Genomic DNA, 144,179 nt, shown 5'->3' with positions numbered 1-144,179 from the left:
CCTTGGAATGGATTCGCTCCACAAAAATCAAGCTGGCATTCACTGTCATAATGGAACCATTTCCTTCCGTGACGTTCACGGAAACAAAGTTCAAGGAACCGAAATTTTAGGATCCCCAAGTCTGCAATTAGTAAAAGCTTCTAAGTTACTAAAAGGACTTAGAAAGAAGCAGCTCATTTATGTTGTCAAAATGAATTCGGTAGACACAAAGTTAAAGGCTAAAGAACCAGAACGGTTAAGTGAATATGATGATTTATTCCCAGCAGAGCTAACTGAGATGCCTCTGATTCAGAAAGTAGATCATGTGATAGAATTGACCCACGGAGCTCAGCCAGTAGCCCAGCGCACGTACAAAATGCTAGTTCCTGAAGCCATCAAACTCAAGCAACAGCTTAGACAGCTGTTAGAACAAGGGTTTGTAAGACCCAGTGTTTCACCTTGGGGAGCGCCAGTTCTCTTTCAGAAAAAGAAGGATGGAATGTTAAGACTCTGTGTGGATTACAGAGGTCTCAACAAGCTGACAATTAAGAATAAATATCCTATCCCAGAATTGATGAGCTTCTGGACAGGCTAAATGGAGCCCAGATTTTTACAAAGATAGATCTCAAATCAGGGTATTACCAGATCAGGATTAATGATCAAGATATCCCAAAGATAGCCATCAATACTTGCTACGGGCATTATGAATTCACTGTCATGCCGTTTGGATTGACAAATGTCCCAGTCAATTGCCTAATGCAGAACATTCTCAGGGAATACTTGGATGATTTCGTTCTTATTTTCTTTGATGATATTCTGATTTTGTAAGATTCCTCCCCAGCCTCTCAAAATGTCCAGCATCTTCCCCTGTAATCAATCCCTCTTCAGAAATATAAAAGACTTGTTTCTAACTATTTTAACCTAGAGAGAGAAAATATTCTAGAGAGAGAATATTCAGATTTTTAATATTTTTGGATAGAAAATTATCTCATCTTATTAAAATAAGTTCCCCTGAAACAGAAATTCAAAAAGAACTTTTCAATGTGCAATTGGAATTAATTGGAAATGGGTATAAAGGACCTTAGCCTAAGGGTCTAGATTTTCAGAAATTTTTGGATTATGGTCCAATTAAGGTTCCTATGGGCCAATAGCATCAATCCATGTGTAGGGAGGAGATAAATCCAATTTGTAAAAGAAGATACCCAAAAATGAGTAAATGCTCACATAAGATGAAGAGTTGAAAATGTACAAGGTTTATTAGTAAAAAACTATGAGCAATATTAAAAATATGAGATATTTTGGGTATCCAAAAATGAGTAAATGCTCACATAAGATGAAGAGTTGAAAATATACAAGGTTTATTAGTAAAAAAACTATGAGCAATATTAAAAATATGAGATATTTTGGGTATAATGATTCCATTTTGACACATATGTAAGAAAGGGGAGTTCTTTAAAGGAGGTGCATATTTCACATAAGATGAAGAGTTGAAAATGTACAAGGTTTATTAGTAAAAAACTATGAGCAATATTAAAAATATGAGATATTTTGGGTATAATGATTCCATTTTGACACATATGTAAGGAAGGGGAGTTCTTTAAAGGAGGTGCATATTTCACATGCTTGAATGAGTTTTAAACTCATAAAAATTGAGATATTTCATCTCTCCTCTCTCCTCATTCAAGTCTAGTTCCAAAAAGTTAGCTTAACTGACCTAAAAATGGTCAAATATTGACCAAACTGATTTAGAAAATTCTAGAATCAGTTTGTTTGGTTAGGAGCTCAATTTTTCCTATAAATAGAAGCCTCCCCCTTGTTGAAAAATATATAGTGTTTATGCATCGTTACTCTACTCCACCTAAGCCAAGAACTGTGAATTCATTAATAATTCACTAGTTTTTGGAGCTTCCCTCTTTCTTCAATCCCCATTGGTGGCTCCATCAACATACTTAACCAATTGATTGGTTGGGGGCCTCTACCGTGAACAAAGAATCAAGAAATTTGTAAGGTAATTAGTGAATTTTGATCATTTTCTATAATTTCTCAATGTTTCTCTCTTCTCAACCCCTCTCAAGCTTGAGAAGCTTAATTGGAATGGTTTTTGAATGCTATTGAAGTTAATTGATGAATGGTAGTGAAGAGTTACATAATTTGATGAATGCTATTGAAGTTAATTGATTAATGATAGTGAAGAGTTACATAATTTGATGAATGCTATTGAAGTTAATTGATTAATGATAGTTAAGAATTACATAAATTTCTATTTATGCTTAATTCTAATGGTTTTTATGTAATTTCTCTCTGTCACTCAAGAAATGGTCATACTCATGACCCATTCTCAATCCAAATGAAGCTTTTCATAAAGCTTTTTCTTAATCCAAGATTAATCTATGCTTGAGGCCAAATTAATGGTTTTTTTTCTATGCTTTTAGTTTATGTATTTCATGAATATTGATGATTCAATCCATTATGGATTAATGATCCAATTAGGGATCATTCTAATTATTTTCTTAATGATAAGCTTTATCCCTTAAGTCAATATTAGTTAATTTGGAAAAAATCTCACATTTTGGGAATCAATTACTCCATATAGTTTTGGACATATCTTAAACATACTAACTCCAAATTTGTCGGAGATCATAGATTTAGATTCTACTCTTCAAGATCTTTCCGATGATATGTCACATGAGGGGGTTTTGAAAAACTTTTGGACAAGTTCACCATGCTCCCATTTTTCAAATGGGAATGGGATTTTTTCCAAATTATCTAATATGGTGTTCCTTAGAAAATTTGAGATTTATCAGTCATAGCAGCGGAGCTATGGCAAAATTTTTATAAAAATTACGCATAAAATAATTTCATTCAAAGCATGAAAAGAGGACTTCCTACCATATTCTAGGAATTATCATCCTAGATTAATTGAAAGATATTCATTGTAATCATAGAGAAATTGATTTTTATATTATACATAATTGATTTTCATGCATAAAGGTATGCATAAAAGATTATTATTTTAACATAAAAGTGTTACTTTTATCATAATTGAATTTCATGCATAGAGGTATGCATAAAAGATTATTATTTTAATGTAAAAGTGTTACTTTTATCATATTTGAATTTCATGCATAGAGGTATGCATAAAAGATTATTATTTTAACATAAAAGTGTTACTTTTATCATAATTAGATTTCATGCATAGAGGTATGCATAAAAGATTATTATTTTAATGTAAAAGTGTTACTTTTATCATATTTGAATTTCATGCATAGAGGTATGCATAAAAGATGATTATTTTATTACAAAAGTGTTACTTTTAGCATAATTGAATTTCATGCATAGAGGTATGCATAAAAGATTATTATTTTAATGTAAAAGTATAACTTTTATCATATTTGAATTTCATGCATAGAGGTATGCATAAAAGATGATTATTTTATTACAAAAGTGTTACTTTTAGCATAATTGAATTTCATGCATAGAGGTATGCATAAAAGTTGATTATTTTATTACAAAGTGTTACTTTTAGCATAATTGGATTTCATGCATAGAGGTATGCATAAAAGATGATTATTTTATTGTAAAAGTGTTACTTTTATCATAATTAGATTTCATGCATAGAGGTATGCATAAAAGTTGATTATTTTATTATAAAAGTGTTACTTTTATCATATTTAGATTTCATGCATAGAGGTATGCATAAAAGTTGATTATTTTATTATAAAAGTGTTACTTTTATCATATTTGAATTTCATGCATAGAGGTATGCATAAAAGTTGATTATTTTATTGTAAAAGTGTTACTTTTATCATACTGGATTTCATGCATAAAGGTATGCATAAAAGATATTCTTTTTATACTAAAAGTGTGATTTTCATCATAAATGGATTTTATGCATAACTTAGATGCATAAGAGAAATTCTTTTATTCTAAAAGTGTAATTCCTACCAAATTGAATTTATGCATAAAAAGATGCATAAAAGATTGATTTTAAATTTAAAAGTGTCATTCTCATCTAAATTGAATTTATGCATAGACAAATGCATAAAAGATTGAAATTTAATTCAAAAGTGTCATTTTCATTTAAAATGAATTCATGCATAGAAAGATGCATAAAAGATTGATTTTCACTTCGAAAGTATTAATCTCCTTAAATAGAATTTATGCATAAATAAATGTGTAAAGAAATCTTATATCAAATATAAGAATTCTCTTGTATTCTATAAATAGATATGAGATGTAATAGGATGTGATAAGAGGTGTATAAGATGTGATAAGAGGTGATAAGATGCTTATGAAATAAGTTAGGAGGTGATAAGATGAATTAAGATGTGATAAGATGTGTACGGGATGAGGTAAGAAGTGTATGTGATAGGATAAGATGTATATGGGTTGTGATAGGGCGAGAATGGATGTGATGTAAAAGATTAGATGTGAAGGCATATGGGGTTATATGAATGGGAATGTGGAAATGGATGTATGTATGTGGATGCGTGGATGTGGAGATGGGAGTGTGGATGTATGAATGTGAAAATGGATGTATGCATGAAGATGTATATGCATAGATGTGAATGTGGATGTGATGTGGATGTATAAATGTGAATGGGAATGTGTATGTGGATGTATGTGAATGTGGATGTAGATGTGAATGTATAGATGTGAATGTGGAATGTGGATGTGGATGTATGTATGTATGTGGATGTAGATGTGAATGGAAATGTGGATATGGATGTATGTATGTATGTATGTGGATGTGGATGTATGAATGAGGACGTGATAGTGGATGTATGCATGTGGATGTGGATGTATGGATGTGGATATGGATGTGTATGTATGAATGTAGATATGGGATGTGGATGTATAAATGAGGATGTGAAAATGGAGGTAAGCATGTAAATGTGGATGTATGGATGTGAATGTGGATGTATAGATGTGGATATGGATGTGTATGTATGAATGTGGATATGGGATGTGGATGTATAAATGAGGATGTAAAAATGGATGTATGCATGTAGATGTGGATGTATGGATGTGAATGTGAATGTGTATATGAATTAATGTGTCGTCGATATGAGGAAATGGATGAGAATGGGTACACATTGAATGGAATGTGGAATAAGTAATGTGGACTAAGGAGGGATAATGTGGAAAGACGAGAGTTCGATTTAGAAACTGTATTTTGTGATTGTTTGTAAATGACTATTTTATGTCAAGAATGCTGGGGAAGCATTTTGACCGTCTTGTGGATTAAGGTCATGAAGACCTAACTATTAAAGTTGCAACTGCTGACAAAGAGTCAATGGAGGACGTCTCGCGTAGCAAGGTCGACTGAGGTCTTGACCAGCCTCGGTTCGATTTAAATGGTGAGCTTCCGGTACGGTGGATGAGGGACCAAGGAAGCGGCCTATGAGTGAAGCGCTAGGTCACCTGCGAAGGATCCTAGAGGGTGCTGACCATACGGTGCTCGGGCTCTGGGTCCCCGAAGATACCCACACGTGCGTCGTGGAAGATATTGGAATAAAGAATAAGAATTGTTTTCTGAAACCGGGCATGGATCTAGTTGATTGACCTTGCTGGTTCTCAACGGATGAGTCCATGGCTCTTTTATATGGATCTGTGGGATGATCTTGCTGATCTTCCACGGAGATTCCATTCTATTATATGAATATATTGCCGGTTACTATGAGCTAGGAACTATGGAAAAGGCCCCTAAGTGAACAGGTGGTGAGCGTTCTGGTTGCCAATGATGCCATAAGTATACCGATGAATGAATGACTGGAAATAAGGATTCAACCAGAGACTATGAGGATTGTCATCAGTGACATAATGGTTTCATTAAAGGATTGTTTTAAAGTTAGCTGATGCTAAGAAAAAGGCAATTTCATATTGGGTGTGTAAGTGGTGTGACTAGTTTTATGTTTGCATGAACTTCCGGCTAGGGGGCCTTGGAACTCTTTTCCTTGGTACCCGGGACAAAACCTAACCAAATTCTTAATTGGATCCCATCACTACAGTGGTTGGGCGGTTGGCTAACCCATGGGACTGGATGGGGTTAGGCTGGACTGATGGATCCGTAAATCGAGATTTAATTTCTATTATTACGATAGATGAAGTAAATCCCGGATAGTAATTGTTCTATGGATAGGAATCAACGGCTGTGCCTCTTGATGGGGAAAAAAGTGTTGATCCCAATGATCCAAGTGCAAGTTTCTTCCTTGATCTGACCAAGTACCGTTAGAGGTGTAGTCGGATCAGTTTGATCAGTAATGATCTTGACTACGTTAGAGTAAAGAGTTATCCTGGTGGAATCGCCCGTGCTTTCCGGATAAAAGAAGTTTTTCCGGTTTTGGTTTTGGACAAACCGACGGATTAGTCTCTTGTCCGGATATCCGTGGGCGAGGCCCTGAGTGTGAGACCCCTACCCGCGCATGATGTGCTACTTCCGCTACTAGCACCCCGAATCCGTTGCGCGGTGGAGACCGGGATCGTACAGTTGGTATCAGAGCGAAATTGAAAGCTAATAAAGATAATTAAATTCTTATCTAAAATTGGTAATAAGAATTCAGAAACAGCATTTTCATAATGTATTTTCATTCGGTGAGCTTCTTTAATGAAGAAATTTTAATCAAAGAAATTATTTTTATAGATGAAAGTTTCCCATTTATCTGGTATTCCCGACCTCACCCAGTCTCAAGATATGATTGCATTTGCCTTCGAGCATCTCATCTCTTCCGCTTCAACACGAACAAGCCGAGCAAGACTCGCACGCCATTTCGAGGAATTATATTTTCCTAACCTAGTGGAGAGACAACAGCATAAGTGGTTTGCAGGGCTATATATCCACGCCTCTTGCAACCGGCGTGCAATGCTGAGGCAGAACCTCTCATTGGCCATGATTTTGATAAAGCTAAAAATGACGCGTGGTGTCATTCTGTATCTTTCAACGCCTCAAAATTTCAGACTTGCTTGCCGAGTTTATAGACTCTTCAGTCGATTTATCCCTAAGGAGAAAATAATAGCTCCCTTCGCAATTAGAGAAATTATGTAACAGGGCATGACTATGGCCCAATACCGTCGTCTTATGCGTCTCTCAAGGAGATTTTGAATTTTGGAGCCGAGCCACTCTATGTATTTATTGCAACTTGTATATAAATATACAAATGTTTTTCCTGTTATTTAAGTGATTGTTTACGGACGATCGGATAAAGAAAAATCTGTTTATCAGACTTATGTCATAGATCTCCAATAAGATCAACTGAGGAGCCAATTATGTCAAAAATTTATCAAGACGCACAAAAAGGTTGTAATTGTGTGATATAATTCATACAATTTGTTATTCAAACTGAAATTCGTAAATTAGTAATTAGGACTTCAATTGGAAGTACCGCAATTGTATAGAACCCAGACTTGCTTGAGACCTAGACATGATGGTATTTACCTTATAGTTTCGAGTATCATGATTATCCGTATATACCGAGGGTATAACTACAGCTCTTTACCGGCAGTATATACGAGTAAATCTAAGACTTGAAATTATAAGCATTAATGCTATCCAGTTGATGAATTCGAATGTGGTTGATATGATTTTTAATTCTGTTAGGGGACTAATGAATTGATTGGGATTCTGATTGAAAAATGATGATTTCTGAAATTTAGTTGAAATATAATAACCTGAGCAAAACCACAATGAGGATGAATGGGACGAGTCCCTGTGATGATAAATGATGATAATGATTTCAGCAAATCACTATGAGATTAGTGGATTGTGCTGTCAAATTGCTACTGTTAATACTTGACACGGATGATCAAATTAAGGGATGTCAAATTGAGAACTTACTTAACTGAAATTCCCGTGGAGGAATGTTCAGAAGAAAATTTTTCGGTCTAATGGACCATTATCGTGTTAAAGATATGAATGATATGATCTGAATGAATTGTTATTTAATGATGAGTTCTATATAAGGGATATTTATCCCCGTATTTTGTTGGGTTGACCTGAATATAAGGAACCCCAGAATAAATTGGATCTTAAGAAAAGAGTTGTCCTCTACTTTGCGAGATAAGGACATCTTGTACTTTTTAAATGGGGTAGAATGTAAGATTTCTCCCCCAGCCTTCGAGGTATACAGGAGTAAGAATCTTATAATTATTCCCTCTCTAAATAAAAGAAAGATTCTGTTTAAAAAGGAAAGACACTTTACCAGAATACCTTCTCAGGAGCCCACCTGTTTTAAAGATTCAGAACGATGAATTCAGAAGTGAGAACCGGTGTTTTGGATGCCAAGGTTTTGACCATCAGTTAAAAGACTGCCCGACTCCTACCATGAAAAGGGCACAGGGTAGTCTAGAACCCAAATTCAGATACCAATTCCTTCATACCAATCTAATCAGGGTCCGTCTCGGACAAGATTGCTTAACTCCATTAACTAGGTCCGACCCATTGATTAGGGTCGAGATGACCAGTCAAATGCTTGGCGACTTAGAGCAACAGATGCAGGCAATTCATAAAGATATAAACGCTGCCAAGGATCGACAGAGATAATATACAGATAAGAAGAGGACAATCAGAGAATTCAAAGAAGCAGTTATAGTCTTCATTTGAATACGGACCAAAAGAATTTCTTTATCTCTAGGGGAGTATAAGTAGTTATTCCCCAGATATTGTGGACCAAAGAAAGTAGGTGACTTAGCCTACGAACTTCTTTTATCTCTTCATCTCAAAGTTCTTAATGCCTTCTATAGAAAAATGTGCCAAACCCAAATCATGGAAAGACGGTAAAACTTTAGTGGCAAGATACCGTTGGCTTCTAAGTTACGCTAGCTCCTTCCTTTATATAAGTCGTAACTTTTACTTGTCGCTCACAGTAATCTTACTTCCATCGATCTCCCTTCTTCTTAATCTCCTTCATGGCTTGGCAACAGGAATTAGTTTTATCCATGATGATTTCTCACCTTCAAGATGCAAGTGAGTCTGTGAAGAAAGATTTTATAGAACAGTATGAGCGCTTACTTTTTCCTCACTTGGGAACGTCTGTAGCTCAGACCAAATGGCGGACCTATCAAGACATAACTAGGGTAACACCCTGGGGTCAGCAGCACTTTCGTAACAATGTCCGCTTGGCCATGGTTATTGAAGCCTTGGGTTTGGGTCCCCGATACTACTGCGTCATGAGATCAAGACATCTTGGGTTTTCTGAGCGGGTCTTCTTACTAGCGTGTTTTCTTCCTCATCAGAAGATATGCCTTTACCCCGTTTTTGGCTTACCTCTCAGAGGTCCTTTTGTTAGATCACCTCATACCACTGAGATAGGTGCGGCAATAACCAACAGAATTATTCCCATAGATGAGTTACCTTATACGTGCGCAGCTTGTGAGTGCTGCTTTTGTGATCATATGATGGACGGGCTTATGGAAGTGTAAAGAGTTCTTCTATCTTTACTGTATATGTTCCAAGAATGAATAAAGTTTAAATCTTGTTCTTGTCTTGACCCTTACTCTCTTTGAGACTTTTTTAATTGGTGATTAATCTTAATTAAAAATTTTCTCTCAGTCTCATACTTGTGCATCTTGCGAAATTACCCCCAGTTTGCGAGATGAGGGCATCTCGTGTTTTTCAAGTGGGAGAGAATGTAAGATTCCTCCCCAGCCTCTCAAAATATCCAGCATCTTCCCCTGTAATCAATCCCTCTTCAGAAATATAAAAGACTTGTTTCTAACTGTTTTAACCTAGAGAGAGAAAATATTCTAGAGAGAGAATATTCAGATTTTTAATATTTTTGGATAGAAAATTATCTCATCTTATTAAAATAAGTTCCCCTGAAACAGAAATTCAAAAAGAACTTTTCAATGTGCAATTGGAATTAATTGGAAATGGGTATAAAGGACCTTAGCCTAAGGGTCTAGATTTTCAAAAAGTTTTGGATTATGGTCCAATTAAGGTTCCTATGGGCCAATAGCATCAATCCATGTGTAGGGAGGAGATAAATCCAATTTGTAAAAGAAGATACCCAAGAATGAGTAAATGCTCACATAAGATGAAGAGTTGAAAATGTACAAGGTTTATTAGTAAAAAACTATGAGCAATATTAAAAATATGAGATATTTTGGGTATCCAACAATGAGTAAATGCTCACATAAGATGAAGAGTTGAAAATGTACAAGGTTTATTAGTAAAAAAACTATGAGCAATATTAAAAATATGAGATATTTTGGGTATAATGATTCCATTTTGACACATATGTAAGAAAGGGGAGTTCTTTAAAGGAGGTGCATATTTCACATAAGATGAAGAGTTGAAAATGTACAAGGTTTATTAGTAAAAAACTATGAGCAATATTAAAAATATGAGATATTTTGGGTATAATGATTCTATTTTGACACATATGTAAGGAAGGGGAGTTCTTTAAAGGAGGTGCATATTTCACATGCTTGAATGAGTTTTAAACTCATAAAAATTGAGATATTTCATCTCTCCTCTCTCCTCATTCAAGTCTAGTTCCAAAAAGTTAGCTTAACTGACCTAAAAATGGTCAAATATTGACCAAACTGATTTAGAAAATTCTAGAATCAGTTTGTTTGGTTAGGAGCTCAATTTTTCCTATAAATAGAAGCCTCCCCCTTGTTGAAAAATATATAGTGTTTATGCATCGTTACTCTACTCCACCTAAGCCAAGAACTGTGAATTCATTAATAATTCACTAGTTTTTGGAGCTTCCCTCTTTCTTCAATCCCCATTGGTGGCTCCATCAACATACTTAACCAATTGATTGGTTGGGGGCCTCTACCGTGAACAAAGAATCAAGAAATTTGTAAGGTAATTAGTGAATTTTGATCATTTTCTATAATTTCTCAATGTTTCTCTCTTCTCAACCCCTCTCAAGCTTGAGAAGCTTAATTGGAATGGTTTTTGAATGCTATTGAAGTTAATTGATGAATGGTAGTGACGAGTTACATAATTTGATGAATGCTATTGAAGTTAATTGATTAATGATAGTGAAGAGTTACATAATTTGATGAATGATTGATGATTAGATTTCATAATTAGATTTCATGCATAGAGGTATGCATAAAAGATTATTATTTTAATGTAAAAGTGTTACTTTTATCATATTTGAATTTCATGCATAGAGGTATGCATAAAAGATGATTATTTTATTACAAAAGTGTTACTTTTAGCATAATTGAATTTCATGCATAGAGGTATGCATAAAAGATTATTATTTTAATGTGAACGTGTTACTTTTATCATATTTGAATTTCATGCATAGAGGTATAAATAAAAGATGATTATTTTATTACAAAAGTGTTACTTTTAGCATAATTGAATTTCATGCATAGAGGTATGCATAAAAGTTGATTATTTTATTACAAAGTGTTACTTTTAGCATAATTGGATTTCATGCATAGAGGTATGCATAAAAGATGATTATTTTATTGTAAAAGTGTTACTTTTATCATAATTAGATTTCATGCATAGAGGTATGCATAAAAGTTGATTATTTTATTATAAAAGTGTTACTTTTATCATATTTGGATTTCATGCATAGAGGTATGCATAAAAGTTGATTATTTTATTATAAAAGTGTTACTTTTATCATATTTAGATTTCATGCATAGAGGTATGCATAAAAGTTGATTATTTTATTATAAAAGTGTTACTTTTATCATATTTGAATTTCATGCATAGAGGTATGCATAAAAGTTGATTATTTTATTGTAAAAGTGTTACTTTTATCATATTGGATTTCATGCATAGAGGTATGCATAAAAGATATTCTTTTTATACTAAAAGTGTGATTTTCATCATAAATGGATTTTATGCATAACTTAGATGCATAAGAGAAATTCTTTTATTCTAAAAGTGTAATTCCTACCAAATTGAATTTATGCATAAGAAGATGCATAAAAGATTGATTTTAAATTTAAAAGTGTCATTCTCATCTAAATTGAATTTATGCATAGGAAAATGCATAAAAGATTGAAATTTAATTCAAAAGTGTCATTTTCATTTAAAATGAATTCATGCATAGAAAGATGCATAAAAGATTGATTTTTACTTCGAAAGTATTAATCTCCTTAAATAGAATTTATGCATAAATAAATGTGTAAAGAAATCTTATATCAAATATAAGAATTCTCTTGTATTCTATAAATAGATATGAGATGTAATAGGATGTGATAAGAGGTGTATAAGATGTGATAAGAGGTGATAAGATGCTTATGAAATAAGTTAGGAGGTGATAAGATGAATTAAGATGTGATAAGATGTGTACGGGATGAGGTAAGAAGTGTATGTGATAGGATAAGATGTACATGGGTTGTGATAGGGCGAGAATGGATGTGATGTAAAAGATTAGATGTGAAGGCATATGGGGTTATATGAATGGGAATGTGGAAATGGATGTATGTATGTGGATGCGTGGATGTGGAGATGGGAGTGTGGATGTATGAATGTGAAAATGGATGTATGCATGAAGATGTATATGCATAGATGTGAATGTGGATGTAGATGTGGATGTATAAATGTGAATGGGAATGTGGATGTAGATGTGGATGTATAAATGTGAATGGGAATGTGGATGTGGATGTATTTGAATGTGGATGTAGATGTGAATGTATAGATGTGAATGTGGAATGGGGATGTGGATGTATGTATGTATGTGGATGTAGATGTGGATGTATAGATGTGAATGGGAATGTGGAATGTGGATGTGGATGTATGTATGTATGTGGATGTAGATTTGGATGTATAGATGTGAATGGGAATGTGGATATGGATGTATGTATGTATGTATGTGGATGTGGATGTATGAATGAGGACGTGATAGTGGATGTATGCATGTGGATGTGGATGTATGGATGTGGATATGGATGTGTATGTATGAATGTAGATATGGGATGTGGATGTATAAATGAGGATGTGAAAATGGAGGTAAGCATGTAAATGTGGATGTATGGATGTGAATGTGGATGTGGATGTATGGATGTGGATATGGATGTGTATGTATGAATGTGGATATGGGATGTGGATGTATAAATGAGGATGTAAAAATGGATGCATGCATGTAGATGTGGATGTATGGATGTGAATGTGAATGTGTATATGAATTAATGTGTCGTCGATATGAGGAAATGGATGAGAATGAGTACACATTGAATGGAATGTGGAAAGACGAGAGTTCAATTTAGAAACTGTATTTTGTGATTGTTTGTAAATGACTGTTTTATGTCAAGAATGCTGGGGAAGCATTTTGACTGTCTTGTGGATTAAGGTCATGAAGACCTAACTGTTAAAGTTGCAACTGCTAACGGAGAGTCAATGGAGGACGTCTCGCGTAGCAAGGTCGACTGAGGTCTTGACCAGCCTCGGTTCGATTTAAATGGTGAGCTTCCGGTACGGTGGATGAGGGACCAAGGAAGCGGCCTATGAGTGAAGCGCTAGGTCACCTGCGAAGGATCCTAGAGGGTGCTGACCATACGGTGCTCGGGCTCTGGGTCGCCGAAGATACCCACACGTGCGTCGTGGAAGATATTGGAATAAAGAATAAGAATTGTTTTCTGAAACCGGGCATGGATCTAGTTGATTGACCTTGCTGGTTCTCAACGGATGAGTCCATGGCTCTTTTATATGGATCTGTGGGATGATCTTGCTGATCTTCCACGGAGATTCCATTCTATTATATGAATATATTGCCAGTTACTATGAGCTAGGAACTATGGAAAAGGCCCCTAAGTGAACAGGTGGTGAGCGTTCTGGTTGCCGGTGATGCCATAAGTATACCGATGAATGAATGAATGACTGGAAATAAGAATTCAACCAGAGACTATGAGGCTTGTCATCAGTGACACAATGGTTTCATTAAAGGATTGATTTAAAGTTAGCTGATGCTAAGAAAAAGGCAATTTCATATTGGGTGTGTAAGTGGTGTGACTAGTTTTATGTTTGCATGAACTTCCGGCTAGGGGGCCTTGGAACTCTTTTCCTTGGTACCCGGGACAAAACCTAACCAAATTCTTAATTGGATCCCATCACTACAGTGGTTGGGCGGTTGGCTAACCCATGGGACTGGATGGGGTTAGGCTGGACTGATGGATCCGTAAATCGAGATTTAATTTCTATTATTACAATAGATGAAGTAAATCTCGGATAGTAATTGTTCTATGGATAGGAATCAACGGCTGTGCCTCTTGATGGGGAAAAAAGCGTTGATCCCAATGATCCAAGTGCAAGTTTCTTCCTTGATCTGACCAAGTACCGTTAGAGGTGCAGTCGAATCAGTTTGATCAGTAATGATCTTGACTACGTTAGAGTAAAGAGTTATCCTGGTGGAATCGCCCGTGCTTTCCGGGTAAAGGAAGTTTTTTCGATTTCGGTTTTGGACAAACCGACGGATTAGTCTCTTGTCCGGATATCCGTGGGCGAGGCCCTGAGTGTGAGACCCCTACCCGTGCATGATGTGCTACTTCCGCTGCTAGCACCCCGAATCCGTTGCGCGGTAGAGACCGGGATCGTACAGTTAGTATCAGAGCGAAATTGAAAGCTAATAAAGATAATTAAATTCTTATCTAAAATTGGTAATAAGAATTCAGAAACAGCATTTTCATAATGTATTTTCATTCCGTAAGCTTCTTTAATGAAGAAATTTTAATCAAAGAAATTATTTTTATAGATGAAAGTTTCCAATTTATCTGGTATTCCCGATCTCACCCAGTCTCAAGATATGATTGCATTTGCCTTCGAGCATCTCATCTCTTCCGCTTCAACACGAACAAGCCGAGCAAGACTCGCACGCCATTTCGAGGAATTATATTTTCCTAACCTAGTGGAGAGACAGCAGCATAAGTGGTTTGCAGGGCTATATATCCACGCCTCTTACAACCGGCGTGCAATGCTGAGGCAGAACCTCTCATTGGCCATGATTTTGATAAAGCTGAAAATGACGCGTGGTGTCATTCTATATCTTTCAATGCCTCAAAATTTCAGACTTGCTTGCCGAGTTTATAGACTCTTCAGTCGATTTATCCCTAAGGAGAAAATAATAGCTCCCTTCGCAATTAGAGAAATTATGTAACAGGGCATGACTATGGCCCAGTACCGTCGTCTTATACGTCTCTCAAGGAGATTTTGAATTTTGGAGCTGAGCCACTCTATGTATTTATTGCAACTTGTATATAAATATACAAATGTTTTTCCTGTTATTTAAGTGATTGTTTACGAACGATCGGATAAAGAAAAATCTGTTTATCAGACTTATGTCATAGATCTCCAATAAGATCAACTGAGGAGCCAATTATGTCAAAAATTTATCAAGACGCACAAAAAGGTTGTAATTGTGTGATATAATTCATACAATTTGTTATTCAAACTGAAATTCGTAAATTAGTAATTAGGACTTCAATTGGAAGTACCGCAATTGTATAGAACCCTGACTTGCTTGAGACCTAGACATGATGGTATTTACCTTATAGTTTCGAGTATCATGATTATCCGTATATACCGAGGGTATAACTGCAGCTCTTTACCGGCAGTACATACGAGTAAATCTAAGACTTGAAATTATAAGCATTAATGCTATCCAGTTGATGAATTCGAATGTGGTTGATATGATTTTTAATTCTGTTTGGGAACTGATGAATTGATTGGGATTCTGATTGAAAAATGATGATTTCTGAAATTTAGTTGAAATATAATAACCTGAGCAAAACCACAATGAGGATGAATGGGACGAGTCCCTGTGATGATAAATGATGATAATGATTTCAGCAAATCACTATGAGATTAGTGGATTGTGCTGTCAAATTGCTACTGTTAATACTTGACACGGATGATCAAATTAAGGAATGTCAAATTGAGAACTTACTTAACTGAAATTCCCGTGGAGGAATGTTTAGAAGAAAATTTTTCGGTCTAATGGACCATTATCGTGTTAAAGATATGAATGATATGATCTAAATGAATTGTTATTTAATGATGAGTTCTATATAAGGGATATTTATCCCCGTATTCTGTTGGGTTAACCTGAATATAGGAACCCCAGAATAAATTGGATCTTAAGAAAAGAGTTGTCCTCTACTTTGCGAAATAAGGACATCTTGTACTTTTTAAATGGGGTAGAATGTAAGATTTCTCCCCCAGCCTTCGAGGTATACAGGAGTAAGAATCTTATAATTATTCCCTCTCTAAATAAAAGAAAGATTCTGTTTAAAAAGGGAAGACACTTTACCAGAATACCTTCTCAGGAGCCCACCTGTTTTAAAGATTCAGAACGATGAATTCAGAAGTGAGAACCGGTGTTTTGGATGCCAAGGTTTTGACCATCAGTTAAAAGACTGCCCGACTCCTACCATGAAAAGGGCACAGGGAAGTCTAGAACCCAAATTCAGAGACCAATTCCTTCATACCAATCTAATCAGGGTCCGTCTCGGACAAGATTGCTTAACTCCATTAACTAGGTCCGACCCATTGATTAGGGTCGAGATGACCAGTCAAATGCTTGGCGACTTAGAGCAACAGATGCAGGCAATTCATAAAGATATAAACGCTGCCCAGGATCGACAGAGACAATATACAGATAAGAAGAGGACAATCAGAGAATTCAAATAAGCAGTTATAGTCTTCATTTGAATACGGACCAAAAGAATTTCTTTATCTCTAGGGGAGTATAAGTAGTTATCCCCCAGATATTGTGGACCAAAGAAAGTAGGTGACTTAGCCTACGAACTTCTTTTATCTCTTCATCTCAAAGTTCTTAATGCCTTCTATAGAAAAATGTGCCAAACCCAAATCATGGAAAGACGGTAAAACTTCAGTGGCAAGATACCGTTGGCTTCTAAGTTACGCTAGCTCCTTCCTTTATATAAGTCGTAACTTTTACTTGTCGCTCACAGTAATCTTACTTCCATCGATCTCCCTTCTTCTTAATCTCCTTCATGGCTTGGCAACAGGAATTAGTTTTATCCATGATGATTTCTCACCTTCAAGATGCAAGTGAGTCTGTAAAGAAAGATTTTATAGAACAGTATGAGCGCTTACTTTTTCCTCACTTGGGAACGTCTGTAGCTCAGACCAAATGGCGGACCTATCAAGACATAACTAGGGTAACACCCTGGGGTCAGCAGCACTTTCGTAACAATGTCCGCTTGGCCATGGTTATTGAAGCCTTGGGTTTGGGTCCCCGATACTACTGCGTCATGAGATCAAGACATCTTGGGTTTTCTGAGCGGGTCTTCTTACTAGCGTGTTTTCTTCCTCATCAGAAGATATGCCTTTACCCCGTTTTTGGCTTACCTCTCAGAGGTCCTTTTGTTAGATCACCTCATACCACTGAGATAGGTGCGGCAATGACCAACAGAATTATTCCCATAGATGAGTTACCTTATACGTGCGCAGCTTGTGAGTGCTGCTTTTGTGATCATATGATGGACGGGCTTATGGAAGTGTAAAGAGTTCTTCTATCTTTACTGTATATGTTCCAAGAATGAATAAAGTTTAAATCTTGTTCTTGTCTTGACCCTTACTCTCTTTGAGACTTTTTTAATTGGTGATTAATCTTAATTAAAAATTTTCTCTCAGTCTCATACTTGTGCATCTTGCGAAATTACCCCCAGTTTGCGAGATGAGGGCATCTCGTGTTTTTCAAGTGGGAGAGAATGTAAGATTCCTCCCCAGCCTCTCAAAATGTCCAGCATCTTCCCCTGTAATCAATCCCTCTTCAGAAATATAAAAGACTTGTTTCTAACTGTTTTAACCTAGAGAGAGAAAATATTCTAGAGAGAGAATATTCAGATTTTTAATATTTTTGGATAGAAAATTATCTCATCTTATTAAAATAAGTTCCCCTGAAACAGAAATTCAAAAAGAACTTTTCAATGTGCAATTGGAATTAATTGGAAATGGGTATAAAGGACATTAGCCTAAGGGTCTAGATTTTCAAAAAGTTTTGGATTATGGTCCAATTAAGGTTCCTATGGGCCAATAGCATCAATCCATGTGTAGGGAGGAGATAAATCCAATTTGTAAAAGAAGATACCCAAGAATGAGTAAATGCTCACATAAGATGAAGAGTTGAAAATGTACAAGGTTTATTAGTAAAAAACTATGAGCAATATTAAAAATATGAGATATTTTGGGTATCCAACAATGAGTAAATGCTCACATAAGATGAAGAGTTGAAAATGTACAAGGTTTATTAGTAAAAAAACTATGAGCAATATTAAAAATATGAGATATTTTGGGTATAATGATTCCATTTTGACACATATGTAAGAAAGGGGAGTTCTTTAAAGGAGGTGCATATTTCACATAAGATGAAGAGTTGAAAATGTACAAGGTTTATTAGTAAAAAACTATGAGCAATATTAAAAATATGAGATATTTTGGGTATAATGATTCCATTTTGACACATATGTAAGGAAGGGGAGTTCTTTAAAGGAGGTGCATATTTCACATGCTTGAATGAGTTTTAAACTCATAAAAATTGAGATATTTCATCTCTCCTCTCTCCTCATTCAAGTCTAGTTCCAAAAAGTTAGCTTAACTGACCTAAAAATGGTCAAATATTGACCAAACTGATTTAGAAAATTCTAGAATCAGTTTGTTTGGTTAGGAGCTCAATTTTTCCTATAAATAGAAGCCTCCCCCTTGTTGAAAAATATATAGTGTTTATGCATCGTTACTCTACTCCACCTAAGCCAAGAACTGTGAATTCATTAATAATTCACTAGTTTTTGGAGCTTCCCTCTTTCTTCAATCCCCATTGGTGGCTCCATCAACATACTTAACCAATTGATTGGTTGGGGGCCTCTACCGTGAACAAAGAATCAAGAAATTTGTAAGGAAATTAGTGAATTTTGATCATTTTCTATAATTTCTCAATGTTTCTCTCTTCTCAACCCCTCTCAAGCTTGAGAAGCTTAATTGGAATGGTTTTTGAATGCTATTGAAGTTAATTGATGAATGGTAGTGAAGAGTTACATAATTTGATGAATGCTATTGAAGTTAATTGATTAATGATAGTGAAGAGTTACATAATTTGATGAATGATTAATGATAGTTAAGAATTACATAAATTTCCATTTATGCTTAATTCTAATGGTTTTTATGTAATTTCTCTCTCTCACTCAAGAAATGGTCATACTCATGACCCATTCTCAATCCAAATGAAGCTTTTCATAAAGCTTTTCCTTAATCCAAGATTAATCTATGCTTGAGGCCAAATTAATGGTTTTTTTTCTATGTTTTTAGTTTATGTATTTCATGAATATTGATGATTCAATCCATTATGGATTAATGATCCAATTAGGGATCATTCTAATTATTTTCTTAATGATAAGCTTTATCCCTTAGAAAATTTGAGATTTATCAGTCATAGCAGCGGAGCTATGGCAAAATTTTTATAAAAATTACGCATAAAATAATTTCATTCAAAGCATGAAAAGAGGACTTCCTACCATATTCTAAGAATTATCATCCTAGATTAATTGAAAGATATTCATTGTAATCATAGAGAAATTGATTTTTATATTATACATAATTGATTTTCATGCATAAAGGTATGCATAAAAGATTATTATTTTAACATAAAAGTGTTACTTTTATCATAATTGAATTTCATGCATAGAGGTATGCATAAAAGATTATTATTTTAATGTAAAAGTGTTACTTTTATCATATTTGAATTTCATGCATAGAGGTATGCATAAAAGATTATTATTTTAACATAAAAGTGTTACTTTTATCATAATTAGATTTCATGCATAGAGGTATGCATAAAAGATTATTATTTTAATGTAAAAGTGTTACTTTTATCATATTTGAATTTCATACATAGAGGTATGCATAAAAGATGATTATTTTATTACAAAAGTGTTACTTTTAGCATAATTGAATTTCATGCATAGAGGTATGCATAAAAGATTATTATTTTAATGTGAAAGTGTTACTTTTATCATATTTGAATTTCATGCATAGAGGTATGCATAAAAGATGATTATTTTATTACAAAAGTGTTACTTTTAGCATAATTGAATTTCATGCATAGAGGTATGCATAAAAGTTGATTATTTTATTACAAAGTGTTACTTTTAGCATAATTGGATTTCATGCATAGAGGTATGCATAAAAGATGATTATTTTATTGTAAAAGTGTTACTTTTATCATAATTAGATTTCATGCATAGAGGTATGCATAAAAGTTGATTATTTTATTATAAAAGTGTTACTTTTATCATATTTGGATTTCATGCATAGAGGTATGCATAAAAGTTGATTATTTTATTATAAAAGTGTTACTTTTATCATATTTAGATTTCATGCATAGAGGTATGCATAAAAGTTGATTATTTTATTATAAAAGTGTTACTTTTATCATATTTGAATTTCATGCATAGAGGTATGCATAAAAGTTGATTATTTTATTGTAAAAGTGTTACTTTTATCATATTGGATTTCATGCATAGAGGTATGCATAAAAGATATTCTTTTTATACTAAAAGTGTGATTTTCATCATAAATGGATTTTATGCATAACTTAGATGCATAAGAGAAATTCTTTTATTCTAAAAGTGTAATTCCTACCAAATTGAATTTATGCATAAGAAGATGCATAAAAGATTGATTTTAAATTTAAAAGTGTCATTCTCATCTAAATTGAATTTATGCATAGGAAAATGCATAAAAGATTGAAATTTAATTCAAAAGTGTCATTTTCATTTAAAATGAATTCATGCATAGAAAGATGCATAAAAGATTGATTTTTACTTCGAAAGTATTAATCTCCTTAAATAGAATTTATGCATAAATAAATGTGTAAAGAAATCTTATATCAAATATAAGAATTCTCTTGTATTCTATAAATAGATATGAGATGTAATAGGATGTGATAAGAGGTGTATAAGATGTGATAAGAGGTGATAAGATGCTTATGAAATAAGTTAGGAGGTGATAAGATGAATTAAGATGTGATAAGATGTGTACGGGATGAGGTAAGAAGTGTATGTGATAGGATAAGATGTATATGGGTTGTGATAGGGCGAGAATGGATGTGATGTAAAAGATTAGATGTGAAGGCATATGGGGTTATATGAATGGGAATGTGGAAATGGATGTATGTATGTGGATGCGTGGATGTGGAGATGGGAGTGTGGATGTATGAATGTGAAAATGGATGTATGCATGAAGATGTATATGCATAGATGTGAATGTGGATGTAGATGAGGATGTATAAATGTGAATGGGAATGTGGATGTAGATGTGGATGTATAAATGTGAATGGGAATGTGGATGTGGATGTATTTGAATGTGGATGTAGATGTGAATGTGGAATGTGGATGTGGATGTATGTATGTATGTGGATGTATGTATGTATGTGGATGTAGATGTGGATGTATAGATGTGAATGGGAATGTGGAATGTGGATGTGGATGTATGTATGTATGTGGATGTAGATGTGGATGTATAGATGTGAATGGGAATGTGGATATGGATGTATGTATGTATGTATGTGGATGTGGATGTATGAATGAGGACGTGATAGTGGATGTATGCATGTGGATGTGGATGTATGGATGTGGATATGGATGTGTATGTATGAATGTAGATATGGGATGTGGATGTATAAATGAGGATGTGAAAATGGAGGTAAGCATGTAAATGTGGATGTATGGATGTGAATGTGGATGTGGATGTATGGATGTGGATATGGATGTGTATGTATGAATGTGGATATGGGATGTGGATGTATAAATGAGGATGTAAAAATGGATGTATGCATGTAGATGTGGATGTATGGATGTGAATGTGAATGTGTATATGAATTAATGTGTCGTCGATATGAGGAAATGGATGAGAATGAGTACACATTGAATGGAATGTGGACTAAGGAGGGATAATGTGGAAAGACGAGAGTTCGATTTAGAAACTGTATTTTGTGATTGTTTGTAAATGACTGTTTTATGTCAAGAATGCTGGGGAAGCATTTTGACCGTCTTGTGGATTAAGGTCATGAAGACCTAACTGTTAAAGTTGCAACTGCTGACGGAGAGTCAATGGAGGACGTCTCGCGTAGCAAGGTCGACTGAGGTCTTGACCAGCCTCGGTTCGATTTAAATGGTGAGCTTCCGGTACGGTGGATGAGGGACCAAGGAAGCGGCCTATGAGTGAAGCGCTAGGTCACCTGCGAAGGATCCTAGAGGGTGCTGACCATACGGTGCTCGGGATCTGGGTCACCGAAGATACCCACACGTGCGTCGTGGAAGATATTGGAATAAAGAATAAGAATTGTTTTCTGAAACCGGGCATGGATCTAGTTGATTGACCTTGCTGGTTCTCAACGGATGAGTCCATGGCTCTTTTATATGGATCTGTGGGATGATCTTGCTGATCTTCCACGGAGATTCCATTCTATTATATGAATATATTGCCGGTTACTATGAGCTAGGAACTATGGAAAAGGCCCCTAAGTGAACAGGTGGTGAGCGTTCTGGTTGCCGGTGATGCCATAAGTATACCGATGAATGAATGAATGACTGGAAATAAGGATTCAACCAGAGACTATGAGGATTGTCATCAGTGACATAATGGTTTCATTAAAGGATTGTTTTAAAGTTAGTTGATACTAAGAAAAAGGCAATTTCATATTGGGTGTGTAAGTGGTGTGTCTAGTTTTATGTTTGCATGAACTTCCGGCTAGGGGGCCTTGGAACTCTTTTCCTTGGTACCCGAGACAAAACCTAACCAAATTCTTAATTGGATCCCATCACTACAGTGGTTGGGCGGTTGGCTAACCCATGGGACTGGATGGGGTTAGGCTGGACTGATGGATCCGTAAATCGAGATTTAATTTCTATTATTACAATAGATGAAGTAAATCCCAGATAGTAATTGTTCTATGGATAGGAATCAACGGCTGTGCCTCTTGATGGGGAAAAAAGCGTTGATCCCAATGATCCAAGTGCAAGTTTCTTCCTTGATCTGACCAAGTACCGTTAGAGGTGCAGTCGGATCAGTTTGATCAGTAATGATCTTGACTACGTTAGAGTAAAGAGTTATCCTGGTGGAATCGCCCGTGCTTTCCGGGTAAAGGAAGTTTTTTCGGTTTCGGTTTTGGACAAACCGACGGATTAGTCTCTTGTCCGGATATCCGTGGGCGAGGCCCTGAGTGTGAGACCCCTACCCGTGCATGATGTGCTACTTCCGCTGCTAGCACCCCGAATCCGTTGCACGGTAGAGACCGGGATCGTACAGTTGGTATCAGAGCGAAATTGAAAGCTAATAAAGATAATTAAATTCTTATCTAAAATTGGTAATAAGAATTCAGAAACAGCATTTTCATAATGTATTTTCATTCCGTAAGCTTCTTTAATGAAGAAATTTTAATCAAAGAAATTATTCTAATAGATGAAAGTTCCCCATTTATCTGGTATTCCCGACCTCACCCAGTCTCAAGATATAATTGCATTTGCCTTCGAGCATCTCATCTCTTCCGCTTCAACACGAACAAGCCGAGCAAGACTCGCACGCCATTTCGAGGAATTATATTTTCCTAACCTAGTGGAGAGATAGCAGGGCTATATATCCACGCCTCTTGCAACCGGCGTGCAATGCTGAGGCAGAACCTCTCATTGGCCATGATTTTGATAAAGCTGAAAATGACGCGTGGTGTCATTCTATATCTTTCAATGCCTCAAAATTTCAGACTTGCTTGCCGAGTTTATAGACTCTTCAGTCGATTTATCCCTAAGGAGAAAATAATAGCTCCCTTCGCAATTAGAGAAATTATGTAACAGGGCATGACTATGGCCCAGTACCGTCGTCTTATGCGTCTCTCAAGGAGATTTTGAATTTTGGAGCCGAGCCACTCTATGTATTTATTGCAACTTGTATATAAATATACAAATGTTTTTCCTGTTATTTAAGTGATTGTTTACGGACGATCGGATAAAGAAAAATCTGTTTATCAGACTTATGTCATAGGTCTCCAATAAGATCAACTGAGGAGCCAATTATGTCAAAAATTTATCAAGACGCACAAAAAGGTTGTAATTGTGTGATATAATTCATACAATTTGTTATTCAAACTGAAATTCGTAAATTAGTAATTAGGACTTCAATTGGAAGTACCGCAATTGTATAGAACCCTGACTTGCTTGAGACCTAGACATGATGGTATTTACCTTATAGTTTCGAGTATCATGATTATCCGTATATACCGAGGGTATAACTGTAGCTCTTTACCGGCAGTATATACGAGTAAATCTAAGACTTGAAATTATAAGCATTAATGCTATCCAGTTGATGAATTCGAATGTGGTTGATATGATTTTTAATTCTGTTTGGGAACTGATGAATTGATTGGGATTCTGATTGAAAAATGATGATTTCTGAAATTTAGTTGAAATATAATAACCTGAGCAAAACCACAATGAGGATGAATGGGACGAGTCCCTGTGATGATAAATGATGATAATGATTTCAGCAAATCACTATGAGATTAGTGGATTGTGCTGTCAAATTGCTACTGTTAATACTTGACACGGATGATCAAATTAAGGAATGTCAAATTGAGAACTTACTTAACTGAAATTCCCGTGGAGGAATGTTCAGAAGAAAATTTTTCGGTCTAATGGACCATTATCGTGTTAAAGATATGAATGATATGATCTGAATGAATTGTTATTTAATGATGAGTTCTATATAAGGGATATTTATCCCCGTATTCTGTTGGGTTAACCTGAATATAAGGAACCCCAGAATAAATTGGATCTTAAGAAAAGAGTTGTCCTCTACTTTGCGAAATAAGGACATCTCGCACTTTTTAAATGGGGTAGAATGTAAGATTTCTCCCCCAGCCTTCGAGGTATACAGGAGTAAGAATCTTATAATTATTCCCTCTCTAAATAAAAGAAAGATTCTGTTTAAAAAGGGAAGACACTTTACCAGAATACCTTCTCAGGAGCCCACCTGTTTTAAAGATTCAGAACGATGAATTCAGAAGTGAGAACCGGTGTTTTGGATGCCAAGGTTTTGACCATCAGTTAAAAGACTGCCCGACTCCTACCATGAAAAGGGCACACGGAAGTCTAGAACCCAAATTCAGAGACCAATTCCTTCATACCAATCTAATCAGGGTCCGTCTCGGACAAGATTGCTTAACTCCATTAACTAGGTCCGACCCATTGATTAGGGTCGAGATGACCAGTCAAATGCTTGGCGACTTAGAGCAACAGATGCAGGCAATTCATAAAGATATAAACGCTACCCAGGATCGACAGAGACAATATACAGATAAGAAGAGGACAATCAGAGAATTCAAAGAAGCAGTTATAGTCTTCATTTGAATACGGACCAAAAGAATTTCTTTATCTCTAGTAGGGGAGTATAAGTAGTTATCCCCCAGATATTGTGGACCAAAGAAAGTAGGTGACTTAGCCTACGAACTTCTTTTATCTCTTCATCTCAAAGTTCTTAATGCCTTCTATAGAAAAATGTGCCAAACCCAAATCATGGAAAGACGGTAAAACCTCAGTGGCAAGATACCGTTGGCTTCTAAGTTACGCTAGCTCCTTCCTTTATATAAGTCGTAACTTTTACGTGTCGCTCACAGTAATCTTACTTCCATCGATCTCCCTTCTTCTTAATCTCCTTCATGGCTTGGCAACAGGAATTAGTTTTATCCATGATGATTTCTCACCTTCAAGACGCAAGTGAGTCTGTGAAGAAAGATTTTATAGAACAGTATGAGCGCTTACTTTTTCCTCACTTGGGAACGTCTGTAGCTCAGACCAAATGGCGGACCTATCAAGACATAACTAGGGTAACACCCTGGGGTCAGCAACACTTTTGTAACAATGTCCGCTTGGCCATGGTTATTGAAGCCTTGGGTTTGGGTCCCCGATACTACTGCGTCATGAGATCAAGACATCTTGGGTTTTCTGAGCGGGTCTTCTTACTAGCGTGTTTTCTTCCTCATCAGAAGATATGCCTTTACCCCGTTTTTGGCTTACCTCTCAGAGGTCCTTTTGTTAGATCACCTCATACCACTGAGATAGGTGCGGCAATAACCAACAGAATTATTCCCATAGATGAGTTACCTTATACGTGCGCAGCTTGTGAGTGCTGCTTTTGTGATCATATGATGGACGGGCTTATGGAAGTGTAAAGAGTTCTTCTATCTTTACTGTATATGTTCCAAGAATGAATAAAGTTTAAATCTTGTTCTTGTCTTGACCCTTACTCTCTTTGAGACTTTTTTAATTGGTGATTAATCTTAATTAAAAATTTTCTCTCAGTCTCATACTTGTGCATCTTGCGAAATTACCCCCAGTTTGCGAGATGAGGGCATCTCGTGTTTTTCAAGTGGGAGAGAATGTAAGATTCCTCCCCAGCCTCTCAAAATGTCCAGCATCTTCCCCTGTAATCAATCCCTCTTCAGAAATATAAAAGACTTGTTTCTAACTGTTTTAACCTAGAGAGAGAAAATATTCTAGAGAGAGAATATTCAGATTTTTAATCTTTTTGGATAAAAAATTATCTCATCTTATTAAAATAAGTTCCCCTGAAACAGAAATTCAAAAAGAACTTTTCAATGTGCAATTGGAATTAATTGGAAATGGGTATAAAGGACCTTAGCCTAAGGGTCTAGATTTTCAGAAATTTTTGGATTATGGTCCAATTAAGGTTCCTATGGGCCAATAGCATCAATCCATGTGTAGGGAGGAGATAAATCCAATTTGTAAAAGAAGATACCCAAAAATGAGTAAATGCTCACATAAGATGAAGAGTTAAAAATGTACAAGGTTTATTAGTAAAAAACTATGAGCAATATTAAAAATATGAGATATTTTGGGTATCCAAAAATGAGTAAATGCTCACATAAGATGAAGAGTTGAAAATGTACAAGGTTTATTAGTAAAAAACTATGAGCAATATTAAAAATATGAGATATTTTGGGTATAATGATTCCATTTTGACACATATGTAAGGAAGGGGAGTTCTTTAAAGGAGGTGCATATTTCACATAAGATGAAGAGTTGAAAATGTACAAGGTTTATTAGTAAAAAACTATGAGCAATATTAAAAATATGAGATATTTTGGGTATAATGATTCCATTTTGACACATATGTAAGGAAGGGGAGTTCTTTAAAGGAGGTGCATATGTAAGGAAGGGGAGTTCTTTAAAGGAGGTGCATATTTCACATGCTTGAATGAGTTTTAAACTCATAAAAATTGAGATATTTCATCTCTCCTCTCTCCTCATTCAAGTCTAGTTCCAAAAAGTTAGCTTAACTGACCTAAAAATGGTCAAATATTGACCAAACTGATTTAGAAAATTCTAGAATCAGTTTGTTTGGTTAGGAGCTCAATTTTTCCTATAAATAGAAGCCTCCCCCTTGTTGAAAAATATATAGTGTTTATGCATCGTTACTCTACTCCACCTAAGCCAAGAACTGTGAATTCATTAATAATTCACTAGTTTTTGGAGCTTCCCTCTTTCTTCAATCCCCATTGGTGGCTCCATCAACATACTTAACCAATTGATTGGTTGGGGGCCTCTACCATGAACAAAGAATCAAGAAATTTGTAAGGTAATTAGTGAATTTTGATCATTTTCTATAATTCCTCAATGTTTCTCTCTTCTCAACCCCTCTCAAGCTTGAGAAGCTTAATTGGAATGGTTTTTGAATGCTATTGAAGTTAATTGATGAATGGTAGTGAAGAGTTACATAATTTGATGAATGCTATTGAAGTTAATTGATTAATGATAGTTAAGAATTACATAAATTTCCAGTTATGCTTAATTCTAATGGTTTTTATGTAATTTCTCTCTCTCACTCAAGAAATGGTCATACTCATGACCCATTCTCAATCCAAATAAAGCTTTTCATAAAGCTTTTCCTTAATCCAAGATTAATCTATGCTTGAGGCCAAATTAATGGTTTTTTTTCTATGCTTTTAGTTTATGTATTTCATGAATATTGATGATTCAATCCATTATGAATTAATGATCCAATTAGGGATCATTCTAATTATTTTCTTAATGATAAGCTTTATCCCTTAGAAAATTTGAGATTTATCAGTCATAGCAGCGGAGCTATGGCATAATTTTTAAAAGTTGATTTAGTGTTACTTTTATCATATTTGAATTTCATGCATAGAGGTATGCATAAAAGTTGATTATTTTATTGTAAAAGTGTTACTTTTATCATATTGGATTTCATGCATAGAGGTATGCATAAAAGATATTCTTTTTATACTAAAAGTGTGATTTTCATCATAAATTGATTTTATGCATAACTTAGATGCATAAGAGAAATTCTTTTATTCTAAAAGTGTAATTCCTACCAAATTGAATTTATGCATAAGAAGATGCATAAAAGATTGATTTTAAATTTAAAAGTGTCATTCTCATCTAAATTGAATTTATGCATAGGAAAATGCATAAAAGATTGAAATTTAATTCAAAAGTGTCATTTTCATTTAAAATGAATTCATGCATAGAAAGATGCATAAAAGATTGATTTTTACTTCGAAAGTATTAATCTCCTTAAATAGAATTTATGCATAAATAAATGTGTAAAGAAATCTTATATCAAATATAAGAATTCTCTTGTATTCTATAAATAGATATGAGATGTAATAGGATGTGATAAGAGGTGTATAAGATGTGATAAAAGGTGATAAGATGCTTATGAAATAAGTTAGGAGGTGATAAGATGAATTAAGATGTGATAAGATGTGTACGGGATGAGGTAAGAAGTGTATGTGATAGGATAAGATGTATATGGGTTGTGATAGGGCGAGAATGGATGTGATGTAAAAGATTAGATGTGAAGGCATATGGGGTTATATGAATGGGAATGTGGAAATGGATGTATGTATGTGGATGCGTGGATGTGGAGATGGGAGTGTGGATGTATGAATGTGAAAATGAATGTATGCATGAAGATGTATATGCATAGATGTGAATGTGGATGTAGATGTGGATGTATAAATGTGAATGGGAATGTGGATGTGGATGTAGATGTGAATGTATAGATGTGAATGTGGAATGTGGATGTGGATGTATGTATGTATGTGGATGTAGATGTGGATGTATAGATGTGAATGGGAATGTGGATATGGATGTATGTATGTATGTATGTGAATGGAAATGTGGATGTGGATGTATGTGAATGTGGATGTAGATGTGAATGTGGAATGTGGATGTGGATGTATGTATGTATGTGGATGTAGATGTGGATGTATAGATGTGAATGGGAATGTGGATATGGATGTATGTATGTATGTATGTGAATGGAAATGTGGATGTGGATGTATGTGAATGTGGATGTAGATGTGAATGTGGAATGTGGATATGTATGTATGTGAATGTGGATGTAGATGTGAATGTGGAATGTGGATGTGGATGTATGTATGTATGTGGATGTAGATGTGGATGTATAGATGTGAATGGGAATGTGGATATGGATGTATGTATGTATGTATGTGGATGTGGATGTATGAATGAGGACGTGATAGTGGATGTATGCATGTGGATGTGGATGTATGGATGTGGATATGGATGTGTATGTATGAATGTAGATATGGGATATGGATGTATAAATGAGGATGTGAAAATGGAGGTAAGCATGTAAATGTGGATGTATGGATGTGAATGTGGATGTGGATGTGGATGTATGGATGTGGATATGGATGTGTATGTATGAATGTGGATATGGGATGTGGATGTATAAATGAGGATGTAAAAATGGATGTATGCATGTAGATGTGGATGTATGGATGTGAATGTGAATGTGTATATGAATTAATGTGTGGTCGATATGAGGAAATGGATGAGAATGGGTACACATTGAATGGAATGTGGAATAAGTAATGTGGACTAAGGAGGGATAATGTGGAAAGACGAGAGTTCGATTTAGAAACTGTATTTTGTGATTGTTTGTAAATGACTGTTTTATGTCAAGAATGCTGGGGAAGCATTTTGACCGTCTTGTGGATTAAGGTCATGAAGACCTAACTGTTAAAGTTGCAACTGTTGACGGAGAGTCAATGGAGGACGTCTCGCGTAGCAAGGTCGACTGAGGTCTTGACCAGCCTCGGTTCGATTTAAATGGTGAGCTTCCGGTACGGTGGATGAGGGACTAAGGAAGCGGCCTATGAGTGAAGCGCTAGGTCACCTGCGAAGGATCCTAAAGGGTGCTGACCATACGGTGCTCGGGCTCTGGGTCGCCGAAGATACCCACACGTGCGTCGTGGAAGATATTGGAATAAAGAATAAGAATTGTTTTCTGAAACCGGGCATGGATCTAGTTGATTGACCTTGCTGGTTCTCAACGGATGAGTCCATGGCTCTTTTATATGGATCTGTGGGATGATCTTGCTGATCTTCCACGGAGATTCCATTCTATTATATGAATATATTGCCGGTTACTATGAGCTAGGAACTATGGAAAAGGCCCCTAAGTGAACAGGTGGTGAGCGTTCTGGTTGCCAATGATGCCATAAGTATACCGATGAATGAATGACTGGAAATAAGGATTCAACCAGAGACTATGAGGATTGTCATCAGTGACATAATGGTTTCATTAAAGGATTGTTTTAAAGTTAGCTGATGCTAAGAAAAAGGCAATTTCATATTAGGTGTGTAAGTGGTGTGACTAGTTTTATGTTTGCATGAACTTCCGGCTAGGGGGCCTTGGAACTCTTTTCCTTGGTACCCGGGACAAAACCTAACCAAATTCTTAATTGGATCCCATCACTACAGTGGTTGGGCGGTTGGCTAACCCATGGGACTGGATGGGGTTAGGCTGGACTGATGGATCCGTAAATCGAGATTTAATTTCTATTATTACAATAGATGAAGTAAATCCCGGATAGTAATTGTTCTATGGATAGGAATCAACGGCTGTGCCTCTTGATGGGAAAAAAGCGTTGATCCCAATGATCCAAGTGCAAGTTTCTTCCTTGATTAGACCAAGTACCGTTAGAGGTGCAGTCGGATCAGTTTGATCAGTAATGATCTTGACTACGTTAGAGTAAAGAGTTATCCTGGTGGAATCGCCCATGCTTTCCGGGTAAAGGAAGTTTTTCCGGTTTCGGTTTTGGAAAAACCGACGGATTAGTCTCTTGTCCGGATATCCGTGGGCGAGGCCCTGAGTGTGAGACCCCTACCCACGCACGATGTGCTACTTCCGCTGCTAGCACCCCGAATCCGTTGCGCGGTGGAGACCGGGATCTTACAGATTTACTCAAAGAATGCAGCTGACCATGAAGCTCATGTCCGAAAAGTTCTTGAGATTCTAAGGAAGCACCAACTCTTTGCAAAAAAAGAGAAAATGCACTTTCTCTACCGACCATGTTGAATACTTGGGCTTTCTGGTATCCAAAGATGGAATTTCTCCGGATTTCACAAAAGTCCAAGCAGCCATAGATTGGCCTGAACCAAAGACAGCGAAAGAAGTCAGGGGATTCTTGGGATTGACTGGTTGGTATAGAGTTTTTATACCAAGTATGCTCTCATAGCTTCCCCCCTGACTAATCTTCTCAAGAAGAATACCCCGTTTCAATGGTCTACCAGGTGCTAGAGCGCTTTTGATAAGCTGAAGACCGCCTTGGTAACCAATCCCGTTCTGAAGTTGCCAGATTTTTCTCTACCCTTTGAGGTAGTAACTGATGCCAGTGGTTTTGCCCTGGGAGGTGCACTCATGTAGGAAGGTCATGCAATGGCCTATGCATCCCGAAAACTCAGAACGCATAAGAGGAATTATGTTGTCCATGACCTGGAGCTACTTTCAGTAGTATATGCCCTGAAGTTGTGGAGACATTTTCTACTGGGTCAAAGATTCACTTTGATGGACAGATCATCAGAGCTTTAAGTGGACCTTCACTCAGAAGGATCTTAACATGCGCCAAAGAAGGTGGATGCAGACCTTGCAGGAATTTGATTTTGAAATCAAGTACCGCCCAGTCAAAGAAAATGTGGTAGCAGATGCCCTCAGCAGAAAAGCCTCCTTGCTTGCAATTATTGTAGTGTCAAATCCTTTGATTAATGAAGCAAGAGAGAAGATCATACAGGATAGATTGTAGTGTCAAATCCTTTGATTAATGAAGCAAGAGAGGAGATCATGCAGGATAGATTCTTTGGCCCTATTGCTACCCTACTTATGCAGGAAAGCAAAACTCCACAGGAGTTGAACCGAGTTCAAGGTACAGCCTGGATGATGGAATTATGTATTATAATCGCAGAGGCTAGGCATTCCCAATGATCAGGGGACTAAGGGTCAAATTTTGAGTGAAGTCCATGATAGCCTTATTGTAGGACATCCAGGTTTCATCAAGACCTACATGTCTGTAAAGAAAAGCTTTTTTTGGCCTGGTCTAAAAAAGGATGTACTTAATCATGTACGTCAATGTCTGACATGTCAGAAAGTCAAAGCCGGGAGAGTAAAAATGCCTTGGAAGTTACATCCATTAGACATCCCCAAGATGAAGTGGGAATGTATCAGTATGGATTTTATTACTGGATTACCTTCAGTGCAATCAGGTTACAACTCCATCTTCGTGGTAGTTGATAGACTTACCAAAGTTGCCTATCTGATTCCAGTAAAAGAAACCTACACTGCAGTGGATGTGGCCAGAGTGTTCCTCAAAGAAATCTTCAGATTGCATGGCCTACCCAGAAGAATAGTAAGTGATCGAGATCCCAAATTCACATCAAGATTCTGGACTGCATTTTTTGAAGCAGTTGGAGCTTTCTTGGATCTTAGCACAACTTACCACCCCGAGATCGACGGTCAAACAGAAAGGGTAAACCAAGTAATCAAAGATATACTTCGGTCATGCTGTGGGGCAAGGAACCCAAGAAGTGGCTAAGCTATCTACACCTAGTCGAGTTCGCCTACAATGCTTCTTATCACCGAAGTATCACGATGAGCTATTTCAAAGCTCTGTATGGACAAGATTGCTTAACTCCATTAACTTGGTCCGACCCATTGATTAGGGTCGAGATGTCCAAACAGATGCTTGACGACATGGAGCAGCAGATTCAATCAATTCGCAAAGATATAAAAGCTACCTAGGATAGACAGAAGCAGTATGCAGATAAGAAGAGGACAAACAGAAAATTCGAAGAAGCAGATATGGTCTTCATTCGAGTACGCCCCAAAAGAAGTTCTCTATCTCTTGGGAAGTATAAGAAGTTATCCCCCAGGTATTATGGGCCATATCTGATTACAAAGAAAGTAGGTGACTTAGCCTACGAGCTTCTCCTACCTCCTCATCTCAAAGTACATAATGTATTTCATGTCAGCCTACTTAAAAAGTATGTACCAATCATGTGCTTGATGATGAAATCTTAACTTCTTCAACAACCCAAGGGCAGATGGAACTCCAACCCGAAGAAATCCTAAATGTTTGAGAGAAGGTTCTCAGGAAACAGAATTCTGAGAGAATTATTGGTCAAATGGAAGTTCTATCCTTTTGAAGATGCCACATGGGAGAAAGAAGCCGAATTGTTACGGGATTACCCTCAGTTTGCGAGATGAGGACATCTCGCGTTTTTCAAGTGGGAGAGAATGTAAGATTCCTCCCCAACTCTCCCCAACCCTCCCCAACCCTCAAGATGTCCAGTATCTTCCCCTGTAATCAATCCCCTCTTCAGAATAATAAAAGATCTTGTTTCTACCTATTTTGACTTAGAGAGAGAAAATGTTTTAGAGAGAGGTTATTCAGTTTGTATTCTAAAAGTGTTATTTTCATTCTATGCATAGAAAGATGCAAATTGGAAATATTTTTATTATAAAAGTGTTATTTCCATTAGAATTAATTTCAATGCATATAGAAAGATGCATATTGGAAATATTTTTTTTATAAAAGCATTATTTCCATTAGAATTAATTTCTATACATAGAAAGATGCATATTGGATATTTTTTTTAATTATAAAAGTGTTATTTTCATTAGATTCAATTTCTATGCATAGAAAGATGCATATTGGATATTTTTTATTATAAAAGTGTTATTTTCATTAGATTTAATTTTTATGCATAGAGAGATGCATATTGGATATTTTTTTTATTATAAAAGTGTTATTTTCATTAGATTCAATTTCTATGCGTAGAAAGATGCATATTGGATATTTTTTTATTATAAAAGCGTTATTTTCATTGGATTCAATTTCTATGCGTAGAAAGATGCATATTGGATATTTTTTTATTATAAAAGCGTTATTTTTATTGGATTCAATTTCTATGCGTAGAAAGATGCATATTGGATATATTTTTATTATAAAAGCGTTATTTTCATTGGATTCAATTTCTATGCGTAGAAAGATGCATATTGGATATATTTTTATTATAAAAGCGTTATTTTCATTAGATTCAATTTCTATGCGTAGAAAGATGCATATTGGATATATTTTTATTATAAAAGCGTTATTTTCATTAGATTCAATTTCTATGCGTAGAAAGATGCATATTGGATATATTTTTATTATAAAAGCGTTATTTTCATTAGATTCAATTTCTATGCATAGAAAGATGCATATTGGATAATTTTTTATTATAAAAGTGTTATTTTCATTAGATTTAAATTCTATGCATAGAAAGATGCATATTGGATATTTTTTTATTATAAAAGTGTTATTTTCATTATATTTAAATTCTATGCATAGAAAGATGCATATTGGATATTTTTTATTATAAAAGTGTTATTCCTATTAAATTGATTTTATGCATAAATAGACGCATAAAAGGATTTTCTTTTATATAAAAGTGTTATTTCCATTGAAGTTGGATTTTATGCATAAATAGATGCATAAAGAATTTTTATATCAAAATTAGAGTTCTCTTTAATTCTATGTTTAAATTCCATGAATAATCGATAAATGAATAAGTAAATACACTGTGAGAGAAAATTCTATTGTTTCATATTCACTCGGATGGTAATGAGAAAATTCATAAAATCTATCAAAGTTAAAAATTTAGATAAATTGATTAATTTATTCCTCATAAGAATTCGTGATTAGTTTAGAAATCAGTTAAGTGAATATTCAATGAATGAAATTTAGTAAAATAGTAATTGAAATATCACCCCCCCCCTTTCGAGAAAGGTGGTTCAGGAAGAACCTTACCAGACTCAAAGCCTGAATCAGGCTATGACCAAGACCAAACTCCTTCGTCAGTCTCAAGGAAAGACGATGTGACTAGTTCAGGAAAATACACTCAAATCACCCACCAAATCTGAAACTAAGTTGAGACCCTTTGAATTGATCTGAGGATCAAGGTTACAGAATTTGAGGAATTCTGTTTGGAATTCAGACCTGCGATCAAGAAGTCTTGGGATACGGATTTAAGATATACTCATTATATTCAAAGAAAATCAAAACTGAAAACTTGCATAGAAACCCTGTTTTCTTAAAAGACTGTCTTACGCCAGAATGCCGGAGGGAGCATTTGATATATGTGTTTTTCTAAGGGAAGTTCGGTTGCAACAGCTTGCGGGGAGTGTTCAAAGGATAGCTCATGCGGAAAAGCCTGGATAAGCCTCGGTACGGTTAAAATGGTGCGCGATACGATGGACGAGGGCCGACGAAAGCAGTCCCTGAGTGAAGTGCCAGGACACCTAAGGAGGATCCTAGAGGGTTCTGACCAGGCGATGCTCGGGCTCGCGGTGCCGAGGATACCCATGCGTATGTCACGAGCGGAAGATATTGTATGATGGACCAATGTTTATTGTAATCAGTTACTGGATCTCATTGATTTGCTGACCAGCTGGTCTCAACGGAGAGTCCAGAGTGATACTGTTTTTGTTGAGAAACAAGGATTGGATGGAAATTTTGAGTTATGACATCTGTAACCAATAATTGTTTTGTTAATGGATTGTTTTATAAGTTAAAGTTTAAAGAGGAGTGTGTGCGTATCTGTATTCTAAAGCAAAAGTTAAGAAAGGCATTCAATTATGGGTGGGTGAGTACTTGTCTGGTTCTACCAATTCCAGTGGTTGGGCGGTGGCTAACCCATGGGCCGGATGGGGTTAGAGGCTGGAATCAGTAGAGTTTTGATAATAAAATTGATTAATAGGAATATGCGTAGAATTCGAGTAGTTAAATAAAAGCCTGAAGACTTCTCAAATGAATAGATCAACGGATGTGCCTGATTCAATTAGGAAAAAAGCGTTGATTTCTTCAAGTTAAGTCTGTAATAGTTTTCCTTCTATCTAGTTTAATTAGATGAAGGTTGGTTTAGTCTCTTGACCCCGTTAGAAAATTCGTTAAGAAATTTAAAAAGGTGGAATCGTCCCCGTTTTTCGGGCAAGGGAAATTTTCCCGGTTTTGGTTTCGGAATGATCACCAGATTAGTCTCGTGCCCAGACATTCGAGGGCAAGGCCCCGAGTGGGAAACCCTACCCCCCGTGCAAGAGGAAGCTACTTCCGCTGTTACCAACCGGGAATCCGGTGCGCAGAGGGGGCAGTGGGATCTCACATTCTATCTTAACGCATTGGAAGTAAAGTGTACCCCCTTTTCAATCGCAAAGTTTCCACCCATCCACAAGCCCTTTCTCGTTCACAATCTCTTAACCCATTAGGATGATAAAGATCCCTCCCTAAATGTTCCTCCACTATGTTGAAATGTTCCTCCACTATGTTGAAATCACCTGAGTATTTAATGGTGATAATTATTTAACCTACTCAAAAAGGCCAAAGCCAACCATATCTATTCAAGGGTGAGAAATATTTAACCTACTCAAAAAGGCTAAAGCCAACCATATATATTCAAGGGTGAGAACTATTTAACCTACTCAAAAAGACCAAAACTCACCTCTCCGTTTAGCTGTATGCCAACCATATATATTCAACACCCACACTCTTTGCGCACCACATTGGATTTCCACCATATATATTCAACATCCACACTCTTTGCGCACCACATTGGATTTCCACCACTTATTTAGGTGATTGTCTATGACTTCTATTTTCAAGATTCTATTCACAATCATCATTACCCCACTGAAGTTGTTTTCAAACCCCCCATGGAAGATTAATTCCACTACTTATTTGGGTGATTGTCTATGACTTCTATTTTCAAGACCCCAATAGAAGATTAACCCCACCACTTATTTAGGTGATTGTCTATGAATTCTATTTTCAAGATTCTACTCACAATCATCATTACCCCACTAACGTTATTTTCAAACCCCCCATGGAAATTAATTCCACTACTTATTTAGGTGATTGTCTATGGCTTCTAATTTCAAGGCCCCAATAGAAGATTAACCCCACCACTTATTTAGGTGATTGTCTATGACTTCTATTTTCAAGATTCTACTCACAATCATCATTACCCCACTGGAGCTATTTTTAAGCCCCCCAGAGAAGATTAACTATTTCTTTAACCTAGTTTTCTTCTTCCTATGCATTCCCATTGAAGGTGCCCCCCTTAAAAGATTAACCATTTTTTAAACCTATATTAACTCTTAACCCCTTTACCATATAGTTATGCTCATTTATTACCCATATAGGACAATTCTTTTCCTTACATGTCCCCAGATTGCTCCTACCTACCCTTTTTCTTTAAGTCCTTTCACATTCTAGGACACACACCCCTCATTTTCATAGTCATTGAATCAAAATGTAACAAACCATTTCCACCTCTTTAGCTTGTGAGCCTTTTATCTTTAAGGCCTTTTACATTCTAGGACACACCCCTCATTTTCATAGTCATTGAATCAAAGTGCACACAATAAAACATTTCCACCTCTTCAACTTGTGAGCCTAGAACTTATATGGGGCCATATGAAGAAGAAGTGTGTGTTTATGTTTATCATGCATGTCCTTTTACAACTGTATCCAAGATTGGTCAATGCTCCAAACAAATCTTTGTGGAGAGAAGGAGTCAATCTCCTCTTCTTATTGCAACACCTTAGAGGCGGTTTTGGAGAAAGTCAAAGGTCACAAAGGGGACTCACTACACTTTGTTGGGAGAAGCCACATATTTCCTTAAAAAACTACCCCCCATGCCTTTCATATCCCTTCTAAGAACTTTCCCATTTGAAACTAGGGAGGAGGAGGACTATTTTGCAAAACGACCAAACACACTATTAAAAATAGACACCAAGAATATAACCAAAGGCTAACTTCACTTCAAATCTCCTTACCATGCCTAATTCAATTATTATTGACTTTGGGACCTCCTTAAAAGTATTCCAAGATATAAAAAGCTTGGTAGAAGCCCTACCCCAAGGACAGATTTGTGGGTACATAAAGAGTGGGACCTAGCTGTTTTGCCATAGTTCTAATAGCTTGAGCTTGCAACAAGCTTAAAGAGAGGATCCCATTGGATGACATGAATCAAATTTCTTACCAACAAACAAGGGGCTCTATTATCTTTCATGCTTCGACAGAACAAGATTAGTATAGGGTCATCTGGTTTACTTAGTGTGAAGAATTGGCTATGGGCTATATAGTTGAATTTTTGGCTCATATGTGGAACTCTACCTTCTTGAAAGTGGAGAGGGGTTTCCCAAGAATTGGTTATGGGTTATATAGTTAGATTTTTGGCTCATATTTAAGTTGGAACTCTACCTTGGAAAGAGGGGATTAACAAGGGACCCAAATTTTGGTTAGTCCATATGTGAGGGATTCATATGTGGAGCTCTACCTTGAAAGTGGAGAGGGGCTTCCCAAGGGACCTAAATTTTGGTTAGACCACTAGCCCGTAGCACCTATGATGATTAGTAATGGTGAGGATTGGGGGTGGTATGGGATATACATGCCTTGAGGGTGCATGCTATGTTGAGGTTGCTTTGGTCTCTAACTCGAGGGTGGTTTATCAATATACTAAATTAAAGCCTATAGTTGTGTGGCTTACTCATATATTTAAAGCCTACAGTTGTGTGCCTTACTCATATACTTAGTTTAGAGCCTATGGTTGGGTGGCAAGTGCTATCCCCAAGCTCTTCTATGTTCTTGTGGTTGTTTGTACACTTGTGGCGCTATCGTAGTACCTTGTATGTGCTTCTCGGGCTATTAGTTGTATGTGCATCTTGGGTTGTATGTGCTTCTTGGGTTATTAGTTGTGATTATCAATCTTGGACAGACACACAAGTAAGTGGAACTCTTGCTTGAGGTGTTTCATTTGGTATGAGAGTATTAAATTCAATTATGAAAATTAAAGCTTAGTCCAATGTATTTTTTAGGTTAATTGAAGTGTAATTAGAGCATTTATATGTGGTTAATTGAAGTGTAATTAGAGCATTTATGGTTAATTGAAGTGTAATTAGAGCATTTATGGTTAAGAAAATGTGCATGAATTTGTACATTTGTGTTCCATAAATAAATGATAATTAATTAGATTCATTATGGTTAAGAAAATATGCATAAATTTCTGTATGTGTGATAAATCAAAAATATAAAAACCCAAAAAATAGTATATCTACTTGAGAATTATGCAACACCTAATTAAGGAGCATTCAAAATAATGCCATGGGATAACCCAGAGGGATTAAACATGCCCCCTAATGAAATATAATCTAGCGTAGCTGAAATATCTACCAACCCTTGAGGTCCATGCCTCAAGTACTCAACCACATCTCTCATACACTGGACCCATCATATATCTCTAATGAGTGTGCCGCCAAGGTTCACACTTTTGGCAAGTCCTATTCCCCTAGTGACAAGTCCTTTCCCAACTACAATGAGTTCCAATATCCTACATATGCTTAGCACCTACATGCACAAACTTTAGCCATACTAAACAATCTAGGAAGGGGGGTTTCACAAGGAATGAACGGTGCTCTAAACTCAAGAGGAACTACACACACATGGCTCAAGCGAGTTATGGAGAATTGTGGTCATAGAGATCTCCAAGCTCATGGAAAATATTATGGATTTGCCATCATGTTTAATTCATGCAATTGTTATGTTAATACTTTTAAAATCTGAATTTCCCCACCAAGGTACATGCATTGAATCTATGCTTAGTGAGAATAGCCCCAATCTCCTATATATATTTGGATTCAATACCTAATAATCCTTATAGCCCCTACATGTGCAAACTTTAGCCATACTAAACAATCTAGGAAGGGGGTTTGCACAAGGAATGAACGGTGCTTAAAATCAAGCAGAGATATACACACATGGCTCAAGCAAGTCATGGAGAAGTGTGGTCATAGAGATCTCCAAGCTCATAGGAAAATATTATGGATTTACCGATCATGTTCAATTCATGCAATTGTTGAGTAGCGATATGTTAATCCTTTTGAAATTCAAATTTCCCCACCAAGGTACATGCATTGAATCTATGCTTAATGAGAGAAGCCATTTGATACCTATGCTTAGTGGAAAAGGCCACCAAGGTATCAAAGTGGTTCATCACTATGCTTAGTGGTATCAAAGTGGTTCATCACATGCATTGAATCTATGCTTAGTGGTATCAAAGTGTTTCCTCACTTTGATACCTATGATTAATGAAAATTTTAAAACTTTGAAGGTAGCCTTCATCTATGGAAGGCATACTTCATCTATTCATTCCATAGGTAAGGTTCTAGGTGGAATGTAACAAATGATACAGCAAAAATCGAAGCAGATTATAAGGGATAAATCTTACACATGAAACCATTGAACTCACGATGTGAGGACCAGGAGAAATTTAATGGTGCACAAATAAAGTGATGTTTACTCATGGAACTGGAGATAAATCATTTACATCCTGATCATAGTCTCAAATTGTAAAGAAATAATTTGTTTAGACAACGTGATGTGGTCGATAATTGTGAAATCAAATACTCATTGTCTAAACCAATGGAGGGTAAGGTATAAAGAGAAATTAATCTCTAACCAATGGAGGGTAAGTTATAAAAGAGAAATTTGGCTAGGTTTTGTCCCGGGTACCAGGGAAAAGAGTTCCCAAGCCCCCTAGCCGGATGTTCATGCAACATAAAACTAGTCACACCACTTACACAGCCAATATGAAACTGCCTTTTTTCTCAGCATCAGCTATCTTTAAAAAATCCTTTAATGAAACCATTATATCACTGATCACAATCCTCCAAAATATCCGGTTGAATCTTAATTTCCAATCATTCCTTCATCGAAGTATCTATGGCATCATTGGCAAAACCAGAACGCTCACCACCTGTCCACTCAGGGGCCTTTTCAATAGTTCCTAGCTCATAGTACCCGGTAATATAATCACTTATAAAAATCAAGATGGAATCTCCGTTGAAAATTAGCAAGATCGACCAACAGATCCATATAAAAGAGCCATGGACTCATCCGTTGAGGACCAGCAAGTTCAATCAACCAGATCCATGCCCGGTTTCAGAAAACAACTCTTACTCCTTGATTCAATATCTTCCACAACGCACGTGTGGGTATCTTCGGTGACCCAGAGCCCAAGCACCGTATGGTCAGCACCCTCTAGGATCCTTCGCAGGTCACCTAGCGCTTCACTCATAGGCCGCTTCCTTGGTCCCTCATCCACCGTACCGGAAGCTCACCATTTAAATCGAACCGAGGCTGGTCACGACCTTGGCCGACCATGCTATGTGAGACGTCTTCCGTTGACTCTCCATCAGCTGTTGCAACTTTATCAGTTAGGTCTCCACGACCTTAATCACAAGACGGTCAAAATGGTTCCCCAGCATTCTTGACATAAAACAGTCATTTACAAACAGATCACGAATACAGTTTCTATATTGAACTCTCGTCTTTCCACATTATCCCTCATATCAGTCCACATTACTTATTCCACATTCCATTCATGTGTACTCATTCTCATTCAATCACATCATTTTCCATCTCATCACATCAGATTCATTCACATCACATATCATTTATTCACATCCCAATTCACATGTCATCACATCTCATCCATTCACTCATATCAACGTCTCATCATTTCACATATTCATTATTCCACATACACATCCACATTCGTACATCCACATCCATACATCCAATTCCACATCCGCATTCATACATATACATCCATATCCACATCCATACATCCATATCCACATTCATACATCCATATCCATATCCACATCCATACATTCATTTCCACATCCACATCCACATCCACATCCATACATTCAATTCCACATCTACATCCACATCCATACATCCATTTCCACATCCACATTCATACATCCATATCCACATCCACATTCATACATCCACATCCACATTCCATATTTACATCCATACATCCACATTCATACATCCACATCCATACATCCATATCCACCTTCCACATTCATACATCCATATCCACATTCCACATTCATACATCAACATCCACATTCACATCCATACATCCATAACCACATTTCACATTCATCCATATCCACATTTCACATTCATACATACACATCCATACATCCACATCCATATCCACATTCATATATCCACATCCACATCCATACATTCATTTCCACATCTACATCCACTTCCATACATCCATTTCCACATCCACATTCATACATCCATATCCACATCCACATCCACATCCACATTCATACATCCACATCCACATTCCATATTTACATCCATACATTCACATTCATACATCCACATCCACATTCACATCCATACATCCATATCCACATCCATACATCCATATCCACATTCCACAGTCATACATACACATCCATATCCACATTTCGAATTTATACATCCATATCTCCATTCACATTCATACATCCACACATCCATTTCCACTTCCACATTCATACATCCACACATTCATTTTCACTTCCACATTCATACATCCACATCCACATCCTCATTCATACATCCATATCCACATTCCACATTCACATTCACATTCACAAACATCCTCATCCAATCATCCATTCACATTCACAAACATCCTCATCCAATCATCCATTTACATTTATCTGATTCATATTACTTCCATCCATCCATTTACATCTATCTGATTCCTATCACATCTCATCACATCTATTTATTGAATGTAAGAGAATGTAAGAGAATTCTAATTTTTATATATATATAAAGATTCTTTACGCATCTATTTAGGCATAAGTTCAATTTTAAGAAAAATAACACTTTCGAATTAAAAATAAACCTTTTACGCATTTTACTATGCATAAATTCCATTTTAATGAGAATAACACTTTCAAAATAAAAATAAATCTTTTATGCATTTTACCATGCATAAATTCCATTTTAACGAGAATTACACTTTCAAAATAAAAATAAATCTTTTATGCATCTAACTATGCATAAATTTAATTTCAATGAAAATAATACTTTCAAAATAAAAATAATTCTTTTATGCATCTTTCTATGCATAAAATCAATATTGATAAGAATAACTCTTTTGAATTAAAAATAAAATTCTTTATACATCTTTCTATGCATAAAATCAAAATTGATGAAAATAATTCTTTTGAATTAAAAATAAAATTCTTTATGCATCTTTCTATGCATAAAATCAAAATTGATAAGAATAACTCTTTTGGAATAAAAATAAAATTCTTTATACATCTATTTATGCATAAAATCAAAATTGATGAAAATAACTCTTTTAAAATAAAAATAAAATTCTTTATGCATCTATTTATGCATAAAATTCAAATTGATGAGAATAACACTTTTGGATTAAAATAAATTCTTTATGCATCTTTCCATGCATAAATCCAATTTAGTAGAAATTACACTTTTAGAATAAAAGAATTTCTCTTATGCATCTAATTTATGCATAAAATCCATTTATGATGAAAATCACACTTTTAATATAAAAAAATATCTTTTATGCATATGTTTATGCATACAAATCATTTATGATAAAAATCACTCTTTTAATATAAAAGAATTTCTTTTATGCATCTATTTATGCATAAAAATCATTTATGATGAAAATCACACTTTTAATATAAAACAATATCTTTTATGCATATGTTTATGCATACAAATCATTTATGATGAAAATCACTCTTTTAATATAAAAGAATTTCTTTTATGCATCTATTTATGCATAAAAATCATTTATGATGATAATCACACTTTTATAATCAAAATAACAATTTCAATATACTTTCTTCTATGCATTTAATTCTAAAGAAAGTAACACTTTTTTTAATAAAATATTTTTAGTATGCATTTTCTTATACCTAGGATGAAAATTAACACTTTAAGAATACATATACAATGGGAATTACTCTTTTTGAATAAAAAAATTAAAACTTATTTTTCACAATTTTAGAAATTTTGCCATAACCTCCTTTGTATGGCTGACCATTTTTTAATTTTTAATTCTCTAAAATTAATTGAAAGTTCACCAAGAGTATTTAAATCATTCTAATGTAAACATTTTCTACTTTATCAAAGCGAAACATTATGAAAAACTTGATTTTATCCATTAATCATTCATCTAGGATAAAGAATGGTTGGATTTACTAAAGAAGAGAGGGGAATGCCTTTTTTCAATGAGGCATAACATCATATTCAATTTAGAGAAGACAAAAATCATAAAAAAAAACCATAAAAATTAAGCATACATGGGAATTTATGTATTTCCTTACTTTCATTCATCAATTAACTTCAATAGCATTAAAAAGCCATCCCAATTAGGCTTCTCAAGCTTGAGAGGGGTTGAGAAGAGAGAAACATTGAGAAATTATAAAAAAAGGTCAAAATTCACACTTTACCTTACAAATTGCTTGATTCTTTGATCACGGTAGAGGCCCCCAATCAATAAATTGGTTTGGTATGCTGATGGAGCCACCAATGGAGATTGAAGAAGGAGGGAAGCTCCAATTTCTTCAATTTGGAGAGAATTTTAGAGAATAGTAAAAATTATCATTAATTCAGCATAATTGTGGCATAGTATAATTCTCCTATTTTTTTACAAAGGGCTCAAGTTCTATTTATAGGAGAGGAAGGCTCTCACCAAGACCAACTGATTTCTAGAATTTTCTAGATTCAGTTTGGTTGAATTTGGACCAGATTTGGACCTAGTTTGGTTCCTTTTTGATTCAGTTTGGTTCCTTTTTTATTCGGTTTGATCCAAGAGAGAGGAGAGATAAAAATATCACATTATTTTTGAGTTTAAAACTCATTCAAGCATGTGAAGTAGGTGCCTCCTTGAAGGGACTCCCCTTCTTTACACATGTGTCAAAATGGAATCATTATACCCAAAATATCTCTTTTTTTAGTAATACTCATAGTTTTTTACTAATAAACCTTGTATATAGTCAACTCTTCATCTTATGCAAGCATTTACTCATTTTTGGGGGGATTTTCTTTATTTCTTCCATTTTTATCCTCCACACATTTGGATGAATCTTATTGGCCCATAGGAACCTTAATTTAAAATTTCAAAAAAATCTTGACCCTCAGGCCTCTTGAATAGATTATACTTGATTTCTAATGCACCTTCTAAAAATCTTTTTGAACTTCTGTTTCGGGGGAACTTATTTTAATAAGAAGAGATATTTTTCCATCCAAAAATATTTAAAACTTGAATTACCACTCTCTAGAAGATTTTCTCTCTCTAGGCCAAAACTGGGAGAAACAAGATCTTTTATATTTCTAAAGAGGGATTTGACTACAGGGGAAGATACTGGACATCCTGAGAGACTGGGAAAGAATCTTACATTCTTCCCCACTTAAAAAATGCGAGATGTCCTCATCTCGCAAGTGGAGTATGATCTCTTTCATCTTCTTCTTCTTCTTCAATCACTTCCAGCGTTACTGCCTTGGAAGTGGATGGCCGATTTGGGAACAACTCTCTTTGACTTCCTCTATTCTGAGGTGGAGGTCTTGGATTACCTTGGATTGAAACTGCAGGTTGGATAGAGGGTCTACCTCTGGGATTTCCCTGATTTTGGCGGATAGAACCCTGATTGCTCTGGACGGATTTCCCTGATTTTGGCGGATAGAACCCTGATTGCTCTGGACGGAAGGGACTGGAGTTTGGAATCTTGATCCCTGATTTTTCTGCCCTGAAAACCTTGATCCAAAAGGAGTTGGGAAATCCATGCTGCGATGTCCAAACCCTTGACAGTTATAGCATTTCACTCTCTTGTTCAAGGGTGGAACTTCTGAAGTTGAAATCCAGGGGATCGAGTTTTGGGAAATGACATTTCTTCCATTCTGGAACTTCCCATATCTTGGGTTTGATCCTGATATCTCTTAGGCGGAGGAAGGTTAGAATCACCTTTTGGGAAAAAAACCTTTTGAAAGGTGATGGTGCTGGCTTTGGAGGGACTTTGACATCAAAGGCCTTGGCGAAATCCTTTGCCATCCGAACTGCTTCGACCATGGAAACTGGCTTGGCATTCTTCACCAGAATATTCAAAGGTTCGTTCAGTCTCCGAACGAATGAACCTGGCCATTAGCTGTTCTTCATCCAGCGGAGGCGAGTATCTGAGGAGGAGGGAGAATGCTTGGTGATATGCTTCAATAGTTCTACTCCCCCGGGTTAACTCTAAGAATTCGTTCATCTTTGTTTCTAAAAAGCCGGGAGGACAGAACTTCGTCCTTAGGTAAATTTTGAGATCAGTCCAGGTTTGGGTATTTTGGTCGAGACTGTTTGTCTCGCAGTGGTTTCTCCACGCCACTCTAGCTGTCTCCACTATCTTCAGCCTTGCAAGAGCCATTTTGCTCTTCTCATTGTACCCGGTGACATCGAAGTATTCTTCCATTGATTCGATCCACTTCTCCACAGCCTCGCCCAAGTTTTCCCCTTCACCCTTGAAAGGTCCAGGCTGCGAACTATGAAGAGTTTTACGAACATCCAGGTCAAGCTCTTCTTCATCAAGTTGGGGATTAACATTTCTACCACGACGACCTCGATCCATGTTCCTATCAATACGAAAATTCTTGTTAAGTTTCTTTATTTATGATTCAATCCGATTTTTGATTCAACTGATTCTGGGGTTCTTTAAATAGTTCGGCTCCCCACATAATCATGGGGTAAAGATTCTCATATAGAACGCATTATTAGTTAACAATTCATTCAGAATTATCTCATTCATATCTTTAACACAATAATGGTCCATCAGACTGAATTTTTCTATCTAAACAATCCTCCATGGGGATTTCAAATTTTCATATTTTTAATTTATCATCCCTTAACTTGATCCACTGCTCAAAAGTTAACAGTGCCAGCACAATCCACTGATCTCATAGTGATTGGCTGAAGTCATTAACGTCATTCCAGTTAAGAACATCATCACAGGGACTCGTCCCATTCATCCTCATTGCAGTTTCGCTCAGCTTATTATATTTCAACCAAATTTCAGGGATCATCATTTTTCAATCAGAATCCAAATCAACTCATCAGTTCTCAACCAGAATTTAAAAATCATATCAATCACATTTGAATTCATCAACTGGATAGCATTAATGCTTATAATTTCAAGTCTTAGATTTACTCGTATATACTGCCAGTAAGAGCCAGTAAGAGCTACAGTTATACCCTCGGTATATACAGTAAGAGCCAGTAAGAGCTACAGTTATACCCTCGGTATATACAGTAGTCATGGTTCTTGGAACTATAAGGTAAATACCATCATGTCTAGGCCTCAAGCAAGTCAGGGATTCCATACAATTGTGGTACTTCCATCTGAAGACCCAATTACCAATATACGAATTTCAGTTTGAATATCAAATTGTATGAATTTTATCACACAATTACAACCTTTTGGTGCTTCTTGATAAATTCTTGACATATTTGGCTTCTCGGTTGATCCTCATTAACCAAAAAGCTCTGATACCAACTGTAAGATCCCTGTCCCCACCGCGCAACAATTTCAGGGAAGCTAGCAGCGGAAGTAGCACTTCTTACGTGGGGCAGGGTCCCACACTCGAGGCATCACCCACGGATATCCGGACAAGAGACTAATCCATCGGTTTTTCCAAAACCGAACCCGGAAAAACTTCCTTTGCCCAAAAAGCACGGGCAATTCCACCAGGATAACTTTTCCCTAACGTAGTCAAAAGCCTTAACTAACTGAGCTCATCTGACTGAACCCATAAGTCCCATAGTCAGATCAGGGAAAAAGACTGTGCTTGGATCATAGAGACCAACGCTTTTTTCCTCATTGAGAGGCACAGCCGTTGATTCTTTTCCATAGAACAATTTTTGTCCGGGATTTACTTCATCTATCGAACTAGAAATTAAGTCTCGATTTACGGATCCATCAGTCCAGCCTAACCCCATCCAGTCCCATGGGTTAGCCAACCACCCAACCACTGTAGTGATGGGATCCAATTAGGAATTTGGCTAGGTTTTGTCCCGGGTACCAGGGAAAAGAGTTCCCAGGCCCCCTAGCCGGATGTTCATGCAACATAAAACTAGTCACACCACTTACACACCCAATATGAAATTGCCTTTTTTCTCAGCATCAGCTATCTTTCAAACAATCCTTTAATGAAACCATTGTATCACTGATCACAATCCTCCAAAATATTCGGTTGAATCTTAATTTCCAATCATTCCTTCATCGGAGTATCTATGGCATCATTGGCAACCAAAACGCTCACCACCTGTCCACTCAGGGGCCTTTTCAATAGTTCCTAGCTCATAGTACCTGGCAATATAATCACTTATAAAAATCAAGATGGAATCTCCGTTGAAGATTAACAAGATCGACCAACAGATCCATATAAAAGAGCCATGGACTTATCTGTTGAGGACCAGCAAGGTCAATCAACCATATCCATGCCCGGTTCAGAAAACATCTCTTACTCCTTGATTCAATATCTTCCACGACGCACGTGTGGGTATCTTCGGTGACCCAGAGCCTGCCGAGCACCGTATGGTCAACACCCTCTAGGATCCTTCGCAGGTCACCTACCGCTTCACTCATAGGCCGCTTCCTTGGTCCCTCATAGGCCGCTTCACTCATAGGCCGCTTCCTTGGTCCCTCATCCACTGTACCGGAAGCTCACCATTTAAATCGAACCGAGGCTGGTCAAGACCTCGATCAACCATGCTACGCGAGACGTCCTCCGTTGACTCTCCGTCAGCTGTTGCAACTTTATCAGTTAGGTCTCCACGACCTTAATCACAAGACGGTCAAAATGGTTCCCCAGCATTCTTGACATAAAACAGTCATTTACAAACAGATCACGAATACAGTTTCAATATTGAACTCTCGTCTTTCCACATTATCCCTCATCAGTCCACATTACTTATTCCACATTCCATTCATATGTGTACTCATTCTCATCCAATCACATCATTTTCCATCTCATCACATCATATTCATTCACATCACATATCATTTATTCACATCCCAATTCACATGTCATCGCATCTCATCCATTCACTCATATCGACGTCTCATCATTTCACATACACATTCGCATTCATTATTCCACATACACATCCACATTCGTACATCCACATCATACATCCAATTCCACATCCGCATTCATACATATACATCCATATCCACATCCATATATCCACATCCACATTCATACATCCATATCCTTATCCACATCCATACATTCATTTCCACATCCATACATCCATTTTCACATCCACATTCATACATCCATATCCACATCCACATTCATACATCCACATCCACATTCCATATTTACATCCATACATCCACATTCATACATCCACATCCATACATCCATATCCACCTTCCACATTCATACATCCATATCCACATTCCACATTCATACATCCATATCCACATTCCACATTCATACATACACAACCATATCCACATCCATACATCCACATCCATATCCACATCCATACATTCATACATCCATATCCACATTCCCACATTCATACATTCCACATCCACATCCACATCCACATCTATACATTCATTTCCACATCTACATCCACATCCATACATCCATTTTCACATCCACATTCATACATCCATATCCACATCCACATCCACATCCACATCCACATTCACATCCATACATCCATATCCACATTCCACAGTCATACATACACATCCATATCCACATTCCACATTTATACATCCATATCTCCATTCACATTCATACATCCACACATCCATTTCCACTTCCACATTCATACATCCACATCCACATCCACATCCACATCCTCATTCATACATCCATATCCACATTCCACATTCACATTCACATTCACATCACATTCACAAACATCCTCATCCAATCATCCATTTATATTTATCTGATTCATATCACTTCCATCCTCATCCAATCATCCATTTATATTTATCTGATTCATATCACTTCCATCCATCCATTTACATTTATCTGATTCATATCACTTCCATCCATCCATTTACATCTATCTGATTCCTATCACTTCCATCCATCCATTTACATCTATCTGATTCCTATCACATCTCATCACATCTATTTATTGAATGTAAGAGAATTTTAATTTTTTTTAAATATAAAGATTCTTTACGGTAGAAATTTGGTTACGAAATAGTATGTGTAGAGAATCTCAGATGTATAAGTTGTTAGTGGATGTCTCGGGGGGTTGACTATATGTAAACCCTCTCTATATTACGTGTGTTCAGGCCTAATTTAAAGACCCCTTATCTATAAATTTTTCATGAATAAAACACACCCTTTTTTATATTCAATCTATAAATACCCCCTTTTAAATGGTACCCTTCTATATGTAAAAAATGTGTAAAAAAGGGATTAAAAAACCCCTTCTGTTGAACCCACATGCTACGCTTACATATTTATGAGTGACCCCCCCAAGCTGGATGTATGTTTCTGTGACTGTTCCATATACAATTACAGTATAGCAAGTTTAAAGTAGTGTTTCTGTGACTATTCCATATACAATTACAGTATAGCAAGTTTAAAGTACTACTGTGTTGGAGATTTCACAGGTGTGTTTATAAGTGCATAAGATTTTTTCAAGCACCATTTGGTAAGTTGTTTGCAAGTAAAGGTGTCTAATAGCTTATCACAAATTATCAGCGTGAAGCTAGACAATAACAATTTCTAAGCTTGGAAATTCAAGATGACTGATTTCTTTATTGGAAAATAATATTAGGAATTCACCAGTGATGAAAAGGAGCCATAGATTACTGAAGAAAATCCCACCCCACAATAGGTGGTGTAAGCATATAAAGCATGGCATAAAAGAGCCAAAAAGGTGATGTACTAGCTATTTGTCAGTGTGACAAACTCTATGATTGTGCATATACCTGATGCACAAATGTCTAAGGAGGCTTGGGACACCTTAGTGAAGATGTACAATATAAACAATCAAGCTTAAGCTGCATCTAAAAGTAGAACTAAATATTAGATCACTAAATAGATGACAATGATATGGTATTGAGACGATGACCTTGAATGGTCTTAGTGACATCTATTGAAGTTTCAAGAGAACTTTCCTAATTTTTAAGAACTGATTGCTCTCCTCATTTATGAGAAGATAAATATTGGGGGAGGTTCATTCTCTAAAAGTTCACATGAGCAGGCTTTCTATTTAGATACAAGTAGAGATAGAGACAGATCGTCATCTAGAGGATGCAGTGGTGGGTCGATTTGGAAAATCAAAAATAGAAATAACAACAACAAGAAGAAAATAAATCTCACACAGATGAAAGAGGTCATTCTAGAGGCAGGGGGAGCCAGAGAGGCTGAGGTGGTTGGCAAAGAAATCAAAATGCAAATAGCATGGAGTGTTATTACTACATGGAAAACTAGGGTACATTGCAAGGATTACTATAAAAAGTAGAATGATATCAAAAGTGAAAAAATACAGTAAAACAACTATGCATCATTAAGTAAACATGGTGATTGATAGAAGTGAGCAGCTATTTTGTGATACATCACATGCTCTGTTCCATGACATGAGATGTGTTAGAATTGGGAGGTATTATATGGATTTTGTTGCCTCCAACCACATGACCAATCATGGTGAGGGGTACGCACATTTAACAAGCTAAAACCTCCGAGCTAAAAACCTCGAGCTGGAATTTTTCATGTATCATATTTTATATATTTATCCAAGAAATATAAAAATTCAAGGAAAAAGAAAATTTGGGCAATTTATTCTCAATATCATTTCTTCTCATGGCCTCCTCTATAAGCCATTTTTCTACATTCTTTGGAAAATACTTTAAGAGTTCCTAATATGGGTATATTCTTCTTTACATGCCCATGAGTTCCTTGCCTTCTCTAACTTTCCCTAGGGAAAATTACATGGGAAAGAGTATCAAACATGGGTTGCATCTTCTATACATGTACATGACTTTGTCTAGCTTCATGTAAAGAAGGCTAGCCCAAGGACTTTCGTTGGCGAAAGTACTTGGGATAACTTTTTAAATTTGCCATAACTTTCACATTTGATGTCAAAATATAGTCATTCAGCCACTCAAATCGAAGGGAAAGTGCTTTTTCAGTTCATTTCTTAGGGTGAATATTACAAAAAGAATGAAATAGTATGCCGAATTTATAAAATAGAGATTTGAAGCCTTTATTAGATAAGTTACTTCCTATGTTTTCTTAAACAAAGTACTGATACTAGCTTGTAAGTATCTAAGAATTATCTCCTGACATACTCATGTTTTCATGTCCTCCCTAATTTGCTTAAGGAAAGTACTTGTGAATGATCTCTAACATGGGCATGATCTCCTCCACATGTTCCTACATTCAAGTGTCTCAATCATCCAATCTCTCCCATGCCACCCTCACATGTAAAGTTCTTATTGTGTTAAGTTGTGCTGCTTCCATTAGTTTGTTTTGTAGTAATAGACCTAGAGAGTCTTCTAGCAGTGGATCCAATGTTAGTCCATAGTCAGGTAGGTTGAGGAAAGATGCAAGTAAAGTAAATGCATCAGTTCATGGTACTACATGTGCTAGTACACGTGTATCATGCAAAGGGAAGGAAAAGGTAGATCAACCTTTTGTGCCTGATTTGTCAGCAAGTCACTCTTATGTAGATGGTGACTCTAGTGGCTCCGAGGAGACCCTTGATGAGGAGCTTGCCATTCCTCAGTGGTTACTCCTAGTGCATGGAGAACTAGGGCTATTTCCCAGGGTTGATTGAGAGCCCCCTTTGTGTGCAAAAATCATGTAAAGTATCCATGTGGTTAACTAGATTCTTGGCCATAAAGAGATATATGTTTGTAAGTGATATTTTTTTGAAAATGTAGTCAAGGTATACAAAACCCTTATTCATACAATAGATATATGTTTGTAAGTGATTTTTCTTGAATAACTTTTTTTTTGAAAATCTAGTTAAGGTATACAAAACCCTTATTTATAACACGTTTTATTTTTTCCTTACAGAGATCATTAGATGAGATGTGTATATCTTATCATGTTTTCTTTTTGCTTCATAGAGATCATTAGATGCCATATGACATGTGTGTACCTTATCATAATTTTTTAAGCTCTCTTTAAAATAGATTCATAGGCCACCTAAGCTCTGTATCTTATCATCTTCTCATTATTTACTAGATTTGTAATTCAAGAACATTCACACAAATAATTGATTGAAGAACTCATATAAATTAAAAAATTTTGAAAAGTCTATATAGTTGTTAACATTTTCAAAGAATACATGTGTCCAGGGGTGTTAAAGACTTTAACTCACACAATACATTGTAAAATGAGAAGGGGACTTGAAGATTGGAAAATGTCTTATACAAACATTTATGGAGATTTTTTGAAAGCAACACGTCTCTTCACATGGAAATATAATTGTCAAAGTCTTTCACATCAAATGCATATTCAAAGAGTGAAGAAGAGAAGGGGTGCAGGATGGAGTTGGCCCACAATATTCATGGGCGTGCTATTCTCATCAACTACTTACAAGAAGGAAAGTTGAACTAGTATGCTTACATGGCAACTATACATACTTTGCAAAATGTGGTGGGTGATTGTTTTGTTGTGGAGCCATCACATAAAGACATGGATTCTATGAAAAGCATCATGGATTGTATAGGAATGCATAAGTAGGGGGCAGTTTTGAGAAGTTTGATAGTTTTAGACAAACAAGTTAGTACATCTAGAAGACTTTATAATGTATAAGTTTTCTAACATCTAAGTGAGAGATTAAGAAAGGAACAGGTTCACATGTCAAAAAATATAGTATAATATAGGAAAAAGTACACATGTGCACAAGTTTGCATACACACATGGGAAAGGTAGTATGTCATGTGCAAACTTGTGTACAATGCACAAGTTTGCACACACACATGGGAAAGGTAGCATGTCATGCTGTGACCACGTGAACGTGAAATTAACAGTGTCCTATAAAGTGCTTTAATAGGTCACATCTTATTAGAAGGTAGAGCCATCGTTGTTTGGAGTACATGTCCTTCTAGAGCTCTAATAGTGAATCTTGTAGGTTCTATGTTTTGAATATAATAGGCAAGAGTGACCATAAAGATTTTTAAATTTCACATTGAAATGTGACTTTAAAGGTTATTATGTTTCTAATCATGGCAAATGGAAAGTAATATTATGTTCAGATACACTTATAGATGATGACAAATAATTAGCATTGTGAGGGAGTCACGCGAGGGAGTCAACAAACTTCCAAGGGCCTATTCACACACACTCCGAACTGGTGATGTTTGTTGCTAGCAAGTGCTTGAATCAAACACAGAGATCACTTCCCTCTCTATAGGGGAATAGGTTATAGGTAGGTTGTTGGAAGGTGCCCTCCTCCTTGTTGGGAGTGCTACCACTTGGCACTTGGTTATAATAATGAGACAAATACATGCATTCAGTAGGTCACTTGGTTAAAGTGGATGGTTTGTAACCCGAGGTACGGGGTTCGATCCACGGCTGCCTACATTGCATGGTGCTACCTGGTTCCTCGTGAACTCGTACATGTAATAAAAATCGTTCAAATAAAAAAAAAACAGACAAATACGTGTCCTTTTAAAAAAGTGTCTCATGGCAAACAAGAGTCATAGATAGTGATGGGATGCTCATTTTTCATGTTCATCTCTGCTTAGAGCTGTACAGGCTACAGCTATGGCGGCTTCTCGGAATCTTGGGCTGCCTTCTAAGCAACATCTTCTCCCCTCTACAGCTTGAGATTTCCCGCGCTGGACGAGCCCTTCGTGCTGATGGGTGGTCCTCTTAATGGCTCTTTAATCTTCAGAATTTGCCAAGGAGTGTGTGCGCCCTCTTCCCATTTCGCTCCCTTCGTCGGCCGCAGCTTTGTAGAGCAAGGTATGCAAAAGGATGTCTCTTGGTTGTGGGTTGGTTAGACGGGAAGCTTGCCCTCTTCTCATTTCTCTTGGTTGTGGGTTGGTTAGACGGGAAGCTTGCCCTCTTCTGCGAGCTTGTCTGTTGGCTTTTAGGGTTTTCCTGCTTAACAAGGAGCGCTTCTGGCTTTGCATGGTTAGAACTATTACTGTTACTGGGTTCGCTCCCTAATCATTGATTGTTGCTTGTTCTCTGATTTAAGCTATGGTGGTTGCACTCCAATTTTTTAAACAAAGCTGAGCTCCCTGTTTTTGCCCTGGTTTGTATTAAGGTGACCTTTCTTTTGGTTTTTCATTTCTCTTATTCTATTTTTAGGTTACAGGAAGGTGGGGTGATGAGGTCCTCTCTCTTCTGAATTGGGTGTTTTTTAAAAGGCTATGGCAACAGGGACTTCTTGATTCGCTTTACTTAAGTGGTATTGGGGTTTATGATCCCTCTTTTTACTCAAAATGTCATTTATTTGTGATTAAATATGACTATGATGGTGAGGTCTTCTGCTGTTGTTTTGGTGTAGCCATGAAGGCAAGGCGCTGTGCTGCTGTTGTCTTGGTTTGCATGGTATAGATATGGTGTTATCCTGGGTTGCATGATATAGCTATGGTGTTATCCTGGGTTGTTTGATATGGCTATGGTTTCTTGGTTTGCATGATATAGCTATGGTGTTACCCTGGGTTGTTTGATATGGCCTATGACAGTGAGGTCTTCTCTTCATAAGTTTGTTTGGTTTAGCTGTGGTAGTGAGTGTCTAGCAGCCTGGTAGGTCTATTATCCTGACCTTAGAGAGTGTTTCTAGTAAATCGGCCAACATTATTTTATGCTGATCTTTGGTTTCGGAAAGCTTTAAAATGAATGGGTATGAAGAACATCCGCTCTACTTCTGTCGAGCACGGTGATCCATATCAAATGCATTGATCCAGATCAAGCATGTTGATGGGTGTTGATGAGCATGTGGATATGTGCTGACTAAGCCGTCTTATCTCATCCAAACTGTATTGGTATGCCATGTTCTCATCGTCTTCTTGATGTTTTCATATGTTGCCCTCACATTATGTGCTTAATGGCCTTCTGAGATTAACCATCTTCTTTAAATAACTTGAAAAGCTGCTTGCCTTTTTTGGTCAAGCAAAATTTTAATGTGCAAAAATGTGGGGTGTAGGCAATATGGGTACCCACATGGAAGACACAAGGTATGGGGAGAACTACCATGAGGAAAGATTAGAACACCACAGGCTGATTGAAGCAGCATCAGACGATTGGGATGATGGCACGTTTTACCAGTGTCCAGGGTATGAGAGCTACAGGAACAGGCAGCTGTATCTCCACAGCTACAAATTCACAAGAGAAGAGACCTTGTCAGAGAAGCTGAGGTCCTCTCTGAGCAAGTTCAAGGCAGCAGCATGGGTGGTGATGGCCTGCAATTACAGGCATTTGGTGGTAAGAAAGATAAAAAAGAAGCTCCACTCCACCGGGAAATACTTGAAATCTGGTGCCTCTCTGCCCCTACCCTTGCCCAAGTGTCTGCAGGTATCAAGCTGATGAGGCTGGCTACACAAGTCTTTGATGAGGCTGGTTACACAACAATTGCCCATCGCGAAAGAATGCACAATCTTGCTCATCCTGGCCCATCTGTGTGTTCCAGAAGGGTGGATAATCTTGCTCCCTGTGCATGATACATAAGCCCCAGCTTGGTTGGCTGTCTACATGGGTCTCTCTAACCTTTCTCTCTTTTGCTTTTTTGGCATTGAGCTCCACCCTAAAAACCTTCTTTCATCTCATTTAGGCCTGCACTTGCTGCTAAAGACGCTTTGTGAGCTTTGATTTGGGCTGCTTGCTAATCAAGTAATACAATCAAAAGGGAGTAATTCACCACTATTGGGCACTGATGACGTTACTGGGGATGTCGTAGTATCTAGTCTATACTATGCATGATGGAGTTGATGGTTTATTTTCTTGTGGATGACTACCCCGAGGTTATAAATTGCACTTTCTTATAAGGTGAATTTGGGCATGTTCTTGGATTCATCTAGGTATATATTAATTTCACCAACTATGCTTCAATCTTCTCCTAATTTATGTAGGAAGATATCATTTGGCTCCATCAAATAAGAACTAAGCAAGAGAGAGAGGCTCTAATTTTGCTAATTGTGTGAGGATTTGAGTTTAATTGATGTATTGAAGATTTGTTCCTGGGCTTAATGATTAATTAGCTACATTAAATTCGTAGTGAAATTAAAACATTAGTTATTGGTATACATGCAAGTGGGCTAAATTACCTAATTATTAAGATAGTTTGCTAGTATGAGCTTAATTGGCATTAATGTTTACTAATTGTGATTAATTTACACATTAAGAGTGAAACTTTCTTTACCGCTATTTGAATCTCTCTCTAATCTGTTATAGTCATCCATGGTTAATTATAAAATTATGTTAGAATTAAACTATTATTGAATTTGCAATCAAATTAAAACATTAGTTATTGTTATACATGTAATTGCGCTAAATTACCTAATTATTAAGATAGTTTGGTAGTATGAGATTAATTGTCATTAATGTTTACTAATTGTGATTGATGGATTAATTTACACGTTAAGAGTGAAACTTTCTTTATCGCTATTTGAATCTCTCATTTGTTAAATTCATCCATAGTTAATTATAAAATTATGTAAGAATTAAACTATTATAATTATGTTAGAATTTGGGCATGGTCTTGGATTCATTTAGGTATATAATTCAATTGTATTAGCGGACATGCAAATTTCAAATTGTGAAGTTTTCGTCCAAGTTGTGGCCAGTTGATATTGTGCTAATTCTTTCTATCTTTAGTGGTGCATTTGTCCTATCAACTACTTACTTGTTGCACTAATTCTTTCTATTTACTACTTTCCTTAGTGTTAGGCTTCATTATGGTTGAGTCTGTCTTGCATCTCCGGAGATTTGATAGAAACTCAGCACGAAGGTCTTTGTGTGAATATATGATCTTATGTGTGTGTGTGTGTGTGTGTGTGTGTGTGTGTGGAGTGCATGTGTGAGAGCATCTTGATACAGAGTTCTACACTCACTATTGGGCATTGATGTCGTTAGTGGGGATGTCGTAGTATCTAGTCCATACTATGTATAATGGAGTTGATAGTTATATAGTCTGGCGGGTTGACTACCATGAGTGTATAACATGCACGTTCCTAAAAGGTGAATTTGGACATGTTCTTGGATTCATCTAGGTATATATTATTGAATAATGGATTTATATTGATTTAATAATGAGGATTATGTAAGACAATGTGATGGACATTTTTTTGACTCAATTGGGATTCAAAAAGGATTTAAAAAAACCAGAACATCTAAAAAACATGGGCTCTACATTTTTTTAATATTTAAGATGTGAAGCGTTCTTCAATAACTTTTGATAGAAGTTTGTCCATCTACATATCTATTGGTTCGTGAGAGAAAACAAGGAAGATTGTCCTTGCGAAGGGAAGATGATGAGTGGCATTTGGAAAATTAGATTGTCCATGATCAAGGAATGGGGTACTATCTAAAGAAGAATTAACACGAAATGGTTTTAAAATAGCAATCTAAATTGAGTTCATTTTCTTTTAATGGTGATCAAGTGAACTCATTGGAATTTGGAATTGTGTTTGAATGTGAAATTGGACATTAGATTAATTTGTGTTGGAAAGTGTTAGGTTGTTTGGATAGAATTGGGCTTTTTTGTTTGGATTAATTCATTGTTGTAGACTTAGGATTGTCAAAAGCATAGGGGATGGTTGGTTGAGGAATTGGGTTTCATCTTCCTTGAGGATTATAGCTCTTGGGTGGAGCAAGAAACAAGATTTTGTGTGCTTTGTCTTCATCTATGCAAGGCAAGTAGCAGCACCCTTGCGTAGGATACAAGAAGGTGGGTGACTAGATCTTCTGAGTGCTCAAGCATTGAGACTTGTAAGTTGGCAGTAGCTACCTTTGTGCAAAAATTCTACTCTTGCAGGCCTTTGTGTGAGCAAAGATCAACAAGAGTGGACTTGAGTTTAGGCTAGTACATTCACTAGCACACAGAAAGAGTAGAGGATTCACAAAACCTGTGCAAAGCTCACAATGTGTGAGTTGGCTATCTTTGAGAGTAGAGGATTCACAAAAGCTATGCAAAGCTCACAATGTTTGAGAGGCAAGTCAACAAGACAACCTAAGTTATCCATTTTGTGTGTGGCATAAATTACAAACCCTAAGGATTACCATCTTTCATGTAAAGGCACCTCATGAAGGGGTTACTCACATGGGAAGTAAATCCCATGTGTGTGGGCTTCATGCATGGTTTTTTACGTGCTTCATTCAATGCTTCTGCACACCATGGGCATCATCAACATACTCTTCTTCAACATAATTGAATTTGTCATTCTTATTTTGCAAATGTGTTGTAACATTTGTAAGTGGTGGGCCAACATGTTTGAAATTTAATTTTGTGTGATTTGTGTGGAAAGTTTTTTGAGTCAACCCATTTTCAATAGAAAACGGGATGTAGGATGATCCGCCTTGCTAATGGTTGTTTACATCATTGCAAGTCTTCTATTTCTCCTATCACTCTACTATGGGGTTGATTAACTTTGGTTCTCCATAGCTTGGCCTACATCCATGTTTTTCAACACTTGCATCTTGTACTTAGGCTTATATCGTGAGAAATTTGACTTATTAGGCCAAACATGTGTAGAAGCATTAGAACTAGCAATGGACAGGTTCAAGTCACTTACTCTTAAGAAGCCAAGTGAGAAAAGTTATGAAGTTTATGAGTTAGTTTCTCATGATATATACATATATATATATATATCCATTTATAAACTAATGGCATTTGTCGACCCATGTGCTTCAGGTAAGGAGCTTTGATGGCGATCTAGACAAACTTTGGATGGAGGATGTCTTACTTATAAGAGTGCTTGAACACAATGAACTCAATGATGAACTAAGGCTACCAAACTAGTCTATATATGGTATCCAAGGTCGGCATGGACGTAAATCGGCCACATTGACCAACCCATGGCTTGGTCCAAAATGACCAACTAACCACATCTCCAACTAGGACCATATTAGGCTACAACTAAGACTCACATGGACTTAACATAGCTCCCATAGCCATATGAGGCCCTGTGGACCCTCAAATGGGCCTCGTAACCCGAGAACAGAACCTAAGAATAGGACAAACCTACACATGGACCAACTCCTCGACTTTGTTCGACTTTTATTTCACTGGATAGGTCTAAGGACGGCGGACCTATATCAGGCAAGGAGAGATGTTAACCCCATTCATGGTGGTTAACTGGGCAGATGACTTCGACAGGCCCCAAGTTAGAGCTACTACCAGTGATTGGCATCAACAAGGAATCATGTATTTCACATCACTTTGTAATTTATGTTTGCCAAAGTGGTTTTTTTAAAAATGTATATCTTATAGATTTTTTAGCTCAAATGAGCTACACACAATGTAAGCAATGGATGACCAAGCTAAGTGTAATGCTAGCATCGATTTCTATGTACGCTAGATGTGGCCTAGGATGACATTATAGACAATGCTTGACTGCCCACATAGGGTATGACTGGCCACTTATGAATATGTATAAATAGACATTATAGACACATTGTAGAGAGTGGTGATGGGGCTGACCATTTATAATTATGATAACGAATGAGATAGGCTTTTCCCTTGTGCAAACTAGTGACTTATCCTCTTGTGTGAGAGTGAGTGAGTGAGGTTTTCTCTTGTTGCAGGTCAGCTTCTTTGCACATGCCATGACTTTCCTTGAGCTCTGTCATTAGTGCAAGTGACTTGAGGGTGTGGTTATAATGGGAAAAATAATAATTTATATCATGAGAAGTTGACTCATAAGCTTCACAACATTTCCTCACTTGGCTTCTTAATATTAAATGACTTGAGGATGTACATTTCTAGTTCTAACATGTTTAGCCTTATAAGTCAGTTTTCCCATATTATAAGCTTAAAGTACAAGATGCAAGTGTTGAAAAACATTTGGAGTGGCATTGCCTTCATGAACCCTATGCATGCACATGTTGTCCATACACATTAGCATAGAGCTAAAAGAGAGTGGAGAGTGGAGAGAAACACAATCAAGTTTTTTGCAAGTAGTAATATTTTTCACTCTCCCCTTCTTTCTATAATTCAATGCTTTGTATTGTGTTGATCTAGCTTTCACTTTTGTGTGTTCTTACATAGTCATCATCAAGTTCATTGTGTTCAAGCACTTTTATAAGCAAGACATCCTCATCCAAAGTTTGTCTAGATTGCCATCAAAACTCCTTACCTGGAGTACAATGGTGGACGGATAGCCATCGTTTTGTAGTCAAAGTTTGTAAGCAGTGATATTGTTTACTCTCCACTTCTTTCTATAATTAAGTGCTTTTTGTATTGTGAAGATCCTCCTTTCACTATTGTGTTTTAGATAACACTAGGCACACTATAGCTCCAATTATTATTATGAGGTTGTCTCCTGTGTTTTTAGAGATGCCAAAGCACCCTCCAGATACAAGCTTCAACTACAACACTCCAGTTGTCTTGGAGGACTACTACGAAAAAAATTTCAGATAAGCAAAATGGCATATGTTCATATATAGGCCTTCCCTACACCAAAATAAATTGGCAAAAGCAATTTGAAACATTTCCAAGCACTGATGGTGTGGCTGATCGATGGAGGTCCAATGTAATTTTCAACAGTTTCAATGTTTACAAATAGCTGGATCTACACTATCAGGCTTGTTATTTTTCACACTTGATTTAAAGAGGACCCTCCTATGCTCGGTTTGAATCATTCTCATGGACATATGCTCATCATACACTCTTGTACATGCATATCAAACCTTGGCTCCATTCGATAAACGGTTTGATAACTTTTTCGGTGGCTCCAACTAACTGCTCGAACAAAGGTTGTAAAAATTGAGCAACAAATTTTCTCTGTCTGATCGATAAAATGCCTTTTGGTTTATCAATTTTTGTAACAAGGTTTTTTAGAAAGTTTTTTCTAGATTGCATTCATCCCTCTGTCAGTTTTTATAGAGATTAGGGCACCATAACTGATCAAATATTAATTCTGGACAAACCTACACATGGACCAACCCCTCGACTTTGTTCGACTTTTATTTCATTGGATAGGTCTAAGGACGGACCTATATCAGGCAAGGAGAGATGTTAACCCCATTCATGGTGGTTAACTGGGCAAATGACTTCGATAGGCCCCAAGTTAGAGCTACTACGAGTGATTGGCATCAACAAGGAATCATGTATTTCACATCACTTTGTAATTTATGTTTGCCAAAGTGGTTTTTTTTAAATGTATATCTTATAGATTTTTTAGCTCAAATGAGCTACACACAATGTAAGCAATGGATGACCAAGCTAAGTGTAATGCTAGCATCGATTTCTGTGTACACTAGATGTGGCCTAGGATGACATTATAGACAATGCCTGACTGCCCACATAGGGTATGATTGGCCACTTATGAATATGTATAAATAGACATTATAGACACATTATAGAGAGTGGTGATGGCTGACCATTTATAATTATGATAACTTAACTAATGAGATAGGCTTTTCCCTTGTGCAAAAACTAGTGACTTCCTTATCCTCTTGTGTGAGAGTGAGTGAGTGAGGTTTTCTCTTGTTGCAGGTTAGCTTCTTTGCACATGCCATGACTTTCCTTGAGCTCTGTCATTAGTGCAAGTGACTTGAGCGTGTGGTTATAATGGGAAAAATAATAATTTATATCATGAGAAGTTGACTCATAAGCTTCACAACATTTCCTCACTTGGCTTCTTAAGATTAAATGACTTGAGGATGTACATTTCTAGTTCTAACACGTTTAGCCTTATAAGTCAGCTTTCCCATATTATAAGCTTAAAGTACAAGATGCAAGTGTTGAAAAACATTTGGAGTGGCATTGCCTTCATGAACCCTATGCATGCACATGTTGTCCATACACATTAGCATAGAGCTAAAAGAGAGTGGAGAGAAACACAATCAAGTTTTTTGCAAGTAGTAATATTTTTCACTCTCCCCTTCTTTCTATAATTCAATGCTTTGTATTGTGTTGATCTAGCTTTCACTTTTGTGTGTTCTTACATAGTCATCATCAAGTTCATTGTGTTCAAGCACTTTTATAAGCAAGACATCCTCATCCAAAGTTTGTCTAGATTGCCATCAAAACTCCTTACCTGGAGTACAATGGTGGACGGATAGCCATCGTTTTGTAGTCAAAGTTTGTAAGCAGTGATATTGTTTACTCTCCACTTCTTTCTATAATTAAGTGCTTTTTGTATTGTGAAGATCCTCCTTTCACTATTGTGTTTTAGATAACACTAGGCACACTATAGCTCCAATTATTATTATGAGGTTGTCTCCTGTGTTTTTAGAGATGCCAAAGCACCCTCCAGATACAAGCTTCAACTACAACACTCCAGTTGTCTTGGAGGACTACTACGAAAAAAATTTCAGATAAGCAAAATGGCATATGTTCATATATAGGCCTTCCCTACACCAAAATAAATTGGCAAAAGCAATTTGAAACATTTCCAAGCACTGATGGTGTGGCTGATCGATGGAGGTCCAATGTAATTTTCAACAGTTTCAATGTTTACAAATAGCTGGATCTACACTATCAGGCTTGTTATTTTTCACACTTGATTTAAAGAGGACCCTCCTATGCTCGGTTTGAATCATTCTCATGGACATATGCTCATCATACACTCTTGTACATGCATATCAAACCTTGGCTCCATTCGATAAACGGTTTGATAACTTTTTCGGTGGCTCCAACTAACTGCTCGAACAAAGGTTGTAAAAATTGAGCAACAAATTTTCTCTGTCTGATCGATAAAATGCCTTTTGGTTTATCAATTTTTGTAACAAGGTTTTTTAGAAAGTTTTTTCTAGATTGCATTCATCCCTCTGTCAGTTTTTATAGAGATTAGGGCACCATAACTGATCAAATATTAATTCTGGACAAACCTACACATGGACCAACCCCTCGACTTTGTTCGACTTTTATTTCATTGGATAGGTCTAAGGACGGACCTATATCAGGCAAGGAGAGATGTTAACCCCATTCATGGTGGTTAACTGGGCAAATGACTTCGATAGGCCCCAAGTTAGAGCTACTACGAGTGATTGGCATCAACAAGGAATCATGTATTTCACATCACTTTGTAATTTATGTTTGCCAAAGTGGTTTTTTTTAAATGTATATCTTATAGATTTTTTAGCTCAAATGAGCTACACACAATGTAAGCAATGGATGACCAAGCTAAGTGTAATGCTAGCATCGATTTCTGTGTACACTAGATGTGGCCTAGGATGACATTATAGACAATGCCTGACTGCCCACATAGGGTATGATTGGCCACTTATGAATATGTATAAATAGACATTATAGACACATTATAGAGAGTGGTGATGGCTGACCATTTATAATTATGATAACTTAACTAATGAGATAGGCTTTTCCCTTGTGCAAAAACTAGTGACTTCCTTATCCTCTTGTGTGAGAGTGAGTGAGTGAGGTTTTCTCTTGTTGCAGGTTAGCTTCTTTGCACATGCCATGACTTTCCTTGAGCTCTGTCATTAGTGCAAGTGACTTGAGCGTGTGGTTATAATGGGAAAAATAATAATTTATATCATGAGAAGTTGACTCATAAGCTTCACAACATTTCCTCACTTGGCTTCTTAAGATTAAATGACTTGAGGATGTACATTTCTAGTTCTAACACGTTTAGCCTTATAAGTCAGCTTTCCCATATTATAAGCTTAAAGTACAAGATGCAAGTGTTGAAAAACATTTGGAGTGGCATTGCCTTCATGAACCCTATGCATGCACATGTTGTCCATACACATTAGCATAGAGCTAAAAGAGAGTGGAGAGAAACACAATCAAGTTTTTTGCAAGTAGTAATATTTTTCACTCTCCCCTTCTTTCTATAATTCAATGCTTTGTATTGTGTTGATCTAGCTTTCACTTTTGTGTGTTCTTACATAGTCATCATCAAGTTCATTGTGTTCAAGCACTTTTATAAGCAAGACATCCTCATCCAAAGTTTGTCTAGATTGCCATCAAAACTCCTTACCTGGAGTACAATGGTGGACGGATAGCCATCGTTTTGTAGTCAAAGTTTGTAAGCAGTGATATTGTTTACTCTCCACTTCTTTCTATAATTAAGTGCTTTTTGTATTGTGAAGATCCTCCTTTCACTATTGTGTTTTAGACAACACTAGGCACACTATAGCTCCAATTATTATTATGAGGTTGTCTCCTGTGTTTTTAGAGATGCCAAAGCACCCTCCAGATACAAGCTTCAACTACAACACTCCAGTTGTCTTGGAGGACTACTACGAAAAAAATTTCAGATAAGCAAAATGGCATATGTTCATATATAGGCCTTCCCTACACCAAAATAAATTGGCAAAAGCAATTTGAAACATTTCCAAGCACTGATGGTGTGGCTGATCGATGGAGGTCCAATGTAATTTTCAACAGTTTCAATGTTTACAAATAGCTGGATCTACACTATCAGGCTTGTTATTTTTCACACTTGATTTAAAGAGGACCCTCCTATGCTCGGTTTGAATCATTCTCATGGACATATGCTCATCATACACTCTTGTACATGCATATCAAACCTTGGCTCCATTCGATAAACGGTTTGATAACTTTTTCGGTGGCTCCAACTAACTGCTCGAACAAAGGTTGTAAAAATTGAGCAACAAATTTTCTCTGTCTGATCGATAAAATGCCTTTTGGTTTATCAATTTTTGTAACAAGGTTTTTTAGAAAGTTTTTTCTAGATTGCATTCATCCCTCTGTCAGTTTTTATAGAGATTAGGGCACCATAACTGATCAAATATTAATTCTGGACAAACCTACACATGGACCAACCCCTCGACTTTGTTCGACTTTTATTTCATTGGATAGGTCTAAGGACGGACCTATATCAGGCAAGGAGAGATGTTAACCCCATTCATGGTGGTTAACTGGGCAAATGACTTCGATAGGCCCCAAGTTAGAGCTACTACGAGTGATTGGCATCAACAAGGAATCATGTATTTCACATCACTTTGTAATTTATGTTTGCCAAAGTGGTTTTTTTTAAATGTATATCTTATAGATTTTTTAGCTCAAATGAGCTACACACAATGTAAGCAATGGATGACCAAGCTAAGTGTAATGCTAGCATCGATTTCTGTGTACACTAGATGTGGCCTAGGATGACATTATAGACAATGCCTGACTGCCCACATAGGGTATGATTGGCCACTTATGAATATGTATAAATAGACATTATAGACACATTATAGAGAGTGGTGATGGCTGACCATTTATAATTATGATAACTTAACTAATGAGATAGGCTTTTCCCTTGTGCAAAAACTAGTGACTTCCTTATCCTCTTGTGTGAGAGTGAGTGAGTGAGGTTTTCTCTTGTTGCAGGTTAGCTTCTTTGCACATGCCATGACTTATCTTGAGCTCTGTCATTAGTGCAAGTGACTTGAGCGTGTGGTTATAATGGGAAAAATAATAATTTATATCATGAGAAGTTGACTCATAAGCTTCACAACATTTCCTCACTTGGCTTCTTAAGATTAAATGACTTGAGGATGTACATTTCTAGTTCTAACACGTTTAGCCTTATAAGTCAGCTTTCCCATATTATAAGCTTAAAGTACAAGATGCAAGTGTTGAAAAACATTTGGAGTGGCATTGCCTTCATGAACCCTATGCATGCACATGTTGTCCATACACATTAGCATAGAGCTAAAAGAGAGTGGAGAGAAACACAATCAAGTTTTTTGCAAGTAGTAATATTTTTCACTCTCCCCTTCTTTCTATAATTCAATGCTTTGTATTGTGTTGATCTAGCTTTCACTTTTGTGTGTTCTTACATAGTCATCATCAAGTTCATTGTGTTCAAGCACTTTTATAAGCAAGACATCCTCATCCAAAGTTTGTCTAGATTGCCATCAAAACTCCTTACCTGGAGTACAATGGTGGACGGATAGCCATCGTTTTGTAGTCAAAGTTTGTAAGCAGTGATATTGTTTACTCTCCACTTCTTTCTATAATTAAGTGCTTTTTGTATTGTGAAGATCCTCCTTTCACTATTGTGTTTTAGACAACACTAGGCACACTATAGCTCCAATTATTATTATGAGGTTGTCTCCTGTGTTTTTAGAGATGCCAAAGCACCCTCCAGATACAAGCTTCAACTACAACACTCCAGTTGTCTTGGAGGACTACTACGAAAAAAATTTCAGATAAGCAAAATGGCATATGTTCATATATAGGCCTTCCCTACACCAAAATAAATTGGCAAAAGCAATTTGAAACATTTCCAAGCACTGATGGTGTGGCTGATCGATGGAGGTCCAATGTAATTTTCAACAGTTTCAATGTTTACAAATAGCTGGATCTACACTATCAGGCTTGTTATTTTTCACACTTGATTTAAAGAGGACCCTCCTATGCTCGGTTTGAATCATTCTCATGGACATATGCTCATCATACACTCTTGTACATGCATATCAAACCTTGGCTCCATTCGATAAACGGTTTGATAACTTTTTCGGTGGCTCCAACTAACTGCTCGAACAAAGGTTGTAAAAATTGAGCAACAAATTTTCTCTGTCTGATCGATAAAATGCCTTTTGGTTTATCAATTTTTGTAACAAGGTTTTTTAGAAAGTTTTTTCTAGATTGCATTCATCCCTCTGTCAGTTTTTATAGAGATTAGGGCACCATAACTGATCAAATATTAATTCTGGGCGCTGAAGGAGGCTAGTTCCGAAGCATTGGTGCACACTTAATTTTTGGTTTTCCACACTTGTTTAAAAGGTGGCCCTAGGTGATCTAAATGAAGATTCAAGTGAAGCATGCTCTCAAGAATAGATAGTCCAATAGGTAGACATCACTCATGCTCTTCCACTTGGACGAAATTGTGGAGGCTAGGTGGGTTTTAATGCTCACTGGAGTTGCGATATCTTCACAAGAAACATGCTACCAAAAAAATCATGTAGATGAGTGCTAGAGTCAAAGTCTGAGTCACCACCAGTATTCTTAGGCTGAGGGCATAAACTTATCTCTTTCTTGCACACAATAGATGCATGTATCCTATAAAGCCACAAAGGATTTTGTGGACAGATCCACCAATGGTATTTCCAACCATTGGCATAGTCCTCTAATTATCATTGCTTCTTTTTAAAAACAATAAAACATTTGCACTTTTGCATAACTAAAATACACGCAAGAGAGTCGCTAGTCGGCATAAGAGTCAATATCACACTCGAGACTTTTAGGTCAATGGTATAGTCTTGCTTTTTCAATCCTACACATCATATTCTATATAACAGCATATTTTAATCATAAAACCTTAAAAAAAATTGTCCCTTGTTTGGCTTCTACATATACAAATAGTGCACAATCTTTCTAGGATAGAAGCCTCGATAACAAAAACCCTATAGGAACATTCTTAGATAGGGGAAACTGGGCGGTGGTAACATTAGCCCAAGGTACAAGCCCAAGGTATAACCCACCACCTAGATAACCCTACTACATGCTTCTCTTGCACAACGATGCTCTTTTATGTCGAGCATATAGACACTTGTACCTTTCAAGCACATGCATTAGGAACTCTTTCTTATTTTTACCCATGCACCTGCATTGCATGACATGTGAAACCTCGTTAGCGACATCCACTTTCCAATGTGAAATCTCATTAGTGACATCCACTTCCAATATGAAAAAATAATTAGAAGCTGACAACTACCATGCAACTCACATGGGTGCATTAGGTACATGATGCGCTTCACGGACACTGGCCAAGCTTTTGAGTTCCCAGCTTTTGCTTCATCGACACATGGACCAACCCTTCATTGTGTAGGTCCATCTCAGTTTTTTTTCCAACACTCACTAATGCGGTCACATAGCTCGCTTGAGTATACATCCTACTTGGTAGAGTGCCAAGTCTACATAAACCATCTCCTGGCCCCAGTGTCTAAACTGGGAACTGCCAGGCGCTCGGGTGTTCACCACAACAACTAATACTCATAAAGTGGGCCTTATAAAATAGAGCACATCTGTCACACTATTGGAAGGTGGCCACACTTGGCTACCTTCCGGTGTCTAAATTGGGAACTGCTAGTGCTCGGGTGCTCACCACAACATCTACTCCTTATAAAGGAGGCCTTAAAAAATAGAGCACATCTGTCACCCGCGGGAAACAACACAAGGGTGGAGCATTGAGCAACTGATTTTCTAACTCCCCCAATGTCCACTTGTAGATGAACTACATCTTCGGTCCAATACTGATGAGTAGATGAAGATGGCACTCTGGAAAATATCTCCCAAGAGCCTTTGTGAAAATGTCTCCATAATTCTTTTTCATTGGGCAGTAGTAGACAAGCTCCAACTCTTCATATGGCATAATTAGCTCACATAAATAATGATAGTGTGACATGAAAATTTGATATCTTTCATTTTCAATTTTGTCCATATTTTGAGGGTTTCTCAATGGTAATAAGGTGGAAGCTTGTCCAAGAAGATTGCGCCACCCACAATGGAATAACGGCATGGTGATGCGGCGGCTTGGCGGCTACCCCGATAACAGCATTCTATCTTCAAATATAATGGTTTTACTTCATTTAGGGTGCACACATTGTAAATGCCACAAGTATGCTTGATAAATACTTTGGTATGGTAGATAGGCTAGTGATGTGGAAAATAAAAGTGGGCCTTCATGCTCACATGGATTTTAATTGTATTATTAATATGGTATTCACCATAAGGCTACAAGTTGGGGAGTGTGGAGGGCATGTGGAGGAGTGTGTGTAGGTGCATAATTGAGAAAGATTCTTCTAGAATGCCTACATGGAAGAGGAGAATTCCGCCATGTGTAAGTGGGATCTCCACCTACATGCCACTTAGACTTGGCTATTATCTCATCATACTCTCAAAGTCAAAAAGTCTTCAATTTAATAATCAATAGAAGACTTAGCCTAAGAGGACAATTGATGGTGACATCTACCCTTATGTCACTGAAGGGTTGAAGGTTTTTATGTTGTAATTTGTAACAATGGAAGAGAGGGTGATTCTCCACCTATAAAAGGAGCCCTCCTCTCCCTTTCAAATCAAGGAATGAGCCTCCTCAATTGAGCATTTTGTGTCATTGCCATTCTCTTATCTTTCAAACCCCTATTCAAACGCTCTCTTTACATGTGAATGTCTCATTTAGTATTAGCTCCTCATGCTTAACCCAATTTTGGACCTCTTTGATGATTCATGATAAGTGGGATAAGGAGTTATTATCTTGGTGGGCCTGTGACTTCTCAAGGTAGCCCTTGCCTTATTGTCGCCCTCCTTTGGAGGTACCAATGGTTTTAGCGGTAATGAGCATGCGGAAAGACTTTGGGGTGAAAAGATGCAGGGGGGAAGAGAGCTTGAGCTCTTGCAAGCACACACACACACTCACAAAATACTAATAGAGAACACACAAGGTGAGAGGCTGAAAATCTTCTTCTTCACTACTCAACACTCAACACACCATATACAAGATAAGAGTACACAATAATATGAAAGGTACTCAACCAATACATACACGGGTTCTCTATAGTGTGAACCCGACTAAATGAGCTGGCGCTATAACTATGCCAGTCTCTAGAATGGCTGTCACACAGCCTGTCATCCCACTGGCCGCATATCACCCAAGATCTCACCAACCATGCCAGTGGTGTAAGAGTGGGGCCTATCCCCCAGGCGGGTCATCAGTGGCCACCGCCTCACTAGACGAGCTCGATATCTCAACACTCCCCCTCGAGCTCAACTCCATCTCATGTACACCAAGCGAAGCCCTGAATCTGCGGAGCTTCTCTGTACCCAATGCTTTGGTGAAGATGTCAGCTACCTGATCCTCTGTGCTGACATAAACAAGGTCAAGGTCTCCTGCCAAGACCTTCTCTCTGACGAAGTGGTAGTGGACCTCTATGTGCTTCGTACGAGCATGAAAGACTGGGTTCCTGGCCAACTGTATACTGCTAATGTTGTCACAGAAAATGACAACTTGTCTATCCACAGATAGACCCAAATCTGCAAGTAGCTTTCTCAACCAAGCTACCTCACATGCTGCCATAGCAGCTCCTCTGTACTCGGCCTCTGTACTCGATAGAGCAACTGTAGGCTGCTTCTTGCTGCTCCAAGTCACAGCAGCACTCCCCAAAGAAAACATGAATCCACTGGTAGATCTTCTGTCTGAGATACTACCAGCCCAATCAGCATCTGTGTACCCATGTACACATATCTCTGTCCCAGTCTCATAGAATAGTCCACAATGCAAAGTAGACTTCACATACCTCAGTATGCGTCTCACTGCATCCAAATGCGGTTTCCGTGGAACTTGCATAAACTGACTCACCAACCCAACAACATAGCTCAAATCTGGTCTGGTGATCGTCATGTAGATCAAACTTCCTACTATGCTCCTGTACATAGTAGGATCCTCCAAGATCTCTCCTGAATCTGCACTCAACTTGCCATTCTGATCCAATGGCACAGAAATAGGCTTACAGCCTGTCATACCATACTTGGACAACATGTCCAAGCCATACTGTCTCTGCAGTAATCCAATACCATGTGGTGACCTAATCACCTCAATGCCCAAGAAATATTTGAGCTCCCCCAGATCCTTTATCTCGAACTTCTGTCTAAGCAAGATCTTTACATCAAAGATCTCTGCATCATGGTCCCCCGTAATGATCAAGTCATCTACATAGATGACAACAAGCACAACTCCTCTATCACCATGTCTCACATACAATGAGAAATCTGCATTGGCTACATGAAAGCCAATAGTGACAAGATATTCAGAGATCTTGTCAGACCATGCTCTTGGTGCTTGCTTTAAGCCATACAAGGCTTTCTTCAACCTGCAAACATGCTCGGGGTGACCCACATCCTCATAACCAGGTGGCTGCAACATATACACCTCTTCTTGCAAATCCCCATGCAAGAATGCATTCTTTACATCCATCTGATGTAAAGACCATTGCTTTGACGCAGCCACTGCTATCACAACTCTCACCGTTGCCATCTTGGCAACTAGGCTGAAAGTTTCCTCATAATCAATCCCATATGTCTGCGCATATCCTTTGGCTACCAATCTAGCCTTGTACCTGTTTATGCTTCCATCACTGTTATGTTTAACTTTGTACACCCACTTGCATCCAATGGCTTTCTTGCCTTCAGGCAATTGCACTAAATCCCAAGTTTCATTTCCATATAGTGCATCCATCTCCTCATCCATAGCTTTCTCCCAACACACATTTCCAACAGCCTCATCAATGCATGTGGGCTCTACAACCTGCACAACCTTTGCCATATATGCATAGTGATGTGCCACATAACCATCATATGTAAATCTCTGCACAGGGTTCTTCACTCTCCCTGATCTTCGCAGCTTTTCATTCATGGCTTCCATAGCCTTCTTTACACCAGGTGTTCTCATAGCTGGGATCCCAAGCTCCTCATCAAGACTCATATCTGAGCCACTAGACTCTCCATCAACATGAGAATGCCCTGCAGAAATGTCAGGCATACCAAGGGGCTTAACCACTTTCTCTTTTCCTTTACGTGATGTAGTAATCACATTTGGAGGACTGGTATTATGACGCAGCCTGCCACTCCATGGTTTATCAACAGACCCACTAGATGAGGACTCTCCTGGTCCACTCAAAGACTGTGATTGCTGACCTGCATTCTGTGCAACCACACTTCCACTGGAATGAAGGGATGTAATGCATGAAAAATATGAGTAATCACTATGTAAACATGATGCCTAAGTGTGTTTAGTCTCTCACCAAGAGAATGGAAATAGCCTTCCACAAGCCAAGAGAGAAGCCATGAGCTCCAAGAAACATAAGTTTCCATTTCTAAAAATGATCATCAAAAGTTACAACCATGGTCCAAGTCCCCTCTTTTATACATGGACTTGTCCCATTATTAACCCTATTGAATAAAGTTCCTACTTTATTACAAACCATCTCTTCCCAAAGATTTTGTCCTCAAAATCAATAACATGTACAATCTCAAAGTATGAGACTCTAATGTAATCAATGGGAAGTGCTTAAGAGTTCTCAAGTACATCCAAAGCACATATACAATGAAAATCCGGATGTATACAAGTCCACAAAGCTTCAAGCCCAAAGTGTATGAGTGGGACTGTTATGACAGCCCTTCTAGTCGATGAAGACCCTTGAAAATCCTTCATTTAGACTCCATATATTGGGCTGAAAATGATATGTACACTCAGCCATATGTAGCCCACATCATAATCTTTCATTAGGATACGCCATGAAGCTCTGATACCAATTGGAATGAAGGGATGTAATGCATGAAAAATATGAGTAATCACCATGTAAACATGATGCCTAAGTGTGTTTAGTCTCTCACCAAGAGAATGGAAATAGCCTTCCACAAGCCAAGAGAGAAGCCATGAGCTCCAAGAAACATAAGTTTCCATTTCTAAAAATGATCATCAAAAGTTACAACCATGGTCCAAGTCCCCTCTTTTATACATGGACTTGTCCCATTATTAACCCTATTGAATAAAGTTCCTACTTTATTACATCCACTCACATCAGCCCCAACAGCTTCTTTTTCAGCAGCATACCAGCTGCTCATCTCATCAAAAACAACATCCCTACTTACCCTCAGCTCACGTGTAGCAGGGTTATAACACCTGTATCCCTTCTGCTCAAGGGAATATCCAATAAACACACATTTTTCAGCTTTCGGATCCAGCTTAGTTCTCAGCTCATTTGGCACATGCACATATGCAATGCATCCAAAAACTTTCAGATGAGACAAATCTGGTTTTCTGCCAGTAAACCTCTCCTCTGGAGTTACATCATGTATGGCTGCAGTTGGAGTCCTGTTCATGATGTATACTGCTGTAGAAACAGCCTCAGCCCAATAGCAATGCGGCATATTCTTCTCTTCCATCAATGCTCGCGCAATCTCAGCAATGTGCCTGTTTTTCCGCTCAGCAACTCCATTTTGCTACAGAGTGTATCTGCATGTAAACTGTCTCCGAATACCATTCTTCTTCAAAAATTCAGAGAACTCATTGGAGAAGTATTCTCCCCCTCCATCTGACCTTAGGCACTTGACATATTTTCCTGTTTGCTTTTCAACCAAAACTCTGAAACTCTGAAAGTGAGTGAACACCTCACTCTTCTCTTTCATGAAATATACCCACACTTTCCTTGTGTGGTCATCAATGAAAGTGACATAGTACCTGCAGCCTCCCATAGACACGGTCTTCGTAGGACCCCATACATCTGAATGCACAATATCTAGTGCATTTCTGCTCACATATCTGTTACGTGGAAACACATGCTTTGTTTGCTTCCCAAATTGGCATGCTTCACATATTTTCTGCATACCTTCCACTTTAAATTTTGGCAGTCCTGTCACAATTCCTTTTGTCTGCATAGACTTCAATCTCTGTACATTTACATGTCCAATTCTTTTATGCCATATGTCTGTGTCTGCAACAACTCCTGAACCATTTGCAAACATCGCATCACTCATTTCAGGCATGTCTACATTCAATGTGAACATTCTGCCCACTCTGTTGCCTTTTGCAACCAACCTGCACTTGTCTTTGAAGTCTTCGACATAACAACCATCGGCGTTAAACCGAACCTGCAACCCCTGCTCAATCATTTGGCCAACTGAAACCAGATTCTTTGTTATGTTTGGTACATGAAGTACATCTGCAAGGTACTTCACTTTGCCATCCTGCATAGACAATGGCACATCTCCAACGTGGGCAATTGGATGAGCAGTGTCATCCCCTGTTTCCACAAAACCTGGTCTTTCCGGGTTTTTCATCTCCTTGAACCACTCTCCATGACTCGTCATGTGATTCGAAGCGCCTGAATCCACATACCATACATTATCTTGTTGTGCTGCATCAACATTTTCAGACATGGCATTCACAACATGTTGCATAACAAACAACCTTTCATTATCCTCATTATTTCTGCTTGAGGATGCATAGTTGTTTTGCTGCACTTTCCCATTTTGCATGTCAGCCTGCTTCTTATAACATTTTGACTGCACATGTCCAGGCTTACCACAATAATAGCATTCACGTGCATCATTATATTGCCTTTGCCAATTTCCACGGCCTCTTTGACTCCCCCTGCCTCTGAATTTGCCTCTTCCACCTGCGTGTTGTTGTTGTTGTTGTTGTTGATTCTGGGACTGTTGTTGCTGCTGCTGCTCTGCTGGCCATAATTCTGATTACCTGTTCGGCCACCTCCTTGACCGCGTCCACGGCCTCCTCTACCTCGTCCTCTTCCTGAACTCGTGTAGAAAGCCTATTGCTCTGAACTGTTTTTACTTTGTGAAGACTGTTGGTCTTCACCCAAGTTCTTCTCTTCGATAATCAGCATAGACACCAAATCTGTAAAATTGGGAATGTTTTTCCGAGTCTGAATAGACGTCTTGAACGCCTTGTATTGTGGCCCGAGACCACGTAGACAGACTTCCACCTTGTCATCATCATCTACTGACACACCAATAGATGCAAGGGATTCCACAATACCCTTTATCTTCAACGCATAGTCATTCACAGACATGCTCTTTTTCTCAACAGTATGAAGTTCATTCTTCAACTGTATCTTACGTGCCTTGGTATTTGTTTCATAAAGCTTTACCAAGGTGTCCCACGCCTCCTTGGGGGACTTGGCATCCTGAATGTGCCCAATCATGGTGTCCTGTATACTAATGGAAAGCCAATACATTACTTTCCTAGCTCCTTGGTTCCAGTCTTTAAACTCTTTCACATTTGCAGCAGTCGATTTATATCCGGTATCTCTGGTGCCTCTTCATGCTCACCTTCTATGTAGTCCCAATAGCCTTTTCCCATCAGGAAATTCGTCAACCTAAACCTCCAAGCATGGAAGTTATTCTTATCCAGCTTCTCAGCCACAATCTGTGTTATGCCATCATTAGACATCTTGCCAAACACACAATTTTACCAGAACCTGCACTCTGGTTTTTCTGCACAAATGCTGTATTTTCTGCACAGCGGTACTGTAGTACTCTCAAATGTCACAACCAGTGACTTCAATGTACATACATACACCCAATGGCAACTGTAGACCTCTTTGCAGCACCCACAGTGTCTGCACAGTCAATCTGTCTTCCTGCAGGTCTTAAAACAGAGTTCTGCAGAGAATCGATGACTTACCCACAGTGCTCGAAATCGCCTGTTTTCTGATAAACGGAGGTCCAGACGCGCCCGAAACGCGTTTTCGGCCCAGGAATTTTTAGTCCAAAGGACTGTATAGTTGCCCTATAGCTTTACTCCCGCGAAGAAAGCTCCTCAATCAGAGATCATTGCCGGTGCCTCCCGTAGAGCTCCCGACAAGGGTGTAGTCACCAACACAAATAGGGAAGAGTAGTTGCAGCTCTTACCCTCGTACCGCTTCCTGTGGTTCTCTTGCTTGCAGCTCAGCCCTTAGCACGAACCAGGCTCTGATACCATGAAAAGATGCAGGGGGGAAGAGAGCTTGAGCTCTTGCAAGCACACACACACACTCACAAAACCCTAATAGAGAACACACAAGGTGAGAGGCTGAAAATCTTCTTCTTCACTACTCAACACTCAACACACCATATACAAGATAAGAGTACACAATAATATGAAAGGTACTCAACCAATACATACACGGGTTCTCTATAGTGTGAACCCGACTAAATGAGCTGGCGCTATAACTATGCCAGTCTCTAGAATGGCTGTCACACAGCCTGTCATCCCACTGGCCGCATATCACCCAAGATCTCACCAACCATGCCAGTGGTGTAAGAGTGGGGCCTATCCCCCAGGCGGGTCATCAGTGGCCACCGCCTCACTAGACGAGCTCGATATCTCAACATGGGGACCATAGGTAAATCTTTACGATTGTCCGCTGAGCAATGTTAACCCTTACCCTCTAGCTTGAATCATGAAGGAGATGAAAGGCAAGAGGCTATGTGAAAATTGAGGTTTCATGCAAAGAGAGGGAAGTGCAGTTTTTGTGGGTCCAATACCCAATTTTCAAAATTACTCATCACTCGGGTGTTGGTTTCTTATTTGATCATATAGCTAGGAAGCTCTTTATATGCTCTTTCCACTCATGTAACTAATTTCTTAATCCCTTACTTCATTGATGCTCAGAATTTCTCCCAAAGTTGCTAACTTTTAGGCGAATTTTGGCAGTTTTATAGTCTTGTAGTAAAATGCTCATAACTTTTCGCTCGGTAGTCCGTTTTTGAAAGTTTTTATATGGGTGCGAGGCTCTCTTCAAGCTCTACGCACCTATGTAATCCTCTTTTGCATAGCCTATATAGATTTAAAACTGTAATTCTCTATGTATCTCTATTTTTATAAACTTTTGGCCATTCTTTATTCTTAATAATGATTAATTCCTCTAAATCTCTTATCAAAAGGCCAATCCCATGTGTCTTATCCTCTTGTAAGCGATTGCTATATTCATTTGCTTTAATATATTCTGACCAAATCATCCAATTCGAAGAACGGATGAATCTTACCAATATTCTCCGTATGTTTCCGTTCACATAATCCTGAGTCGGAAGATTTTCTTCCAACAAAGAATCGCCCTCTTGTTTGGAGCTGCAAGACTGGCTGAAATTCTTGCTTCTCCGGAGTCTTTCATCTTTCCTTCCATGAATTATGATCTCACCTTTGATGTGTATACCTTTATCTTAACCTAGGGAGAGAAAGGGAGGTGAGGAGGCTGTGAGGTTTCATACAAGTGTGTTTTGATTCTGAGAAGTGACCGAAGTCCAAACCCCAACTTCATGTCACATCTTTTGGTGGAGGTGACGGGTAGGTTTCACTTAGAATTATTCTATTTTAACCTCAAGGTCCCGCGTGATTAAAGGAAAGTTATTTTGAAACAAGAAAATTTCCCTTGTTGCTACTCATCTTTTGGTGCAAGATGTTCAACATTCCGGTGTTTCGAGGATCGGAAGGAGAAGACCCGGGGAGTTATCCCCGAGAGTTTAATCGAGCATGCCGCTTGATGGGTTGGTCTAATACTTCCAGATTTCTTGGAGGGTGTGGCCTTAACTTGGCATGAGGCTTTGCCAGAGGAGTCCAAGAATGATTGGGAATGGTTGACCAAAGCAATGAAGGAGAGATTTGGGACAGTGGAGTCGCCAAATGCTTTACTATTGCAATTGGATCAAATTTTCCAAAAGGAAGGAGAGTTAGTTTCTGCCTTTTCAGTGAGGTATGAAGCCTTATTCATCAAATATCAACAAGCTGCTTTACATGTTACTTCTTCTTCTTCACCTTCTATGGAAGATTCAAAGAGTTCTTTAGCAAAATGGAGTACCTTAAGATGAGCAAGTTTATCAGGGCTTTGGATCCCCGATTGCATGGAAAAGTTCTTAGCAAAGATCCCACTAGTTTTAAAGAGGCCCTTCGTATTGCTTTGAAGAAGGAGGCCACTCTTCATATTCACATTCCAATCTTCTCCAAGTGTGCTAACTCCACCAACCACGAGTAGAGATAGCCTCAACATCTCAGGTACAAGCTCCATCCTTGGATCATAACATTGCACAACTTATGGCAGAATTTGCTGATTTGAAGTTACACTTAGTCAATGCAAGGCCACCTAGGGTTCCACGAGCTGAGGATAAACCTAGGGATAGAAGTAGTGTCACATGCTATGAATGTCAAGAGAAGGGCCACTATCGCACTGAGTGTCCAAAGTTGAGAAAAAGAGAGGATAAAAGTTTAGCACTTTTAGAGGAAACATGCTCAGAAGAAGAAGAGGAAACATTGATGCCATTAATGGCAAAAAGGAGTCGTAAAACTAGGAGTCAGGAAGAAGAAGAACATGGAGATAAATCTGAAGAAGAGGAGAAAAATAAGAAGAAGAAGAAGTCATCTAGGAGAAAAATTGGACAATCTGACTTTCCTCTTGGACAAGGATCTCTTAGTTATGACCTCTTAACAGATCTTAGGGAGAAAACAACACAAATCACATTTGGGCAGCTTTTGGCACTCTCTCCAAAGCTCAGAAAGGAATGGGGTAAGCTGGCTAGCACAAGGGAATCTAAGAAAAAGAAGAAGAGGGATAATGGGACTCCTATGGTTCAGAAGGTGGATATTGATGTAGGAGATGATGTGCCTGTGATTGATGTCATCATTGAGGGGCAAACAATTTCTAATGCATACATTGATGGAGGTGCGTCAATCAATGTCATGAGTGAAAAAACAATGAAAGATGCTGATTTAAAGTTGTCTTCTACTAACTCTCCCTATCGCATCAAACTTGCTGATAATACTAGGGTGAAAACCTTAGGAATTGTCAGGAATTTGGGAGTGGATGTATGTGGTATTTCTGTGCCTACAACTTTTCAGGTCATTCCTACAAAGCCCGATGCTAGGGCTTACCCATCGATATTGGGTAGGCCATGGCTTCGCCAAGTGAAGGCAATTCAAAAGTGGGAGTTAGGTGATCTTATTCTACAAGGTGAGAATAAGAAGGTCCACTACAACATCAAGAGTCGTCGCAAGAAAGTGGTAAGAGGTGAACCTTCAACTTCCGAAAGTTCAGAGTCAGAGTCATCCGATGAAGAAGAGACAAGTGGTAGCTCCGAGGATTCCATCTCAGAAGGGGAGGTGGAGGGAGTTGCATTTGGTCTTTCCCTGGGAAGGGATCGAGGGGATGCTGAAGACAATGGAGCCTTGGAAGGGGAAGCTTCTTCAACCATGTGCAAGAAAGGAGATGTGGACCTCACTAGTCTTCACCAACAGAATGAACTTCTTCTTGATGAGTCCATAGCAGGTACTGAAAGGGAGAATTACTTAAAAATGTTGGATGGATTTCCTAACCTTTTTGCAAACAGCTACTCACAAGTATGCCAAGTTACCCTAGTAGAGCACAAGATTGATCTCAAGCCCCAAAGTAAGCCAGTGGTACAGCAGCTAAGGCGTTTGGGAGTAGTGCAAGCAGAGGTGCTTAAGAAGGAGGTAACTAATTTGCTTGAAGCTGGATTTATTTTTCCAGTAGAGAATTCAGAGTGGATTTCCCCAGTTGTAGTCACTCCCAAAAAGGGTGGAAAATGGCATGTGTGTGTGGACTTTCGCCCTCTGAATGCATGCACAAAGATGGATTATTATCCTCTACCCTTTCAGGATGAGATTTTGGATCAAGTTGCAGGTCATGAGTTGTATTCAGTGTGTGGTCTTTCTGGATGATTTTTGCATTTATTCAAGCCGCATGGATCACTTGGAAAAGTTGAGGTTGGCCTTGCAAAGTATTGATGATGCAAAAGGGTGTCTTAATCCTGGAAAATGCCGCGTGGCACGAAGGAAGGTGGTTCTCTTGGGACATGTTATCTCAGAAGAAGGCATAGAGATGGAAGCTGAGAAGGTGCAGGCAATTGTGGCCCTCCCACCACCTACCAATGTAAGGGAGGTAAGGAGGATTTTGGGTAAAACAAAGTATTACCAACGCTTTGTTGACATGTTCTCTGAAAAGATGTATCCTATAAATCTGTTAACAAAGAAAAATGTTTCTTTCCAATGAGGGCACGATCAAATTCAATCTTTTTGTTTGCTCAAGGAATGCATGAGTCAAAGTCCAATTGTTCAGCCTCCTAGGTGGGGGGGAGGACTTTTATGTGAACCCAAGTGTCTCATCACATTCAGTGGGTGCTATACTCTTGCAAAAGGGAGAGCAAGGACGTATGCAACCAGTGTATTATGCAAGCCGACAACTCATTGATGCCGAGGAGAGGTATGGTGAAATGGAGAAAGGTGGTTTGTCTCTTGTTTTTGCAGTAAAGAAGTTTAGGTCATACTTGTTACCTTGCCCTTTTTTCTTTCTCACATCTCAACCTTCTTTACAATTCTTGGTCCGCAAACCCAATCCTGCAGGAGGGAAGTTTGCAAAGTGGATTTGTGAGCTTCAAGAATTCTCTTTCACTTTTATTACAGAAAACACCACTAGGGCCTCTCTTGCAGATTTGCTTACCAGGAAGGAAGAGGAAGAAGGAACAAGAGCAAAGGAAGAAGCATATGAAGATTTGGAGACACCACCAACTGCTTTCACTATGCATTTTGATGGAGCCTTTAGCCCTTCCAGGCAATGTGGGGCTGGGGGGATAGTTTTATTTGATCCAGAAGGAAAAGAGATATAGGCCAAGGGTAGGGAATTTCCAAAGGCTATATCAAATAATGTGGCTGAGTACAATGCATTAATTTGGGGATTAGAAGATTGCATAAAAGATGGAATTAAAGAGGTAGAGGTTAAAGGGGATTCGCAATTGGTCATCCGACAAATGAAAGGAGAATATAAGGCAAGGAGTCCTAACCTCCAAGAATTGTATAAAAGGGCAATGGAGTTAAAAGAAGCTTTTGAGTTTTGTAAATTTGTGCATGTGAACAGGAAGGATAATCAAAAGGCTGATGAATGGGCTACTAAAACCTTGGCTTCTTTCAAAGAAGCTACTCTTGCATTAATGGATATAGGTTGGCCTGAGCTCCAAGATATTCAACACTATTTAGATAGAGGATACTTCCCTCCTGGATTGAATCCTCAATAGAAACAAAGGCTTACCAGGAAAGCTCATTCTTACACCATTCTAGGGGATGTTCTTTACCAGCAAGGTAAGGATAAGATTCTTAGAAGGATAGTGAGCCTGGAAGAATCTAAAAGGATTATGGAATTATGTCATGAATGTTCAGATCACTTTGCCTCAGCCAGCACAACTCGGAGGATCCTTAACACAGGTTATTATTGGCCTCGACTCAGCAAGGATGTCTATGAGTGGTGCAGAAGCTGTGAAGTATGCCAGGCATATGGGCATAAGCAATTGGTTCCCGGACCCTTAAACCCTATCCCAGCATATGGTCCATTTGAAAGGTGGGGATTAGATTTTGTGGGCCTACTTCCTCGTTCCTCACATGGGAAGTATTACATATTGGTGGCCACAGATTATGCAACTAGGTGGGCAGAAGCAAAGGCTATGGTCAATAATAAAGCAGTGGCTGTGGCATCCTTTCTCAGGGAATACATATGTGCCCGATTTGGGTGTCCATTAGAAATCCTTACGGATGGGGGGAGGTCTTTCAGGAATGACTTGATTGAAGCTTTGGTGCAGAAATTAAAAATAAAGCATGCTATGTCAACTCCCTATTATCCCCAATATAATGGTTTAGTAGAAAAAACTAATGGACTGCTTTGTGGATCTTTGTCTAAGCTAGTGGATACTATGAAGAGAAAGTGGGATGTGCATTTGCCAGAAGTCCTATGGGCCTATAGGACAACTCACAAACTCTCTCTTGGTTTCACACCTTTTCAGTTAGTTTATGGAATGGAGGCTATTTTGCCAATAGAATTGGAAATCACAAGCCTTCGCACATCTTTTGCACGCTTGAATAATGAAGAAGAAACACATGCCCAACGCCTAGCACAACTGGAGATCTTGGATGAGAGGCGACTTCAGGCACTTCAAAATTTGGAGGCTGCACAACAACGGCGCAAGGCAAGGCATGACACTCTCACAAAGAAGAAGAAGAAGCCAGAACTCAAGCAAGGAAGCTTAGTCATGAGGTATGATGGCTGTGTGGAGAAACGGCTAGATAAGAAGCTTCTTCGACGCTGGGAAGGCCCCTTCAAGATAAAGCAAAAGTTCAAAAATAACACCTATCTTCTAGAGGATGCAAGTGGCCAGGAGGTTCTCAGACGTGCCAATGAGTACCGGCTAAAGATATTCTACCCTCGAGCACCATGGCCAGCAGACCCCCCAGATAAGCATGGAGGATCTGCTGGGGGGAGAAAGATGTGACATGAAAATTTGATATCTTTCATTTTCAATTTTGTCCATATTTTGAGGGTTTCTCAATGGTAATAAGGTGGAAGCTTATCCAAGAAGATTGCGGCGCCCATAATGGAATAACGGCGTGGTGATGCGGCGGCTTGGTGGCTACCCCGATAACAGCATTCTATCTTCAAATATAATGGTTTTACTTCATTTAGGGTGCACACATTGTAAATGCCACAAGTATGCTTGATAAATACTTTGGTATGGTAGATAGGCTAGTGATGTGGAAAATAAAAGTGGACCTTCATGCTCACATGGATTTTAATTGTATTATTAATATGGTATTCACCATAAGGCTACAAGTTGGGGAGTGTGGAAGGCATGTGGAGGAGTGTGTGTAGGTGCATAATTGAGAAAAATTCTTCTAGAATGCCTACATGGAAGAGGAGAATTCTGCCATGTGTAAGTGGGATCTCCACCTACATGCCACTTAGACTTGGCTATTATCTCATCATACTCTCAAAGTCAAAAAGTCTTCAATTTAATAATCAATAGAAGACTTAGCCTAAGAGGACAATTGATGGTGACATCTACCCTTATGTCACTGAAGGGTTGAAGATTTTTATGTTGTAATTTGTAACAATGGAAGAGAGGGTGATTCTCCACCTATAAAAGGAGCCCTCCTCTCCCTTTCAAATCAAGGAATGAGCCTCCTCAATTGAGCATTTTGTGTCATTGCCATTCTCTTATCTTTCAAACCCCTATTCAAACACTCTCTTTACATGTGAATGTCTCATTTAGCATTAGCTCCTCATGCTTAACCCAATTTTGGACCTCTTTGATGATTCATGATAAGTGGGATAAGGAGTTATTATCTTGGTGGGCCTGACTTCTAAAGAGCCCTTGCCTTATTGCCGCCCTCCTTTGGAGGTACCAATGGTTTTAGCGATAATGAGCATGCGGAAAGACTTTGGGGACCATAGGTAAATCTTTGCGATTGTCCGCTGAGCAATGTTAACCCTTACCCTCTAGCTTGAATCATGAAGGAGATGAAAGGCAAGAGGCTATGTGAAAATTGAGGTTTCATGCAAAGAGAGGGAAGTGCAGTTTTTGTGGGTCCAATACCCAATTTTCAACCGGTAATTACTCATCACTCGGGTGTTGGTTTCTTAAATTGATCATATGGCTTGGAAGCTCTTTATATGCTCTTTCCACTCATGTAACTAATTTCTTAATCCCTTACTTCATTGATGCTCAGAATTTTTCCAAGTTGCTAACTTTGGCAATTTTATAGTCTTGTAGTAAAATGCTCATAACTTTTCGCTCGATAGTCCGTTTTTGAAAGTTTTTATATGGGCGCGAAGCTCTCTTCAAGCTCTACGCACCTATGTAATCCTCTTTTGCACAGCCTATATGGATTTAAAACTGCAATTCTCTGTGTATCTCTTTTTTTATAAAATTTTGGCCATTCTTTCTTCTTAATAATGATTAATTCCTCTAAATCTCTTATCAAAAGGCCAATCCCATGTGTCTTATCCTCTTGTAAGCGATTGCTATATTCATTTGCTTTAATATATTCTGACCAAATTGTCGAATTCGAACGGATGAACCTTACCAATATTCTCCGTATGTTTTTGTTCACATAATCCTGAGTCGGAAGATTTTCTTCCAACAAAGAATCGCCCTCTTTTTTGGAGCCGCAAGACTGGCTGAAATTCTTGCTTCTCCGGAGCCTTTCATCTTTCCTTCCATGAATTATGATCTCACCTTTGATGTGTATATCTTTATTTTAACCTAGGGAGAGAAAGGGAGGTGAGGAGGCTGTGAGGTTTCATACAAGTGTGTTTTGATTCTGAGAAGTGACCGAAGTCCAAACCCCAACTTCGTGTCACAATAGTATATCACAATGTGCTTTATGTGAGCATGAAACATTGGGTTCTTGGTGATAGTCATGCAACTCTAATTGTTGCACAACAACATTGTTGCTTCCTTTTGAGCAACACCTATGTCTCCTAAGATCCTCCTCAACTAGACTGCTTTGTATGAAATAAAGCATGAAGAAAGTGTCACTGTAGGATGCTTCTTGCTTATCTAGGATGTAATTCTAGACCCAATAAGAAAATAATAACTAAAAATGAATTTCTTGCTATCACAATCTCTTGCCCAAAAATCTAGTCAAGGAATTGTTCGATTTGTAAGTGATGCCATACCTAATGGTACCTTTGATGCCATACTTAATTCCATATAATTTTACAAGACTATCCACAAGATCCCAAGTGTGGTTTCTCAAATTTGAATCAAACTCTGACTCCATGGCTTCCCTCTAGTTTGGATCTGCTAATGCTTCCTCCTAGCTGGTTGGCTCCTATACTTTCATTATCTCAATCAAGGCCATATTGACAATGTGAGAAGAGACCCTCTTTTCCTCCTCTATTCTCTTGGATCTGTGAATAATTGCTAGCCCTTCTGTGATTGTTTGCTGATGGAGATTTCTCATATAAGAGCTGCTTCACCCATTTAAGATATAGCCCCTTATGAGCTTCTCTTCTTCATCATCTGATGAATCCAGCTCTTGTGGAGTTCGTAGCATCACTGGTGGTTATGTCTGTTGGGCTACTTCTTTGTTGAAGGATAGTGTGGATGGAGCCCTCTCCTCTACCTGATGAGGCTATTCCTTGAATGCCACATTACAACCTCATAATTAGCTTCTTTGTTGTGGATCATATAGTTGATAACATACTGTATAGTTGATAACATACTGTACCACCCCAAGAAGATACACTTTCTGCTCTTGGAATCCCACTTGGTTTTGGATGAGTCTGGAACATGTAAATAGTCACAACCAAATTTCTTGAAATATGGAACTGAGGGTTTCTTACCTGAAAATCTTCTTGAGGTGTCATGCCCTCTAACTACCTTTGTGTAACTCCTATTAAAGGATATGCACTGCAATGTTAACTGCCTCGGCCCAAAAAGAATTTTATAATCCTTTACATTTGAGCATATCTCCACCACTATGTGCTTCTTATGCTCTCTCTATAGCCTCATTTTGTTGTAGAGTATGTGCAGCTATCAAATCTCTCTTGATCATGTGCTCCTTACAATACACATTGAACTTGCTTGATGTAAATTCTCCTCCTCGATCTATTTAAAACTTCTTGAGACTCTTTCTTGTCTCATGGTCTACCATAATTTATGTCATATTTTTAACTTTCCAAAAGATTTAGCCTTATCCTGAAGAAAATACACTCATATCTTCCTACTAAAGTCATCAAGAACTAGGAAGAACCACCCAATGCAATGGTTGACATTTTACCATAGAGATCTATATATATAAGCTCTAGAGGATCCTTTGCATGATTCTTACTTTCCTATGGAAATTCATGCCGATGCTACTTGCTCACCATCATACAAGCTGAAGTCACACACATTTGACATCTCTAAAAATGCTGGTAGATGGACCAGAATCCCAGACCTTTGCATCTCTTTCAAGGCTACAAAGCTTAGGTTCCCAAATCTCTCATGTCATTGCTTTCTTATCTCCACATCAGCTTGGGATTTAAAAGTCAACAACTCATACAAGTTGTTGCATTGGATTCCTTTCCTACGACATTGCTGCTGCTAGCATCTATAATGATTGCATTAGTCTTATCGAAGAGAACCTTCAAATCACAGTCTAGCTATGGCCATAACAGACATTAGATTCCTCTTGATGTTTGGCATATAGGACATCATAACACTTATTAATATCACCATTTCTAGAAACAAAAGAAATGGTACCTTAACCCATGGTTGAGCGTTTGGCATTGTTCCTGACTGTTACTAGGATGGACTCTCCCCCACACAGGCTTGAGGGAGCTTCGTATACTAGCCCTTTTGACTAGTCATACATTAGGATGCTCCACTATCAATGATCCATGATCCATTGATGGGGGTAAGGAATGTTTTACTTTTGTAAAGATTTCTTCTATTGCCATAAACAGCTCCACTATCGATTATCCATGAACCATCGATGGTAAGGAATGTTATACTTTTGTAAATATTTCTTCTATTTTCATAAAGAGCTCTAATTCTTCTTGAGCACTATTCTCGGACTCCTTCCAATGCTTCAAAGTGCCATTATTCTCAACTTCTTCCTCCAATCTACATGCTTTGATCACACATTAGGGGAAGGTTGAGGTCTATGGGGGCCCTTTAAGCTGCCATATTATGTTTTTAAGTACTTTTGCTTAAGGACTCTAAGCATACTTTGACTAGGCCTGACAAGGGGATCTTTATGCAATCATTATTTGAATTTCTATTTTTTCAAATATATATTTGCTTGAGCTAAAATGGGGGTAACTTTTTGGTTTCCCCAAATTCAAAATGGCTAAAAAGCCTTCCCTCCTCTCTTCCCTCCACGTTTAGGTCCCCCCACTTTCTCTCTCTACATTCTCTCTCTAAGATGCCCTCGTCTCTCTACCACTCTCTTTCTCTTCCCCTTTCTCACATTTGGGTGTGCCATGGCTCTTCATCTCTGATTAGTAGGCTTCCATAACCTCTGCACTTCCAAATGCAGATATCTCACACTCTCTCATCCTCCATGCCTCATCTTTTTATCATTTTCTGCTCTCTCTCTCTCTCTCTCTCTCTCTCTCTCATGTCTTTCCCCCATTGAAGTGTAGAAAATCCCTTTGTCAACCTCCATAGCTTCAGAGCTTACCATTTTCCATTCTTGCATTGTTTACCATACATATCCCCTACTTTCGTCTACAATCTACATCTCTCTCTCTCTCTCTCTCTCTCTGTCTCTCTCTCTCTCTCTCTCTCTCTCTCTACTGTATTATGCTGCAAAACCTCAATCTACCATTTTCTATGCCTCTTGACATCTTCCTTGTCCTTTCTCCTATTATCTAATCAGAAGATCTATGATCTTCTAATATTTTTTACAGCAAAACTTCATTGCACTCTCCTCAGAATACCCTATCCTCACTCTTGCATTGTGTTCTACAAGAAGCTCTTTTCAGCATTGCCTAACCCTAAAGAAAATGCCACTTGAAGATATATCTAACAGAGCACCAAAGTTCAGGTTACATGTAGATTTGACTACTGAGTATGCTACCATCCGCAGCACAAAATCACGTGGTGTGACCGATGTGCCATTGCGTACTCTTCGATCACAAGGGCGAAAATGTATTGACCTCTGGACGAATGGATTCATATACCCTATTGACCCGCTCACCAATGCTCCACCTCATTTTGTTAATATCACTACATTTCTTAGTTATGTAGGTGATGGAGCTAATGGTCTATTTGGTTATTGTAGGAGGCTTTCTTTTGTTGCAGCTCAGGAATCGCATTCAAGACTGCATTTTCGAGGCTTATGGCTTGAGTTGCAGCAGCAACACAAGAAGGACATTGATAGGCTTGAAGAAGTGGTGAACAACTTGAAAACTCAGAATCAGGAGCTCCAGAAGAACAACTTGTTGCTTAAGCAGGCCTTTGATGTTGAACGGGACAAGGTGAATGCAGCCAAACAGGATGCACGAAACAAGCAACGACACCTTGCAAGCTTGAAGAAGCTTCCAGTAGGCTTTCAACCACGAAAAAGAAAGCGTCAGTCCCCCTAGAAACCTTGGCAACCCTAAGTGGAGCAAGAAAACGACGTGTACGAGCAACAAGGTAACTTCTATTCTTGCCATTGTTTTGCAGGCCTTTCTGTTTTGTGAAACATATTGATGTTATTTTGTATTTATGTTCCATGTAGAGATATTGCTGGGGATATGATGGGATATGAAGGTGGTGCTGAGGAATGTAGAGCAGGCATATTGAAACATGTTGTTAAGTTATCAGACATATATAAGCAACTAGAAGAACCCACATGCAAAATATCTAAGCAAATTCGAAATAACATTTCTGGAGAGCTGCAAAATATGGTAAGCCCCATACAGATTATGGATGCATGTGATAGTGCTGGTGTCAGTAGGAATGTGAGATCCCTATTCCCACCGAGCAACGGATTCAGGATACTGGCAGCGGAAGTAGCACTTCTCGCGCGGGACAGGGGTCCCACATTCGGGGCCTCAGCCACGGATATCCGGATAAGAGACTAATCCGTCGGTTGTTCCAAAACCGAACCCGAAAAAACTTCCTTTACCGGAAAGCACGGGTGATTCCACCAGGAAAACTTTTTACTCTAACGTAGTCAAGATCATTTCTGATCAAGCTGATCCAATTGCATCTTCGAGATACTTGATCAGATCAAGGAAGAAACTTGCACTTGGATCATTGGGATCAACGCTTTTTTCCCCATTCAAGAGGCACAGCCGTTGATTCTTATCCATAGAACAATTACTGTCCGGGATTTACTTTATCTATCGTAATAACAAAAGTTGAGTCTCGATTTACGGATCCATCAGTCCAGCCTAACCCCATCCGCGATCCCATGGGTTAGCCAACCGCCCAACCACTGTAGTGATGGGATCCAATTTGGAATTTGGTTAGGTTTTGTCCCGGGTACCAAGGAAAAGAGTTCCAAGGCCCCCTAGCCGGAAGTTCATGCAAATATAAAACTAGCCACACCACTTACACACCCAATATGAAATTGCCTTTTTCTTAGCATCAGCTAACTTTAAAACAATCCTTTAATGAAACCATAGTACCACTGATCACAATCTTCCAATTTATCCGATTGATTCATAATTTCCCATCATTCCTTCATCAGAGTATCTATGGCATCATTGGCAACTAGAACGCTCACCACCTGTCCACACAGGGGCCTTTTCAATAGTTCCTAGCCCATAATACTCGGCAATATAATCACTTATAAAAATCAAGATGGACTCTCGTTGAAGATCAGCAAGATCAACCAACAGATCCATATAAAGAGCCATGGACTCATCCATTGAAGACCAGCAAGGTCAATCAACCAGATCCATGCCCGGTTTCACAAAACAACTCTTACTCCTTGTTCCAATATCTTCCTCGACGCACGCGTGGGTATCCTAGGCGACCCAGAGCCCGAGCACCGTATGGTCAGCACCCTCTAGGATCCTTCGCAGGTGACCTAGCGCTTCACTCATAGGCCGCTTCCTTGGTCCCTCATCCACCGTACCGGAAGCTCACCATTTTAATCGAACCGAGGCTGGTCAAGACCTCGGTCGACCTTGCTACGCGAGACGTCCTCCATTGACTCTCCGTCAGCAGTTGCAACTTTATTAGATAGGTCTCCACGACCTTAATCGCAAGACGGTCAAAATGCTTCCCCAGCATTCTTGACATAAAACAGCCATTTACAAACAGCATTTACAAACAGTTTACAAATACAATTTCTATATTAACTCTCATTTTTTCACATTATCCCTCATTAATCCACATTACTTATTCCACATTCCATTTATATGTGTACTCATCCAATCACATCATTTTCCATCTCTTCACTTCAGATTCCTTCACATCACATATCATATATTCACATCCATATCCACATCCATACATCCACATCCACATCCACATCCACATTCACATCTATACATCCACATCCACATCCACATTCACATCCATACATCCATATCCACATCCATACATCCACATCCACATCCACATTCACATCCATACATCCACATCCACATCCATATTCACATCCATACATCCACATCTACATGCTTACCTCCATTTTCACATCCTCATTTATACATCCACATCCCATATCCACATTCATACATACACATCCACATCCACATTCACATCCATACATCCACATCTACATGCTTACCTCCATTTTCACATCCTCATTTATACATCCACATCCCATATCCACATTCATACATACACATCCATATCCACATCCATACATCCACATCCACATGCATACATCCACTATCATGTCGTCATTCATACATCCACATCCACATACATACATACATCCACATCCACATTCCCATTCACATCTATACATCCACATCTACATCCACATACATACATACATCCACATCCACATTCCACATTCACATCTATACAGTCACATCTATATCCACATTCACATCTATACATCCACATCTACATCCACATTCACATACATCCACATCCACCTCCCATTCACATCTATACATCCACATCTACATCCACATACATACATACATCCACACTCCCATCTCCACATCCACACATCCACACTCCCATCTCCACATCCACACATCCACATACATACATCCATTTCCACATTCCCATTCATATAACCCCATATGCCTTCTCATCTAATCTTTTACATCACATCCATTCTCGCCCTATCACAACCCATATACATCTTATCCTATCACATACACTTCTTACCTCATCCCATACACATCTTATCAAATCTTAATTCATCTTATCACCTCATAACTTATTTCATAAGCATCTTATCACCTCTTGTCACATCTTATACACCTCTTATCACATCTTATCACATGTCATATCTATTTATAGAATACAAGAGAATTCTTATATTTGATATAAGATTTCTTTACACATTTATTTATGCATAAATTCTATTTAAGGAGATTAATACTTTCGAAGTAAAAATCAATCTTTTATGCATCTTCTTATGCATAAATTCAATTTGGTAGGAATTACACTTTTAGAATAAAAGAATTTCTCTTATGCATCTAAGTTATGCATAAAATCCATTTATGATGAAAATCACACTTTTAGTATAAAAGAATATCTTTTATGCATACCTCTATGCATGAAATCCAAATCTGATAAAAGTAACACTTTTATAATAATATAATTAACTTTTATGCATACCTCTATGTATGAAAATTAAAAATGATAAAAGTAACACTTTTGATAAAAAAATTTCCTTTATGCATACTTCTATGCATGAAAATTAAAAATGATAAAAGTAACACTTTTGACATAAAAAAATTATCCTTTATGCATACTTCTATGCATGAAAATTAAAAATGATAAAAGTAACACTTTTGATATAAAAAATTTTCCTTTATGCATACTTCTATGCATGAAAATTAAAAATGATAAAAATAACACTTTTGATATAAAAATTTATCCATTATACATACTTCTATGCATGAAATAAAAATGGTAAAAATAACACTTTTGATATAAAAACTTATCCTTTATGCATGATATTAAAATTCAATTTCTCCATGATTATAATGAAATTCTTTCAATTAATCTAGGATGGTAATTCCTAGAATATGGTAGGAAGTCCTCTTTTTATGCTTTGAATGAAATTATTTTATGCATAATTTTTAGAAAAATTTTGTCATAGCTCTGCTGCTATGACTGATAAATCTCAATTTTTCTAAGGGATAAAGCTTATCATTAAGGAAATAATTAAAATGATCTCTAATTGGATCATCAATACATAATGGATTGAATCATCAATATACATAAACTAAAAGCATAGAAAAAAGCCATTAATTTGGCCTCAAGCATAGCTTAATCTTGGGTTAAGGAAAAGCTTTATGAAAAGCTTAATTTGGATTGAGAATGGGTCATGAGTATGACCATTTCTTGAGTGAGAGAGAGAGATTACATATAAGCCATTAGAATTTAAACATAAATGGAAATTAACTTCAATAACATTTATTAAATTATGTAACTCTTCACTACTATTCACCAATTAACTTCAATAGCATTTAAAAAAACCATACCAATTAAGCTTCTCAAGCTTGAGAGGGGTTGAGAAGAGAGAAACATTGAGAAATTATAGAAAAGGTCAATATTCACTAATTACCTTACAAATTGCTTGATTCTTTGTTCACGGTAGAGGCCCCCAACCAATCAATTGGTTAAGTATGTTGATGGAGCCACTAATTGGGATTGAAGAAAGAGGGAAGCTCCAAAAACTAGTGAATTATTAAATGAATTCACAGTTCTTGGCTTAGGTGGAGTAGAGTAACGATGCATAAACACTATCTATTTTTCAACAAGGGGGAGGCTTCTATTTATAGGAAAAATTGAGCTCCTAACCAAACAAACTGATTCTAGAATTTTCTAAATCAGTTTGGTCAATATTTGACCATTTTTAGGTCAGTTAAGATAACTTTTTGGAACTAGACTTGAATGAGGAGAGAGGAGAGATAAAATATCTCAATTTTTATGAGTTTAAAACTCATTCAAGCATGTGAAATATGCACCTCCTTTAAAGAACTCCCCTTCCTTACATATGTGTCATAATGGAATCATTTTAATATTGCTCATAGTTTTTTTACTAATAAACCTTGTACATTTTCAACTCTTCATCTTATGTGAAATATGCACCTCCTTTAAAGAACTCCCCTTCCTTACATATATGTCATAATGGAATCATTTTAATATTGCTCATAGTTTTTTACTAATAAACCTTGTACATTTTCAACTCTTCATCTTATGTGAAATATGCACCTCTTTTAAAGAACTCCCCTTCCTTACATATGTGTCATAATGGAATCATTTTAATATTGCTCATAGTTTTTTACTAATAAACCTTGTACATTTTCAACTCTTCATCTTATGTGAGCATTTACTCATTTTTGGATACCCAAAATATCTCATATTTTTAATATTGCTCATAGTTTTTTACTAATAAACCTTGTACATTTTCAACTCTTCATCTTATGTGAGCATTTACTCATTTTTGGGTATCTTCTTTTACAAATTGAATTTATCTCCTCCCTACACATGGATTGATGCTATTGGCCCATAGGAACCTTAATTGGACCATAATCCAAAAATTTCTGAAAATCTAGACCCTTAGGCTAAGGTCCTTTATACCCATTTCCAATTAATTCCAATTGCACATTGGAAAGTTCTTTTTGGAATTTCTGTTTCGGGGGAACTTATTTTAATAAGATGAGTTATTTTTCTATCCAAAAATATTCATAATCTGAATATTCTCTCTCTAGAATAATTTTCTCTCTCTAGGCTAAAACAGTTAGAAACAAGGTCTTTATATTTCTGAAGAGGGATTGATTACAGGGGAAGATACTAGACATCAAAAAGGGGGTTGGGGGAGGAATCTTACATTCTACCCCACTTAAAAAAACGCGAGATGTCCTCATCTCGCAACTTGTGATAATTTCGCAAGATTCACGAATATGAGACTTAGAGAAAAATTTTAATCAAGATTAACCACCAAGATAAGTCTTAAAGAGAGCAAGATTCAAAATATGAACAAGATTTAAACTTTATTCATTCTCGGAACTTATACAGTAAAGATAGAGGAACTCTTTACACTTCCATAAGCCCGTCCATCATATGGTCACAAAAGCAGTCCTCACAAGCTGCACAAGTATAAGGTAACTCATCTATGGGAATGATTCTGTTGATTATTGCCGCACCTATCTCAGTGGTATGAGGTGTTCTAACAAAAGGACCTCTGAGAGGCAAGCCAAAAACGGGGTAAAGGCATATCTTCTGATGAGGAAGAAAACACGCCAGTAAGAAGACCCGCTCAGAAAACCCAAGATGTCTTGATCTCATGACGCAGTAGTATCGGGAACCCAAACCCAAGGCTTCGATAACCATGGCCAAGCGAACATTGTTACGAAAGTGCTGCTGACCCCAGGGTGTTACCCTAGTTATGTCTTGATAGGTCCGCCATTTGGTCTGAGCTACAGAAGTTCCCAAGTGAGGGAAAAGTGAGCGCTCATACTGTTCTATAAAATCCTTCTTCACAGACTCACTTGCGTCTTAAAGGTGAGGAATCATTATGGATAAAACTAATTCTTGTTGCCAAGCCATGAAGGAGATTAAGAAAGAAAGGAGATTGATGGGAGTAAGATTACTGTGAACGACAAGTAAAAGTTACGACTTATATAAAGGAAGGAGCTAGCATAACTTAGAAGCCAACGGTAACTTGCCACTGAAGTTTTTTCGTCTTTCCATGATTTGGGTTTGGCACATTTTTCTATAGAAGGCATTCAGAACTTTGAGATGAGGAGATAAAAGAAGTTCGTAAGCTAAATCACCTACTTTCTTTGGTCCACAATATCTGGGAGATAACTTCTTATACTTCCCAAGAGATAAAGAACTTCTTTTGGGCCGTACTCGAATGAAGACCAAAACCTTGATATCCAAAACATCGATTCTCACTTCTGAACTCATTGTTCTGAATCCTTAAAACAGGTGGGACTCTTGACAAGTATTCAGGGAAAAGGTTCTTCCTTTTTTAAACAGAATCTTTCTTTTATTTTAGAGAGAGAATAATTATAAGATCAGAAAGGGAGATTCTTACTCCTGTATACCTCGAAGGCTAGGGGAGAATCTTACATTCTACCCCACTTGAAAAGTGCGAGATGTCCTCATCTCACAAGGTAGCGGACAACTCTTTTTCTTAAGATCCAATTTTTTCCTGGGTTCCTTATATTCTGGACAACCCAACAGAATACTGGGATAATTATCCCTTAAATGGAACTCATCATTAAATGACAATTCATTCAAATCATATCATTCATATCTTTAACATGATAATGGTCCATTAGACCGAAAAATTCCCTTCTGAAGATTCCTCCACCACGGAAATTTCAGTTAAGCAAGTTCTCAATTTGTCATCCCTTAACTTGATCTACAGGTCAAGTGTTAACAATAGCAATCTGACAGCACAATCCACTAATCTCATAGTGATTTGTTGAAATCATTATTATCATTCCAGTTATGAATATTATCACTGGGACTCGTCCCATTCATCCTCATTGTGGTTTCGCTCAGCTTATTACATTTCAACTAAATTTCGGAAATCGTCATTTTTCAATCAGAATCCAAATCAATTCATCGATTCTCAAACAGAATTAAAAATCATATCAACCACATTCGAATTCATCATCTAGATAGCATTAACGCTTATAATTTCAAGTCTTAGATTTACTCGTATATACTGTCAGTAAAAAGCTGCAGTATACTCTCAGTATATACGGGTAGTCAAGGCCCTTGGAATTATAAGGTAAATACCATCATGTCTAGGCCTCAAGCAAGTCAGGATTCTATATAATTGCGGTACTTCCATTTGAAGACCCAATTACTAATTTATGAATTTTCAGATTGAATATCAATTTGTATGAATTATATCACACAATTACAACCTTTTTGATTCTTGATAAATTTTTGATATATTTGGCTTCTCGGTTGATCCTTATTAACCAAAAAGCTCTGATACCAACTGTGAGATCCCTATTTCCACCGAGCAACGGATTCAGGATACTGGCAGCGGAAGTAGCACTTCTCGCGCGGGACAGGGGTCCCACATTCGGGGCCTCACCCACGGATATCCGGATAAGAGACTAATCCGTCGGTTGTTCCAAAACCAAACCCGGAAAAACTTCCTTTACCGGAAAGCACGGGTGATTCCACCAGGAAAACTTTTTACTCTAACGTAGTCAAGATCATTTCTGATCAAGCTGATCCAATTGCATCTTCAAGATACTTGATCAGATCAAGGAAGAAACTTGCACTTGGATCATTGGGATCAACGCTTTTTTCCCCATTCAAGAGGCACAGCCGTTGATTCCTATCCATAGAACAATTACTGTCCGGGATTTACTTTATCTATCGTAATAACAAAAGTTGAGTCTCGATTTACGGATCCATCAGTCCAGCCTAACCCCATCCGCGATCCCATGGGTTAGCAACCGCCCAACCACTGTAGTGATGGGATCCAATTTGGAATTTGGTTAGGTTTTGTCCCGGGTACCAAGGAAAAGAGTTCCAAGGCCCCCTAGCCGGAAGTTCATGCAAATATAAAACTAGCCACACCACTTACACCCCCCACATGAAATTGCCTTTTTCTTAGAATCAGCTAACTTTAAAACAATCCTTTAATGAAACCATAGTACCACTGATCACAATCTTCCAATTTATCCGATTGATTCATAATTTCCCATCATTCCTTCATCAGAGTATCTATGGCATCATTGGCAACTAGAACGCTCACCACCTGTCCACACAGGGGCCTTTTCAATAGTTCCTAGCCCATAATACTCGGCAATATAATTACTTATAAAAATCAAGATGGACTCTCGTTGAAGATCAGCAAGATCAACCAACAGATCCATATAAAGAGCCATGGACTCATCCATTGAAGACCAGCAAGGTCAATCAACCAGATCCATGCCCGGTTTCACAAAACAACTCTTACTCCTTGTTCCAATATCTTCCTCGACGCACGCGTGGGTATCCTAGGCGACCCAGAGCCCGAGCACCGTATGGTCAGCACCCTCTAGGATCCTTCGCAGGTGACCTAGCGCTTCACTCATAGGCCGCTTCCTTGGTCCCTCATCCACCGTACCGAAAGCTCACCATTTTAATCGAGCCGAGGCTGGTCAAGACCTCGGTCGACCTTGCTACGCGAGACGTCCTCCATTGACTCTCCGTCAGCAGTTGCAACTTTATTAGATAGGTCTCCACGACCTTAATCGCAAGACGGTCAAAATGCTTCCCCAGCATTCTTGACATAAAACAACCATTTACAAACAGCATTTACAAACAGTTTACAAATACAATTTCTATATTAACTCTCATTTTTCCACATTATCCCTCATTAATCCACATTACTTATTCCACATTCCATTTATATGTGTACTCATCCAATCACATCATTTTCCATCTCTTCACTTCAGATTCCTTCACATCACATATCATATATTCACATCCATATCCACATCCATACATCCACATCCACATCCACATCCACATTCACATCTATACATCCACATCCACATCCACATTCACATCCATACATCCATATCCACATCCATACATCCACATCCACATCCACATTCACATCCATACATCCACATCCACATCCATATTCACATCCATACATCCACATCTACATGCTTACCTCCATTTTCACATCCTCATTTATACATCCACATCCCATATCCACATTCATACATACACATCCACATCCACATTCACATCCATACATCCACATCTACATGCTTACCTCCATTTTCACATCCTCATTTATACATCCACATCCCATATCCACATTCATACATACACATCCATATCCACATCCATACATCCACATCCACATGCATACATCCACTATCATGTCGTCATTCATACATCCACATCCACATACATACATACATCCACATCCACATTCCCATTCACATCTATACATCCACATCTACATCCACATACATACATACATCCACATCCACATTCCACATTCACATCTATACAGTCACATCTATATCCACATTCACATCTATACATCCACATCTACATCCACATTCACATACATCCACATCCACCTCCCATTCACATCTATACATCCACATCTACATCCACATACATACATACATCCACACTCCCATCTCCACATCCACACATCCACACTCCCATCTCCACATCCACACATCCACATACATACATCCATTTCCACATTCCCATTCATATAACCCCATATGCCTTCTCATCTAATCTTTTACATCACATCCATTCTCGCCCTATCACAACCCATATACATCTTATCCTATCACATACACTTCTTACCTCATCCCATACACATCTTATCAAATCTTAATTCATCTTATCACCTCATAACTTATTTCATAAGCATCTTATCACCTCTTGCACATCTTATACACCTCTTCTCACATCCTATCACATCTCATATCTATTTATAGAATACAAGAGAATTCTTATATTTGATATAAGATTTCTTTACACATTTATTTATGCATAAATTCTATTTAAGGAGATTAATACTTTCGAAGTAAAAATCAATCTTTTATGCATCTTCTTATGCATAAATTCAATTTGGTAGGAATTACACTTTTAGAATAAAAGAATTTCTCTTATGCATCTAAGTTATGCATAAAATCCATTTATGATGAAAATCACACTTTTAGTATAAAAGAATATCTTTTATGCATACCTCTATGCATGAAATCCAGATCTGATAAAAGTAACACTTTTATAATAATATAATTAACTTTTATGCATACCTCTATGTATGAAAATTAAAAATGATAAAAGTAACACTTTTGATAAAAAAATTTCCTTTATGCATACTTCTATGCATGAAAATTAAAAATGATAAAAGTAACACTTTTGACATAAAAAATTTTTCCTTTATGCATACTTCTATGCATGAAAATTAAAAATGATAAAAGTAACACTTTTGATATAAAAAATTTTCCTTTATGCATACTTCTATGCATGAAAATTAAAAATGATAAAAATAACACTTTTGATATAAAAATTTATCCATTATGCATACTTCTATGCATGAAATAAAAATGGTAAAAATAACACTTTTGATATAAAAACTTATCCTTTATGCATGATATTAAAATTCAATTTCTCCATGATTATAATGAAATTCTTTCAATTAATCTAGGATGGTAATTCCTAGAATATGGTAGGAAGTCCTCTTTTTATGCTTTGAATGAAATTATTTTATGCATAATTTTTAGAAAAATTTTGCCATAGCTCCGCTGCTATGACTGATAAATCTCAATTTTTCTAAGGGATAAAGCTTATCATTAAGGAAATAATTAAAATGATCTCTAATTGGATCATCAATACATAATGGATTGAATCATCAATATACATAAACTAAAAGCATAGAAAAAAGCTATTAATTTGGCCTCAAGCATAGCTTAATCTTGGGTTAAGGAAAAGCTTTATGAAAAGCTTAATTTGGATTGAGAATGGGTCATGAGTATGACCATTTCTTGAGTGAGAGAGAGAGATTACATATAAGCCATTAGAATTTAAACATAAATGGAAATTAACTTCAATAACATTTATTAAATTATGTAACTCTTCACTACTATTCACCAATTAACTTCAATAGCATTTAAAAAAACCATACCAATTAAGCTTCTCAAGCTTGAGAGGGGTTGAGAAGAGAGAAACATTGAGAAATTATAGAAAAGGTCAATATTCACTAATTACCTTACAAATTGCTTGATTCTTTGTTCACGGTCGAGGCCCCCAACCAATCAATTGGTTAAGTATGTTGATGGAGCCACTAATTGGGATTGAAGAAAGAGGGAAGCTCCAAAAACTAGTGAATTATTAAATGAATTCACAGTTCTTGGCTTAGGTGGAGTAGAGTAACGATGCATAAACACTATCTATTTTTCAACAAGGGGGAGGCTTCTATTTATAGGAAAAATTGAGCTCCTAACCAAACAAACTGATTCTAGAATTTTCTAAATCAGTTTGGTCAATATTTGACCATTTTTAGGTCAGTTAAGATAACTTTTTGGAACTAGACTTGAATGAGGAGAGAGGAGAGATAAAATATCTCAATTTTTATGAGTTTAAAACTCATTCAAGCATGTGAAATATGCACCTCCTTTAAAGAACTCCCCTTCCTTACATATGTGTCATAATGGAATCATTTTAATATTGCTCATAGTTTTTTTACTAATAAACCTTGTACATTTTCAACTCTTCATCTTATGTGAAATATGCACCTCCTTTAAAGAACTCCCCTTCCTTACATATATGTCATAATGGAATCATTTTAATATTGCTCATAGTTTTTTTACTAATAAACCTTGTACATTTTCAACTCTTCATCTTATGTGAAATATGCACCTCCTTTAAAGAACTCCCCTTCCTTACATATGTGTCATAATGGAATCATTTTAATATTGCTCATAGTTTTTTACTAATAAACCTTGTACATTTTCAACTCTTCATCTTATGTGAGCATTTACTCATTTTTGGATACCCAAAATATCTCATATTTTTAATATTGCTCATAGTTTTTTACTAATAAACCTTGTACATTTTCAACTCTTCATCTTATGTGAGCATTTACTCATTTTTGGGTATCTTCTTTTACAAATTGAATTTATCTCCTCCCTACACATGGATTGATGCTATTGGCCCATAGGAACCTTAATTGGACCATAATCCAAAAATTTCTGAAAATCTAGACCCTTAGGCTAAGGTCCTTTATACCCATTTCCAATTAATTCCAATTGCACATTGGAAAGTTCTTTTTGGAATTTCTGTTTCGGGGGAACTTATTTTAATAAGATGAGTTATTTTTCTATCCAAAAATATTCATAATCTGAATATTCTCTCTCTAGAATAATTTTCTCTCTCTAGGCTAAAACAGTTAGAAACAAGGTCTTTATATTTCTGAAGAGGGATTGATTACAGGGGAAGATACTAGACATCAAAAAGGGGGTTGGGGGAGGAATCTTACAAGGAAGGGATATGAAGCCATTTACAGGGTGTTTACACTAGGTCATCGTGCTAAAGAATTTCTTCGACCCATGCTACCAATTCCATACAGTGTAACCATGGCAAGAAAAAGTGCAAACTCAGAAATTGCGACCATGTTAGGTGGCTACTGTCATGTGGAGGATGCTCTGCCTGTATGTACTACAAAGGTATTTTAATACAACAAGTACAACAATGTCTTTATTGATTTAAGGACCCTTCAAAGAGCTATGATTTCTTATTATGGTCTAAGAATTGAGGAGTGCCAAGGTCAGGCTGTGTTTGTGTTAAAGCTTGATGAGTGTCAAATTGTAAAAGGACGAAAATTAGAAAGAGTCAGCCTAACACTTATGAACAGGGCTATCAAAGGAAATCTGGAACAGGATGATAATCTTCTTGACTGTAGTGCACAAGCCTCAAATTCCAACAAGGGAAGTCAATCTCAGGGAAAAGATTACTATGGAGTGCAATCAGAAAAGAATATATGGTGGTTGTCAGCATTTGAGCTTCCACAGGAGACGAATGATACATTGCGATGGTACCTTACCCGAACAGGCATCCCAAATGTCATATCATTGCAATCAAAAGGAGAAACTTTGCATGTGGAAGATGTAGGAACATTTACAGTTGAGTGGCACATGGCAGGTGATTTAAAGACATTGAAGTGTATGCTGGGATGCAAAGCTAGGATCAAATACTTTTTTTCCATGTATTTATTGCTGCCATTCAAAATCAGAGTAAGGATACTAAAAAGTCTGGACCGGGTCACGATAATCCAAACAAAATATGCATGGGTGGGTCCAAAGCAAGACACCTTCTCTCAAATTACGAGGGGTACAATAGTCACACAAAATATGAATTATGGAAGGCCATTTGTGAATGCACCACTTATAGTGGGAATAATGCAGAGCTTGGTCTCAAGCGGGCAAGGCTGTGGGAGTCACTTGACAAAATGATTCAATTGCTAGAAAAGGCTCCACTTGTTGCTGAGGAGATTGCAAACTTAAAGACTGCAATACATACATTTACTCAGCAAATGGTTGATGCATGGGGAGAAACACATATCACCCACTATATGGTATTTACCTTTCTATCTATTTACTGATATTAATCGCCAAATAGTAAAATTCTGATATGATCTTTGTTGCAGCACATTATATTTGCCCACGCACAGTTTTTTCTCGACGAATATGGTCCAATGGCAATTTGGAGCACCCAAGGAATGGAGGGCTCTCATTATCAAGCTAAGGCAGCATACTTTAAGAACACGCGACATGGTGGAGGTGGTAAGGAAAAAAGTAATGCCTTGCATGAGATGTTTAATTGGTTTTATCACAGTTTGGGAGGTCGACGCTGACAAAAACCAAAAGGGCAGGTGTCATTACTACGAAGGGTTGTAAAAAATGTCAATCTGCAAACGAGCAATTGCATGGCGAGCATCAAGTGCCATGCATGGGATGCGTGAGTGGTTCGCTGCGCGGAGGCGTATGGGTCGAAAATGGGTTTCATATTAAAAAATTATAGCCTTTTTTAAGTTAAAGCTTTTTTATTAATTTTTAGAGATTTTTTTTATTAATAAGTTTTTTTCAAAAACTATATAAACCTATAAAAGTGAGTTTTAAAATTACATTTTCACGTTCATTCACTCGTGTAAGTCAATGGATGGCTAGAACTAAGCACACTGCATGCAAAACTGAGAACCCAAACGTACCGTCTGGTGCACACAACTTGATACAGGCAATCGCCGTGGCACAGGCATTTCAACAAGTGCAAAAACGTATCAAAAAGAAGCATACAAGCATGGACAGAGAGGTAGAGACCCGACAGGAAGATGTACAGGACTGGATAATATTGAGGATGTCTCCAAGCAGCCTGGAGACACCGGCTCATTTAGAGCCACGCCGCGTACACCATTCCCCCAACCTCTCTCAGAGGCTGAGCAGCACGAGCGTGTGCTGGAAGAGCAACAACGCCAGATTGATGAGGAGGCGCATAGAAGAAGAGAGCAACAGCAAGCCCTATTCCCGAAGAGGAGCTAAGGGTCGCATTTGAGGAAGACCAGGAAGCACTTTTGTGTATCGAGCAAGAGCAGTATCAACAGGCTGCTGACTCTATGAAGCAGAGGAAATAAGCCATCGTGAAGAGCAGGATAGGCTCCTAGCACAAACACTACATGAGGAACTTGAGAGGCGTCAGCCCTCGTCTCCACCTAAAAAACAAAGAATAAAGATTCGTGTCAAGAGAAAGAAGGAACGTGCAAACAGGTAGCAAGAGGTGGAGATGGAAGAGGAGGATCGACGACAAGTAAAGGAGCAAAGGGAGAGGGAAAGACTGGAGCAGGAGGAGCAAAGGGAGAGGGAAAGACTGGAGCAGGAGGAGCAAAGGGAGAGGGAAAGACTGGAGCAGGAGGTGCAAAGGGAGAGGGAAAGACGGGAACAAAGAATTCAAGAAGCACGCAGATTAAAACAAGAACAAGAAAAGAAGAAGGCAGAAGCAAGTAAAAGAAGACTAAATCTAGATCCAGCCGAGCAAGAAAGGCGAAAAAATTTTAGAAATGATAGACAACCATGGGAAGAGAGGTCGCATCCACCACCACCCCCTGTAGCCAACAAGAAGAGAAGATAGAAACCAGGGACCGTGGCTCTGCGAGAAATCAGAAAGTACCAAAAGAGCACAGACCCCATCATGGCGAAGGCCCTTTTTGCAAGAGTTGTAAAAGAAGTCATCGACAAGTACAGTGACAGGGTCACTCAGGTATAGAGTATGGCACTGGGGAGGCCCTCCAAGAGGCGTCAGAAACAATTTTGGTCTCTCTATTTCAAGATTCGGTGCTGTGCCATGCTCACGCCAAAAGGGTGACCCTAAAGCCTGTTGACATGGCACTTGCACTACGTTTACGTCAGGATAAAGCGCTCCATAAGGAAGGATTTATAGGATAGGATTAAGCTTTTAGGCAGCGGCCTTTGTGCCTTTTGTAATCTCGACATTGTAATACATTTTTTTGAATCTATAAGATATTGTCAATGACTCGTTAACCAACGTATTCATTTGTTTCAACTGTGTTATAAAAGCAGACATTTCATTTCTTGTACTGTTGTTTGAATGGGTAAAACTGTTGATCATGTATTAAGAGCCTTAGTTAAACAGGAACAAAATTTATATTATTGATAAGGTGATTGTGCAACATTATCTTGTTATACGTGGTATTGTTGTTGGCAGTGAACAAAGGATCCTTACATAGTGCAGAAACAAAATTAAATTGGATTTATTTTAGGTCCAAAAAAAGGCTTAAAGCTCAATAAGGCCTTAGAAAAGCTCACGGACAAAAAAAAAGTTATTTGGGGCTCAAAATCACCTGGTGAAGTCTGGCATTAGATAGAACATTTTTAAAAAAAGCAACAGTTTTCTTCACCTGGTGATGTTTCTAGGCAGAGTAATCATCAAAAAAGTGCACACAATGCATTAATGTGTGAAAAAATGATCAAAACAAGGCTGTGCGCTACGGCGCGAATTCAAGCCTGTCCTGCACTTTGAAAGGCATAAATTCGCACCGTAGCGCACAGCCTTTTTTTTTCTTTTTTGTACTCTTTCCAGCATTATGTGCACTTTTTTGATGAAAAATATGCTTACAAACATCAAAAAACATAAAAAATTTTGATTTTTTTAAAATTGTTCAGATTTTGTACTGCCAGATTTCAGCTGGATGTTAAGTGACATTCAAAGAACAAATATTTGATCATTTATCAATGAAATTTCCTACACATTCACATGCCTGCCAAAAGTTTATAGGGCACAGTGCTGACACAACAAATAAACAAGAGAAATGGTTCAGACTTCTTAGAAACATTACAATTAAAAAAGTATACATTTTGTATTGATTTCGTAGAAAGAAAATTACAAGTTCCTAAGAAGATTTCTGAGAGCTTCTTTAGCTTCGTCACTCTGCGTGGCTTTCTCACCTAGGCTATTAGCTATAATAATAGGATTGGTTACACCTTTGGAGATTGATGTAGCACAATGGCTTAGCACATGGCCGGTATAGTTGCCTGCAAATGTATACATAGCTGCCTCCCTGCTAATAAGTATACATTTGTTTGCATTATTTGCTAGCCCATCTTTGGTGAGAACCCCACTTAGAGTTTTACACTTGATGAGCTTTGCTTGTGCCTCCTCAGAGTACTCTAAATGGATTACTCGAATAAATGATGGAGAGAGGCTAGGAAGGTAATGAATCAGGGAGGTGTCTCGTCCATCGGATTGCACACGAACTCCACCTCCACGTGCAGCAAACTTGTCAAAAATATAAGCTTTCTACAAGAGAAAAAGATCAGGTGTTAGTAATAACTCACTTATAAATATGAAGGCACAACTTTGATTTAACCCCACCTCAATGTCATCATCACATTGGCTAATGCGTGGGTTGCATATGTCTATACTGCTTCCACGCTGCTCAACTGATGTATCTACATGCAAGCGCTTATGTGGTTGAAATGCTTCTTGAGGGACACTTTCATACTCTGTTGCTACATTTTCTATAGCAACAAGAGCATTGGAAACAGTTTCCTCAATTGTACGTTCTATATCATAACCTTGGAATGCTAGCGCTTTGGTAAGATCATGGTCATCAAAATCAATCTGTACACCTGCAGTTTGTTGCTCAAGTGTGTCTTCTTTGCAGAAACTAGACCCAATTGCTAATATGCTTAGGGCCTCATCCTCCCTTAACCCCAAGGATTTACAAATGTCATCAAGGAAAAGAAATTCCTTGTTATCCATGATGATGGGATTCAAAGTGGTTACATCCAACTCAGGGATTTCTTCCACAATTTCATCCCCTTCGAGGTCACGATGAGGCTCTTCATCCTCAGTTGACCCTTGTTGGAGAAGCACCAAGGCCATGGACGCTTCAGCTTCTTCTGAGAAAAACCTCTTCCACCTCGCCTTTGGATTTCTTCACAAGAGCTACTTCTTTACTCACTGCCTTTCCCTTCTTTTTTTCTGTATCCCTGGCTTCTTGCAGAAACAGTGCTAATGTCATATCCCATGAAAGGAAGGTGGTGCCTACATTACCAACCTGCAATTCATAAACGGTGTCATCATCTTCGACCCTATAGTTGCTAGATGTAAGCCCTTTCAAAAATTGGTTGAGCTTGAATCGGAACGACTTGTCACCATGGTACAGATGCCTGATTAAGTCCACTGGAACCCATTTAGTGGTGGATTCAGGCAATTGCACGACATATTGTGCCACTACATCATTCATGTACTGGACCTGCTCTTGAAAAGCCTCTGCATGAAGGTCTATAGTTTTTTGCATATCAATCACCCCCTCAAAAATGGCGATGTTCTCACCTGCACCTGCTGAGAGCCCAATTTTCTCAAGCTTTGCGCGTAGCGAGTTAGAGCTTGAAGCCATGGCGGGATATTGAAGGGAAATAGAAACTGCAAGATCTTAAGAATGAAATGAGCTTTATAGAGCAAAACCTATTCTTATAAAGCATTCCACTATAACATTTAATAAATTTATAGAACATACTTAAAAAATTTAAAATTAACAAAATTAAAATCCAAATTGCAGTGAAATACAAAGGACATTGGGACTATGGTGCAATCAATAATTTTGTATTCAAAAGTACACCGCTACAAATTATCGCCCAAAATCACTCAAAATGTTACCTAAGTCTGCAACTTAACAGTCTTTCAAGCTAAGGACCCTAGGGGGCTCCAATGACACACAGAGTGTATGTTTCTCTGACCTGTGACGCATGGGTCGATTAGAAACAACAAACTTGAATTGGTTCCTTACATTAAAGGACATGACAATACGATCTCTCAACTAAGCAAAATTCCAATCATCATTAACTACCACTGTATGCTCCTCTCCTGGGTAAACTTCAATATGAAGTTCTACCTCCTCCCTAGCATAGAGATCAGAGTCCAAAGCTTCCCATTCACCATGCGAGCATTTCCACCTTCTAACAGGGTACACCATAGTTAGATTTTGCTTGCCTATCTGATACCTGCATCTTATCATTAACGTTACCGCTGAGCACTTTATTACATCGCCCTGATGTTCTACCACCTTGGTGGTCCAATCGCCTTTTAGAAATGTATCTAGAGCTTCAAAGGCCCCATCTTTGCTTATCCACATTGTTGGGGTGCGATGGAACTTGCCTGCTTTGAAAATAGCAATAAACACATGTAAAGGCATGAAAAGAGATACACTTATCCTGTGGGATCCATATGCAGCCTTTAGGCTTGACTGAATGTCATGGAAAATCCTGCGCTGAAAGCTCTCCATTGTGGTGGAGTCTGGAATGGGCCATTCCGGGCTATTTAGTGCAGGAGGAGAAATTGGCTCAAGTGCTCCAAACCTTCCCCTCTGTGGCACAACATATGTTGCAGCAATGAAAAATACTCCTCTATTTGCAAGTTCGGAACTTGTTTCCCCAGCATACATAAGCCTACCTAAATCAACATGACATGCTTCGAAGGTCCCTATAAAACATTCTAGAGGCTGCCATTCCACACATGTTGAAGGGAAAACATCTGCATACAATAGAATACATTGGAGTTCTTGATATTCACATAGTCTTCATGCAAGCATTTCTCTAAAGCAAAGAAACATTAAACAAGTTCTGAAACTTACAGTTAGTTGGGAAACGTGGTGAGTTCTCATCTTCAAGATGTATTTGGCTTGAGGTGTAAACATGTTGCACCTTTGCAAGCCGCTTTCCATCCTTGTTGCAAACTTTGAATTCTAAGATCCTTCCTTTCCAGTGATGGCTTGTGGAAGCCATGTGCCTTCGAGGAACCTTGTGTGCACCCCTCAAACTGGGCTGCATTGTTATCCACATGAACCGCTTAAAAACGGTAGGAATCCAATAACCTTCATCATCCTGTACTTTGGAAATAGCCATGGACTCGATAGTGGATGATGGCCTGCGTACACACTGAAGAGCCATAGATGGCCCAAATGAAAAGAAAGTGAATGTTAAGAATATGGCAAAAAAGCAAATACCTGCTCAGAGAGAGAGAGAGAGAGAGAGAGAGAGAGCTAGCTAAAGCTTCAAAGAAGTTTGCTGCAAATCCATACACACCCACACACACACACACACATGCACACACACACAGAAAGCTAAACCTTCAAAAGAAAGCAAATGAGAGATTGCATTAGGTGCCTGCATGCACAGAGAGAGAGAGAGAGAGAGAGAGAGAGAGAGAGAGAGAGAGAGAGAGAGAGAGTCTGATAACAGAGCTTCCTCTAGAAAGAGAGAGAGAGAAGGGCTGATAACAGAGCTTCCTCTGAGTAGCTGGTAGCAAAGAGCTTTCCTCAAAAGAAAGCTAATGAGAGATTGCATTAGGTGCCTGCTTGCACACACACACAGAGAGAGAGAGAGAGAGAGAGAGAGAGAGAGAGAGAGAGAGTCTGATAATAGAGCTTCCTCTAGAGAGAGAAAGAGGCTGATAACAGAGCTTTCTCTGAGTAGGTGGTAGCAAAGAGCTTTCCTCAAGTTGGAGATGAAGATAGGGCTGCAAGTGAGGGTGTAGTGAGTGGTAGATGGGGAAAGTGGGTTAGTCTAAAAGGGAGGAGAGAGAAACACGCCCCTACTTTTGGAGGGAAGAGGGAAGTGAGGGGGGGTAACTTTTTGAAACTTTTCCTTTAAAAAAATATTTAAAAAAAAGATATTGAAGATTTTCTTTGCTGGCAGATCTGAAAAAGGTAAGATTCTACCTTTGACCACAAGATTTGGGGTCTTAATCAACCCAACGTTTTTGTACACATGTATTTTTCCTATTGGCCTTCACACTAATCATCTCCTTAATCTCATGGCAGCTTAAAGGGCCCCCATAGACCTCAACCTTCCCCTAATGTGACCAAGCTTGACCAAGCTTGTCGCAGTAGAAACACTTTGTCTTAGATTTCTTCTTCTTTTCAGAAGCATCAGGGTTATCGGATCCCTTTCCCTTACCTTTCTTTGTATTTGCAGAGAATGCCACATCACTACTATTTTTGGCTTTGAAATGCATCCCCTCCTCCTCCACTAGTAATACATCAAACTCCTCAAAAGTAAGAGGCACACCTATGTGTTCAATGAAGTCCCCAAACTATCATACTTTAGGGGTAACACTCTGATGCACCTGATGAATGTTATTTCTTCACTGGTCTTAGTGATCCCCACCACTACTGCCATCTCTGATCTTTCAAATCCTTTATCTGCAATATGAACTGGTCTGTTACTTCTTCTCCATCAGAATTTGTACTGCTGCATTTTAAATCCTTGTTTGATTTCTCATCTCATACTGGTTCTTTAGAACTTGCCATGCTTTAGAAGTTGTGGTAGTACATTGAATCAAGATCATCACCGAATCAATGTCGAATCAATGATATTAGGGACATTGGAAAATTTGCATTCCTTTCCCTCCACGCTAGAACAAGATCTGGTGGTATGGTTTATAGTGGATCTAATGGATCTAGAGTAGGACCTGTTTTGCATTAATTCCTGTTGTAGTTTCCCACAACTCATATGAATAAAGAATGGACCTAATCTTGAACTTCTAAAGAGTGTAATTTGTCCCATCTAACTTGGAGGGCGGGCACGAGTGGCTGCGTTATTTGTAGGTTAGGCCATCTCTCCACAAATTTGCATTTTAAATAGCAAACTATCAAAAATAGGCTTTGCCTAGAGCCTATGCTCTGATACCATGTAAAAATACACAATTATAGCAGAAGCTGGATCAACATATTACAAAGCACTAAATAGCAAAATCTTTGTATAGAGCCTACGCTCTAATACCATGTAAGAATACATAATAGTAGAAGCTAGACCAACGCAAGACCCAAGCCAAAGGCAGCTAACCAGTTTGTCTTTGACAGGTACATCAGTTACTGTACTTTCTCGCCCTAGTTCATGTTCTGATTATCTATTCAACTCTAAAATGGAGAAGTGAATGGCCATAGAATCCACATTCTTCTAGACCCTGGCAGCTCACACAACTTTGTTAATTACAAACTTGTGCAGAAATTAAGTCTTGACACAACACCCAGCAATCATACCTATGAGGTACGCCTACCTGCGGGTCGGCAAGTATGGGATCGAAAGATAGAGAAGCTACCGATCCGGATTCAGGACTACGAAGATACACTGGAGTGCTATATTATGCCTCTAGAGCATGTAGACTTGTTATTAGGGATTGAGTGGTTTAAGACTCTTCAGGTGTCCAGAAAAATTGATCTAGTCATACTTTTTCTTTTGAACATAGGAACACCCAGTATTGTATCTTAGGTGATTGTATACAACCCTCTCAGGGACCTCTTGTAAATATAGTTGATTTTGGAAATATAATGGATTCTTCTTTGTATAATGATTTCCATTGTGTCTTGATTCTACTTTCTTCATTTCTCATACCTACAATGGATGTTAATAGTACTAAGCATACGAGTACAGGTTTCAATCCTTTTATGCTTATGTATAGTTTTTAACCTAGATCACCTGTTACAATGGAATTTAAAGGACTTCAGCATGATGCAGTGCAAAATTTTTTACAAAATATGCAAGAAATGTTAATTGTGATGCTTGCAATTGAGAGTGGAGAATATGGGTTTGCCAAGCTCCACTTGTAGTCAATCTTCTGCAGTATCCTAACAAGCCAAGCTCTCCTTCACCAACAAATTGCATAAAAGATGATAAATCGCGAAAGGAGGGTTTGCTCTTAATGGAGGGTCAATTGGATAGAGACGCCCACCATCAACCTAAAGATCTACATTTTTCTCCTTAGCTATCCTACGAGCTTGGATAGATTGTGCATCAGTAGGATGGGTTTTTTTAGAGCTGCCATACTCTTCAAGAATATGGATGTGTAAATCAACCTTCCGTTTTCTAGCGTTACAAGGGGCTACACACATAGCTTGCAAAGGCTCCATAGCTAAAGCAGAGGAAAAAGCTAAAGTAGAGAGATCCTCAGAGAGAATCCTTAGAGAGAGGGAGAGGGAGAGAGAGTGAGAGTGAGTGAGTGAGAGAGACTGTTAAAACTTTGCTGTTGGAGGTTTGTTGTTGGAGGTTTAACACAAATCCATTTTTCTGAGTAGAAAATGATATTTTTGATATACAAATATACTAACATGGAGTTTTTCATCAATAAATTGCATTTATGAGAAAAATTTAAAAAATAAAATTTGGGGTCTCCACAATTTCGGGATCTCATGGATGTAGTGGTTCCTGACAGTTAGTTATGTTTATGGGGTTGTGGGGACGTGACAGTTAGTTATGGATGTACTGGCTCTTGAGACAGGCTTCTGATGTGACCCTTGAATTACAAGCTTTTTGGAGGGAAAATAATATTTTCATCATACATATTGGTTGGGTGGTGTTTTTTCTACCTCAAAATGTAAAAAAAAATAGAAAATTAAAAATTTTCACTTTTTGGGGTCCACCTAAACACGAGAATGTTTTGCTGATGTGGAAGGACCAGAAATACGAGAGATCAGAGTAAAACCACACAGCATGAAATATGTGAGTGAATATATATAAAAAGGTGAGTGCACATATGTACAAGAGCCCTCATATGAGAGGTGACTTTGAGCAGAAAGAAGACCAATGCTGAAGAAGCAGAGAAGGACGTCAGAGAGCTGAAGCACGGTCAATGATGAAGGCTTGCATCAATGTGAGTCAAAGCACTCCAACATGATAGTGGCAGCATAAAAAGGTAATGTCAATGATGATGTTGGTGGTGCAGTATCTGATGACACGGGTGTTGTGTACCTGAAACAGAGAGGGTTATCATCCCGAGTGGTGCAAGCTCTGGTGACATGGGTGTTGTATACCTGAAGAGGAGAGAGGGATGCCATCCCGATGTAGCAAAGAGTGCTACTGTCTCGATGTGTAGCATAGAGGTATGTTGTCTCTCGATGTAACACAGAGGGCTGTTGTCCCGAAGTAGCAGAGAGGGCTGCTGTCCTGATGTAGCAGAGAGGGCTTCTGTCCCAAAGTAGAAGAGAGGGTTTCTATCCCAAGGGCTATGCCAAAATGCACAAGATATGCTAAAGGTAAGCACAAATGTGAGCCTTGATGTATGCACTGATGTAAGGCTAAGATAAACACAGATATAAGCCCTGATGTAAGTGTACAGATGTGGGCTGATGTATGCTGCAGAAAAACACACATGATTGCTGAAGCAAAGCGCTGATGTAAGCTGATGTATAAACACATCATGATGTATGCTATGATGTAGGTGCTGACATATGCTGAAGTAAAATGCAAATGTGGAGCAGAAGAAGGCATGATGTAAGGCATGATGTAAGGCTAATGTGAGCCCTGCAGAAGGTGGCCTGGACCAGCAAAGGAAAACGAAGATATGAGCCCCTGCTGTACGATGATAAAGACGTACATGAATGATGAGGTATAGGTAATGCTATATATAGTGAAGGGGGGGTGCTGGTCCGGTCACCATAAAGGTATAGTCCAGTAGCCAAAACAAAAAACCCCCAAAATATATAATATAAAATATCCAAAAAGTCCCTTTTTAGGGTTGGAAAAAGTGTTGTTTCTTCACACAATGCCAGATCGTTCACACATGGGTTGCAAGGTGTTAGTGAGTATGGGCATGGAAGTATTCCAAACTGTGCAGTCTGCCCTAGAAACACTGAAGTGTTCGATTAACTACTTCCGAAGCAGTTTCTACCCTTCATTGGAGGTTAATTGAGCATTCGAGCGTTCAATTCTTCACCGAGCATGAGATGAGCAAGTAGGTGCTCTCACATTGCCCTTAACATTCATGCAATTGTTCTTTTTTCTTCAAGCTTGCATCTTAGTTTAATTAGCAAATTAATCTCAAATTGTTAGTTTTAATTATGCATTGTAGGCACCAACCAATAGATAGCTAGAGACTAGCTCTAGCTCTCTCTATTGAATCCAAAAAATAAAAAATCAGTGCGAGAAGCCACCGCCATTCCAAATGTGCCACACCCATGCCATTCACGGCTTCACATTGAGGAGTTAACCCTCGAGTAAAAAACCAAGCAAAACTGCATTCTGCTAGCTGTTCTGAGAAGTGAACGTCCATTTGCTTTACAGGTCACGGCCATGGCATCTTTGCTACGTCTGTTCCCTTCCTCAGTTGACCAAATCTAGTAAGATTTTCTAGGTGGCTAAATGTGGCAAATGCATTAAAATGGGAATATTTGCATTGAATTAAGCATTAACTGCATTCAATCAAGTGGGTGTAACTGAACTGTTAGAGAATATACTGGGTGGTTGTAAAACTTGCAGCCTTAAATTCCTAGAAAAATCTTTAAAATTGCAAAATTTGAAAGTGCCACAGCCATTTCAAAAGTGCCAGCACTGTTCCAAACATGCCACGCCCATGCCATTCACTCTGCCACTTGATTTGAGAAGTGTATGCCTGTTCCTTTCTCCTTTTGAAAGTGAACGTCCATGCCAGTTATCCATGGAAAGCAAATGCCCATTCCCTTTTCATGTACAAAGCGCACGCCCGTTTCTTTCTCCTTCTAAAAGCGAACATCCGTGCCATTCAACCTTTGGAAGCGAATGCCTGTTCCTTCTTTCATCTCAAAAGTGAATGCCCGTTCCTTTCTCATTCATAAGCAAACGTCCATTCCATTCAGCGAACGTCTCAGGTGTGGCTGATCCTTATAGGGTGTGGCTGATCCTTATAAGGTGTGGCTGATCCTTATAGGGTGTGGCTGATCCTTATAAGGTGTGGCTGATCCTATAAGATCCATTCATAAGCGAACGTCCGTTCCACACCATGAGGGCACATCAGAAGCTTATTTTAAGACCACCAGCAAAAAGCCTGACAGAAAAAGCAGGGAGTCCACGTCAGGACAACATGTAGAGAAATTGGCCACTACATTAAAGCAGCAAATGACCCAACAATGGAGAACCGGCCAAGGTCGAGATCGGGGAGGTCAACCTCATCTCTATCCAAAGAGGGATCTTGTATCGTGCCCGGTCTATCATGCTAACCATACCAGCATGGAGTGTCCACATCTAAGACCCTACCCTAGCATCTATACTATACATATTGCATAAAATGGGGCAATCATGAAGTCTCCAACTGCTATCATCAGAAAGCTTCTCTAGCTCGAGCTCTACCTCAAGCTTTGCCAGCAACCCCAAAGCAACCACCACTAGCTCTGCTAGCACCAGCGCCCCATAACGCACCTCAACCTAGCCAAGAAGTGGCCCAAAGAGGAATCCTCATGGTGCCCAAAATTCCCTTACCACCCTCGCTTCTTCCACCTCAACCCCTACTACTAAGAGTTACACAGGTTCGTCAGCTAACCCTAACTGAAATCTTCAAAGATGGGAACGAGGGGGAGATTCCTGATGTTCCCACTTATAAAACCCTAGAGCCAATAAGCCCACCCTCTCAAATCTTAAGTCACTATGTTATGGAGGGAGACCAAATGTACCCGGTGTACTTAGCAGCCCCCATGTCGCAGGCTAGAGACATGAATAGGATGGTTAAACGACCACCCATACAGTGCTATGATTGCACGCGACCTCACCAAGTGGCTGAGTGTCCCAATAGGAAAGGGATGGTGAGTACCTCTGCAAGTGCTCCCGCCTTGACTCCCATGTGTGTTCGGTGTGGTATTGATCACATGTATAAGGATTTTCCACTAAGACTTGTAACAATAGGAAGGGCTCACAAAGCAAATCCGAGCACCAACCTTAACTTGGTGAGTGTTAGAGAAAGACGGCTTCATAAGAGCACTCCCACCACTGTAACTAGACTACAGAGCAAGCAGAGGGCCGCAACTCATGATGCCAATGGAAGCATCAACCTCATGAGACCAGGGCCAAGCTAGTGCCCCTGAACAAGCACGAGCGACTAGGCGCTCAAGACACAAAGCCACAAAGATTGGCAAGGGCGAGAACCGAGTGGTTTTATCAAAAGTGGTTCAGAAGATGGCATGATGACAACTCATGTGTCAATTTCTTCATCTAAAGAAGAAGAATTGCTACGCTCTGCCACTCAAGCCAAAGAACCTATAGACATGCACCAACGGTAGACCGAAAAAGCTCACTGAATATCCGAACCCTATAAAGAAAAAAGAGAGACTCTCAGCCCAAGAGTTGGTCAGGGAATACCAAGCACAAATGGAAGATGAGCCTCCTACAGTGTGAGATCTGTAAGATTCCTCCCAAGCCTCTCAGGATGTCCAGTATCTTTCCCTGTAATCAATTCCCTCTTCAGAAATATAAAAGATCTTGTTTCTGCCAGCCTAGAGAGAGAAAATCTTCTAAAGAATGGTAATTCAGTTTTAAATATTTTTAGATGGAAAAATATCTCTTCTTATTAAAATAAGTTTCCCTGAAACAGAAGTTCAAAAAGATTTTCAGAAGGTGCATTAGAAATCAAGTATAATCTGCACAAGAGGCTTTATCCTAAGAGTCCAGATTTTTGAAAAATTTTAAATTAAGGTTCCTATGGGCCAATAGGATCAATCCATGTGTGGGGAGGAGATAAATCCAATTTGTAAAAGAAAATAACCAAAAATGAGTAAATGCCCACATAAGATGAAGAGTTGACTATGTACAAGGTTTATTAGTAAAAAACTATGAGTATTATTTAAAAAATGAGATATTTTGGGTATAATGATTCCATTTTGACACATGTGTAAGGAAAGGGGATCCCTTCAAGGAGGCGCCTACTTCACATGCTTGAATAAGTTTTAAACTCAAAAATAATGTGATATTTTTATCTCTCCTCTCTCTTGGATCAAACCGAATCAAAAAGGAACCAAAGGTCCAAATCTAGTCCAAATTCAACCAAACTGAATCTGGAAAATTCTAGAAATTAGTTGGTCTTGGTTAGAGCCTCCCTCTCTCCTATAAATAGAACCTAAGTCCTTTGTAAAAAAAAATAGGAGAATTATACTATGCCAGAATTATGCTGAAATAATGATAATTTTTACTATTCTCTAAAATTCTCTCCAAATTGAAGAAATTGGAGCTTCCCTCCTTCTTCAATCTCCATTGGGGTGGCTCCATCAACACACCAAACCAATTGATTGGTTGGGGGCCTCTACCGTGATCAAAGAATCAAGCAATTTGTAAGGTAAAGTGTGAATTTTGATCTTTTTCCATAATTTCTCAATGTTTCTCTCTTCTCAACCCCTCTCAAGCTTGAGAAGCTTAATTGGAATGGCTTTTTAACGCTATTGAAGTTAATTGATGAATGGAAGTAAGAAAATACGTAAATTTTAATTTATGCTTAATTTTAATGGTTTTTATGATTTTTGTCTTCTCTAAAATGATTATGATGTTATGCCTCATCGAAAAAAGGCATTCCCCTCTCTTCTTTAGTAAATCCAACCATTCTCTATCCTAGATGAATGATTAATGGATAAAATCAAGTTTTTCAAATGTTTCTCTTTGATAAGTAGAAAATGTTTGCATTTGAATGATTTAAATACTCTTGGTGAAATTCTAATTACTTTTAGAGAATTAAACATTGAAAATTGGTCAGCCATACAAAGGAGGTTATGGCAAAATTTTCTAAAATTGTGAAAAATAAGTTTTATTTTTTTATATTAAAAGAGTGATTTTTATCATAAAAGATTTATATGCATAAAAGATAATTTTTAATATTAAAAGTGTGATTTTTATCATAAATGATTTTACGCATAAATTAGATGCATAAAAGAAATTCTTTTATATTAAAAGAGTGATTTTCATCATAAATGATTTGTATGCATAAACATATGCATAAAAGATATTTTTTATATTAAAAGTGATTTTTATCATAAATGATTTTATGCATAAATTAGATGCATAAAAGAAATTCTTTTATATTAAAAGAGTGATTTTCATCATAAATGATTTGTATGCATAAAAGATATTTTTTTATATTAAAAGTGTGATTTTCATCATAAATGATTTTATGCATAAATTAGATGCATAAAAAAATTCTTTTATATTAAAAGAGTGATTTTTATCATAAATGATTTGTATGCATAAAAGATATTTTTTATATTAAAAGTTTTATTTTCATCAATTTTGATTTTATGCATAGAATGATGCATAAAGAATTTTATTTTTATTCCAAAAGAGTTATTCCTATCAATTTTTATTTTATGCATAGAAAGATGCATAAAGAATTTTATTTTAATCCAAAAGTGTTATTTTCATCAATTTTGAATCTATGCATAAATAGATGCATAAAGAATTTTATTTTTATTCCAAAAGAGTTATTCCTATCAATTTTTATTTTATGCATAGAAAGATGCAAAAAGAATTTTATTTTAATCCAAAAGTGTTATTTTCATCAATTTTGATTTTATGCATAAATAGATGCATAAAGAGTTTTATTTTTATTCCAAAAGAGTTATTCCTATCAATTTTATCTTTTATGCATAGAAAGATGCATAAAGAATTTTATTTTAATCCAAAAGTGTTATTTTCATCAATTTTGATTTTATGCATAGAATGATGCATAAAGAAATTTATTTTTAAAGAGTTATTTTTATCAATTTTGAATTTATGCATAAATAGATGCATAAAGAATTTTATTTTTATTCCAAAAGAGTTATTCCTATCAATTTTGATTTTATGCATAACTAGATGCATAAAGAATTTTACTTTTAATCCAAAAGAGTTATTCTTATCAATTTTGATTTTATGCATAGAAAGATGCATAAAAGATTTATTTTTATTTTGAAAGTATTATTTTCATTGAAATTGAATTTATGCATAGGAAGATGCATAAAAGATTGATATTTTATTTCGAAAGTGTTATTCTCCTTAAAATGAAATTTATGCATAGATAGATGCGTAAAGAAATCTTATATCAAAAATAAGAATTCTCTTGTATTCTATAAATAGATATGAGGATGTGAAATGAATCAGATAAATGAAAATGAACGAAGAATGGATGTAGATGTATGTATGTGAAGGATGTATGTGAAAGGAAAGATGTATGTATATGTGATAAGTATGGATGTAGATGTATGAATGTGGATGTAGAAATGGATGTATGGAAGCAGATGTGGGTGTGGATGTAGAAATAGATGTATGGAAGTAGATGTGGATGTGGATGTATGGATATGGATGTATGGATGTGGATGTGGATGTGGATGTGGATGTATGGATGTAGATGCGGATGTGGATGTATGTACGTGGATGTGGATGTATGAATGTGGATGTGAAAATGGATGTATGGATGTAGATGTGAAATGTGGATATGGATGTATGGATGTGAATGTGGATGTGGATGTATGAATGTAGATGTGGATGTGGAGTATGGATGTGAATGTGGATATGGATGTATGAATGTGGAATGTGGACATGGATGTATGGCTGCGAATGTGGATGTATGGATGCGAATGTGGATGTGGATGTGGATGTATGGATGTAGATGATGTATGTATGTGGATGTGGATGTATGAATGTAGATGTGGACGTATGAATGTAGATGTGGATGTGGATGTATGAATGTGAATGTGGATATGGATGTATGAATGTGGAATGTGGATATGGATATGGATGTGGATGTATGGATGTAGATACAGATGTGGATGTGGATGTATGAATGTGGATGTGAAAATGGATGTATGGATGTAGATGTGGAATGTGGAATATGGATATGGATGTATGGATGCGAATGTGGATGTGGATGTGGATGTATGGATGTAGATGCGGATGTGGATGTATGTATGTGGATGTGGATGTATGAATGTGGATGTGAAAATGGATGTAGATGTGGAATGTGGATATGGATGTATGGATGTGAATGTGGATGTGGATGTGGATGTGGATGTGGATGTGGATGTATGAATGTAGATGTGGATGTGGATGTTGTTGAGAAAACGTGGTGCTCATGCTAGATCAAGTGTGTGGAGGAAAAAGAGCTCACAAAATACAAGAACAATCTCTTGCTTATTAAGTTGCTTATGAATACAACTAGGCCTTTCTCCATACAAAATGCCTCATAGCTCCACCTTTAAATAGGTGAGCAAGTGGACCTTACGTCCATTCACACTCACACCCTTCTCTTCCCCTTCTACATAACCTTAGTCCCTTAATACCCCCCCTTAATACCAACTATGAAAGGATGGAATAGGTGGTATTGGACATAGGATGCCTTTATAACATTAGGCGTACAAGGTTTGGAATATAGGTGTGATTACATTGAGAATTAAAACAATTTCTCAGCAGAGGTAGAGACTGATACAAAGTTTGCCTCTGACTCTTTGTAAGGACATTTAGAAGTGATATGCCCCGTTTGTTTACATTTGTTACATTTCATTTTGTTGGGATATTTGATCCAACAATTATTTACCAAATGACCCACCTTTTTACAATGGGCACATCTTACTTTGACCACTTGATGTGACAAAGCTTGTTCGATAGTCGATGAAGTGGTTGCATTTGAAGATTCAGCTGCTCCCTTTGGCCTCTTTTCTTCATCAAGACATGATTGAATGACTCCTTCGACGGTGGGATTAGGTATGTTCTTCAGGGTGGTGACCAAGGTGGGGTACACCTTCTTGACTGCTTTGAGCAAAACAGCCACTGCATCATCTTCATCCATTCTCGCATTCACTGATGCAAGTTGAGCCATAAGGCCCTTCAACTGAGAGATGAAGGCTCCAATGCCATCTCCCTCTTTGAGTTCCAAGCTAAAAATTTCAATTTTGAGTGAGATCTTGGAATTCTTACCACGAGCTCCATAGAGCTTATCAAACTCATCCCATTTCTCCTTTGCAGTCGGAAGCTGGTCCACATGGTGGATGAGTGCCTCATCAAGATGAAGCATGATGATGGCTTGTGCCCTCTCATCATCTTCAACATCTTCATCCTTTGTTCGATCAATAACCTTGGTGCCGGAGATGAATGGCCAAAAGCCTTTGGACATTATCTTGTACTTGACAAGGACTTGCCAAGTGTGGAAGCTCTCTCCCGAGAACTTCTTGATTTGAGTGTTGTCCTTTGACATTGGGTATTGAAAGAGATTATGAGAGAGTAATGGGCTGATTATGAAGAAGAAAAAACCAGAAATTTATGATATTTAGGCTTAATTAGAAAGAGATTGGCTTATGAGAGTGCAACAACCCTAATCAAGTTGAGAATGTTGCATAAATAGGAGATTAAAATAGTAATTTTTATGGTTTAACACTTAGGGTTTGTGCTTTATTACTAATTTTGATGGGGATTAGCTGCATTAGTGTTAAAGAACACTTTGGTTGGTGATTAAGATCACCATTAGTGTGTAGAAAATATAATTAGTACTTAAAAGCACATTTTTAGTGTCTAATGACACTTATTTTGGTGATTAGTTCACCATTAGTGTTTAATAACACTATTAGTGTTTAAGAACACTTTATAATAACTTCCTTTTGTTGGATTAATAGATTAATTAGTGTAACTTCCTTTTGTTGGATTAATAGATTAATTAACACTAATTAGTGCTCATAAGCACATTTTAAAAGCTTTGAAAGCTTGAAAGTTGATGTTGATGATGAAGCTTGATGAGAATGAGGCTTATGGATACCTCATGTGGTTGGCCACTCTTCAAAATCAAGAGAAAGATTAGCAACAATCATTCACATCATCACTTGGATGATTAGAGCAAGGGAGGAGGTGATTTGAGCAAGAAAAACTCACTTATGAAGCTTTGATGGAAAGCTTCATTGAGAAGGAGATGAGACGTCTGGTTTTTTGTCTGTAGGCCGGCACGTCAGTGCTTTGTTGAAGCTCAAACTTGAGCTGTGGAGTCCTCATTGAGTGGGCTACCAAAGCCCTCAAGCCTCTTGCTGCCTAATGATGGCCTACAGTCAGCGTATGGCTGTACGGCCAGCGCTACAAAAAACGACGCCGTCGACCTCAGTGAGCAATGCCGCCGCGTGGAGTGATGCTACTCCGCAATTAGCCATACGAGTACATTCGCCTAGTCCTCCTCTACATTTCCCATGAAGAAATCTCCAACGAGATATGGCCTCTACAAGCTAGTAGAGCTCCTCCACTGCCAGGGGGTTGAGCTCCACAAGTAAAAGATAAGGGAAAATGAAGAGAAAATGACCTAATCTACACCACAAGAGTCCTAATGAACCTAGGCTCTAGATACCATGTTGAGAAAACGTGGTGCTCATGCTAGATCAAGTGTGTGGAGAAAAAAGAGCTCACAAAATACAAGAATAATCTCTTGCTTATTAAGTTGCTTATGAATACAACTAGGCCTTGCTCCATACAAAATGCCTCATAGCTCCACCTTTAAATAGGTGAGCAAGTGGACCTTAAGTCCATTCACACTCACACCCTTCTCTTCCCCTTCTACATAGCCTTAGTCCCTTAATAGATGTATGAATGTGAATGTGGATATGGATGTATGAATGTGGAATGTGGATATGGATGTATGGATGTGAATGTGGATGTGGATGTGGATGTATGAATATGGATGTGGATATGGATGTATGAATGCAGACGTGGAAATGGATGTATGGATATAGACGTGGAAATGGATGTATGGATGTGGATGTGGATGTGGATATGGATGTATGAATGTGGATATGGATGTGGATATGGATGTGTATGTATGAATGCGGATATGGAATTGGATGTATGGATGTGGATGTGTATGTGGAATAATGAATGCGACTGTGTATGTGAAATAATGAATGCGAATGTGTATGTGGAATAATGAATGCGAATGTGTATGTAAAATGATGTGACGTCGATATGAGTGAATGGATGAGATGTGATGGCATGTGAATGGGGATGTGAATAAATGATATGTGATGTGAATGAATCTGATGTGATGAGATGGAAAATGATGTGATTGGATAAGAATGAGTACATATATGAATGGAATGTGGAATAAGTAATGTGGATTGATGAGGGATAATGTGGAAAAACGAGAGTTCATTATAGAAACTGTATTTGTAACCTGTTTGTAAATGACTGTTTATATCAAGAATGCTAGGGAAGCATTTTGACCGTCTTGTGAGATTAAGGTTGTGGAGACCTAACTGTGATAAAGTTGCAACGGCTGAGACAGAGAGTCAATGGAGGATGTCTCGCGTAGCAAGGTCGGCCGAGGTCTTGACCAGCCTCGGTTTGGTTTAAATGGTGAGCTTCCGGTACGGTGGATGAGGGACCAAGGAAGCGGCCTATGAGTGAAGCGCTAGGTGACCTGTGAAGGATCCTAGAGGGTGCTGACCATACGGTGCTCGGGCTTTGAGTCGCCGAAGATACCCACACGTGCGTCGTGGAAGATATTGGAACAAGGAGTAAAAGTTGTTTTCTGAAACCGAGCATGGATCTGGTTAATTGACCTTGCTGGTCCTCAAACGGATGAGTCCATGGCTCTTTTATATGGATTTGTTGGTTGATCTATTCCATCTTGATTTTATAAGTGATCATATTGCCGGGTACTATGAGCTAGGAACTATTGAAAAGGCCCCTGAGTGGATAGGTGGTGAGCGTTTTGGTTACCAATGATGCAATAGATACTCCGATGAAGGAATGATTGGAAATTAAGATTCAACCGGATATTTTGGAGGATTGTGATTAGTGATACAATGGTTTCATTAAAGGATTGTTTAAAGATAGCTGATGTTGAGAAAAAGGCAATTTCATATTGGGTGTGTAAGTGGTGTGACTAGTTTTATGTTTGCATGAACATCCAGCTAGGGGGCCTGGGAACTCTTTTCCCTGGTACCTGGGACAAAACCTAACCAAAGTCTAAATTGGATCCCATCACTACAGTGGGGTTAGGCTGGATTGATGGATCCGTAAAATGAGACTCAATTTCTATTGTGGTTTGCTAGACGAAGTAAATCCCGGATAGTAATTGTTCTATGGAAAAAGAAATCAACGGCTGTGTCTCTTGATGGGGAAAAAATCGTTGATCTCTATGATCCAAGTGCAAGTTTCTTCCTTGATCTGACCAAGTGACTTTAGGTTCGGTTGGATCAGTTTGGTCCGTAATGACCTTGACTACGTTAGAGTAAAATTTTATCCTGGAGGAATCGCCTGTGCTTTTCGGACAAGGGAAGTTTTTCTAGTTTCGGTTTTGGAAGAACCGAGGAATTAGTCACCTGTCCTGATATCCATGGGTGAGGCCCCGAGTGTAGGACCCTGCCCCACGCAAGATGTGCTACTTCCGTTGCTAGCACCCAGAATCCGTTGCGCGGTGGGGACGGGGATCTTACACTTGGTATCAGAGCTATTTGGCTAATGAGGATCAACCGAGAAGCCAAATATATCAAAAATTTATCAGAAGCTCTAAAAGATTATAATTGTGTGATAAAATTCATACAATTTGATATTCAAACTGAAATTCGTACATTGGTAATTGGGTCTTCAGATGGAAATACCGCAATTGTATGGAATCCCTGACTTACTTGAGGCCTAGACATGATAGTATTTACCTTATAGTTCCAAGGACCGTGACTACCCGTATATACCGAGGGTATAACTGTAGCTCTTCTATATATACGAGTAAATCTAAGACTTGAATTTATAAGCATTAATACTATCCATATGATGAATTCGAATGTGGTTGATATGATTTTAAATTCTGATTGAGAAATGATGAGTTGATTTGGATTCTGATTGAAAAATGAAGATTTCTGAATTTTGGCTGAATTGTAATAACTAAGCAAAACCTCAATGAGGATGAATGGGACGAGTCCCTGTGATAATGTTCATAGTTAGAATGATGTTAATGACTCCAGCAAATCACTATGAGATTAGTGGGTTGTGCTAGCAAATTGCTGCTGTTAACACTTGACCCAGTGGATCAAGTTAAAGGAGGTCAAATTAAAAATCTGCATAAATGAAAAATTTCCATGAAGGACTCTTCGGATAGAAATTTCGGTCTAATGGACCATTATTGTGATAAGGAATTGAATGTTATGATCTAAGTGAATTGTTATTTAATGATGAGTTTTATATAAGGGATCTTTATCCAAGGATTCTGTTTGGGTTCACCAAAATATAAGGAACCCATAATCAGTTGGATCTTAAGAAAAGGAATTCTCCTCTAGATGAGGACATCTCGCATTTTTTAAGTGGGGTAGAATGTAAGATTCCTCCCCAACTTCTCAGGATGTCCAGTATCTTTCCCTGTAATCAATCCCCTCTTCAAAAATATAAAAGATCTTATTTCTGCCAGTTTTGGCCTAGAGAGAGAAAATCTTCTAGAGAGTGGTAATTTAGTTTTTAAATATTTTTGGATGGAAAAATATCTCTTCTTATTAAAATAAGTTCTCCCAAAACACAAGTTCAAAAAGATTTTCAGAAGGTGCATTAGAAATCAAGTATAATCTGCTCAAGAGGCTTTATCCTAGGGGTCCAAATTTTTGAAAAATTTTAAATTAAGGTTCCTATGGGCCAATAGGATCAATCCATGTGTGGGGAGGAGATAAATCCAATTTGTAAAAGAAAATAACCAAAAATGAGTAAATGCCCACATAAGATGAAGAGTTGACTATGTACAAGGTTTATTAGTAAAAAACTATGAGTATTATTTAAAAAATGAGATATTTTGGGTATAATGATTCCATTTTGACACATGTGTAAGGAAAGGAGATCCCTTCAAGGAGGCACCTACTTCACATGCTTGAATGAGTTTTAAACTCAAAAATAATGTGATATTTTTATCTCTCCTCTCTCTTGGATCAAACCAAATAAAAAAGGAACCAAAGGTCCAAATCTAGTCCGAATTCGACCAAACTGAATTTGGAAAATTCTAGAAATCAGTTGGTCTTGGTTAGAGCCTCCCTCTCTCCTATAAATAGAACCTGAGTCCTTTGTAAAAAAAAAGGAGAATTATACTATGCCAGAATTATGTTGAAATAATGATAATTTTTACTATTCTCTAAAATTCTCTCCAAATTGAATAAATTGGAGCTTCCCTCCTTCTTCAATCTCCATTGGTGGCTCCATCAACACACCAAACCAATTGATTGGTTGGGGGCCTCTACCGTGATCAAAGAATCAAGCAATTTGTAAGGTAAAGTGTGAATTTTGATCTTTTTCCATAATTTCTCAATGTTTCTCTCTTCTCAACCCCTCTCAAGCTTGAGAAGCTTAATTGGAATGGCTTTTTAATGCTATTGAAGTTAATTGATGAATGGAAGTAAGGAAATACATAAATTCCAATTTATGCTTAATTTTAATGGTTTTTATGATTTTTGTCTTCTCTAAAATGATTATGATGTTATGCCTCATCGAAAAAAGGCATTCCCCTCTCTTCTTTAGTAAATCCAACCATTCTCTATCCTAGATGAATGATTAATGGATAAAATCAAGTTTTTTAAATGTTTCTCTTTGATAAGTAGAAAATGTTTGCATTAGAATGATTTAAATACTCTTGGTGAAATTCTAATTACTTTTAGAGAATTAAACATTGAAAATTGGTCAGCCATACAAAGAAGGTTATGGCAAAATTTTCTAAAATTGTGAAAAATAAGTTTTATTTTTTATATTAAAAGAGTGATTTTCATCATAAATAATTTATATGCATAAAAGATAATTTTTAATATTAAAAGTGTGATTTTTATCATAAATGATTTTATGCATAAATTAGATGCATAAAAGAAATTATTTTATATTAAAAGAGTGATTTTCATCATAAATAATTTGTATGCATAAAAGATATTTTTTTTATATTAAAAGTGTGATTTTTATCATAAATAATTTTATGCATAAATTAGATGCATAAAAGAAATTCTTTTATATTAAAGGAGTGATTTTCATCATAATTGATTTGTATGCATAAACATATGATTTATATTAAAGGAGTGATTTTCATCATAAATGATTTGTATGCATAAACATATGCATAAATTATATTTTTTTATTATTAAAAGTGTGATTTTCATCATATATGATTTTATGCATAAAAGAAATTCTTTTATATTAAAAGAGTGATTTTTATCATATATGATTTGTATGCATAAACATATGCATAAAAGATATTTTTTTAATATTAAAAGTGTTATTTTCATCAATTTGGATTTTATGCATAGAATGATACATAAAGAAATGTATGCATAGAATGATGCATAAAGATTTTTTTTAAATTCAAAAGAGTTATTTTCATCAATTTTGATTTTATGCATAAATAGATGCATAAAGAATTTTATTTTTATTCCAAAAGAGTTATTCCTATCAATTTTGATTTTATGCATAAATAGATGCATAAAGAATTTTATTTTTATTCCAAAAGAGTTATTCCTATCAATTTTTATTTTATGCATAGAAAGATGCATAAAGAATTTTATTTTAATCCAAAAGTGTTATTTTCATCAATTTTGAATTTATGCATAAATAGATGCATAAAGAATTTTATTTTTATTCCAAAAGAGTTATTCCTATCAATTTTTATTTTATGCATAGAAAGATGCAAAAAGAATTTTATTTTAATCCAAAAGTGTTATTTTCATCAATTTTGATTTTATGCATAAATAGATGCATAAAGAGTTTTATTTTTATTCCAAAAGAGTTATTCCTATCAATTTTATCTTTTATGCATAGAAAGATGCATAAAGAATTTTATTTTAATCCAAAAGTGTTATTTTCATCAATTTTGATTTTATGCATAGAATGATGCATAAAGAAATTTATTTTTAAAGAGTTATTTTTATCAATTTTGATTTTATGCATAAATAGATGCATAAAGAATTTTATTTTTATTCCAAAAGAGTTATTCCTATCAATTTTGATTTTATGCATAACTAGATGCATAAAGAATTTTACTTTTAATCCAAAAGAGTTATTCTTATCAATTTTGATTTTATGCATAGAAAGATGCATAAAAGATTTATTTTTATTTTGAAAGTATTATTTTCATTGAAATTGAATTTATGCATAGGAAGATGCATAAAAGATTGATTTTTTATTTCGAAAGTGGTATTCTCCTTAAAATGAAATTTATGCATAGATAGATGCGTAAAGAAATCTTATATAAAAAATAAGAATTCTCTTGTATTCTATAAATAGATATGAGGATGTGAAATGAATCAGATAAATGAAAATGAACAAAGAATGGATGTAGATGTATGCATGTGAAGGATGTATGTGAAAGGAAAGATGTATGTGTATGTGATAAGTATGGATGTGGATGTATGAATGCGGATGTAGAAATGGATGTATGGAAGTAGATATGGATGTGGATGTATGGATGTGGATGTATGAATTGTTGAGATATCGAGCTCGTCTAGTGAGGCGGTGGCCACTGTGATGACCCGCCTGGGGGATAGGCCCCGCACTTACACCACTGGCATGGTTGGTGAGATCTTGGGTGATATGCGGCCAGTGGGATGGCAGGCTGTGTGACAGCCACTCTAGAGACTGGCATAGTTATAGCGCCAGCTCATTTAGTCGGGTTCACACTATAGAGAACCCGTGTATGTATTTGGTTGAGTACCTTTCATATTGTGTGTACTCTTATTCTTGTATATGGTGTGTTGAGTGTTGAGTAGAGAAGAAGAAGATTTTCAGCCTCTCACCTTGTGTGTTCTCTATTAGGGTTTTGTGAGTGTGTGTGTGTGCTTGCAAGAGCTCAAGCTCTCTTCCCCCCTGCATCTTTTCATGGTATCAGAGCCTGGTTGGTGCTAAGGGCTGAGCTGCAAGCAAGAGAACCACAGGAAGCGGTACGAGGGTAAGAGCTTCAACTACTCTTCCCTATTGTGTTGGTGACTACACCCTTGTCGGGAGCTCTACGGGAGGCACCGGCAAACGATCTCCGATTGAGGAGCTTTCTTCGCGGGAGTAAAGCTATAGGGCAACTATTCAGTCCTTTGGACTACAATTTTCAGGCCGAAAACGCATTTCGGGCGCGTCTGGACCTCCGTTTTTCGGAAAGCAGGCGATTTCGAGCACTGCGGGTAAGTTATCGATTCTCTGCAGAACTCTGTTTTAAGAACTGCAGGAAGACAGATTGACTGTGCAGACACTGTGGGTGCTGCAAAGAGGTCAACAGTTGCCATTGGGTGTATGTATGTGCATTGAAGTCACTGGTTGTGACATTTGAGAGTACTGCAGTACCGCTGTGCAGAAAATACAGCATTTGTGCAGAAAAACCAGAGTGCAGTTTCTGGTGAAATTGTGTGTTTGGCAAGATGTCTAATGATGGCATAACACAGATTGTGGCTGAGAAGCTGGATAAGAATAACTTCCATGCTTGGAGGTTCAGGTTGACAAATTTCCTGATGGGAAAAGGTTATTGGGACTACATAGAAGGTGAGCATGAAGAGGCACCGGAGATACCGGATATAAATCCGACTGCTGCAGATGTGAAAGAGTTTAAAGACTGGAACCAAGGAGCCAGGAAGGTTATGTATTGGCTTTCCATTAGTATACAGGACACCATGATTGGGCACATTCAGGATGCCAAGTCCCCCAAGGAGGCATGGGACACCTTGGTAAAGCTTTATGAAACAAATACCAAGGCTCGCAAGATACAGTTGAAGAATGAACTTCATACTGTGGAGAAAAAGAGCATGTCTGTGAATGACTATGCGCTGAAGATAAAGGGTATTGTGGAATCCCTTGCATCTATTGGTGTGTCAGTAGATGACGATGACAAGGTGGAAGTCTGTCTACGTGGTCTCGGGCCACAATACAAGGCGTTTAAGACGTCTATTCAGACTCGGGAAAACATTCCCAACTTTACAGATTTGGTGTCTATGCTGATTATCGAAGAGAAGAACTTGGGTGAAGACGAACAGTCTTCACAAAGTAAAAACAGTTCAGAGCAACAGGCTTTCTACACGAGTTCAGGAAGAGGACGAGGTAGAGGAGGCCGTGGACGCGGTCAAGGAGGTGGCCGAACAGGTAGTCAGAATTATGGCCAGCAGCAGCAGCAACAACAACAGTCCCAGAATCAACAACAACAACAACACGCAGGTGGAAGAGGCAAATTCAGAGGCAGGGGGAGTCAAAGAGGCCGTGGAAATTGGCAAAGGCAATATAATGATACACGTGAATGCTATTATTGTGGTAAGCCTGGACATGTGCAGTCAGAATGTTATAAGAAGCAGGCTGACATGTAAAATGGGAAAGTGCAGCAAAACAACTATGCATCCTCAAGCAGAAATAATGAGGATAATGAAAGGTTGTTTGTTATGCAGCATGTTGTGAATGCCATGTCTGAAAATGTTGATGCAGCACAAAAAGATAATGTATGGTATGTGGATTCAGGCGCTTCGAACCACATGACAAGTCATGGGGAGTGGTTCAAGGAGATGAAAAACCCGGAAAGACCAGGTTTTGTGGAAACAGGGGATGACACTGCTCATCCAATTGCCCACGTTGGAGATGTGCCATTGTCTATGCAGGATGGCAAAGTGAAGTACCTTGCAGATGTACTTCATGTACCGAACATAACAAAGAATCTGGTTTCAGTTGGCCAGATGATTGAGCAGGGTTTGCAGGTTCGGTTTAACCCTGATGGGTGTTATGTTGAAGATTTCAAAGACAAGTGCAGGTTGGTTGCAAAAGGCAACAAAGTGGGCAGAATGTTTACATTGAATGTAGACATGCCTGAAATGAGTGCTGCGATGTTTGCAAATGGTTCAGGAGTTGTTGCAGACACAGACATATGGCATAAAAGAATAGGACATGTAAATGTGCAGAGACTGAAGTCTATGCAGACAAAAGGAATCGTGACAGGGCTGCCAAAATTTAAGGTGGAAGGTATGCAGAAAATATGTGAAGCATGCCAATTTGGGAAGCAAACAAAGCATGTGTTTCCACGTAACAGATATGTGAGCAGAAATGCACTAGATGTTGTGCATTCAGATGTATGGGGTCCTACGAAGACCGTATCTATGGGAGGCTGCAGGTACTATGTCACTTTCATTGATGACCACACAAGGAAAGTGTGGGTATATTTCATGAAGGAGAAGAGTGAGGTGTTCACTCACTTCCAGAATTTCAGAGTTTTGGTTGAAAAGCAAACAGGGAAATATGTAAAGTGCCTAAGGTCAGATGGAGGGGGAGAATACTTCTCCAATGAGTTCTCTGAATTTTTGAAGAAGAATGGTATTCGGAGACAATTCACATGCAGATATACTCCGCAGCAAAATGGAGTTGCTGAGCGGAAAAACAGGCACATTGCTGAGATTGCGCGAGCATTGATGGAAGAGAAGAATATGCCGCATTGCTATTGGGCTGAGGCTGTTTCTACAGCAGTATACATCATGAACAGGACTCCAACTACAGCCATACATGATGTAACTCCAGAGGAGAGGTTTACTGGCAGAAAACCAGATTTGTCTCATCTGAAAGTCTTTGGATGCATTGCATATGTGCATGTGCCAGATGAGCTGAGAACTAAGCTGGATCCGAAAGCTGAAAAATGTGTGTTTATTGGATATTCCCTTGAGCAAAAGGGATACAGGTGTTATAATCCTGCTACACGTGAGTTGAGGGTAAGCAGGGATGTTGTCTTTGATGAGATGAGCAGCTGGTATGCTACTGAAAAAGAAGCTGTTGGGGCTGATGTGAGGAAGTGTGGTTGCACAGAATGCAGGTCAGCAATCACAGTCTTTGAGTGGACCAGGAGAGTCCTCATCTAGTGGGTCTGTTGATAGACCATGGAGTGGCAGGCTGCGTCATAATACCAGTCCTGCAAATGTGATTACTACATCACGTAAAGGAAAAGAGAAAGTGGTTGAGCCCCTTGGTATGCCTGACATTTCTGCAGGGCATTCTCATGTTGATGGAGAGTCTAGTGGCTCAGATATGAGCCTTGATGAGGAGCTTGGGATCCCAGCTATGAGAACACCTGGTGTAAAGAAGGCTATGGAAGCCATGAATGAAAAGCTACGAAGATCTGGTAGAGTGAAGAACCCTGTGCAGAGGTTTACTTATGATGGTTATGTGGCACATCACTATGCATATATGGCAAAGGTTGTGCAGGTTGTTGAGCCCACATGCATTGATGAGGCTGTTGGGAGAAAGCTATGGATGAGGAGATGGATGCACTATATGGAAATGAAACTTGGGATTTAGTGCAATTGCCTGAAGGCAAGAAAGCCATTGGATGCAAGTGGGTGTACAAAGTTAAACATAACAGTGATGGAAGCATAAACAGGTACAAGGCTAGATTGGTAGCCAAAGGATATGCGCAGACATATGGGATTGATTATGAGGAAACTTTCAGCCCAGTTGCCAAGATGGCAACGGTGAGAGTTGTGATAGCAGTGGCTGCGTCAAAGCAATGGTCTTTACATCAGATGGATGTAAAGAATGCATTCTTGCATGGGGATTTGCAAGAAGAGGTGTATATGTTGCAGCCACCTGGTTATGAGGATGTGGGTCACCCCGAGCATGTTTGCAGGTTGAAGAAAGCCTTGTATGGCTTAAAACAAGCACCAAGAGCATGGTCTGACAAGATTTCTGAATATCTTGTCACTATTGGCTTTCATGTAGCCAATGCAGATTTATCATTGTATGTGAGATATGGTGATAGAGGAGTTGTGCTTGTTGTCATCTATGTAGATGACTTGATCATTACGGGGGACCATGATGCAGAGATCTTTGATGTAAAGATCTTGCTTAGACAGAAGTTTGAGATGAAGGATCTGGGGGAGCTCAGATATTTCTTGGGCATTGAGGTGATTAGGTTACCACATGGTATTGGATTACTGCAGAGACAGTATGGCTTGGACATGTTGTCCAAGTATGGTATGACAGGCTGTAAGCCTATTTCTGTGCCATTGGATCAGAATGGCAAGTTGAGTGCAGATTCAGGAGAGATCTTGGAGGATCCTACTATGTACAGACGCATAGTAGGAAGTTTGATCTACATGACGATCACCAGACCAGATTTGAGCTATGCTGTTGGGTTGGTGAGTCAGTTTATGCAGGTTCCACGAAAACCGCATTTGGATGCAGTGAGACGCATACTGAGGTATGTGAAGTCTACTTTGCATTGTGGACTATTCTATGAGACTGGGACAGAGATATGTGTACATGGGTACACAGATGCTGATTGGGCTGGTAGTATCTCAGACAGAAGATCTACCAGTGGATTCATGTTTTCTTTGGGGAGTGCTGCTGTGACTTGGAGCAGCAAGAAGCAGCCTACGGTTGCTCTATCGAGTACAGAGGCCGAGTACAGAGGAGCTGCTATGGCAGCATGTGAGGTAGCTTGGTTGAGAAAGCTACTTGCAGATTTGGGTCTATCAGTGGATAGACAAGTTGTCATTTTCTGTGACAACATTAGCAGTATACAGTTGGCCAGGAACCCAGTCTTTCATGCTCGTACGAAGCACATAGAGGTCCACTACCACTTCGTCAGAGAGAGGGTCTTGGCAGGAGACCTTGACCTTGTTTATGTCAGCACAGAGGATCAGGTAGCTGACATCTTCACCAAAGCATTGGGTACAGAGAAGCTCCGCAGATTCAGGGCTTCGCTTGGTGTACATGAGATGGAATTGAGCTCGAGGGGGAGTGTTGAGATATCGAGCTCGTCTAGTGAGGCGGTGGCCACTGATGACCCGCCTGGGGGATAGGCCCCGCACTTACACCACTGGCATGGTTGGTGAGATCTTGGGTGATATGCGGCCAGTGGGATGACAGGCTATGTGACAGCCACTCTAGAGACTGGCATAGTTATAGCGCCAGCTCATTTAGTCGGGTTCACACTATAGAGAACCCGTGTATGTATTTGGTTGAGTACCTTTCATATTGTGTGTACTCTTATTCTTGTATATGGTGTGTTGAGTGTTGAGTAGAGAAGAAGAAGATTTTCAGCCTCTCACCTTGTGTGTTCTCTATTAGGGTTTTGTGAGTGTGTGTGTGTGTGCTTGCAAGAGCTCAAGCTCTCTTCCCCCCTGCATCTTTTCATGAATGTGGATGTAGAAATGGATGTATGGAAGTAGATGTGGATGTGGATGTATGGATATGGATGTATGGATGTGAATGTGGATGTGGATGTGGATGTATGGATATAGATGCGGATGTGGGTGTATGTATGTGGATGTGGATGTGGATGTGAAAATGGATGTATGGATGTAGATGTGAAATGTGGATATGGATGTATGGATGTGAATGTGGATGTGGATGTGGATGTATGGATGTAGATGTGGATGTGAATGTAGATGTGGATGTAGATGTATGGATGTGAATGTGGATATGGATGTATGATGTGGAATGTGGATATGGATGTATGGATGCGAATGTGGATGTGGATGTGGATGTATGGATGCGAATGTGGATATGGATGTATGATGTGGAATGTGGATATGGATGTATGGATGCGAATGTGGATGTGGATGTGGATGTATGGATGTAGATGCGGATGCGGATCCGGATGCGGATGCATGTATGTGGATGTGGATGTATGAATGTGGATGTGGATGTGGATGTATGGATGTGAATGTGGATATGGATGTATGAACGTGGAATGTGGATATGGATGTATGGATGCGAATGTGGATGTGGATGTGGATGTATGGATGTGGATGCGGATGTATGAATGTGGATGTAAAAATGGATGTATGGATGTAGACGTGGAGTGTTATGGATGCGAATGTGGATGTATGGATGTAGATGCGGATGTGGATGTATGTATGTGGATGTGGATGTATGAATGTGGATGTGAAAATGGATGTATGGATGTAGATGTGGAATGTGGATATGGATGTATGGATGTGAATGTGGATGTATGAATGTAGATGTGGATGTGGATGTGGATGTATGAATGTGAATGTGGATATGGATGTATGAATGTGGAATGTGGAATGTGGATATGGATGTATGGATGTGAATGTGGATGTGGATGTGGATGTATAAATGTGGATGTGGATATGGATGTATGAATGCGGACGTGGAAATGGATGTATGGATGTGGATATGGATGTGGAAATGGATGTGGATGTGGATATGGATGTATGAATGTGGATATGGATGTATGGATGTGTATGTATGAATGCGGATATGGAATTGGATGTATGGATGTGGATGTGGATGTATGGATGTGTATGTATGAATGCGGATATGGAATTGGATGTATGGATGTGTATGTATGAATGCGGATATGGAATTGGATGTATGGATGTGGATGTACGAATGTGGATGTGTATGTGGAATAATGAATGCGAATGTGTATGTGAAATGATGTGACGTCGATATGAGTGAATGGATGAGATGTGATGGCATGTGAATGGGGATGTGAATAAATGATATGTGATGTGAATGAATATGATGTGATGAGATGGAAAATGATGTGATTGGATAAGAATGAGTACATATATGAATGGAATGTGGAATAAGTAATGTGGATTGATGAGGGATAATGTGGAAAGACGAGAGTTCATTATATAAACTGTATTTGTAACCTGTTTGTAAATGACTGTTTTATGTCAAGAATGCTGGGGAAGCATTTTGACCGTCTTGTGATTAAGGTCGTGGGAGACCTAACTGATAAAGTTGCATTTGCTGAGACGGAGAGTCAATGGAGGATGTCTCGCGTAGCAAGGTCGGCCGAGGTCTTGACCAGCCTCGGTTCGATTTAAATGGTGAGCTTCCGATACGGTGGATGAGGGACCAAGGAAGTGGCCTATGAGTGAAGCGCTAGGTGACCTGCGAAGGATCCTAGAGGGTGCTGACCATACGGTGCTCGGGCTCTGAGTCTCCGAAGATACCCACACGTGCGTCGTGGAAGATATTGGAATAAGGAGTAAGAGTTGCTTTCTGAAACCGGGCATGGATCTGGTTGATTGACCTTGTTGGTCCTCAACAACGGATGAGTCCATGTCTCTTCTATATGGATCTGTTGGTTGATCTTGCTGATCTTCAACGGAGATTCCATCTTGATTTTATAAGTGATCATATTGCCGGGTACTATGAGCTAGGAACTATTGAAAAGGCCCCTGAGTGGACACGTGGTGAGCGTTCTGGTTGCCAATGATGCCATAGATACTCCGATGAAGGAATGATTGGAAATTAAGATTCAACCGGATATTTTGGAGGATTGTGATTAGTGATACAATGGTTTCATTAAAGGATTGTTTTAAAGATAGCTGAGAAAAAGGCAATTTCATATTGGGTGTGTAAGTGGTGTGTGACTAGTTTTATGTTTGCATGAACATCCGGCTAGGGGGCCTGGGAACTCTTTTCCCTGGTACCCAAGACAAAACCTAACCAAATTCTAAATTGGATCCCATCACTACAGTGGTTGGGCGGTTGGCTAACCCATGGGACTGGATGGGGTTAGGCTGGACTGATGGATTCGTAAAATGAGACTCAATTTCTATTGTAGTTTGCTAGACGAAGTAAATCTCGGATAGTAATTATTCTATGGTGTAAGATTCCTCCCCCAGCCCCTTTTTGATGTCTAGTATCTTCCCCTGTAATCAATCCCTCTTCAGAAATATAAAGGCCTTGTTTCTAACTGTTTTAACCTAGAGAGAGAAAATATTCTAGAGAGAGAATATTCAGATTTTTAATATTTTTGGATAAAAAATTATCTCATCTTATTAAAATAAGTTTCCCTGAAACAGAAATTCAAAAAGAACTTTCCAATGTGCAATTGGAATTAATTGGAAATGGGTATAAAGGACCTTAGCCTAAGGGTCTAGATTTTCAGAAATTTTTGGATTATGGTCCAATTAAGGTTCCTATGGGCCAATAGCATCAATCCATGTGTAGGGAGGAGATAAATCCAATTTGTAAAAGAAGATACCCAAAAATGAGTAAATGCTCACATAAGATGAAGAGTTGAAAATGTACAAGGTTTATTAGTAAAAAACTATGAGCAATATTAAAAATATGAGATATTTTGGGTATAATGATTCCATTTTGACACATATGTAAGGAAGGGGAGTTCTTTAAAGGAGGTTCATATTTCACATAAGATGAAGAGTTGAAAATGTACAAGGTTTATTGGTAAAAAACTATGAGCAATATTAAAAATATAAGATATTTGGGTATAATGATTCCATTTTGACACATATGTAAGGAAGGGGAGTTCTTTAAAGGAGGTGCATATTTCACATGCTTGAATGAGTTTTAAACTCATAAAAATTGAGATATTTCATCTCTCCTCTCTCCTCATTCAAGTCTAGTTCCAAAAAGTTAGCTTAACTGACCTAAAAATGGTCAAAAATTGACCAAACTGATTTGGAAAATTCTAGAATCAGTTTGTTTGGTTAGGAGCTCAATTTTTCCTATAAATAGAAGCCTCCCCCTTGTTGAAAAATATATAGTATTTATGCATCGTTACTCTACTCCACCTAAGCCAAGAACTCTGAATTCATTAATAATTCACTAGTTTTTGGAGCTTCCCTCTTTCTTCAATCCCCATTAGTGGCTCCATCAACATACTTAACCAATTGATTGGTTGGGGGCCTCTACCGTGAACAAAGAATCAAGCAAATTGTAAGGTAAATGGTGAATTTTGATCTTTTCTACAATTTCTCAATGTTTCTCTCTTCTCAACCGCTCTCAAGCTTGAGAAGCTTAATTGGAGTGGTTTTTGAATGCTATTGAAGTTAATTGATGAATGTTAGTGAAGAGTTACATAATTTGATGAATGCTATTGAAGTTAATTGATTAATGATAGTTAAGAATTACATAAATTTCTATTTATGCTTGATTCTAATGGTTTTTTATGTAATTTCTCTCTCTCACTCAAGAAATGGTCATACTCATGACCCATTCTCAATCCAAATGAAGCTTTTCATAAAGCTTTTTCTTAATCCAAGATTAAGCTATGATTGAGGCCAAATTAATGGCTTTTTTCTATGCTTTTAGTTTATGCATATTGATGATTCAATCCATTATGGATTGATGATCCAATTAGAGACCATTCTAATTATTTTCTTAATGATAAGCTTTATTCCTTAGAAAAATTGAGATTTATCAGTCATAGCAACGGAGCTATGGCAAAATTTTTATAAAAATTACGCATAAAATAATTTCATTCAAAGCATAAAAAGAGGACTTCCTACCATATTCTAGGAATTATCATCCTAGATTAATTGAAAGAATTTCATTATAATCATAGAGAAATTAAATTTTTATATTATGCATAAAGGATAAGTTTTTATATCAAAAGTGTTACTTTTATCATTTTTATTTACATGCATAGAAGTATGCATAATGGATAAATTTTTATATCAAAAGTGTTACTTTTATCATTTTTATTTACATGCATAGAAGTATGCATAATGGATAAATTTTTATATCAAAAGTGTTACTTTTATCATTTTTATTTTCATGCATAAAAGTATGCATAATGGATAAATTTTTATATCAAAAGTGTTACTTTTAGCATATTGAATTTCATGCATAGGGATATGAAAAAAAATGATTATTTTATTATAAAAATGTTTTTTTAAAAATGATTATTTTATTGTAAAAGTGTTACTTTTATCACATTTGAAATTCTTGCATAGAGGTATGCATAAAAGATGATTATTATATTGTAAAAATGTTACCTTTATCATAATTGGATTTCATGCATAGAGTTATGCATAAAAGATATTTTTATACTAAAAGTGTGATTTTCATCATAAATAGATTTTATGCATAAATTAGATGCATAAGAGAAATTCTTTTATTCTAAAAGTGTAATTCCTACTAAATTGAATTTATGCATAAGAAGATGCATAAAAGATTGATTTTAATTCAAAAGTGTCATTCTCATCTAAATTGAATTTATGCATAAGAAGATGCATAAAAGATTGATTTTAATTCAAAAGTGTCATTCTCATCTAAAATGAATTTATGCATAGGAAGATGCATTAAAGATTGAATTTTAATTCAAAGTGTCATTCTCATTTAAAATGAATTTATGCATAGGAAGATGCATAAAAGATTGATTTTTATTTCGAAAGTGTTAGTATCCTTAAATGGAATTTATGCATAATTAGATGCGTAAAGAAATTTCATATCAAATATAAGAATTCCCTTATATTCTATAAATAGATATGGGAAGGGATAGGATGCGATAAGAGATGTATGTATGTGGATGTGTGGATGTGGAGATGGGAGTGTGGATGTATGAATGTGAAAATGGATGTATGCATGAAGATGTATATGCATAGATGTGAATGTGGATGTAGATGTGGCTGTATAGATGTGAATGTGGAATGTGGATGTGGATATATGTATGTATGTGGATGTAGATGTGGATGTATAGATGTGAATGGAAATGTGGATGTGGATGTATGTGAATGTGGATGTAGATGTGGATGTATGTATGTATGTGGATGTGGATGTATGAATGAGGACGTGATAGTGGATGTATGCATGTGGATGTGGATGTATGGATGTGTATGTATGAATGTGGATATGGGATGTGGATGTATAAATGAGGACGTGAAAATGGAGGGAAGCATGTAGATGTGGATGTATGGATGTGAATGTGGATGTGGATGTGGATGTATGGATGTGGATATGGATGTGAATATATGATATGTGATGTGAAGGAATCTGAAGTGAAGAGATGAAAAATGATGTGATTGGATGAGTACACATATAAATGGAATGTGGAATAAGTAATGTGGATTAATGAGAGATAATGTGGAAAAATGAGAGTTAATATAGAAATTGTATTTGTAAACTGTTTGTAAATGCTGTTTTATGTCAAGAATGCTGGGAAAGCATTTTGACCGTCTTGTGATTAAGGTCGTGGAGACCTAACTGATAAAGTTGTAACTGCTCTGACGGAGAGTCAATGGAGGACATCTCGCGTAGCAAAGTTGGCCGAGGTCTTGACCAGCCTCGGTTCGATTAAAATGGTGAGCTTCCGGTAGTACGGTGGATGAGGGACCAAGGAAGCGGCCTATGAGTGAAGCGCTAGGTCACCTGCGAAGGATCCTAGAGGGTGCTGACCATACGGTGCTCGGACTCTAGGTCGCCTAGGATACCCACGCGTGCGTCGAGGAAGATATTGGAACAAGGAGTAAGAGTTGTTTTGTGAAACCGGGCATGGATCTGGTTGATTGACCTTGCTGGTCTTCAATGGATGAGTCCATGGCTCTTTATATGGATCTGTTGGTTGATCTTGCTCATCTTCAATGAGAGTCCATCTTGATTTTTATAAGTGATTATATTGTCGAGTATTATGGGCTAGGAACTATTGAAAAGGCCCCTGTGTGGACAGACGGTGAGCATTCTAGTTGCCAATAATGCCATAGATACTCTGATGAAGGAATGATGGGAAATTATGAATCAACTGGATAAATTGGAAGATTGTGATCAGTGGTACTATGGTTTCATTAAAGGATTATTTTAAAGTTAGCTGATGCTAAGAAAAAGGCAATTTCATATTGGGTGTGTAAGTGGTGTGGCTAGTTTTATGTTTGCATGAACTTCCGGCTAGGGGGCCTTGGAGCTCTTTTTCTTGGTACCCGGGACAAAACCTAACCAAATTCCAAATTGGATCCCATCACTACAGTGGTTGGGCGGTTGGCTAACCCATGGGATCGGATGGGGTTAGGCTGGATTGATGGATCCGTAAATCGAGATTTAAATTCTATTATTACGATAGATGAAGTAAATAGTAATTGTTCTATGGATAGGAATCAATGGCTGTGCCTCTTGATGGGGAAAAAAGCGTTGATCCCAATGATCCAAGTGCAAGTTTCTTCCTTGATCTGACCAAGTACCGTTAGAGGTGCAGTCGGATCAGTTTGATCAGTAATGATCTTGACTACGTTAGAGTAAAGAGTTATCCTGGTGGAATCGCCCGTGCTTTCCGGGTAAGGGAAGTTTTTCCGGGTTCGGTTTTGGAAAAACCGACGGATTAGTCTCTTGTCCGGATATCCGTGGTGGTGGATGAGGCCCCGAGTGTGGGTCCTTGCCCCGCGCATAAAGTGCTACTTCCACTGCTAGTACCCCGAATCTGTTGTGCGGTGGAGATCGGGACCTTACAGTTGGTATTAGAGCGAATTGGCTAATAAAGATCAATTGAGAAACCAAATATGTCAAAAATTTATCAAGAAGCACAAAAAGGTTGTAATTGTGTGATATAATTCATACAATTTGATATTCAAACGGAAATTTGTAATTTGGTAATTGGGTCTTTAGATGGAAGTACCGCAATTATATAGAATCCCTAACTTGCTTGAGGCCTAGACATGATGGTATTTACTTGATAATTCCAAGGGCCGTGACTACCGTATATACCGAGAGTATAACTGCAGCTCTTTACTGACAGTATATACGAGTAAATCTAAGACTTGAAATTATAAGCGTTAATGCTATCCAGATGATGAATTCGAATGTGGTTGATATGATTTTTAATTCTGTTTGAGAACTGATGAAATTGATTTGTATTCTGATTGGAAAATGATGAATTCTGAAATTTAGTTGAAATGTGATAAGTTGAGCGAAACCACAATGAGGATGAATGGGACGAGTCCCTGTGATGATATTTTTAACTAGAATGATGATAATGATTTCAGCAAATCACTATGAGATTAGTGGATTGTGCTATCAAATTGCTACTATTAACACTTGAGATGGTAGATTAAGTTAAGGGATGACAAATTGAGAACTTGCTTAACTAAAATTCCTGTGGAGGAATGTTCAGAAGGAAAATTTTCAGTCTAATGGACCATTATCGTGTTGAAGATATGAATGATATGATTGAATGAATTGTTATTTAATGATGAGTTCTATATAAGGGATAGTTATCCCCGTATTCTGTTGGGTTGACCAGAATATAAGGAACCCCAGAATAAATTGGATCTTAAGAAAAAGAGTTGTCCTCTACTTTGCGAGATGAGGACATCTCGCACTTTTTAAGTGGGGTAGAATGTAAGATTTCTTCCCAGTTTTTGAGGTATTCAGAAATAAGAACCTCCTTTCTGATCTTATAACTATTCTCTCTCTAATATATAAATTTTTGACAGAATCATGAGACGAGGAAACCGTAGCCGTCAGCAGTAGCCAGACCCTGTCTCTGAAGATGACGAACTTGACCTTGATGTTCGCAAGGCTCTTCATAGGACTCAGCCAGGACCCTTCAAAGGAGAAGGGGAGAACCTGGGTGAGACTGTGGAGAAATGGGTGGAAGCCATGGAAGAGTATTTTGACGTCATAGGTTATAATGAGCTGAGCAAAATGGCTCTTGGCTGGTCGAAAATAGTGGAAACAGCTAGGGTAGCATGGAGGAACCACTGTGACACCAACCGTCTGAACAGAAATACTCAATCCTGGAACGACCTAAAAACCTATTTGAGAAAGAGATTTTGTCCCCCTGGATTTTTGGAAACCAAAATGAACGAATTTTTAGAGCTAAAGCAGGAGAACAAAACCATTGAAGAATATCACCAGGCCTTTGCTCTTCTACTCAAATACTCACCACCTCTAGATGAAGAACAGCTCATGGCCAGGTTCATTCGGGCAATGAACGAACCCTTGGACACACTGGTCAAAAATGCCAAACCAGTGTCCATGGCTGAAGCAGTAAAAATGGCAAAGGATTTTGCCAAAGCCTTTGTAGTAAAGGTCCCGCCAAAGCCTGCACCCTCTAACTTTAAAAGATTCCAAACCCAGGAAAGTACTTCAAACTTTCCACCCCCAAAGAGGCAGCAAGGGCCAATTTAGAATCAAGATGCAGGAAGATTCCAAAGTGAAGGAAGACCCTTCCCCCAGAATACTTTCTCAGGAGGACCACCTATTTTAAGGATTCAGAACGATGAACTCAGAAGTGAGAACCGGTGTTTTGGATGCCAAGGTTTTGGTCATCAGTTAAAAGACTGCCCAACTCCTGCCATGTCAAGGGGACAGGGAAGCCTAGGACCCCGAATTCACAGACCAATCCCTTCATACCAGTCTAATCAGGATCCATCTCGCCCAAGCCAGGGTAACCCCAGAAGAACTCCAACTCAACCATCTACCTCTATCGGACATCTCGCATTTTTTAAGTGGGGTAGAATGTAAGATTCCTCCCCCATCCCCTTTTTGATGTCTAGTATCTTTCCCTGTAATCAATCCCTCTTCAGAAATATAAAGACCTTGTTTCTAACTGTTTTAACCTAGAGAGAGAAAATATTCTAGAGAGAGAATATTTAAATTTTTAATATTTTTGGATAGAAAATTATCTCATCTTATTAAAATAAGTTCCCCTGAAATAGAAATTCAAAAAGAACTTTCCAATGTGCAATTGGAATTAATTGGAAATGGGTATAAAGGACCTTAGCCTAAGGATCTAGATTTTCAAAAATTTTTGGATTATGGTCCAATTAAGGTTCCTATGGGCCAATAGCATCAATCCATGTGTAGGGAGGAGATAAATCCAATTTATAAAAGAAGATACCCAAAAATGAGTAAATTCTCACATAAGATGAAGAGTTGAAAATGTACAAGGTTTATTAGTAAAAAACTATGAGCAATATTAAAAATATGAGATATTTTGGGTATAATGATTCCATTTTGACACATATGTAAGGAAGGGGAGTTCTTTAAAGGAGGTGCATATTTCACATAAGATGAAGAGTTGAAAATGTACAAGGTTTATTAGTAAAAAACTATGAGCAATATTAAAAATATGAGATATTTGGGTATAATGATTCCATTTTGACACATATGTAAGGAAGGGGAGTTCTTTAAAGGAGGTGCATATTTCACATGCTTGAATGAGTTTTAAACTCATAAAAATTGAGATATTTCATCTCTCCTCTCTCCTCATTCAAGTCTAGTTCCAAAAAGTTAGCTTAACTGACCTAAAAATGGTCAAAAATTGACCAAACTGATTTGGAAAATTCTAGAATCAGTTTGTTTGGTTAGGAGCTCAATTTTTCCTATAAATAGAAGCCTCCCCCTTGTTGAAAAATATATAGTATTTATGCATCGTTACTCTACTCCACCTAAGCCAAGAACTCTGAATTCATTAATAATTCACTAGTTTTTGGAGCTTCCCTCTTTCTTCAATCCCCATTAGTGGCTCCATCAACATACTTAACCAATTGATTGGTTGGGGGCCTCTACCGTGAACAAAGAATCAAGCAAATTGTAAGGTAAATGGTGAATTTTGATCTTTTCTACAATTTCTCAATGTTTCTCTCTTCTCAACCGCTCTCAAGCTTGAGAAGCTTAATTGGAGTGGTTTTTGAATGCTATTGAAGTTAATTGATGAATGTTAGTGAAGAGTTACATAATTTGATGAATGCTATTGAAGTTAATTGATTAATGATAGTTAAGAATTACATAAATTTCCATTTATGCTTGATTCTAATGGTTTTTTATGTAATTTCTCTCTCTCACTCAAGAAATGGTCATACTCATGACCCATTCTCAATCCAAATGAAGCTTTTCATAAAGCTTTTTCTTAATCCAAGATTAAGCTATGCTTGAGGCCAAATTAATGGCTTTTTTCTATGCTTTTAGTTTATGCATATTGATGATTCAATCCATTATTATGGATTGATGATCCAATTAGAGACCATTCTAATTATTTTCTTAATGATAAGCTTTATCCCTTAGAAAAATTGAGATTTATCAGTCATAACAGGCGGAGCTATGGCAAAATTTTTATAAAAATTACGCATAAAATAATTTCATTCAAAGCATAAAAAGAGGACTTCCTACCATATTCTAGGAATTATCATCCTAGATTAATTGAAAGAATTTCATTATAATCATGGAGAAATTGAATTTTTATATTATGCATAAAGGATAAGTTTTTATATCAAAAGTGTTACTTTTATCATTTTTATTTACATGCATAGAAGTATGCATAATGGATAAATTTTTATATCAAAAGTGTTACTTTTATCATTTTTATTTACATGCATAGAAGTATGCATAATGGATAAATTTTTATATCAAAAGTGTTACTTTTATCATTTTTATTTTCATGCATAAAAGTATGCATAATGGATAAATTTTTATATCAAAAGTGTTACTTTTATCATTTTTATTTTCATGCATAGAAGTATGCATAATGGATAAATTTTTATATCAAAAGTGTTACTTTTATCATTTTTATTTTCATGCATAGAAGTATGCATAATGGATAAA

General features: G+C 37.7%; 1 protein-coding gene across 1 annotated transcript; it reads left to right on the top strand.

The window, feature by feature from the left end:
* The first annotated feature begins 54,885 nt into the window (after positions 1 to 54,885).
* LOC147615226 (uncharacterized) lies at positions 54,886 to 57,114 on the top strand. Its single transcript, XM_086779277.1, has 2 exons — positions 54,886 to 55,133; positions 56,326 to 57,114. Exons 1-2 carry the CDS (start codon positions 55,028 to 55,030, stop codon positions 56,703 to 56,705), a joined length of 486 nt encoding a protein of 161 aa, XP_086635403.1. The 5' UTR covers positions 54,886 to 55,027; the 3' UTR covers positions 56,706 to 57,114.
* The last annotated feature ends 87,065 nt before the right edge of the window (positions 57,115 to 144,179 follow it).

The sequence above is a fragment of the Cibotium barometz genome, chromosome 40 (assembly GCF_041138505.1).
Source record: "Cibotium barometz isolate CiBa-2024 chromosome 40, ASM4113850v1, whole genome shotgun sequence".
In the NCBI taxonomy this organism is placed as follows: domain Eukaryota; kingdom Viridiplantae; phylum Streptophyta; class Polypodiopsida; order Cyatheales; family Cibotiaceae; genus Cibotium; species Cibotium barometz.
Note: the sequence above shows the minus strand (reverse complement) of the source record. Positions and strands in the feature narration are given on the sequence as shown.

Bases quoted from the DNA above. Each gene is read 5' to 3' on its own strand.
- LOC147615226 (XM_086779277.1), top strand. From the start codon at position 55,028: ATGGGTGGTCCTCTTAATGGCTCTTTAATCTTCAGAATTTGCCAAGGA. The intron at 55,134-56,325 runs GTATGCAAAAGG...TGTGGGGTGTAG, and splicing joins CCGCAGCTTTGTAGAGCAAG to GCAATATGGGTACCCACATG.